This window comes from Triticum urartu, chromosome 7A (genome assembly GCF_056163025.1).
Source record: "Triticum urartu cultivar PI428250 chromosome 7A, HENAU_Tu73, whole genome shotgun sequence".
In the NCBI taxonomy this organism is placed as follows: Eukaryota; Viridiplantae; Streptophyta; class Magnoliopsida; order Poales; family Poaceae; genus Triticum; species Triticum urartu.
The window spans coordinates 513,034,595-513,178,773 of NC_141879.1; the positions used below are offsets into that span (position 1 = coordinate 513,034,595).

The 144,179-nt window shown below is 45.0% G+C and overlaps 1 protein-coding gene across 2 annotated transcripts; it reads right to left on the minus strand.

Moving 5' to 3' along the window:
- Positions 1-61,837: 61,837 nt before the first annotated feature.
- SWEETIE (HEAT repeat-containing protein) lies at positions 61,838-95,446 on the minus strand. Of its 2 annotated transcripts, none has more exons than XM_048690828.2 (48): positions 95,165-95,446; positions 94,438-94,645; positions 89,131-89,237; positions 88,510-88,746; positions 88,314-88,403; positions 88,161-88,248; positions 87,430-87,494; positions 86,461-86,565; positions 85,738-85,827; positions 85,561-85,641; positions 85,109-85,177; positions 84,128-84,253; positions 83,454-83,557; positions 82,385-82,517; positions 82,190-82,296; positions 81,474-81,590; positions 81,223-81,390; positions 80,375-80,461; positions 80,185-80,278; positions 79,445-79,513; positions 79,222-79,344; positions 79,065-79,136; positions 78,893-78,997; positions 78,591-78,679; positions 75,586-75,742; positions 74,369-74,518; positions 73,885-73,934; positions 73,626-73,725; positions 73,433-73,489; positions 72,584-72,651; positions 71,116-71,209; positions 70,307-70,527; positions 70,049-70,196; positions 69,875-69,943; positions 69,398-69,454; positions 69,119-69,205; positions 68,905-69,033; positions 68,601-68,801; positions 68,082-68,525; positions 67,415-67,468; positions 65,250-65,347; positions 65,044-65,134; positions 64,792-64,927; positions 64,162-64,472; positions 63,937-64,080; positions 63,687-63,851; positions 63,472-63,597; positions 61,838-63,206 (listed from the first exon to the last, which is right to left on the minus strand). In XM_048690828.2, the coding sequence occupies exons 1-48, from the start codon at positions 95,333-95,335 to the stop codon at positions 62,280-62,282; spliced, it is 6,789 nt and encodes a 2,262-aa protein (XP_048546785.2). In that variant the 5' UTR covers positions 95,336-95,446; the 3' UTR covers positions 61,838-62,279. The 2 variants fall into 2 exon arrangements, with proteins under 2 accessions (XP_048546785.2, XP_048546784.2); XM_048690827.2 differs by having other exon boundaries at positions 65,044-65,137.
- Between the last annotated feature and the right edge of the window lie 48,733 nt (positions 95,447-144,179).

A 144,179-nucleotide genomic window follows, 5' to 3' on the forward strand; every position in this document is an offset into this window, starting at 1 on the left:
GCAGCAGGTATGTTTTAAACTTGTTTCATTAACTGGTTTGCTATTGTAACTTGCTCTATATTGATTTCAGTTTCAATTGAATAAACAGTTATGTTCTCATGTCATGCACATTACAAGTGTCTCTATAGTTTCCCACACTTATATTCTGTATATTCTACTTTGACTTGAACAAATATTATTTGAACTGTGTCTCTATCTTGATTTGGCAACAAAAACTACAATGATATAGACCATAAAGTGACCATGGTACATAGATATATGTTTGTTTCATGCTGTTATCCTGTGCACTTTACTACTGAACTGATTTACCAAAATGAGTTTCATATACAACATGGTAAACCTATGGCGTGTCTGCTTGTTTCTCTTTTAGAATGCGGACAAAATATTGGAGAACAATACCCCGTTACGCAATGGTGAAGGAAGTAATGCAGATAAGGTTCAAGATAGTGAGACATCCCTGTTGGTCTCCAAGAAAGCTGATAAAAACTACCTTGACGACACTGACAGAACCCAGAAGTCCTGTCTTGATGTAGTGTTCGAGTTACTGGCCACTATTGCTGGCACAAGCTCTTCGAACTCGCTGCCTAAATCAATTCGTCTTCTTGAGTCTCAGCTTCAAGTTGAAAGACATCAATCAGATGTGTTGCGACAGGAAGCTGAAGGACCAAGGAAGTCCCTGCAGAATTCAGATGCATACTTTCTGGCGCAACAGCAAGCGCTGGAGGATTTAAGCGCCAAACAAGAAAAAGTTAATAAGCTTTCTAAGCATCTTGCCAGCATTATGGGTACCCAGGATATTGTTTCTTGAGATCTTCTGAAGTGGTTTCAGTTCTGGACTTGTTTTGCTGCGGCGTTTATTTGCACTGGTCGCCAACTTTGACAACTAGTGTATATGATATGCTGTTTTGTTCCCTATATTTGCACTGGTGGCGAACTTTGATGCCCGGTGGATGTAATATGTGTAATAGCCATGATAGCCTAACGTAAGTTGCTTGCTTATTTATTTCCTTGTTGTCCTGTTTATTTGTTTGCTTCTAGTCAGTGCTATTCTTTTTTCGCGGTTTGCTAGTGGCCGCAATAACCTATTTTTAAAAACTAGGCCACAATAACCATGGGCTACATATTTACAGTAGTGACACTGGGCCTTCTACGGGCCATAGAAACAATGGGCCTTCAACGGGGCGTAGAAACAATGGGCCTTCTACGGGTCGTATCATCAATGGGCCTTATACGGGCCGTATGATCGATTGCCCAAACATGGGCCAATAACATACCACTTTATGGCCATAAACGGGCTAGAGTTGGAATCGTCCGTTCATGGGCCGACCATAATGGGCCATCGTTAATCGGCCATATTTGATGATGCTATGAAAACGACCCAACGTATTAACGGGCCACAAACGGGCTGACTGTAAGCACGGGCTGAATTTGGCCCACAAGCAGAAAATGACAGTAATGGGCCATAAGTAACCGAATGCTGGAAATGAGCCCAAGAATAAATGGGCCCTGAGAAGGCCGAAAGATAACATGGGCTGGAAACAGCCCAACGGAATAATGGGATGTTAATGGGTATAAAGTGATACACTGTTCATTACGGGCCAGTTTTACCATGGGCCGTTAATGGGACGAGGGTTACTAAGGGCCTCATATGGGCCAAGAGACGTCTTGGGCCTTACATGGGTCAGAAGTTAAAACGGGCTGGAATTATATTGGACGGCCCAGATGACGCTACTGGGCCTAATTCGGATAGGCCGTAAACGGGCCCTAGGTTAGCGGGCTGTAAATGGGCTATATGTGAACAAGCCGTTAACAGGCTTGCCATGGGCCGGCCCGCCGCCTTTTGACCAAGTCAAACGGGTCGGGCTTTTCACAGGAATGGGCCTCTGTTGGGCCGTGTCACATGTCGAGGTATCATAGGCGCTTTGGGTCCAATGAGTGGATGACATCTGTCCCAACGGTTAGCCGACACGTGTTTCCTCCAGCCAATGATGATTTTACACGTGGAAAATCCCCATTGATCGGGGATGTTAATGGGTTATCGGATCCAAAACCGGACCCGATAGCTTAACGGCGTTCCATTACGGTGGATGCCACATGTCGGTCACCCTTGATGAAAGCACTTCTGTGACGCGCGATTTATCGTCATGGAAGTGGACACTTCCATAATGATAATTTTGGTAATGTCATGGAACACTTCTATGACAGCACAGGTATGACTATCTTGATTCTGTCATAAAATTGTCATGGATGTACATGCATGACAGAAAACGTGACCTACTGTGACAAACACGTATCATCACGGAAGTGTATTTTTTTTTGTAGTGCTAGCTAGGCGTAACGCATAGTTTCAAGTGTTGTCATTTTTAGTTTTCACATCTTTTGGTGTGTGTTCATTAGGAGGCTTTTCAAAAACAATATGGAACACATTGTCAACCAAAATCTTAGCATTATTAAGTTGGTTATCCTCAAATCCTTGTTGATTCCCTTAAGTGTATGAAAGCTCAATGGAGACTAAGTGGGTGTGCATCGAAGTTGCTTGCTCATGAAGACCTCAGGCATTTGAGGAAGCCCATCATAGGAATATACAAGCCAAGTTCTATAATGAAAAATTCCCACTAGTATATGAAAGTGACAACTCAGGAGACTCTCTACATGAAGAACATGGTGTTACTCTCAATCACAATGTGGTAAAGGATAGTACCATTGCCCCTTCTCTCTTTTTCTCTCATTTTTTTGTTGGCCTCTTTTTGGCCACTCTCTTATTATTATTATTATTATTATTATTATTATTATTATTATTATTATTATTATTCGTCCAGAGTCTCATCCCGGCTTGTGGGGGAATCATAGTCTCCATCATCCTTTTCTCACTGGGACAATGCTCAAACAATGATAATCATCAAAAGAGGATTTACTTACTACTCGATATTACAACTCGATAACTAGAACAATATGACTCTATATGAATGCCTCTTAGTGCACCAGGATGTGTAATGATTCTAGTGTAACATGTATAATAATGATGAATGGTGGCTGAGGCACAAATATCATGTCATCTATATGATCATGCAAAGCAATATGACAATGAACATGTATGTCATGAAAATGGAACAGTGGAAGTTCATGGCAGTATATCTAGGAATGACTATGGAAATGCCATAATAGGAAGGAATAGTGGCTGTTTTGAGAAAGATATAAGGAGACTTATGTGTAATAGAGCGTATCATATCACAGTATTTGGATGCACCGGCGAAGTTTGCACCAACTCTTGAGGTGAGAAAGGGCAATGCACGGTACCAAAGAGGCTAGAACATTGCGGAAAGGTAAGAGCGCGTATAGTCCATGAACTCACATTATTCATAAAGAACTCACATACTTATTGTGAAAACCTATTAGCCCTCGAAGCAAAGTACTACTCGCATGCCCCTAGGGAATTGGCTGGTAGGAGTTAACCATCACGCACATCTGATTATAACAGCGTTCAAGGATTTCAATCAGAAATACAAATGCTCAAACCTCCTCACCATGCCATTTCCAACACTTAGACGAGCAGTTAATAACAAGCTACTAACAAATGATCATGAACCAATATCCTTTCATATTATGATATCAGTATCATTAAACCATGCATTTCCTTTTTAGTGATCTACATGAAAGTTTTTATTACATCCCCCTTGAATACCTATTATTTTTCAACTAGTCTTATAACACATGCATATTGCTAACTACTATTTATGGACTCTCAAAAATATTTAAGTGAAGCATGAGAGAGAAACTTTTTCTACAAAATATAGCCACCATCGTGCTCCAAAAGATATAAGTGAAGCACTAGAGCAACTGCCTAGCTCAAAATATATAAGTGAAGCACATAGAGTATTCTAAAAAAATCACGAATAAATGTGTGACCCTCTCAAAAGGTGTGTCCAAAAAATGATGATTGTGGCAAACTAGAAGGCAAAAAAGCAAAGACTATAATACAAGATGCTCCAAGCAAAACTCATATCATGTGATGAATAAAAATGTAGCTCCAAGTAACATACTGATAGATTGTAGACGAAAGAGGGGATGCCATCCCGGGCATCCCCAAGCTTAATTATACGCTTGGGTCTTCCTTGAATATTACCTTGGGGTGACTTGGGCTTCCCCAAGCTTAGGGTCTTCCCGCTCCTTATTCCTTCATCCATCGTGATCTCACCCAAAACTTGAAAAGATCAGCACACAAAACTCATAAGAAACCTTGTGAGATCCGTTAGTATAATAGACAAATCATAAACTTTAGGTACTGTTATGAACCCATTCATATTTTTTATTGAGTAATACCTACTGTATTCTAACTTCTCCATGACTTATACCCCCAGATATAATCCATAGCATCATTAAAACAAGCAAACTATGCAATTGAAAACAGAATTTGTCTAAAACAGAATAGTCTGTAATTATCCGAACAAACACTATACTTCTTTAAATCCAAAAAATCTAATAAATTAGGAAAAGGCGGGCAATTTGTATATCAATAATTAGTAAAAAATTTAGGATTTTATCAGGTTCCAGTGAATTATAGTAATTCTAGCACTCGGCACAAAAGTTTCTATTTTTCACAGAATCAAGTCAACTATCAACCAAATCATGCCAAAGGCTTTACTTGGCACAAACACTAACTAAAACATAAAAACACAATAATAACAGTAGCAATAATCGTATCAACACTCCAAAACAGAAAGTAAAAGCAAAAAATTAAGATAAGTAATGGGTTTCCTCCGAACAAGCGTTATTGTTTTACGCCCCTAGCTAGTCATAAGGCATTGTTTCAAGTGTTGTCATCCTTCACATTAATTCCATAGGTGGCTCTCATAGTAGATTCATATGGTGATTTAGTTATCTTTCTAGGGAAGTGTTCCATCCCTTTCTTTAATGGAAATTGGAACCTTATATTTCCTTCTTTCATATCAATAATAGCACCTATGATTCGTAGGAAAGGCCTACCAAGTATTATAGGACAAGATGGATTGTCTTCTATATCAAGCACAATGAAATCCATGGGAACATAATTCCTATTATCAAGAATGAGCACATCATTTTCTACCCAATGGTTTCTTAATAATTGAATCCGCTAAGTGCAAATTGAGGGAACATTCATCCATATCGGTGAGACCTAGCACATCACATAAATATTTAAGTATAGTAGAGACGCTAGCACCTAGATCACACAAAGCATTACATTTGTAATCTCTAATCTTCACTTTAATAGTAGGTTCCCATATTCATCATGCAATTTACTAGGTATAGAAACCTCCAATTATAGCTTTTCTTCATGAGCTTTTATCATAGCTTCTACAATATGTTTAGTAAAAGCTTTATTTGGTTCGTAAGAATTTGGTGAATTTACCATGGATTCCAACACAAAAATACATTGAATTAAAGAACAACTATCATAATTAAAGTCCTTATAATCCAAAGAAGTGGGAAAATCACTATTTAAAGTCTTGACCTCTTCAAACCCACTTTTATCATTAAGATCATCACCCTCCGAACAATTGGGATGACTTATAGCTAAAGTTGACTCATGTCTAGTCCCTTTTTCATCAAGTTTTATATTACTAAACAAGGATTCAATAGGTGAGACACCAATGATTTTAGCATCCTCATCATGACTCATAAGAGGGTGTGACTCTGGTTTAGTGGCCATTTTATTTACTAGCATAGTTTTCTTATTGGAAATTTTTCTAACAAATTTTCAGTGCAAGCAAGCTGGGATTGAAGGCTGGAAACTTCTTGATTAACATCATCAAGTTGTTTACTAATAGCATCTAGCAAAGAAGAATGTTCTTTAAGTTCCTCACCAGAAAATGTATTGTGCTCATACCACGTAAACATGAAGTTCTTAGTAGTGTTCTCAATTTTAGCCAATCTTTTATGGTAAGAGCTATCAGAGAAATTTTCTTGAGACATAGTGAAAAGCAAGAAAAATAGCAAAAATAAAATATCTTTGTGTTTTTTATTTTTATGAGAAGTGGAGGGAGACGAAAAGAAGATGCAAATAAAAAGTAAAGCAAGTAGATGACAGTTTGTGTGTAGGAACCTGATAAGATTTTGATGATGTATCCCACGCGACGACGCCAGAAATTCTTCGTGCTACTTGTAAACTGTGTTGGGACTTTCCATGAAGAGGAGAGGAGATGTAGTACAGTAGAGATAAGTATTTCCCTTAGTGAGAACCAAGGTTATTAAACCAATAGGAGAACCAAACAAACTATCATTGTCAGCACCCGCACACACAAAAGCAAATACTTGCACCCAACGCGGACAAGAGGGTTGTCTCAATCCCTTTGAACTCATTACTTGCAAGGATCAAATCTTGTGTAGGTACATAGATAGATTGAAAAATAAAATAAAAGTAAATAAATTGCAACAATTTATTTTTAGTTTTTATAATATGGTAAAAGTAGACCCGGGGGCCATAGTTTTCACTAGAGGCTTCTCTCTCAAACAGATAGCATACAGTGGGTAAACAAATTACTGTTGGACAATTGATAGAAAAGCGCCTAGTTATGACACTATTCAGGGCAATGATCACACATATAGGCATCACGTCTATGACAAGTAGACCGACTCCTGCCTACATCTACTACTATTACTCGACCAATCAGCTGCTATCTAGCATGCATCTATGGTATTAAGTTCATGGCAAATAGAGTAATGCTTTAAGCAAGATGACATGATGCAGACAAAGTAAACCCAATCAATATGAATAAACCCCGTCATTTTATCCTTAGTAGCGACAATACAATACGTGCCTCGCTACCCCTTCTGTAACTAGGTGAGGACACCGCAAGATTGAACCCACTATAAAGCACCTCTCCCATTGAAGATAAATTAATCTAGTTGGCCAAACCAAACGAACCGATTGGAGAGAAATACAAAGCTATCATTATTATGCATAATAAATTTTAGAAAAGACTCAATTACTTTCAATGAATAATCTGATCATAAACCCACAATTCATCAGATCCCAACAAACACACCACAAAAGAGGATTACATCGGATAGAACTCCGAGAAGATCGAGGAGAACATTGTATTGAAGATAAAAGAGAGAGAATAAGTCATCTAGCTACTATCTATGGACTGGTAGGTATGTGGTAAACTACTCATGTATCATCAGAAAGCAGCAAGGATGATGTAGAAGCCCTCCGTGATCGATTCCCCCTCCGGCAGAGTACCGGAAAAGGCCTCCAGATGGGATCGCGGAAGAACAGAAGCTTACGGCAGCGAAAAAGTGTTTCACGTGGCTCTTTAGAGGTTTCGCAATATCTGAGAATTTATAGCAGTGGAATTAGATCAGACGGAGCCCCGTGGGGCCCACAAGGTAACAGTGCACGGCCCCCATTTGGCGCGCCATGTTGCCTTGTCGCCTCCTGTTTGTCTTCTTGTCTCATCCCGAAGCTTCTAGGGTCTTCTATGTCTAGAAAAATATCATCAAAAAGGTTCATAGCATTTGGATTATGTTTGGTACTGATTTTCTGGAAAACCAAAAACAAGGAGAAAACAACAACTAGCACTAGGCACTGGGCTAATAGGTTAGTTCCCAAAAATGATATAAAATAGCATTAAAATGCATATAAAGCATCCAAGATTGATAATATAATAGCATGAAACAATCAAAAATATATAGATATGTTGGAGAAATATCAGTCATCACTAATCGGTCTCACCGAAAAGCCTAATGTTCAAATCTTTTACACTGTTCGATCTCACCGAGAATTCTTTTTGGTGTCACCGAGTTGTGCATAAAGTTTGTAATGGTTGGACTTTTGGTGATGACTATATATACCCCTCCACCACCACTCATTCTCAGAGAGAGACACCAAAACGAAACAACACTTCCCATATCCATTTTCTGAGAGAGAACTACCTACACTTGTGTTGAGATCAAGGCATTCCAATCCAACCATTTGAACCTTGATTTCTAGCCTCTCCAAGTTGCTTTCCACTACAATCGTTCTCCCCCAAGCCAAATATGTGAGAGAGTGACTAAGTGTTGAGGAGAATATCTTCTGAAGCACAAGAGCAAGGAGTTCATCATCAACAACAACATACAATACCTTTTGGAGAGTGGTGTCTCCTAGATTGGTTAGGTGGTGTCCCCTTTTGGAGAGTTCATCATCAACAACAACAACAACAATATATTTTGAAGCACAAGATCATGTGGAGTTGAACCAAGGAGTTTTAAGGGCAAGGAGATCGCCTACTTCATGAAGATCTACCTCGAGTGAGGCTAGTCCTTCGTGGGCGTAAGCCATGGTGGAATAGACAAGGTTGCTTCTTTGTGGACCCTTCGTGGGCGGAGCCCTCCGTGGACTCGCGCCCAGCTGCTACCCTTTGTGGGTTGAAGTCTCCATCAATGTAGATGTACGATAGCACCACCTATCGGAACCACGCCAAAAACCATGGTGTCCTCATTGAGTTTGATCTTACTATCTCTAATTCCTTTCATTTCCTTTTCACTTGCATGTTGTACTATTTCCGCTGGCTTATCTCTAGATATGCATGTTTAGAAACTATTGGTTGCAACTTAACTAGTGGCAAAAACTGCCTAAGTATCAAGAAAACTAAATACTGCACCTTTGGCTTGTTAAGTGACTATTCACCCCCCCCCCCTCTAGACCTATCTCCTCGATCCTACGAGTTTCCAGAAGTTGGGATCATTTTTTTCATGGATGTCAGACAATAGGGAATGTTTAGCAGAGGGTATTCATGTAGGCCGAAAAGGTCCGTTTGAGAGCATGGTTGTTTATTCAACATCCTTCAAATGGCCCCAAAACATTTCTACGGCCTAGTATGACCAATTCAAGGCAATATGTCAGGTTGTTCTGGTATTCAACAAGTTCTGTATTTTTTGGAATTTTGTCGGTGAAAAAGGGTTGATAAATGGTCGGACGTGACGCAACATGCTCAACGGAGGGTGTTTGAGTAGACCGGAAGGGTCCGTTTAAGAGCATATTTTTTACATGCTTGAAATGGCCCCCAAAAAATTTACATGGCCTTGTATGACCAATTTAGGGCACCATGCCAAGTTTTCTGGGTTTTCGTCAAGTTTGGCATTTTCTGGAATTCTCTCGGTGAAAAATGACGATAAATAGCCCGACGTGCTGCAACTTGCATACGGCGTCAGAATTCGTACAAATCTCACATGGATGTCTACCATGGGAATGCCCACCTGCTGGCAAAAGTTCGGGTCATTTAAAGGATTTCCAAAAAAGACTATGTTCAACTCATGGTGTTCAGGAGGCCTGAAGGGTCTGTCTGAGAGCATGTTGTTTTTTGACATCCGTCAAATGGCCCCAATTTTTTTCCCATGGGCTTGCACCATTGATTCAAGGCATTATGCCAAGTTATTTTGGTTTTCAATAAGTTTTGCATTTTCTGGAGTTTTCTCGGTGAAAAAAGACCGATAAATGGCGGGAAGTGTCGCAACTTGCATACGATGTCAGAACTCATTCCAACCTAGCATGGAATGCCTAGCATGGGCATGCCCAACTGCTGTTAAAATTTGGGGTCATTTCAAGGATGTCCAAAAATAGAAGATGCTCAAATGAGGTTGTTTAGGTAGCATGATAGTTCTATTTTTATGAGAATGTCAATTTTTTATCTAAAGGATGTTATTTTGTTTTTAATGGCATGGTAAATTTATCATTTCAACCATGGTATTTTTTGAATTGTTGCTAAGAGTCATATGGCAAGTTTTAGAGAAATTTGCCATGCCACATATTTCTTTTTCCAAAATATGGCAATCTCTTTAGATTTAATGCAAACTTTTTGTTTCTCATGCATGGCAACTCGTGATTTGTCATTAGCGCATCATGGAAAGTAGTATATATACATCCTAGAAATTCGACATAAATGCATTTTTTGGATCATGGCAATTTTTAGTACACTTACCAGGGCAAAATATACTATGCTTACCATGACAGATATACTAAACTTGCAATTGAAAATTTAGTATACCTACTGAGGGAGTCCTAGATTAGGGGGTCTCCGGACAGCCGGACTATATCCTTTGGCCGGACTGTTGGACTATGAAGACACAAGATTGAAGACTTCGTCCCGTGTCCGGATGGGACTCTACTTGGCGTGGAAGGCAAGCTAGGCAATACGGATAAGTATATCTCCTCCTTTGTAACCGACCTTGTGTAACCCTAGCCCCCTCCGGTGTCTATATAAACCGGAGGGTTTTAGTCCGTAGGACAACATACAATCATACCATAGGCTAGCTTCTAGGGTTTAGCCTCTCCGATCTCGTGCTAGATCAACTCTTGTACCACTCATATTATAAAGAATAATCAAGCAGGACATAGGGTTTTACCTCCATCAAGAGGGCCTGAACCTGGGTAAAACATCGTGTCCCTGCCTCCTGTTACCACCCGCCTTAGACGCACAGTTCGGGACCCCCTACCCGAGATCCGCCGGTTTTGACACCGACATTGGTGCTTTCATTGAGAGTTCCACTGTGTCGTCGCCGTAAGGAAGGATGCCTCGTCTCGTTGTTAAAAACAACATTACCGTCGGGGGAGCCCTGACTGTCGGCCAAACTCTCTAGCTTGGCAGTTTCATCATGACCGCCCGTTCGGCCGCTACACCGATGATGACTTCTCGAGTCATCGAAAACAGGCTCCACGCCGGCTCGAAATTCACCAAGCAGATGGATCCAATGGAGCTCGCTTCCCTAAACAAGCTCTTGGATTGCATCGCCGCCTTGGGAGTCGCTACGTACTATGATCGGATTGGGCTTAAACCCGATCAAAGGGAGATTAACTCTCCACTGGTCACCCATCATATTGCAGTGGTGGAGGAACAATGCGGCGATTCTTCCTCTATCTTGAGGACTAACTATGTCCGGATTCCTGAGCTCTCCGAGCCGGATACCCGTTTACGGGAGGACATCACCCAAGCCCTGAACCTAGAGTCAGGCAGCGGGCCAGACTCATCGGGCAACATCCCGAAATCCAAACTTCCAAGATTGTAAACACCTCGGCCCCTGGGTCTTAGATCGGGTAAGGGTTTGGACTCAAATACACCCACCCACCTAGACATAAACGATCTTTCCCACATTAGGCAAGAGCCCCATGAAACAGTACATCATTATGGGGCCAGATTCCTCCTTATGATGAACAAGGTTAAGGACTGCCGCGAGGAAGATGCAGTGTCACTTTTCTGCAATAACTGCACAGACAAGGGAATCCTTAACGCCACAAGTCGCCGCGACATATCACGCTTCGCCAACTTGGCGTCCATAGTACGGAATTACTGTGCGATGGAAAGTGCCTGGAAAACCGAAACGAAATTTTGGGATAATCCGGCTCCGAATATACACCCAGTCCGAAGTAAAAGGGTGCACTATCATAAGACACCCGAGTTAATTACAAAGAAGCAAAAACCCTCTACAGGGCGTGGAACCGTATTGGAGGGATGGCTCAACGGACCCTGCAAAATTCATAGTACAGCGGATACCATACCAACACACAACCTTAGAGCATGTTGGATACTCCGGCAGGTGGCCAAAAGCGGCGAGGATCTTCTCATCCTAGATGCCACAGAGCACCATCCCAGGGATAACAATACGGTATTAATAGTCTTTGAGACCTTCGCATCAAATAATAGGCGCAAGAGAACATTCTGCAGCATTGCCGAAATCTGCCACGTGGCAGCAATAAATCCATGGAGTGACACGGCTATTACCTTCAATGCCAGTGACGAACCTAAATTCCGAATAGCCCGAGCACCGGCTGCACTGGTCCTCAGTCCAATTGTGGACGACTTTCGACTCACCAAAGTACTCATGGACGGCGGTAGTGGATTAAACCTCATCTATGAGGAAACTCTTCAAAAATGGAAATAGACTGGAACCGCATTGAGCAAAGCAGCACAACCTTCAGAGGAATCATCCCCAGTCGGGAAGCACGCTGTGCTGGGAAAATCACACTAGATGTGGCATTCGGCATGCCGGAAAACTATAGGTCCAAAGAAATTACATTCCAAGTGGCCCCGTTCAGTAGTGGATGCCACGCTCTTTTAGGACGGGAGGCGTTCACGATCTTCCAAGCCATACCCCATTATGGGTACATGAAGCTCAAAATGCCCGGGCCCAACGGAATCATCACTCTCGCTAGTGATCCGGACACAACACTCCGCGCCGAAAACAAAACAACCGCATTGGCCCTCGAGGCATTATCCGAAGCCCTTTCGGCCGAGGAATTAACTGCGCTACGCTCCACAGTGGACAGGGACGACGTGATACTTGACAAGAGATCCAAGTCCACCTCTTTTAAACCAGCGGATGAAATAGTCAAATTCCAAGTCCACCCAACGGACCCTACAAAAACTGCATCCATCGGGGCACAGTTAAACCCCGATGTGGACGCCGCACTACGAGAGTTCCTGCGCGAGAATTGGGACATATTCGCCTGGCACCCCTCAAACATGCCAGGAATCCCACGTAGGCTGGCCGAGCACAGCCTCAACATCCTAAAGGGATTCAAGCCGATCAAGCAGGCTCTTCGGCATTTCTCCGAACCTAAGAGACAAGCTATGGGAGAGGAACTAGCCAAGCTATTGGAGGCCGGATTCATTAGAGAAATAAAATACCCGGACTGGCTAGCAAACCTGGTGATGGTACCAAAGAAGGATAAATCCTGGCGCCTATCTGTCGACTTCAAGGATCTCAACAAGGCTTGCCCAAAGGATCCCTTCCCCCTCCCCCCGCATTGATCAAATTATCGATGCTACCGCAGGACACGAGTCATTGTGTTTCCTCGACGCATACTCCGGCTAACACCAAATCAAGATGACGGAGTCCGACCAAGCCGCAACGGCATTTATCACACCATACGGCCCCTTCTGTTTCAACAAAATGCCTTTTGGGCTCAAAAATGCCGGCGCAACATATCAAGCGCATGATTCGGACATGTTTGGAGAAACAGATCGGCAAAACAGTAGAGGCATACGTAGATGATGTGGTCGCTAAAACCAAACACATCGACTCTCTAATAGATGACTTGAGGCTCACATTCAACAACCTCCGAACATACGACATCAAGCTCAATCCGGAAAAATGCGTTTTTGGCGTACCAGCCGGAAAGCTCCAGGGCTTCATTGTCTCCAGTAGAGGAATTGAAGCTAATCTGGCCAAAATCCGAGCTCTGTCACAGTTGGCTATCCCAACGGACCTCAGACAAATCCAGAAATTAACTGGATGTGTGGCGGCTCTAAGCCGCTTTATCTCCCGCTTAGGAGAAAAGGCATTACCCCTTTATCGCCTCCTTCGGCGCACCGAACACTTCGAGTGGACGGACGCTGCCACAGCCAAATTGGAAGAAATAAAAGTCATACTGGCAACCAACCCAATCCTGGCTGCGCCAAACATCGGCGAACCAATGTTTTTGTACATTGCGGCAACTCATCAGGTCGTAAGCGCAGTGCTCGTCGTCAAACGAGAAGCGGACGGACATAAATTCCCTCTTCAAAAGACGGTATATTATGTATCCGCTGTCCTCACTCCATGCAAATCATGGTACCCACATTATCAAAAGATAGCTTATGCGGTATTCATGGCATCCCGGAAGCTGCGACACTACTTTCAAGAGTGTTCGATTACAGTAGCCTCGGAAGTGCCACTTAATGATATTATAAACAACCGCGACGCTACGGGCCGGATTGCCAAATGGGCCATTGTAACACCCTCGATGCGACTATAGCTCCCACGTGTCGAGGCGCGACTTAGAGACATAACCGCATTGAAGGCATATGTCGCAAGTGAGGTAATCTTCACACAACCCATGTAATACATAAGGGAAAGAGGTACATAGTTGGCTTACAATCGCCACTTCACACAATTACATGAATAAACATTACATCAATCAAATACACTCATGGTCCGACTACGGAACCAAAATAAAAGAAGAACCCCAAATGCGACAAAGGTCCCCGATCGACCCCAACTGGGCTCCACTACTGATCAACTAGAACGAAACAACACAAAGGACAAGATCTTCATCGAGCTCCTCCTGAGCTTGGTTGCGTCATCTGCACGGTCTCATCGGCACCTGCAAGCTGGTTTTGGAAGTATCTGTGAGCCACAGGGACTCAGCAATCTCGCACCCTCGCGATCAAGACTATTTAAGCTTATGGGTAAGGTAAAGGTATGGGGTGGAGCTGCAGCAAGCGACTAGCATATATGGTGGCTAACATACGCAAATGAGAGCGAGAAGAGAAGGCAAAGCACGGTCGATAAAAGTATGATCAAGAAGTGATCCTAGACTACCTACGTCAAGCATAACTCCAACAACCGTGTTCACTTCCCGGACTCCGCCGGAAAGAGACCATCACGGTTACACACGCTGTTGATTCATTTTAATTAAGGTCACGTTTAGGTTTTCTACAACCGGACATTAACAAATTCCCATCTGCCCATAACCGCGGGCACGGCTTTCAAAAGTTCAAATCCCTGCAGGGGTGTCCCAACTTAGCCCATCACAAGCTCTCACGGTCAACGAAGGAATAGACCTCCACCCGAGACGTTCCGATCAGACTCGGTATCCCGGTACAACAAGACATTTCGGCAGGGTAAAACTAAACCAGCAACACCGCCCGATGTGCCGACATCCTGATAGGAGCTGCACATATCTCGTTCTCAGGGCAACACCGGATGAGCGCTCCGTACAACTAAAACCAGCCCTCAAGTTTCCCCGAGGTGGCGCTGCAAAGGACTCTAGTTCGGACCAACACTTAGACAAGCACTGGCCCGGGGGGTTAAAATAAGGTGACCCTCGGGATGCGCGACTCCCAAGGGGAAAAAAGGCTAGGTGGCAAATGGTAAAACCAATGTTGGGCATTGCTGGTAAAGCTTTACTTAAGGTGAACTGTCAAGGGGTTCCCATTATAGCCCAACCGCGTGAGGAACGCAAAATCCGGGAACATAACACCGATATGACGGAAACTAGGGCGGCAAGAGTGGAACAAAACACCAGGCATAAGGCCGAGCCTTCCACCCTTTACCAATTATATAGATGCATTAATTAAATAAGATATATTGTGATATCCCAACAAGTAAACATGTTCCAACAAGGAACGGCCTCCAATCTTCACCTGCAACTAGCAACGCTATAAGAGGGGCTGAGCAAAGCGGTAACATAGCCAATCAACAGTTTGCTAGGACATGGTGGGTTAGAGGTTCAACATGGCAATTGGGAGGCTGGCAAGCAAAAGGTAGGCATCGCAGCGTTGGCATAGCAAAAGAGCGAGCAAACTAGCATAGCAAAGATAGTAGTGATTTCGAGGGTATGATCATCTTGCCTGAAATCCCGCAAGGAAGAAGAACGAGTCCTTGAAGAAGACAAATGGACGTAGACGAACGGGTCCTCACAAACACGACGTTGTCGGAAACAACCCGAAGAAGCAATCACCGGAAAAGAAGCACACAACATAGTAAACAACCACCACAACAACATGGCACGATGCACAATCGAGTATGATGCATGTCCGGTTTAATGAAACATGGCATGGCAAAGTGCAACAAACAACACTACAAATTAAGTGGAGCTCAATATGCAACGAGTTGCATATTGACGAAACACCATGACACGTTATTTAGTTTGGTCTCGTTTATGTACCCAACAATATTAAATGTTTATTAACATGGCAAGGGGTGAAGCGGATGAAAACTACCTATCTAGGCAAATTTAAATGAGGCCGGAACAACGAACAACAATTCCGGTAAATCCCCATAGCATATTTTAGATTTGGTACTGTTCTGCCCTAAACAATATTTTAGAGTTGTTAAACATGCAAGATGAGGCCACCATGTTAAACTAGACATAATTCTACCCCATTTACATATAAAGTTTATTAAAATCGGAGTTACGGTTATTTAGTTATGAATTAAATCATTTTAGCATGGCATAGGAGCAAAATAATGCAAACAACATTTTAAGCATTTCAAACATAGATGAAAGTTTGATATTATTAATCTACACAAAATTCTGAGCAAGTTTCATCTATAAAACATTTTAATCTGATGCACGGTTCATGAGTTATTAAATGCATGAACATGAGGGTCTAACTGCAAAACTGCAATCTCCGGAAAAAATAGCTAAATTCGTACAGCTGGGAAAAACATGGCACGGGCCGCATCTGGGGCAAGCCCAACAGCAGAAGGAAAAAAATGAGAGGAGGGGCGCTGCGGGTGTGGCTCACTCAGTGGGCCTCGGCCCGGTCGGAGGAAGAGGCAGGCCGAGGTGGCCGGCTGGGCCTGATGCGGAGTTGTGCTGGGCCGGGAAGCTGACAGGGCCCACGAGGCGCTGGGCGTTCTCCTCCTCGATCCCACCTGGATCGAGGGAGGCAGGGGGGCGGCGGTGGTGGCTCGATCCGGTGACGGGGATGGCCGGAGCCGCGGCGGGCGGCGCCGGATCTAAAAACAGGCGGCGATGGCGGTCCTCCTCGAGCTCGGATCGAGGCCGGAGGAGTCCGAGACGGCGGCGGGGATACGAAGACGGTTGCTACGGCGTGGCGGCATGAGTGCTCGACGGCGGCCGGCGATGGCGGTGGCGGTGCCGGTCAGTGGCAGAGCGGGGCGGCGGGCGCCGGTGGACAGGAGGACGAAGGCGGCGCCTCCCGGGCGGCGGCGCGAGGAGATGGGCCCGCGCGGGCCAGATCTGGGCCCCGCGGGCCGGCGGCGAAGTGGGGCGGCGCGCAGGCTGAGGTGGCGGCATCTGATTGGAGGGGGAGCGGCGGCGGAGTGACGTGGCGGCCTGCTATTGGCCGGAGCGACGTGGTTGGAGGCGGTGAACGCGTCCGGCGGCGGAGTGGACATGTCTGGCGACGCTGAGGGAGGAGTTTTAGGGTTTCGGGGAAAAGATCCGAGAACGAAAATGAAGGGAACTATTTATAGAGGTAGAGGGAGCTAGGAAGCTCCAAATGAGGTGCGGTTTTCGGCCACGCAATCGTGATCGAACGACCGAGATGATGGAGAGGGTTTAGGTGGGTTTTGGACCAAATTGGAAAGGTGTTTGGCTGCAACACACACGAGGCCTTCTCGGTCCCTCGATTAACCGTTGGAGTATCAAACGGAGTCCAAATGGTACGAAACTTGACAGGCGGTCTACCGGTGGTAAACCAAGGCCGCTTGGCAAGTCTCGGTCCAATCCGGAAATGTTTAATCCCCACACACAAAAGAAAGGTAGAAATGACCACCGGAGGAGAACGAAGCGCCGGATTGCAAAACGGACAACGGGGAAAATGCTCGAACGCATGAGACGAACACGTATGCAAATGAAATGCACATGATGACATGATATGCAATGCATTACATGCAAGCAATGACAAGGCAACACCAGCGAATAACTGAACGACAGCTGGCACATCGGTCTCGGGGCGTTACAGCCATTGAGCTCCTCCCGTTTGACATAACATACAAACCTCGGCGAGCCATTAAATCGCGAGTATTGGCCGACTTTGTCGCCGAATGGACGGAAGCCGAACTCCCTAAAGAGTACAACGCATACTCCAATTGGATCATGCACTTCGACGGCTCCAAAATGTTGGCTGGTCTGGGGGCTGGCGTCGTCCTGACGTCCCCAACCGGAGATACAGTGCAATACATACTGCAGATACTGTATACAGACTCCAACAACGTAGCCGAATACGAAGCCATGTTACATGGTCTTCGGATGGCAGTTTCCATGCGCATTCAATTCCTGGAGGTGCGTGGGGATTCGAACCTCGCAATATCCCAAATAAATGGAGACTTCGATGCCAATGATCCGAAGATGGCGGCCTATCGAAACACCGTCCTAAAGATGTCAGCTCGGTTCGAGGGGCTCGAATTTCACCATGTGGCTCGGGAAAACAATCAGGCGGCAGATATCCTCGCCCGCATCGGCGCAAAACACGATGCGGTCCTCCCCAACATATTTTTGGAGAGGTTGTTTAAGCCATTCGTGGTATGGGAAGGGGACACCGGTAACAATAGTCCGGACCCGGCCAAAATGCCCGATACCGAACACTCTGACATAATCGGCGGCTCTGCCACCGAAATAACACCTTCAGCCCACGTCATAATGGCCATCATTGCCCCATGGACAGAACCATTCTTGGCCTACCTAACTAGGCAGGAACTTCCCAAGGACCAAAATGAGGTACGCTGCATAGTGCGGTGATCTAAAGCCTACAGGGTCCATGAGGGAGAGCTGTATAAAAAAAGCACTACCGGAGTCCTTCAAAGGTGCATCTCCGAAGAGGAAGGGCGGAAGCTTTTGGTAGAAATTCACGCCGGACTCGGCGGCCACCACGCCGCTGCCCGGGCCCTTGTAAGCAAGGCCTTCCGTATAGGGTTTTATCGATCGACGGCCCGGGCAGACGCACAGGACTTGGTCCAACACTGCGTCGGTTGCCAGCTTTTTGCAAACCAAAGCCACATGCCACCCACCGCCCTCCAAACAATCCCCATTACCTGGCCCTTTGCGGTCTGGGGGCTTGACATGGTTGGACCCCTTAAAGGGGGAACCCATAAGAAAAAATACTTACTGGTCATGGTGGATAAATTCACCAAATGGATAGAAGCCAAACCTGTTAAAACAGCCGAATCCGGACCGGTGATAGACTTCATATCCGGGGTTGTACACCGTTTTGGCGTCCCCCATAGCATCATCACTGACAACGGCACGAACTTCATGGCCGATGAGGTAAAACTCTGGTGCAGCAACATGGGCATCAAGCTCGATTATGCTTCCGTCTATCACCCACAAACCAACGGCCAAGTTGAGCAAGCAAATGGTCTTATCATGAGCGGCACTAAACCCAGATTAGTGCGGTCCTTAAAGGAGTCTAACACGCACTAGGTAGAGGAGCTCGACTCCGTACTCTGGGGGCTGCGGACCATGCCAAATCGTACTACCTGATATACACCCTTCTTTATGGTGTACGGCGCAGAGGCAGTTCTGCCCTGCGACATAATTCATGACTCACCTCGAGTGCGCATGTACGAAGAAAGAGAAGCTGAGCTCGATCGGCAGGACAGTCTGGACACCCTGGAGGAGGAGCGCAACATGGAAAAAGCCTGTTCCGCATTCTATCAGCAACAGGCTCAAAGATACCAAAGCAGAGAAGTACGGGCCAAAACTTATAATGTTGACGAGTTAGTTCTACGCCTGCTGGAGAAGAAAAAGACCAAGCTCGAGCCCAAATGGGAAGGTCCCTTCATTATTGACCAAGTTCTGACCGGTGGAGCGTACCGTCTGCGGGATGCATCGAATAATCGACTTGAGCCAAACCCATGGAACGCAGCCAGGCTCCGAAGATTCTACGCCTAGCGCCGGACTCTATGTCCGTCTCCTTCCTCTGTCCATTTTTTGCATATACACTATATGTCTTTTTTCTCTTTCTTTCTTTTATTATTTCTCAAGGCCTTCAAGGGCCAACTTGTGCCTCGCTTGCACACTATAGACGCGCTAACCATGCTCATTATACCTGGGGGCTTCTTACATAGAAGCGTAATTATCTATCTGGGCTTCATGCCCCACACATGTGTTATTCTTCCGCATGTACCTTTTCTTCGTCGATATGACTTAAGTTTTGGCCAAGCTGGGTTGCCTGGCTCTTGTATTTATGCCCTACGTTCTCGTTAATTCGGCTAGGGCATAAGGGGAGCACCTCTGCGATTGTTACTGCCGGGTCAACCGGATGTGTACCTCAGACTGGGTGAAGCCGAAAGCTAGCGTTCTTAAGGGAATATTCGGTCGGCGAACAAAAGATGATTTTTATTTATTTTCCATATATGCCCCCAGATGTTTTTGCCTGCGTCTTCGCTCGCAGTCTGGACATGCACTTTAGGGCATGCGTACCCAGGGAAAGGAACCCCTAACGGAACTATTCTCCCTGGAAGATGTTTCTTACTACCCATGTAATATAACATAACTAGTTGGGTACTTGTCTGTTCAAGCACTAATGACCCCTAATCCTGGTTTCCACGCATACTCCGGTTCTTATATAACTGAGCGGGTATTCGGACACACTCCGGACTATCGGGTCCCGAGGTTGAAGAGAAAAGGTCCGCCATGACAAATGATTTACAATCCAGCTAGAAGGCATTATACATGTCACTTTAATTACATAGTCATGTAGACTGACTAAATTCCTCTTCTATACCATCCAACAGGCGGTCTAGCCTACAATCCTGTTGGGAATACTTTGCGGCAAATTCTACTTGCCCATAGACTATGCTAACGGGGATCTCTTTCCCATCGGGCCCCACAGGTCTGACCTCGGCCATGTGGTTTGGGTCAGCGTTGGTATACCGCGTCTTCACCATGGCCCAGGCTTCCCTGGCACCTTGATGGCAGGCTAATATCTTCCATAATCAGAAGCGCCGCCGTGCTCCCTTGAGCTTCTCCGTAAGCTCTCCAATGCCTTCTGGCAGGGAGACTGATGGCCACAAGGCCTGGGCAATACCTTGCATCACCTGCCGAACTTGTTCATGCAGTTGTGAGAGCTCGGATAGAAGATCACCCGTAGACCCGGGCATCTCCTCCGCGGGACGACCCGTCAGCATACCTGCAGACATAACCCTATTAGCCGGCTTCTCCGTCGTCCCCTTTTTAAGGGTTCATTCAAGCACTTACTGAAAATGCCGCGTTGAAGCCGCTTATTCTCCTTCTCGGAGTCCGCAAGCTAGGCTCGAACATCTTTCAGTTCCACGCTCAGCTTGGTATTGGCGTCTTGGAGATTGTTTTTCTCCTGCCCGACCTCAGTCAGCACGTGTTCGCCAGCCTTTAGCTGTCGTACGGCATGCTGGTCCTCCGGATTCTCTCTGGATTCATCTGCAATATCTATTGTTAGATCTACAGCCACGCCGCACGCTATATGGTACCCATCATTATTTGAAACAAATGTTACCAACTGGGGACTTTTTAGGTTCCTTCAATGCGGCAACGGCGGCCTGAAGTTGGGTCTTGCATTCCTCTAGCTCCTGTGACAGTCGAGTATTCTTCTCTGTAAGAACCTGCACAATAGATGATCCTTAAATCAGTTCTGCTAACTGTTTCAAGTCTCAGGGGTTACTGATACATATAATCGTCAGACTTGCTTACCCGTACATCCCTTACATACTGGTCCGTGGCTCTGGCTAAACCATTTTGAGCAGCACGGAGGTACGCGTCTCCAGAATTGAAGGCATCAAATGCCTCTGGTGAGAAGTAAGCGTCACGGAGTACGGCCCGACGACGCCTATGATTCATGGAGCTCTCCACTTCTGAATTTGTAGCGGATAGTATATCTGCATCCTCTGTAGGGGGAGTATCCGGCGTCCGCCCCATGTTGGCTTCCGCCTCTATGTCCGGTCCTGGAGCCCGACTGGTGGAAGCATGATCGGCAGCCTCACCGGACATATTCCGGCGAGCGTTTTTTCTGCTAAAGAAACATGGACATCATTACATTTTGAGAAAGACGACAACCACGGAGCAGGGTTTTTGTCATACCTCTGCACCGGCGTCTCCGTCCTGACCGCCTTCCTTTTCGGCCTGCCCGGCCTCGGTGCCTCTTGGTGGTGAGTTGCTGCGGGTTCGGCACGGCGTCCCGAATGCCTTCCCTGTAAAACACCATATGTATATGGTAGGTGAAGTGTCTAAAAGGGGATCCTAGTTTTTGGAGTTGGGATTTTTGTTTTTCCTTACGTGCGACGCAGGAAGCAGTCCGGGATAGTCAGCCGTAATGGCCACCATGGCGTCATCATAGCTTAATTGATAGAACTGCCGGTCTATCAGCTCCACGAATATGTCCGGATCTTCTTCAAGTCCGAGATCGAGGGCCCAGTCAGGGTCCTCTGGTTGCGGAGATGGGCTGTTGACCTCCCTTATGGCTTTTCGCAGTTCCTGCCGCAAAAATGGCAAGGTGAGTACCTACGACAAAGAATGCGGGAAGAATGGGAGTAAGGAGATATAACTCACCCATCTTAGAGGGTTGTACATGGAGAGTCCATTCCGTGGCTTGATGCGGATGAACTCCTCTTCCTCTCCCTTGAACAACTAGGACGGAATTTTTGCTAAAGCAGCAGCGTTGTCCGGACCCTTCCGCCCGCAACGGGTGGCATCATCTTCCTCGTTAAAACACCACATGGGATGCCCTCGATATTGAAGTGGCTGCACTCCCTGCATTATGCAAATTGACATAACCTCGATTACTGTCAATCCTGATTGAGCCAGTGCTTTAATCCGGTTCATCAGGTAAAGGACTTCTCCGTTGTCTTCCTCCTGGGGGCTCCGTGGGCGGCAACTTTGGCGTTTCTTCAGAGGAGCATTGTTGAACTCAGGAAGACCCTGCCGAACAGGGTCCAGAAGGGGACGTCCTCCATATAAAACCATTCCGAAGGCCAGTATTCGGACGTCTTCTTCGGAGTACCGGACAGGTATCCGGTTTCGTCGATGCGCCATATTTCGGCTCCGCCCACTTGATAAAGTGACCCCTTCTGTGTGCAGGGGACGAGGCAAAATAACCTTTTCCACAGCTCGAAATGAGCCTCGCAGCCCAGGAATAACTCGCAGAGGGCAACATAGCCGGCGATGTGTAAAATGGAAGCAGGGGTGAAATTATGCAGTTGGAGGCCGTAAAACTCCAGGAGCCTGCGGAGGAACGGATGAATTGGAAATCTGAGTCCCCTTAATAAGTAAGGAATAAGGCATACCCGCTCCCCCGTAGAGGGGCTGGGGAAGCTCTCCGCTTGCTCCCCGCCATTGTAGGTGGCAAGCCCGGCTCGGACGGGAACCATATACGCTAGAAGGGGAAATCCCTTGGTCTGCAGTTCGACTAATCGACTGTGTGGGACAGAACACCTCTCCCAATCACTGGGCTTAGGGCTATGAGGGCGGGAGGAGGAGCTGCGGAGGTCGGCCATGCTGGAGTGGATCTTTCCGAAGCGCGCTCCGATGGATTCTCGCTGGGGGAGGGTGGTGTGGATTGGATCTAAGAATCCCCATCCCTTTAATAGACAATTTAATTATCTGGCTAGGGGCGAATGTAAAAATGCCCTGGCTCCTCGTATTCATTCGACGCGTGGAAGATAGCCCTTATTAGGCGTGGAAGCCAAGAAGACCAACATTTATGGTGCCGGACACTACTTGACAAACGTTCGAAATTTGGAGAAGAACCCGCCTTGCAATGCCGAAGACAATACTGCGTGTCGGACTTGACATCATTGAAGCCTGGTTCGGGGGCTGCTGAGGGAGTGCTGGATTAGGGGGTCTCCGGACAGCCGGACTATATCCTTTGGCCGGACTGTTGGACTATGAAGACACAAGATTGAAGACTTCGTCCCGTGTCCGGATGGGACTCTACTTGGCGTGGAAGGCAAGCTAGGCAATACGGATATGTATATCTCCTCCTTTGTAACCAACCTTGTGTAACCCTAGCCCCCTCCAGTGTCTATATAAACCGGAGGGTTTTAGTCCGTAGGACAACATACAATCATACCATAGGCTAGCTTCTAGGGTTTAGCCTCTCCGATCTCGTGGTAGATCAACTCTTGTACCACTCATATTATCAAGAATAATTAAGCAGGATGTAGGGTTTTACCTCCATCAAGAGGGCCAGAACCTGGGTAAAACATCGTGCCCCCTGCCTCCTGTTACCATCCGCCTTAGACGCACAGTTTGGGACCCCCTACCCGAGATCCGCCGGTTTTGACACCGACACCTACCATGGAAAATATACTAGATTTACCCGGGCAATTTTAGTAGACTTAGCATGGCAAATATATTGTAGGGTAGCATGGCAATTCACTATTTAGACCATAGCAGCACATGGTAGCTTTAGTAGTATGAGTGTATGACGATTTTATTTTTACACACCATGGCAATTTTGCTTCCTACATGGAAAATGTACATATTTTTAGTTTATCTTTCACATGGCAGTATTATAATTTTTTGTGTCCTAACTCATGGCATTTTTAGAAGAAATATTTATGCTCACATGGCAAATTCATTTTTTTGACCTCGCAAAGTGGTGTCAATTATTTTATAATTTTTCAATGTCATGGAACATTTATGAATTTTTGGTTTTTCTAATTCATGGAAAACTTTTTTGTGTGGAATATGTAATGCTAACATGGCAAAAAAAATTGTGTATCATTGGCATTTTATACCGGTCCATGGAAATTTTTGCGCAATGTCATGGCATAAACCATTTTTTTGTCTTTAAGTAAAAACCAGCACAATTTGGCCCAGTTTTTCTGGACTTAACTATTTCAGTTTTGTTTTTTTTTGCGCCAAAGTTAGGCCTTGTTTTTCTGCCATGTGCTACGTGGTTCGCTTTGGGGATGATACGTCTCCAACGTGTCTATAATTTTTTATTGTTCCATGTTGTTATATTATCATTCTTGGATGTTTTACAATCATTTTATAGATACTTTATATCATTTTTGGGACTAACCTATTGACATAGTGCCCGGTGCGAGTTGTTATTTTTTGCTTATTTTTCACTTTGCAAAATATCCCTATCAAACGGAGTCCAAACGCATCGAAACTTTTCAGAGATTTTTTTGGGACCAGAAGACAACTTGAGGGTCAAGAAAGGACCAAAGGGGAGGCCTGTGGGGACCACAAGACACCAGGGCGCGCCCAGGAGCCCATGCACGCCCTGGTGGGTTGTGGGGCCCATGGGGGTCTCTTGCATCGCCTCTTCGCCCTATAAATTCCCAAATATTCCAGAAACCCTAGGGGAGTAGATGAAACATAATTACAGACGCCCAAGTTTCAGAACCACGAGATCCAATCTAACACCATCGCGGAGGGGTTCATCATCCTCATTGGTGCCACTCCGATGATGCATGTGTTGGGGAACGCAGTATTTCAAAAAAATTCCTACGATCACGCAAGATCTATCTAGGAGATGCATAGCAACGAGAGGGGAGAGTGTGTCCACATACCATCGTAGACCGAAAGCGGAAGCGTTTAGTAACGTGATTGATGTAGTCAAACGTCTTCACGATCCAAGTACCAAACGTACGGCACCTCCGTGTTCTGCACACGTTCAGCACGATGACGTCCCTCAAGCTCTTGATCCAGTTAAGGACAAGGGAGAGTTTTGTCAGCACGACGGCGTGGCGACGGTGATGATGAAGTTACCGGCGTAGGGCTTCGCCTAAGCACTACGACGATATGACCGAGGTGGTAAACTATGGAAGGGGCACCGCACACGGCTAAGAGATGTCTGTTGTGCCTTTGGGGTGCCCTCCCCCCCCCCCCCGCCTCTGTATATAAAGGGGGGAGGAGGAGGTGGTCATCCTAAGGGGGCGCACCATAAGGGCGAGTCCTCCTTGGACTCCTAGTCCAATTAGGATTCACCCCTGCCCCCTCCTTCCTTCCACCAGAGAGGGAAAATGGGAAGGGAGAGAGAGGGAGAAGGAAAGAGGGGGCCCGGCCCCCTCCCCTAGTCCAATTCGGTTTGGGCAAGGGGGGCACCCCTCTCATGTGGCCTTTCTCCTCTCCTCCAATAAGGCCCAATAGGCCCAATACTTCTCCCGGCGGGTTCCGGTAACCTCCCAGTACTTTGGAAAAATGCCCGAACCACTCGGAACCATTCCGATGTCCAAATGCAACCTTACAATATATGAATATTTACCTCTCAACCATTTCAAGACTCCTAGTCATGTCTGTGATCTCATCCGGGACTCTGAACAAACTTCGGTCATCAAATCACATAACTCATAATACAAATCGTCACCAAACGTTAAGCGTGCGGACCCTACGGGTTCGAGAACTATGTAGACATGACCGAGACACCTCTCCGGTCAATAACCAATAGCGGAACCTGGATGCTCATATTGCTTCCTACATATCCTACGAGTCAAACCGCATAACAACATACGCCATTCCCTTTGTCATCGGTATGTTACTTGCCCGAGATTCGATCATAGGTATCATCATACCTAGTTCAATCTCGTTACCGACAAGTCTCTTTACTCATTCCGTAATGCATCATCCCACAACTAACTCAGTAGTCACATTGCTTGCAAGGCTTATAGTGATGTGCATTACTGAGAGGGCCCAGAGATACCTCTCCGATACACGGAGTGACAAATCCTAATCTTGATCTATGCCAACTCAACAAACACCATCGGAGACACCTATAGAGCATCTTTATAATCACCCAGCTACATTGTGACGTTTGATAGCACACAAGGTGTTCCTCCGGTATTCGGGAGTTGCATAATATCATAGTCAGAGGAATGTGTATAAGTCATGAAGAAAGCAATAGTAATAAAAGTTAATGATCATTATGCTTAGCTAACGGATGGGTCTTGTCCATCACATCATTGTCCTAATGATGTGATCCCGTTCATCAAATGACAACACATGTCTATGCTCAGGAAACTTAACCATCTTTGATTAACGAGCTAGTCAAGTAGAGGCATACTAGGAACACTTTGTTTTGTCTATGTATCCACACATGTATCAAGTTTTCGGTTAATACAATTCTAGCATGAATAATAAACATTTATCATGATATAAGGAAATATAAATAACAAGTTTATTATTGCCTCTAGGGCATATTTCCTTCAGTCTCCCACTTGCACTAGAGTCAATAATCTAGTTCACATCGCCATGTGATTCAAACCCCAATAGTTCACATTGTCGTGGTTCTAAGTCTGACAGTAGAATGGTGGTAGGTATGAGGAGGCAAGATCCTAGCTATGTTGAAGTTGTGCACGCAAGATTTACAAGTTCAGGCCCTTCTCAGAGGAAGTAACAGCCCTACGTCTCGGTGCCCGGAGGCTTGGTCGATTGGATTATGCATGAAGTTATAGGGGGTGCGAACCCTTGTCCCAAAGGAGGGGTGGCTTATATAGAGTGCGCCAGGACCCCAGCCCTCCCCCGTTACACAGGGTTCAATGTACATAAAGAGGGGACGCTACTGGTAACGCCAGCATTAAAGTGATATAAATGACCCTTAAGTCTACGAAGTGAATGCCCGACCGTTGCCATCCTGAGTGACCTTAGATCTTCTGTACTCCGAGTGGTTTATGATGTGGTCGAATGATTATATCCTAGTCGAACAAAATTGGGTTATCCGAGTGGAACTCATGGTCGAGTGTGTTGCATCTTGAGGTGATTCCAGTTGGTAGAATTTGTTGTCCTTTGAATGTCTTCGACTCTAGGGCAGTGTCCTTGGGAAGGGTGTTTAGATCAGGTGCATTGCCCTACCCTAGGTACATGTCATCGTCATTAGCCCCCGAATGGTTCTGGGTCCGAGTGGAGATGGAGTTGAAGGTGCTTCTGACTCAATGTTCATGCTTCGAAAGCTTTTTCACTTGAATTGGTGAACCATGCAAAAATTCTGACTTCATTTCCAGTCGCCTTGAGCCATTCAAAGGTCGTCGAGTGAACTTTAATTGATAAGCTTCGAATGCTGATGTGGCATGAAATCTTCGTCGTGATCGACTGCGCAGCCATTCCCGGATCTCGCGGGATTCAAAATTTGGGGAAGCGCGTAGGACAGAGAGAGGTGAAATAAGCGGGGCGGATTAGGCAGGGGCACCTCGATCCCCGCGCCACCTTTTTCGCCACGTACCAAGTGCACGACTGTTATGGGATTTGACGGGATTGCCTAGGTCCACAAATCAGTCACTCGGGGAATGGGCCATATAAGGCGTCCAGGCTGGGGTCTATGCACCGCGCGCCCCATTTCCCCCCTTCTCCCTCTGCTTCTCCACCGCATCTGCCTCTGCCCTCAGTGCCGCTGTAGGATCGAAAGTATGTCTAGAGGGGGGTGATTAGACTACTTGACCAAATAAAAACGTAACCTTTTCCCAATTTTAGTTCTTGGCAGATTTTAGCTATTGTAGGACAAGTCAAGCAATCATCACACAATTCAAGCAAGCATGCAAAGAGTATATTGGCAGCAGAAAGTAAAGCATGCAACTTGCAAGAATGTAAAGGGAAGGGTTTGGAGAATTCAAACGCAATTGGAGACATGGATGTTTTTCCCGTGGTTCGGATAGGTGGTGCTATCCTACATCCACGTTGATGGAGACTTCAACCCACGAAGGGTAACGGTTGCGCGAGTCCACGGAGGGCTCCACCCACGAAGGGTAATAGTTGCGCGAGTCCACGGAGGGCTCCACCCACGAAGGGTCCACGAAGAAGCAACCACCCACGAAGGGTCCACGAAGAAGCAACCTTGTCTATCCCACCATGGCCATCGCCCACGAAGGACTTGCCTCACTAGCGGTAGATCTTCACGAAGTAGGCGATCTCCTTGCCCTCACAAACTCCTTGGTTCAACTCCACAATCTTGTCGGAGGCTCCCAAGTGACACCTAGCCAATCTAGGAGACACCACTCTCCAAGAAGTAACAAATGGTGTGTAGGTAATGAACTCCTTGCTCTTGTGCTTCAAATGATAGTCTCCCCAACACTCAACTCTCTCTCATAGGATTTGGATCTGGTAGAAAGAAGATTTGAGTGGAAAGCAACTTGGGGAAGGCTAGAGATCAAGATTCATATGGTAGGAATGGAATATCTTGATCTCAACACATGAGTAGGTGGTTCTCTCTCAGAACATATGAGTTGGAATTGTGTATGTGTTCTGATGGCTCTCTCCACGAATGAAGAGGAGGTGGAGGGGTATATATAGCCTCCACACAAAATCCAACCGTTACACACAGTTTTCCAATCTCGGTGGGACCGAATCAACAAACTCGGTCGGACTGAAAAGGTAAACCTAGTGACCGTTAGAGATTTTCGGTGGGACTGACATGCAACTCGGTAGGACCGATATGGTTAGGGTTTGGGCATAACGTAATCTCGGTGAGACCGATTACACAAACTCGGTGAGACCGATTTTGGTAATTAGCTAACCAGAGAGTTGGTCAGGCAAACTCAGTGGGACCGATTTGCTCTTTCGGTGAGACCGAAAAGTTACAAAAAGGAAACACTGAATTTACGTTGCAATCTCGATGGGACCGATTCGCTCTTTCGGTGAGACCGAAAAGTTACGAAAGGGAAACAGAGAGTTTGCAATCCCATCTCGGTGAGACCGAGATCCCTATCGGTAGAACCGAATTGCTAGGGTTTGGCAGTGGCTTATGACAAGTGAAACTCGGTGGCGTCGGATAGAAAGAATCGGTAGGACCGAGTTTAGCTTAGGGTTTAGGTCATATGTGGATATGGGAAAGTAGTTGAGGGTTTTGGAGCATATCACTAAGCACATGAAGCAAGAGGCTCATTAAGCAACACCTCATCCCTCCTTGATAGTATTGGCTTTTCCTAAAGACTCAATGTGATCTTGGATCACTAAAATATAAAATGAAGAGTCTTGAGCTTTTGAGCTTGAGCCAATCCTTTGTCCTTAGCATTTTGAGGGTTCCACTTTCACATCCATGCCATGCCAATCATTGAGCTTTCCCGAAATAGTCATCTTGGAATAGCATTAGCTCAATGAGCTATATGTTGTTATGAATTACCAAAACCACCTAGGGATAGTTGCACTTTCAATCTCCCCCTTTTTGGTAATTGATGACAACATATAGATCAAAGCTTCGACAAATGATAATAAGCATGAAATATATCGTCGCTTTGAGAGGTATGTGACAAGTAAGAGCTCCCCCTAAATTTGTGCATATTTAAAATTTGCTTTGGACTGCAAATGCACAAAGAGTTAGAGTCATGGGTTACTCTTCCATGTCACATACATCTTGGTGGAGCGCTTAAAATGATAAGAATGAAATACATGCACTCATCACCAAGAATAGTGAATGATCACATAAGATAGATAAGATATATCAAGCATGCATAAGTGTAGGATCAAACACATGATCATCAATGTCTCACGAGCAATGACATAGTATCTCACACAAAAGCAAACAAAGTTCAAAAACCACCAAATAAAACAAGAGAGAATAAAAGCAACACTCTCTCTCGAAGCCTATGATCTATACATTTTCTCCCCCTTTGGCAACAAGTTACCAAAAAGTTCCTAGAAAATGCATAGTGCTAAGTCGACACTCAGGCTTGATCTTCAGGTGGTGGTGGAGTCCGGAGCACTCCAAGGACGAAGCCTTCTGTAGACGTGGTCGGAGTCGAGGCTGAAGTAGATGCTGGAGCTGGTGGAACTGAAGTTGTAGCTGGTGCAGAAGTGGTGGCTCTGGTGTCAGCAACTGGCACTGCATGTGATCTCTGAGCTCTTGGCACTCTGGCAAATGCATCAGTTGTAGTCTTGCCTCTCCTCTCCTGCATGTCATCCTGGAGCTGCTCCACTGCAGTCTGAATTTCTGTCACTTTGACATCCAAGTCATAGAACTTTTGTTCCATGATCCTCTCTAAGCTTGCCTGGTTCTGAGTTAGGGTGGCTAGTCCTTGCTCAATCCGCAGGGTGGATGCAATCAAGTAACCAAGCTGCTCTTGTTTGGTTTTCAGGAAATATTCAGATGCCTCCTCTTGAGTAGGCATCTTGGCAGCTTTCTCCTTCCTCGCCTTCTCCTTCTTGGCTTGTGCTTGGGCAGATGGTGGTTCATTCTCAGTCATGACCACTTGATTATCTTCAAAATCTGGACGGATGGGCAGGTGTTCCTTGTCCAATGAGTATATGCCTGTGCCCATCTTTGAGTTGATGAGCTCCTGAATCTGTGGGGCATATCCACAGCTCCTCTTCTGATCTGATGCAGTCCTCTTGATGGTCTCTACCATGAGGCTCATCACCTTGAACTTCCGAGGCACATCAAATATATGTAGCAAGTTAATGGCGTGACCTCTGATCATTCTGTGATCTCCAGACTTGGGCAAGAGGGTGTGCCTAAGGATCCAGTTGATCGTAGGCAGTCCTGACAACAAGTGTTTTACGGACCCAAGCTGGTGAGTGTCAAGATCATCTACTGGAATCTCCTTGTACATATTTGCCATTGAGTTATGATCCATCTTTTTCTTGGCATAGACATCCAAGTCATCTTCATTTTCCTCTGCGGCATTGATCAACTTTGCCCATTCCTCAACAGTTGATTGGTACCTTGTACCTTCAGACATCCATGTTATCCTTCCATCTGGGTAGAAGTGTGTTGTGGAGTAGAATTGCATAATGAGCTCCTCGTTCCACTTTGTGAGCTTCTGCCCAACAAAGTCTGCAACTCCACAAGCACTAAAGCTGTCAATCACACCAGGATAGTGTTCCTCATTTTCCTTCATGTAGGTCCAGTCGACCCATCTCATGTCACAAACAATTGGCTTCTTGTCCAGCAAAACTGTCTCATAGAAGTCCTGTTGTTCCTTAGTGTGGAACCTGTAGTCAACAGCAGTCCTTCTCCTTGAAGCATACGGATCTGCTTCTCTCCACTTCCTGAGCCCTGAGTCTCTCCTGAGCTTCATGTCCTCAGCCACAGGATGAGCATCATTGTGGTCTGGGATCTTGGGCTTGAGCTTTCTCAGAACATGCTCTTCATCATCTTCTTCAGCAGCTTCAGGCACTGGGGCCTTGTTCTTTTCAGTTGAAGGTATGCTCCTCGTATTTCTCTTTGGAGCTGTCTTGACCTTTGATGCAGCCTTGGGTGCTTCCTTGGGCTTAGATGTGGCAGTCCCTAATCTTATAGCATCACCCATAAGCTTAGGTGCCTTAGGTGCTGGTGCAGCAACCTCTTCTTCTTCCTCTTCTTCCATGATGGAAGCCTTTCCAAGCACTCTGGCTACGGTCTTCTTGACTCTTTCCTTCCTTTTCTTTCCTTCAGCAGCAACTGGCTCTATGGTTGCAGGCTTTTCAGGAATCTGAGTTGAGGCTCTGGCCTTTGGCATAGGCTGTCTGCCTGCTGGCCTTTTGATCTTTAACCCTGGCTTTGTGCCCTGTGCTGGCTCAACTCTCTTGGAAGTTGCTTCCTCTTCTGCCACATAGTCCTCATCCTCTGATTCTGAGGTTCTCTTCTTTCTCTGTCTGGTGGCAGCTTTAGGCAGATTGCTAGGAGTACTTCTACTGCCATCATCTGAAGAACTTGAGGGACTAGTGCCCTCACTCATCTGCACTTGCTGTTCTGACATGTTCTGGCTATCACTTTGGTCTGACATGATGCAAACTCTGACTGCTGACCCTGTGAATAGGTTATAGATGAGATAGAGTGGATAAGCATCACAAAATGCAGAGAATTTTGCAAAAGAATAATTCAAAAACTTAGTTTTAGTTTCCCACTGAAATCATCTCGGATCTACCGATTTTTAAACTCGGTGATACCGAAGTAGTTTTGGAACCTAAACTAGTGAACTCGGTCAGACCGAGTCACAGTTTGGTGGCACCGAGACTGCTAGGGTTTCACAAAGTTCCAAAATCAATCACACCGATAAGTAATTCTCGGTCAGACCGAGTCTCACTTGTGCAATGGCATGAGCCAAATCGGTGGGACCGAGTTTTTCAACTCGGTGGGTCCGAGATGGTTTCGGCGGAAACCTACCCCTAAAATTTTCGAATCAAAACTAATCTACGAACGCATTGACTGGATAGGAGTGTTTCAATCGTGGCAAGAATCATTAAGAACACAATGTGCTAGGAATCGGACGGGGAATAGCACTGTGATCGAGTCCATACCCTAGTTCGGCGGAGACTCGCTACGGCGGCAACGGCAGGGTTGAATTCCATTGACGGCGATGGAGACCAGCGACTGGAGGCGGCTGGCGGCAAGGAGACGATCCGGAGACCAAGTTGGCAGAGCAGGCTATCGCGCGGGCGAAGGGGTTCGGAGAAATTTCCATATTTTTGCCCGTGACTATATATAGCCCGACCCTGTCGGTGTGACCGAGTGGAACAACTCGGTGGCACCGAGATGCAAAACTGTATACAGTTGTTGCAACTCGGTGTGACCGAAGGGTTCAAATCGGTTGCACCGAGATCGAAAACTTAGATCAACTTAATGATCTCGGTAGGACCAAAAGTAGGGTATCGGTCAGACCGAGAATCATAAAGAGGTTTTGGAAGTTTAAGTCTATGACGAATCGGGGACTCCGAGCGCTCCTCACACAGAGTGGTTCGAATCTGACTTGATCAAATTTTGTGATGTAGCATGAATAGAGTTTGAGACGAGAAAAGCATAGACAGCTAGAGGAGGTTCTTAGGCATTCTTGTCCATCCACTTGGCAAAAGGAAATAAAACCAAACAATCAAAACAACAAGTGGATGTCCTCGAATGAGTAAAATATGCAACCAGCATGCTCACACAATAAGATGGCAAATGAAATATGTGACAAGGCATGCACAACCAATTCTAGCATCTATCAAGCAATTTGCGATGACAAGGTCATCTATATATGAGTATATTGACTTAGGAGTCAAGTGAGAACACTTGATCATAGGTCATACTCATCGTTTAAGCTCAAGTGGGGTTACCACTTTTACATAAAGCATTGTTGTGTTCACATCTTTAGAGTTGCTTTAGCTCAAGTCTTAGAGTAAAGCTCCCCCTATATGTGATATCCCCCCTTAGAGGGATGAACTAACCTCGGGTTTTGTTGATGATGACTTCATGTAGATGTTGAAGATGTGGATGCTCAATGTTGATGTAGATCACTTGGAGCTATCCATTTGAGTGAATTGCACTTTCAATACCTACATGGGTTGGTCCCACAAGGAACAAACAAGGATATCCATAGACATAGAGTGATGCACACACAAGATGATGTCCATGAAAACTTTTAGGTTACCTTGTCCCTTGTCTTACCAACAAGAGGGTTTGTGACTCCTTGAACTTGTGCAAGATGTGGAAGTTGATTGCACTTGTTCTTGCCAAAATGATAAGAGTGAAGTATGTTGGCGGAGTCACCCTCAAGAACTCTCTAGTTCTTCTTCTTTTGGATCCACACCATCTTGATGGGAATCCTTGGAGTTGTAGTCGTACTTGATGAAGTGGAACTTGAAGTAGTCTTGGGAATCCACTTGACTAAGGTCTTAGGAGCTTCTTCAAATGCATCAATTTCCTCTTGAAGCTTGTCCTTGCCTTTTTGCTTGTAGTCTTGTGGTGGAAGATCATCTTGAGCTTGTGTCCCCTTGAAAGAAGTATCATACTTCTCTTGTTGAGGAACAAACTTTGTCTTGGGGTATTGATCTTCTTCCCACTCAACTCCATTGGCATTGAACTTTCGTTCAAAACCAACACCTTGATTCTTCCGGTGCATTCCTTGCTTACGCACAATTTCCTCGAATTGCTTACTCCCGGCAAGGCTTTTGTACACTCCTTTCTCTATAATTCCCTTCAATAAGCTATTTTCTTGCTCAAGTGTAACTTGGCTAAGAGAATCATTAGTGGAATCAAGAGAACTACTAGAAGCAACAATATTGGATTTAGCATGATCATTGTTACTGCTAGAGGAAGAATCTTTCTTGTTCTTGTTACTAGACTTGACTTGAGGCATGTAAGTGGATAAGAGTAAACGCTTGGCAATGTAAGAAGAACTTTTCTTGCGGAGATCATCATTGATTGCTTTTAAGAACTCATGCTCTTGCTCAAGATTGAGCTTTTCAAAGCGTAATTTCTCATGAGCTCTTAAAAGTTCTCGATGATCTTCAAAGATAGTTTCATGAGCTAACTTAAGAGTGTTTAGTTCTTTAGTTAGAGCCTCAATCTTCTCCTTATCATTGTCATTCGTTTTATCTTGATTAGCATGATTAATTGACGTTTCATCATAGTATTCATCACTAGAGTTGTCAACAAGCAAATCATCACCTAACAAGTCATCTTCATCACTATTGAAATCAACATACTCGGGGTGTGTTACCTTAGGACCTTTGGCCATGTAGCATCTTCCAATTCCTTCATTTGGTGAGTCAAATATGTCGTAGGAGTTGGTTGACACAAGTTCTAGACCGGCAACACCTTCATCTTGAGTATCTTCGGAGTCGGAGTGATCACTTCTCTCGGAGTGGCTGTCGGAGTCGGAGCCGGATACCCATTTACCAACATGAGCTTGATGTCTTCGTTTTGTGTAGCTCCTTGATGATTTTTCCTTCCTTTCCGAATCCTTGCATCTCCGTGAGTATCTTCGTTCATAACGATCATCTCTACTCCTTCTCTCTCTTGGTGGTGATTCTTTGCTTCTTCTTTTTGGAGAATCTTCTCTTCTCTTGTAGGGAGCCGTACACTCATTGGAATAGTGTCCGGGTCTTCCACAACTGTAGCAGTTTCGCTCTCGACTAGAAGATCTTTTGTCATTGTAGGACCTTGACTTGAAGCTTCTATCTTTGCTTCTACTCTTGTAGAACTTGTTGAAGTTCTTCACCATTAAGCTCAATTCTTCATTGAAGTTTTGTTTCTCACTTGATGATGTAGGGGCTTCACATGAGGCTTTGTAGGCACCACTTGATTTGTTGTGAAGTTCCTCTTTATCCTTAAGTGACATCTCATGAGCAACAATTCTTCCAATCACCTCTGTTGGCTTGAGATCTTTGTAATTGGGCATCATTTGGATCAATGTGCACACGGTATCATATTTTCCATCCAAGGCTCTTAGAATCTTCTTGATGATGAATCTATCGGTCATCTCTTCACTTCCTAAGCCGGCAATCTCATTTGTGATGAGAGCAAGCCTAGAGTACATTTCAGCGACACCTTCACCATCCTTCATTTTGAACTTGTCAAGTTGACTTTGAAGCACATCCAACTTGGATTCCTTGACGGAGTCGGTACCTTCGTGCATATCAATCAAAGTGTCCCAAATTTCCTTTGCATTCTCAAGACAGCTGATTTTGTTGAATTCTTCGGGGCACAATCCGTTGAAGAGAATATCACAAGCTTGAGCATTGTATTGCAACATCTTCAACTCATCCGCGGTAGCTTCACGGTTTGGTTCTTTCCCATCAAAGAAGTCACCTTGCAAACCAACACACACAATAGCCCAAACGGCAGGGTTATGTCCAAGAATATGCATTTTCATTTTATGCTTCCAACTAGCAAAATTAGTACCATCAAAGTAAGGACCTCTACGGTGATAATTTCCCTCGCTAGATGCCATACTCTCCTAGGTTGTGAAACCAAGGCTATGACCACCAAAAGCTATGGAGATCAAAGCAAATGGAGACCAAAGCTCTGATACCACTTGTAGGATCGAAAGTATGTCTAGAGGGGGGTGATTAGACTACTTGACCAAATAAAAACTTAACCTTTTCCCAATTTTAGTTCTTGGCAGATTTTAGCTATTGTAGGACAAGTCAAGAAATCATCACACAATTCAAGCAAGCATGCAAAGAGTATATTGGCAGCGGAAAGTAAAGCATGCAACTTGCAAGAATGTAAAGGGAAGGGTTTGGAGAATTCAAACGCAATTGGAGACACGGATGTTTTTCCCGTGGTTCGGATAGGTGGTGCTATCCTACATCCACGTTGATGGAGACATCAACCCACGAAGGGTAACGGTTGCGTGAGTCCACGGAGGGCTCCACCCACGAAGGGTAATAGTTGTGCGAGTCCACGAAGGGCTCCACCCACGAAGGGTCCACAAAGAAGCAACCACCCACGAAGGGTCCACGAAGAAGCAACCTTGTCTATCCCACCATGGCCATCGCCCACGAAGGACTTGCCTCACTAGCGGTAGATCTTCACGAAGTAGGCGATCTCCTTGCCCTTACAAACTCCTTGGTTCAACTCCACAATCTTGTCGGGGGCTCCCAAGTGACACCTAGCCAATCTAGGAGACACCACTCTCCAAGAAGTAACAAATGGTGTGTAGGTAATGAACTCCTTGCTCTTGTGCTTCAAATGATAGTCTCCCCAACACTCAACTCTCTCTCATAGGATTTGGATCTGGTAGAAAGAATATTTGAGTGGAAAGCAACTTGGGGAAGGCTAGAGATCAAGATTCATATGGTAGGAATGGAATATCTTGATCTCAACACATGAGTAGGTGGTTCTCTCTTAGAACATATGAGTTGGAATTGTGTATGTGTTCTGATGGCTCTCTCCACGAATGAAGAGGAGGTGGAGGGGTATATATAGCCTCCACACAAAATCCATCCGTTACACACAGTTTTCCAATCTCGGTGGGACCGAATCAACAAACTCGGTTGGACCGAAAAGGTAAACCTAGTGACCGTTAGAGATTTTCGGTGGGACTGACATGCAACTCGGTAGGACCGATATGGTTAGGGTTTGGGCATAACGTAATCTCGGTGAGACCGATTACACAAACTCGGTGAGACCGATTTTGGTAATTAGCTAACCAGAGAGTTGGTCAGGCAAACTCAGTGGGACCGATTTGCTCTTTCGGTGAGACCGAAAAGTTACAAAAAGGAAACACTGAATTTACATTGCAATCTCGGTGGGACCGATTCGCTCTTTCGGTGAGACCGAAAAGTTACGAAAGGGAAACAGAGAGTTTGCAATCCCATCTCGGTGAGACCGAGATCCCTATCGGTAGAACCGAATTGCTAGGGTTTGGCAGTGGCTTATGACAAGTGAAACTCGGTGGCGCCGGATAGAAAGAATCGGTAGGACCGAGTTTGGCTTAGGGTTTAGGTCATATGTGGATATGGGAAAGTAGTTGAGGGTTTTGGAGCATACCACTAAGCACATGAAGCAAGAGGCTCATTAAGCAACACCTCATCCCTCCTTGATAGTATTGGCTTTTCCTAAAGACTCAATGTGATCTTGGATCACTAAAATATAAAATGAAGAGTATTGAGCTTTTGAGCTTGAGCCAATCCTTTGTCCTTAGCATTTTGAGGGTTCCACTTTCACATCCATGCCATGCCAATCATTGAGCTTTCCTGAAATAGTCATCTTGGAATAGCATTAGCTCAATGAGCTATATGTTGTTATGAATTACCAAAACCACCTAGGGATAGTTGCACTTTCAGCCGCCACTCAGTCCGAGCTCAATCCTCCGTAATGGGGAAGGATAAGACGGCGGCTCTGGAGTGCGCAAAGAAGGCGACAGCGAAAGCGAAGGGGAAGAAGACGAGTCGGGCGGGGTCATCGTCGAGGACTGGCCTACCGCCTGGCTGGATCCAGGGCGACTGGATCCGGTTGACAATCCAGAGAGAAGACATGGAGGATTTGGTGGACGGGGGCTTGATTCCCCACAAATCTTGGCGGCTTCCGGAGGACGAGACCGAGCCGCGACCGCAAGAGGGTGAGTGTGTCCTTCTTGCGACCCATGTTGACCGCGGTTTATCTTTGCCTCCCCATCCTTTCTTCTGGGGTTTCCTGAACTTTTTTGGAGCCCAACTTCATCACTTTTCTCCCAACACCATAACATATCTTGTCGCATACATGTCCATGTGTGAAAACTTTCTGGGCTGTCGACCGCAGTGGGGCCTCTTCAAACACATTTTCACCTGTCATTACGAGTCGGCAAAAAGGCCAATTCAAGTGATGAGAGGACGCACGTGATCCAGATGTGTGGAGGTCTAGGGATCCAAATGAGAAACAAAATCACTTTCCCTGCCATGATTTTTCTCGAGTCAGTCAGAGGGTGGCAGTCGACCTGGTTCTACTGTAAGGACCAACCGACCCCGGGTCAGTTGACTGGCCTTCCCCCGTTTTCCATAGGACGATTCGAGAAGCCTTCTCCCTTGAGAGTGACTCCAGCTGAGAAAGCGGAGATGAATATGTTGGTTGAGCGAGTAGTTCAACTTGTCCATGATGGTGTTACTAGCATGGACTTGTTAGAAGTATTCCTCAGTCGACGCATCCATCCACTCCAAGCCCGTGATCATCCAATGTGGATGTACTCGGGTGCTAAAGACAGCACCCGGATCCACCCAAAGGAAGTCGATGAGGGAACGGTGGCGCAGTGGCTGCAAGGTATTACCGGCAACAAAGACAACCCTAGGGGGTCTAGGAGGGTTCCTCCACTCAACAACACCACTGAACCTGACAAGGTCTGATTCTTTCCTTCCGAGTGTTTTTTGCTCTGATGTGTTTTTGTTCTTGAAAATGATTGATATCCACTCGACCCCGTGTCTTGCAGATCTATTGTGAGATATATTCGATGCCCAATGGAGAGTAGGAGGAGGAGGGAGAGGAGAGTGGAGGCGACGGTGGCGACTAGCATTCTGACGGAACGGGTGACGAGGAGAGCGAGGACTTGAGCAGTTGTGAGGAGGTCGACTCCCCTCCTCACACGGAAAGACGCTCCAAGCAGAGGCAGGACCCGGCCAGTGTCCGTGGCAAAGCGACTTCGCCGACTGAATGGACCTCCAAGCACACAAGGACATCTTCTCCTGTGCCGACTGAAAAAGCTCCGAAGCAACTCAAAGTCGTGCCGCCAAAACCCCGGAAGGCCTTGCCCAAGATCAAAGTGTATGTCCCTATTGCTTCTGGGTAATCACTGAACTCGACCTCTTTTCGTATATATTTTTAGAGAAAATGAGGTAGGCTCTGGCACAGAAGGATCTTGATCTTGCCACGGCGCAGAAGGAGGCTCAGGAGAAGGCAACGCTCGCCGATAAGACGCTAGCTTCAGTCGGGGCACTGGAGGAAGACAATGCCAAGCTGAAGACATCTTTTGCTGAGCCCAATCGAGAAGTGACCCGTCTGAAGAAGGACAAGGTAGCTTTGAACGACAAGATAGAAGACATTTCTCGTAAGAGAAATGACTTGGAGGCTTATCTGGGAGCACTCGCCAAGAAGTTATTCCTTATGCTTGAAGGTATCTTTCCTTGTTCGACTATTTTGCTATCATCGAGTCACTATAAATCCATCGACTCATTACTTCTTTGTGGTTGTAGAATTCTGTCAAAACTTTGAGGAAGAAACTGGGCGAATCGAGACGAGCTTGGATCCCATCAACTCCCCTGTCAAGGATGAAGCTGCCATGAACGTGCTCCGGCTAAAATCCCATCTTACCAGTGTTACAGACTATCTCGCTCGCCTGAAGATTGCGGTGTCGTGGATTGACACGGTGCTTTGGCCAAAGAGGACGCTCCAAAATGACCTCAAGTCCCTGATGACTCGACTCAATGAGATCCCTGGTCGAGTGCAGGAATGGAAGAAGTCGTCTGCTCGATGCGGTGTTGATGTAGCTCTGTCTCTTGCTCGAGTCCATTGTAAGGAGGCCAAGGAAGAAAAACTAGCAGCGATCAAGGTTGCCAACACCAAGAGACTCAACTTCCAGTCTTTTATGGAGACCTTCATTACTGCTGCTACTCGAATTGCAGATGGAATCGACCTAGATGAGTTCGTCGAGCCTGTCAGTCCTCCTCCTGCGGAGTGAACAAACTTTTGTGATCCAATTAAATTTGCCTCGGTATGCCGAGTGGTTTTGTAACCGTTAGAAACTCCTTCGGGTCTGATGCCCGAGTACTTTAATCTGCTATCTGGACTTTGTTGTTTTTGAATCTCTTGACTCTGAGCGGAACTTGATTCTTCAATCTGAATTGTTACTGACTCTATGATGCAGCTCAGTCGAGTGGACCATGAACAAGGGCACTTGGTGCCATCCATGACCTGCACCTCGGATGGAGCGGACATTGTATTTGTGCCGCAGCTTTGAGAATTAGGTCGCAGTCGACCTGCACCTCATCGTCCTTGCGGACCAAGATGGAGTGGACATTGTATTTGTGTCGCAGCTCTAAGGATAATGTCATAGTCGACCCGCACCTCGTCGTCCTTGCGGATCAGGATGGAGCGGACATTGTATTTGTGCCACAGCTCTGGGCGTGTTTTAAACTTAGGCGAGTACGGGACTGCAGCTAAGCCTCCGAGTGGGAGGTTTGCTCTCCACTTGGTAGGATTTCTTAAACTTAGGCGAGTGCGGGACTGCGGCTAAGCCCCCGAGTGGGAGGTTTGCTCTCTACTCGGTAGGATTTTTTTAAACTTAGGCGAGTATGAGACTACAGCTAAGCCCCCGAGTGGGAGGATTGCTCTCCATTCGGTAGGATTTTTCAAACTTAGGCGAGTGCGGGACTGCAGCTAAGCCCCCGAGTGGGAGGATTGCTCTCCACTCGGTAGGATTTTTCAAACTTAGGCGAGTACGAGACTGCAGCTAAGCCCCGAGTGGGAGGATTGCTCTCCACTCGGTAGGATTTTTCAAACTTAGGCGAGTACGGGACTGCAGCTAAGCCCTCAAGTGGGAGGATTGCTCTCCACTCGGTAGGATTTTTCAAACTTAGGCGAGTACGAAACTGCAGCTAAGCCCCCGAGTGGGAGGATTGCTCTCCACTCGGTAGGATTTTTCAAACTTAGGCGAGTGCGGGACTGCAGCTAAGCCCCCGAGTGGGAGGATTGCTCTTTACTCGGTAGGATTTTTCAAACTTAGGCGAGTACGAGACTGCAGCTAAGCCCCCAAGTGGGAGGATTGTTCTCCACTTGGCAGGATCTTTCAAACTTAGGCGAATCAGATTCGCAGCTAAGCCCCCGAGTGAGAGGCTTGCTCTCCACCCGGTAGGATTTTTCAAACTTAGGCGAGTACGGGACTGCAGCTAAGCCCCCGAGTGGGAGGATTGCTCTCCACTCAGTAGGATTTTTCAAACTTAGGCGAGTACGAGACTGCAGCTAAGCCCCCAAGTGGGAGGATTGTTCTCCACTTGGCAGGATCTTTCAAACTTAGGCGAATCGGATTCGTAGCTAAGCCCCGGAGTGAGAGGCTTGCTCTCCACTCGGTAGGATTTTGTTTTTGAAACTTAGGCGAATCGGATTCGCGGCTAAGTCGCCCATTGGGGGATTTCGGACACATGTAAAAGTAATAACAATCATTTAGGAGATTGTAAAACCATGTCTTTGATAAACAAACTAAAAGGTACTTCTTATTAAATCTCGACAGTCTGACTGCTTAAGTATTAAAATGGCGGAGAAGCTCTGCATTCTAAGCGTGCGGCTCGTCTTTCTTGTGTTCCACATCGTACAGGTGATATGCTCCATTGTGGAGCACTTTGGTGATGATGAAGGGGCCTTCCCAGGCAGGAGCAAGCTTGTATGGACGTTGCTGATCCACTCGGAGAACCAGGCCCCCCTCCTGAAATGCTCGACCTCTTACGTTCCTAGCATGGAATCGATGAAGGTCTTGCTGATAGATGGTCGACCTGATCAGGGACATCTCTCTCTCTCTTCTTCTAAAAGATCAACAGCATCTTGACGAGCTTGTTCTGCTTCTGCCTCTGAGAAGAGCTCCACTCGCGGGGCATTATGGAGTAAATCAGTCGGCAGCATAGCCTCGGCTCCATAAACCAGGAAGAGGGGAGTCTGGCCAGTCGGCCGATTTGGCGTTGTTCTCAGACCCCACAATACTGATGGTAACTCATCTACCTAGGCACCAGCCGCATGCTTGAGGTCTCGCATCAATCTGGGCTTCAACCCCTGTAAGATCAAACATTTGCTCTTTCTACTTGTCCGTTCAACTGAGGGTGAGCGACTAAAGCGTAGTCGACCCGGGTGTCCTGGGAAGCGCAGAAAGCTCTAAACTCATCTGAATCAAAGTCTGAACCATTATCTGTGATGATGCTATGCGGGACTCCATATCTGAATGTTAATTCTCTGATGAAGCTGATGGCGGTTCTTGAATCGAGGTTCTTAATGGGTTTGGCTTCAATCCATTTAGTGAACTTGTCGACTGCAACAAGCAGGTGGGTGAAACCACTTCTGTCGTTCCTCAAGGGTCCAACCATATCCAACCCCCAAACAGCAAATGGTCGGACGAGTGGAATGGTCTTCAAAGCTGAAGCGGGCTTGTGAGACATGTTGGAGTACAACTGGCAGCCCTCACACTTGTCGACTATTTCCTTTGCCATTTCATTCACCTGCGGCCAGTAAAAACCTGCTCGGTATGCTTTGGCCACGATTGTCCGAGAGGACGCATGGCGACCACAGGTCCCCGAGTGGATATCATTGAGGATCATTCGACCTTCCTCTGGGGTAATGCATCGCTGGGCAACTCCAGTCACACTCTCCCTGTACAGTCGACCACTTATCATAGTGAAGGCTTTGGATCAACGGACAATCTGTCATGCTTCATCTGCGTCTTCTGGAAGCTCTTTCCTGAGAATATATGCGATATACGGCATTGTCCAGTTAGGAATGACAATCAAGACTTCCATGATTAAGTCGACCACAGCTAGGATTTCAACTTCAGTCGGATTAGTAGAACTCTTAGGTTGCGGGGGCTCTTCTGTGAAGGGATCCTCTTGAACTGATGGTGTGCGAATATGCTCCAAGAACACATTGCTGGGAATGGGCTCTCGCTTGGAACCTTCTTTGCCAGGTCATCCGCTGCCTGATTCTTCAGTCGGGGAATGTGGTGGAGCTCTAGCCCTTCAAACTTCTTTTCTAATTTTCTCACTGCATTGCAATAACCAGTCATAGCTGGGCTTCTGACGCCCCACTCCTTCATCACTTGATTGACCACTAAATCTGAATCGCCGTAGACCATTAGGCGGCGGACGCCGAGTGAAATGGCCATCCGCAACCCATACAGAAGTGCTTCGTATTCAGCTTCATTGTTGGAGGAATCAAAGTAAATCTGAAGTACATAACTGAGTTTGCCACCTCGCAGGGATACCAGAACTACTCCAGCGCCAAAACCATTCAACATCTTGGAACCATCAAAGAACATAGTCCAATGTTCCGAGTGGACTTGAGTTGGTTGCTGTTGTTCAATCCACTTGACGAGGAAATATGCTATTGCTTGGGACTTGATTGCTTTCTTTGCCTCAAACTTGATATCCAACAGAAGGAGTTCAATCGCCCACTTTGCCACTCGACCAGTTGCGTCTCTGTTGTTCAGAATTTCTGACAATGGAGCATCGCTGACGACTGTGATAGAGTGATCTGAGAAATAATGTGCAACCTTCTTCGTGGTCAAGTAAATTCCATAGACAAGCTTCTGATAATGCAGATATCTCTGCTTGGACGGAGTTAAGACTTCAGAGATGTAGTACACAAGGCGTTGGACCTTATAGGCTTTACCTTATTCTTCCCGCTCGACCATGAGTACTATACTGACAACATGTCCAATGGGTGCAATATAAAGCAGTAAAGGCTCTTTGTTGATTGGATCAGCGAGCACCGGCTGGGTGGAAAGCAGGGTTTTGAGCTCTGCAAACGCTGCGTCAGCTTCAGGAGTCCACTCGAACTTATCAGATTTCTTCATCAATCGGTAAAGAGGCAATGGCTTTTCACCGAGACGAGAGATGAATCGACTCAAGGAGGCCAAACAACCAGTAAGCTTATGAACGTTGTGTATGCGCACAGGGCTTTTCATTCAGAGTATTGCGCCAACTTTCTCTGGGTTTGCATCAATCCCACGTTCGGAAACAAGGAAACCAAGTAACTTTCCACCTGGAACTCCGAATGTACACTTCGATGGGTTAAGCTTGATATCATATCTTCTCAGGTTGGCAAAGGTTTCAGCGAGGTCAGTCAGCAGGTCGGAACCTTTACGCGACTTAAGCACGATGTCATCCATGTATGCTTCCACCTTCCGACTGATTTGAGTGAGCAGGCACTTCTGTATCATGCGCATGAATGTGGCACCAACATTCTTGAGACCAAAGGGCATGGTAACATAGCAAAAGCACCCGAATGGGGTGATAAAAGTTGTTTTTATTTCGTCGGGTCCGTACAGTCGGATCTGATGGTACCCAGAGTATGTGTCCAGAAAGGGCAATCGCTCACATCCCGCGGTTGAGTTGACTATTTGATCGATGCGGGGGAGAGGGAAGTGATCTTTCGGGCAGTCCCGATTGATATGCTTGAAGTCAATACACATACGGAGTGAATCGTCCTTATTGGGGACCATGACGATGTTGGCGAGCCACTCGGAGTGGTAAATCTCTCGGATGAACTCAGCTGCCAGAAGCCGAGCCACTTCCTCGCCAATCGCCTTTATTTTCTCCATAGCGGACCGTCGGAGATGCTCTTTGACAGGTTTTGCTTTTGGGTCGACTCGCAAACGGTGCTCAGCCAGTTCTCTGGGTACACCTGGCATGTCAGAAGGTTTCCATGCGAAGATGTCCCAGTTCTCACGAGGAACTGGATGAGCGCTTCTTCCTATTTGTTGTCGAGTGTTGTTGAGATATGAGTCGGAGCAGCATTGGGATCAGTCGGGTGGATGTGAACTGACTTTGTTTCACCAGACGACTTAATGCAGATTCTGAAGCAGGCTTCCTAGCTCTCAACAAATCACTCGGATTTGCCATCTTCTTGTATTCTTCCATTTCTATCGCTGCCATCTGTTCATCGGCAATCTTCGAGCCCTTTTGGAAGCACTCCTCTGCTCGCTGCCGAATGCCAGTGACTGTAATCACGCCCCTAGGGCCAGGCATCTTAAGTTTGAGGTATACGTAACACGGTCGAGCCATGAAACGAGCATACATAGTTCTGCCCAGGATAGCATGATAGGCACTGTGAAAATCACAACTTCAAATGTCAACTTTTCCTTACGGTAATTATTTGAATCACCAAAAACCACGTCAAGAGTGATCTCTCTGAGTGAGTCGGCTTTCTTTCCAAGTATAACTCCGTGGAACCACATGTTTCTCTCGCTGAGCTTGGACATCGGAATGCCCATCCCTCGGAGGGTCTCAACGTACAAAATGTTCAAACCACTGCCGCCATCCATCAAGACTTTGGTAAATTGGGTGCCCCCAACGACTGGGTCGACCACCAACATTGTGCATCCCGGGGGTGGCTACGTGCGGCGGGTGGTCATACTGGTCGAATGTGATGGGAGATTTGACCATTTCAGATACGTCGGTGCTGCCGGAGCAACCATGTTTACTTCCCTGTTGATGACTTTCAGTCGACTTTTACTTTCAATGTCAGCAAAAATCACCAAAGTGGAATTGACATTGGGAAATCCTTCATCATCCTCTTCCTTGTCCTCATCCTTATTAGATTTCTTCTCTTTCTCACTGGGTTGTTTTTCTTGGAACTACTGAATAAGGACTCGACACTGTCGAGTGGTATGTTTGGGATAAATCAGATTACCCTCTTCATCTTTCTTGATGTGAATGTGACATGGCAGATCCAACATGTCGTTCCCTGGTGAATCCTTCACCTTCTTGGGGGTCCAGGGCCCTTTAGGCTTTCCTTTAGATTTTCCTTGGGTTGCGACTGCAACTTCTCCAGGACCCGCATGCTCTGCTTTGCGCTTTTGCTTCCGATTGGAATTACCTCCTCCAGTGTCATGGCCGACTGGTTTGCCCTTGCCACTGCGGAGTCGGTCTTCTTCTTCGCCATTTGCGTACCGAGTGGCTATCTCCATCATTCGGGTCAGGGTCATGTCTCCTGTCCGACCGAACTTCAGGTTGAGCTCCAGATACCGAACGCCCTCCTTGAAGGCGCAAACTGCTTGATGCTAAGACACATTCTCCACAGTGTGATGCAAAGTGGTCCACCTTTGGATGTAATCCCTCAAGGTTTCATTTGGTTTTTGCACGCAATGTTGCAATTCTGTCAATTCTGTCAATTCTGCTGGTCATTTGCACGTGCCCTCAAACGTTCTGACAAACACTCGGGCCAACTCTTCCCAGCTGAATATACTACCTGGAGCCAACTGATTCAACCAAGCTCTAGCTGACCCTTCAAGCATCAGGGGAAGGTGATTCATGGCCACCTCATCGTTTCCTCCACCGATCTGCATGGCCACTCGGTAGTCCTCAAGCCAGGTGTCGGGCTTCGATTCACCAGTGAAATTACTGACCCCAGTCGCCAACCTGAAGTTGGGAGGGATATCTGCAGCCCTGATGGCTCTGCTAAAACACTCGGGACCAGAAACATGCACTCTGCTTCCAGTCGGGTGATCTCTGTCTTGCCCTTCTCTGTGTGCTCATTTCCTGTCGACCAAATCTTGCACCAGAATTGACCTTGCATTAAACCCTGGTTCTCTTGGGTTGACTGGCCTCCTTCGCTCTTTGTTGTACGGGCGCCTATCATCGTAATGCTGGGGCACATATGATTCGCCCCTTGGAGGGGGCGTAGGCACTCGACGGAGGTCATCATGGTCGAGCCGATGATCGTGCTGCTCGTGATTCCGACCCAAGTATTGCCCTTGGCGATGCCCTCATCCCTCATGCCACGGAGGCGATCTTGGGCTATGATCTGATTGAACTATGTCAGCCACCACAGATCTGCTATGAATTCTGTTACGCGACTGAGACACTACAATGTTCTGTTCTCCTGCTGCGCGGAGCAGCGCTCTGATCTGCATCAAACCTCTACTAGCTTCCGACTGGGACGGCTGAATAGATTCTGCTATGCGGGCTGCGGCTGTAAGGTTTTGAATCGGAGTGCGGTATACATGAGCGGGAATAGTTGTCGCTGCCATCCACTGGATTCAGGGATCTGCCGCCGAGCGCGCTCGTCGAGTGCGCGCTGAAGGTTCTCCAGTCGAGTGCGCTTAGCCAAAGTAGCCAAGCGCACTGCCTCCAAGGCCCGAGCCTCAGAGGTCTCTCCGACAACGGGCGTGTGGAGCGCCTCCATATTGCGGCGGTGAAGTTCCTCCCTCTGTTGAGAAGAGAGGGTTTCGGGGTGGTACTCCTCGTGAACGCGCGACGGATCGCCGCCGCCGTCGCCGCCGCCGTTGCGACGCATGCCAGGTGAGCTACGTGGCGTGTCGACCATCAGGACCTCCGCCGCAGGATCGCTGTTGCCGCACTCTGATAGGGTCTCGACGGAGCCAGTCGACAGATCAAACAGGCCATAGAGAGATTCGTCGGGCTCGATTGCCGCGACTTGAGGGGTGGCCGACTGTCGTGCCACCGCATGCTTCACCCACCGCTGAAGCCGTGACCGACCGAACCGCTTGTGATGGCGAACAGCGGGGGGCAAAGACGCTGCGGGAGCCGACCGATACTGGGTCGATGGCTGCCGCAGAAGGACGCCGCGAACGCACGCGTGAAAGTGCGTCGCCCCACGGACGGGGAGTGCCTCGACATCGAGGGGGCTTCCTGAAGCCAAGAGGAGTCGTCGGCGATGAAAACAAGCGCGCCAAGACGGATCTCGCGGCCCTCAGCCAAACCTCCACCGGAAACCATGATGAAAGGACTCGGAGAAATCACAACCTCACCAGAAAGTCGCTAAGACACCTGCCCCACGGTGGGCGCCAACTGTCGTGGTTCTAAGTCTGATAGTAGAATGGGGGGTAGGTATGAGGAGGCAAGATCCTAGCTACGGTGAAGTTGTGCACGCAAGATTTATGAGTTCAAGCCCTTCTTAGAGGAAGTAACAGCCCAACGTCTCGGTGCCCGGAGGCTTGGTCGATTGGATTATGCGTGAAGTTACAGGGGGTGCGAGCCCTTGTCCCAGAGGAGGGGTGGCTTATATAGAGTGCGTCAGGATCCCAGCCTCCCCTGTTACACAGGGTTCAATGTACATAAAGAGGGGACGCTACTGGTAACGCCAGCATTAAAGTGATATATGTGACCCTTAAGTCTATGGAGTGAATGCCTGACCGTTGCCATCCTGAGTGACCTTAGATCTTCTGTACTCCGAGTGGTTTCTGATGTGGTGGAATGATTATATCCTGGTCGAATAGAATTGGGTTATCCGAGTGGAACTCATGGTCGAGTGTGTTGCATCTTGAGGTGATTCCAGTTGGTAGAATTTGTTGTCCTTTGAATGTCTTCGACTATAGGGCAGCATCCTTGGGAAGGGTTCTTAGATCATCTCCATTGCCCTACCATAGGTACATGTCATCGTCACACATCACCATGTGATTAACACCCATAGTTCACATCGCCATGTTACCAACACCCAAAGGGTTTACTAGAGTTAATAATCTAATTCACATCGCCATGTGATTAACACCCAAAGAGTACTAAGGTGTGATCATGTTTTGCTTGTGAGAGTAGTTTAGTCAGCGTGTCTGCCACATTCAGATCCGTATGTATTTTGCAAATTTCTATGTCTGCAATGCTCTGCATGGAGCTACTCTAGCTAATTGCTCACACTTTCAATATGTATCCAGATTGAGACTCAGAGTCATCCAGATCATTGTTAAAGCTTGCATCAACGTAACTCTTTACGATGAACTCTTTAACATCTCCATAACCGAGAAATATTTCCTTAGGCCTCTAAGGATAATTTTGACCTCTGTCCAGTGATCCACTCCTGGATCAATATCGTACCCCCTTGTCAAACTCATGGCAAGGTACACAAGAGGTTTGGTACACAGCATAGCATACTTTATAGAACCTATGGTTGAGGCATAGGGAATGGCATTCATTCTCTTTCTATTCTCTGTCATGGTCGTGTTTTGAGTCTTACTCAAATTATACCTTGCAATACAGGCAAGAACTCCTTCTTTGACTGTTCCATTTTGAACTACTTCAAAATCTTGTCAAGGTATGTACTCATTGAAAAATCTTATCAAGCGTCTTGATCTATCTCTATAGATCTTGATGCCCAATATGTAAGCAGCTCCACCAAGGTATTTCTTTGAAAAACTCCTTTCAAACACTCTTTTATGCTTTCCAGAAAATTCTACATCATTTTCGATCAACAATATGTCATTCACATATACTTATCAGAAAGGCTGTAGTGCTCCCACTCACTTTCCTGTAAATACAGGCTTCTCCACAAGTCTGTATAAAACTATATGCTTTGATCAACTCATCAAAGCATATATTCCAACTCCGATATGCTTGCACCAGTCCATAGATGGATCGCTGGAGCTTGCACATTTTGTTAGCACCTTTAGGATTGATAAAACCTTCTGGTTGTATCATATACAACTCTTCTTTAATAAATCCATTAAGGAATGCAGTTTTGACATCCATATGTCAGATTTCATATAATGTGGCAATTGCTAACATGATTTGGACAGACTTTAAGCATCGACATGAGTGAGAAAATCTCATCTTAGTCAACACCTTGAACTTGTCAAAAACCCTTTTCGACAAGTCGAGCTTTGCACATAGTAACACTACTATCAGCGTCCGTCTTCCTCTTGAAGATCCATTTATTCTCAATGGCTTGCCGATCATCGGGCAAGTCCACCAAAGTCCACACTTTGTTCTCATACATGGATTCTATCTAAGATTTCGTGGCCTCAAGCCATCTGTTGGAATCTGGGCTCATCATCGCTTCCTCATAGTTCGTAGGTCATCATGTTCTAGTAACATGACTTCCAGAACAGGATTACCATACCACTCTGGTGCGGATCGTACTTTGGTTGACCTACGAGGTTCGGTAGTAACTTGATCTGAAGTTTCATGATCATCATCATTAACTTCCTCACTAATTGGTGTAGGCATCACTGGAACTGATTACTATGATGAACCATTTTCTAATTCAAGAGAAGGTACAACTACCTCATCAAGTTCTACTTTACTCCCACTCACTTCTTTCGAGAGAAACTCCTTCTCTAGAAAGGATCCATTCTTAGCAACGAATATCTTGCCTTCGGATCTGTGATAGAAGGTGTACCCAACAGTCTCCTTTGGGTATCCTATGAAGACACATTTCTCCGATTTGGGTTTGAGCTTATCAGGTTGAAGCTTTTTCACATAAGCATCATAGCCCCAAACTTTAAGAAATGACAGCTTAGGTTTCTTGCCAAACCACAGTTCATATGGTGTCGTCTCGACGGATTTAGATGGTGCCTATTTAACGTGAATGCAGTTGTCTCTAATGCATAACCCCAAAACGATAGTGGTAAATCAGTAAGAGACATCATAGGTCGCACCATATCCAATATAGTACGGTTACAATGTTCGGACACACCATTACGCGGTGGTGTTCCAGGTGGCGTGAGTTGTGAAACTATTCCACATTGTTTTAAATGAAGGCCAAAACTCGTAACTCAAATATTCGCCTCTGTGATCAGATCGCAAAAACTTTATTTTCTTGTTACGATGATTCTCCACTTCACTCTGAAATTCTTTGAACTTTTCAGAATGATTCTGACTTGTGTTTCATTAAGTAGATATACCTATATTTACTCAAATCAACTATGAAGGTTAGAAAATAACGATACCCACCACGAGCCTCAACACTCATCAGACCGCATACATCGGTATGTATTATTTCCAATAAGTCAGTGGCTCGCTCCATTGTTCCGGAGAACGGAGTTTTAGTCATCTTGCCCATGAGGCATGGTTGGCAAGCATCAAGTGATTCCAAAATCCCATCAGCATGGAGTTTCTTCATGCGCTTTACACCAATATGACCTAAACGGCAGTGCCACAAATATGGTGTACTATCATTATCAATTTTGCATCTTTTGGCATTAATATTATGAATATGTGTATCACTACGATCGAGATTCAATAAACCATTTACATTGGGTGTATGACCATAGACGGTTTTATTCATGTAAACAAAACAACAATTATTCTCTGACTTAAATGAATAACTGTATCGCAATAAACATGATCCAAACATATTCATGCTCAACGCAAACACCAAATAACATTTATTTAGGTCCAACACTACTCTCGAAGATAGAGGGAGTGTGCGATGGTGATCTTATCAACCTTGGAATCACTTCCAACACACATCGTCACCTCGCCCTTAACTAGTCTCTATTCATTTTGCAACTCCTATTTCGAGTTACTAATCTTAGCAACTAAACCGATATCAAATACCTTGGGGTTACTATGAACACTAGTAAAGTACACATCAAATATACCTTTCACTTTGCCATCCTTCTTATCCGCCAAGTATTCGGGGGTAGTTCCGCTTCCAGTGACCATTCCCTTTGGAGTAGAAGCACTCAGTTTCAGGCTTAGGTCTAGCTTTGGGTTTCTTCACGGGAGTGGCAACTAGCTTGCCATTCTTTCTTGAAGTTCCCTTTCTTTTCATTTGCCCCTTTTCTTGAAACTAGTGGTCTTGTTAACCATCAACACTTGATGCTCTTTCTTGATTTCTACCTTCGCCGACTTTAGCTTCGCGAAGAGCTCGGGAATCGTTTTCGGCATCCCTTGCATATTATAGTTCATCACGAAGTTCTAGTAACTTGGTGATAGTGACTAGAGAACTCTATCAATCACTATCTTATCTGGAAGATTAACTCCCACTTGATTCAAGCGATTGTAGTACTCAGACATTCTGAGCACATGCTCACTGGTTGAGCTATTCTCCTCCATCTTGTAGGCAAAGTACTTGTTAGAGGTCTCCTACCTCTTGACTCGGGCATGAGTCTGAAATACCAATTTCAGCTCTTGGAACATCTTATATGCTTTGTGGCATTCAAAACGTTTTTGAAGTCCCAGTTCTAAGCCGTAAAGCATGGCGCACTAAACTATCAAGTAGTCATCATACCGAGCTTGCCAAATGTTCATAACGTCTGCATCTGCTCGTGCAATAGGTCCGTCACCTAGCGGTGCATCAAGAGCATAATTCTTCTGTGCAGCAATGAGAGGATAATCCTCACATTATGGATCCATTCCGCATCATTGCTACTATCATCTTTCAACTTATTTTTCTCTAGGAACATATCAAAAAATAAACGGGGAGCTATAACGTGAGCTATTGATCTACAACATAATTTGCAAATACTATCAGGACTAAGTTCATGATAAATTAAAGTTCAATTAATCAGATTACTTAAGAACTCCCACTTAGATAGACATCCCTTTAGTCATCTAAATGATCATGCGATCCATATCAACTAAACCATGTCCGATCATCACATGAGATGGAGTAGTTTTCAATGGTGAGCATCTCTATGTTGATCATATATACTATATGATTCACATTCGACCTTACGGTCTCAGTGTTCCGAGGCCATATCTGCATATGCTAGGCTCGTCAAGTTTAACCCGAGTGTTTCATGTGTGCAAAACTGGCTTACACCCGTTGTATGTGAACGTAGAGCTTATCACACCCGATCATCACGTGGTGTCTCGGCATGACGAACTGTAGCAACGGTGCATACTCGGGGAGAACACTTATACCTTGAAATTTAGTGAGGGGTCATCTTATAATGCTACCGCCGTACTAAGCAAAATAAGATGCATAAAGGATAAACATCACATGCAATCAAAATATGTGACATGATATGGCCTTCATCATCTTGTGCCTTTGATCTCCATCTCGAAAGCACTGTCATGATCTTCATCGTCACTGGCATGACACCATGATCTCCATAATCTTGATCTCTATCAACATGTCGTCACATGGTCGCTTCGTCAACTATTGCTTTTGCAACTATTGCTATCGCATAGCGATAAAGTAAAGCAATTATATGGCGCTTGCATCTTATGCAATAAAGAGATAACCATAAGGCTCCTGCCAGTTGCCGATAACTTTTACAAAACATGATCATCTCATACAACAATTTATATCTCATCACGTCTTAACCATATCAAATCACAACATGCCTTGCAAAAACAAGTTAAATGTCCTCTACTTTGTTGTTGCAAGTTTTACATGGCTGCTACGGGCTCCTAGCAAGAACCGTTCTTACCTACGCATCAAAACCACAACGATTTTTTGTCAAGTGTGCTGTTTTAACCTTCAACAAGGACCAGTCGTAGTCAAACTCGATTCAACTAAAGTTAGAGAAACAAACACCCGCCAGCCACATGTGTGCGAAGCACGTCGGTAGAACCAGTCTCATGAACGCGGTCATGTAATGTCGGTCTGGGCCGCTTCACCCAACAATACCGCCGAGTCAAACTAAGCGTTGGTGGTAAGCAGTATGACTATTATCGCCCACAACTCTTTGTGTTCTACTCGTGCATATATCATCTACGCATAGACCTGGCTCTGATGCCACTATTGGGGAACGCAGTATTTCAAAAAAAATCCTACAATCATGCAAGATCTATCTAGGAGATGCATAGAAACGAGAGGGGAGAGTGTGTCCACATACCCTCGTAGACCAAAAGAGGAAGCATTTAGTAACGCGATTGATGTAGTCGAACGTCTTCACGATCCAACCGATCCAAGTACCGAACGTACGGCACCTCCGTGTTTTGCACACATTCAGCACGATGACGTCCCTCGAGCTCTTGATCTAGTTGAGGATGAGGGAGAGTTCCGTCAGCACGACGGCGTGGCGACGGTGATGATGAAGTTACCGGCGCAGGGCTTCGCCTAAGCACTACGACGATATGACCGAGGTGGTAAACTATGGAGGGGGGCACCGCACACGGCTAAGAGATGTCTGTTGTGCCTTTGCGGTGCCCCCCCACCTCCGTATATAAAGGGGGTGGAGGAGGCGGTCGGCCTAAGGGGGTGCGCCATAAGGGGGGAGTCCTACCTGGACTCCTAGTCCAAGTAGGATTCGGCCCCCCTCCTTCCTTCCATCGGAGAGGGAAAAGGGGAAGGGAGAGAGATGGAGAAGGAAAGAGGGGGGTCGGGCTCCTCCCGTAGTCCAATTCGGTTTGGGTAAGGGGGCGCCCCTCTCACGTGGCCTTTCTCCTCTCCTCCAATAAGGCCCAATAGGCCCAATACTTCTCCCGGGGGGTTCCGGTAACCTCCCGGTACTCTAGAAAAATGGTTGAACCACTTAGAACCATTCCAATGTCCAAATGCAACCTTCCAATATATGAATCTTTACCTCTCGACCATTTCGAGACTCCTCGTCATGTCCGTGATCTCATCCGGGACTCCGAACAAACTTCGGTCATCAAATCACATAACTCATAATACAAATCGTCATCGAACGTTAAGCATGCGGACCCTACGGGTTCGAGAACTATGTAGACATGACCGAACACCTCTCCGGTCAATAACCAATAGCGGAACCTGGATGGTCATATTGGTTCCTACATATTCTACAAAGATCTTTATCGGTAAAACCGCATAACAACATACGTCATTCCCTTTGTCATCGGTATGTTACTTGCCCGAGATTCGATCGTCGGTATCATCATACCTAGTTCAATCTCGTTACCGGCAAGTCTCTTTACTCGTTCCGTAATGCATTATCCATCAACTAACTCATTAGTCACATTGCTTGCAAGGCTTACAGTGATGTGCATTACTGAGAGGGCCCAGAGATACCTCTCCGATATACGGAGTGACAAATCCTAATCTTGATCTATGCCAACTCAACAAACACCATCAGAGACACCTGTAGAGCATCTTTATAATCATCCAATTACGTTGTGACGTTTGATAGCACACAAGGTGTTCCTCCGGTATTCGGGAGTTGCATAATCTCATAGTCATAGGAATATGTATAAGTCATGAAGAAAGCAATAGCAATAAAAGCTAACAATCATTATACTAAGCTAACGGATGAGTCTTGTCCATCACATCATTCTCCTAATGATGTGATCCCGTTCATCAAATGACAACACATATCTATGGTCAGGAAACTTAACCATCTTTGATTAACGAACTAGTCAAGTAGAGGCATACTAGGGACACTTTGTTTTGTCTATGTATCCACACATGTATCAAGTTTCCGGTTAATACAATTCTAGCATGAATAATAAACATTTATCATGATATAAGGAAATATAAATAACAACTTTATTATTGCGTCTAGAGCATATTTCCTTCAGCATGAGTAGTCCATCATAGACCTATGGGTCCGCAGGCAGTAGCTAGATGGCTTCTTCTCTCTTTATGATTCTCAATACACTAATAAAAATGTTTGCTCAGTTCCTGCTCTTGGGGGAACAATTTGTTCGCCAGGGTCCCCTCCCCCAGGGAACGTTCCCTAGTTAAGTACACTATTCCATCAGTATCTTTAGAAGAATGAAATGAACAATGTAGGATGCATCTTCATACGAATTTTTTTTTTGGTCGAAGAATCGACTTTTTTCCATTTGGTTGTAGAAATTTCATAAAGAAAGAACCGCAATATCTGACGATCATTCGTTGGGTAGGGTTGGCATTTGCGGACATTTTAGATGGCAAGTGTAATTATATAGGGTAGGCAATTTCTTCATACACACATCAATTTCTAGAAAGAAGAGAAATTTTGCAGCAAAAAGGCAGAATTTGCTATCTCCTACCAGATCAAGTCGCCACAAGAAAACTTTTCCTTGCCACCCCCCCCCCCCCTCCCCCCACCCAGCTGTCGTTCGCTGATTATCATTTTCTTTTATCATAAATAAAAATTTAGTATCAAATGGTTAGCTTGGTAAGCTATCAATAAAAATTTAAAATAAATAATAGTTGGTGCCTTTGGGCCGGGGGTACATCGAAGAATCGTTTTGACTAGCGTAATATTGTGTCTTATATGAGCTAAACCAGTCAATATTGGTTGCATGCACTAACATTGAGGTCAAAATCACATGTGTGTCGCAGATGGAAAATTAGTGCCCGATCGAAGTCGACGATCGTTTGTACGGAAGGGCACGCCATATGAAGCTTACGTTCATATATATCTGTGTGTCAGTGTGTCCAAGAGCAATTAGTTAAGAAGAGGATATACATGAGTAGTGTGTTGGAGAGCGAATACATATGCCATCGCCAACAAGGTACGTAGCTAGAAGAGCTGCCGTACATATAGACGTACGTACCTGGCCCAAATGCGTCAGCGTCACCAATTTGAGTGCTTGCTTGAAATGTCTTTGGTACGGACAATGAGACCCGTGTTTGGAGGCAACGAACTCGCAAGTCGCATAGGAGAAAAGAAAAACAAGCGCTGGCATAGAATTTTCTTCGCGGACATGCATAGTGTGTTCTCTTCTCCAAGTAACTCTTAGCTTTTCTTCATGATTCTTGTAAAAGTCATGCGTTTTCTCAATCAAATTGAGATGGGGCGTTCATGAAGACAATCAATCAACCAGATGCCAAACTAGAACACAAGCTTAGGGTTTCATGCATGGATGCCAAGTAGCTTTAATTAAGTGCGCAAGTTGTGATATAGTTTCATTTCGTTGTTGGGATCTATGGTGGATCACATGGTTTCTATGTTTGATCACGCTGTGTTAGCGTTGAAATGCATAGATACCACGAATATTCGTGTGAAACGTTCGTTAGACTTGTAGGCCTGGTGCGCACATAACTTCCTAAGAGCGTTTCTAATCAATCTCTTATAACCGGTTAGAAAGGTAAATTTTTGATTTTACTCCTCTAACCGGCATCTAGCCGATCTTCAATCCGTTGTAAGGAAGTAAATTTTTACTCCGACCCTAAACTTCTCCCTAAATATACTCCACCGCAATGGGCTGAAGTATAAATTTCAGCTCTCTTCTTGCCTTCCCCTGTTGCTCCTGCGCGACGCCGCCGCTGCTTCTGTGCATGCCGCCACCCCGTGCACATATTGGTGCCTCAGCTGCCATGGACGAGCTTCGGATTAAGAGCCGGGCGGGCTCGTCGTCAGACCCGTCCGCCACAGCCGCCAACTGAGACTCATCATTGATACAGTTTTGCTAAAGTACAAATAGACAATTTATAGACAGATCATGATTGCACTTGCCCGAAAACAATCTAAGGAGATGGTAATCACCACTGACCGGTAAACGCATGCAGAACCAAATCTTGCACAGCAACTATACCTTAAAACATACAAAGATGAATACGGCTGGTGGCTTGTAGCTAATATTAATAACTGAACCCCTAATAGTACATGACACCACAAGCAAAACAAAAACTAAAATTTCATGCAAAATCTACCAGAAAGGTTTTTTTTTTCTAAAAGCAGACATGACGACGAATGATCAGCAAAGGGGCGACAAACGAAATTGGACTTGGTCTCGCTCTCACGGAGCACTGTGCGGCGTAGCATAAAGATCAAGATCTGCTTGAGATTCCGTACAGAGGGTTGACATTGGGGACAAAACGGTGATGGCGATAGCTTATCATCAAACCGCCTCCTCCGTACGGGGTACGATGCACCGATAAGCATGGACGTGCCTGTCTGCCTATTATATTAGGAAACCGTACGTATAAACCTGAGTAAACGGGACAGCTACGCGCTGGATCCTAATCGGGTGGTGGTACACGCGTGATCCACGGCGCTTCACATGCTGAGCTCTCTTCCCATGTTGTCTCTTTGATTGATTGATTTACACTATGTTGATCACGTCGGCCGAGGCAGTGTTGGTTTAAATATGCAGGCAGTGCTACTACTACTAGTTTTACTACTAGTTGTTGGCCAGCTGCCCAAGTCTAATATAGTTCGAGCATCAGGGGTAAGTGAACTTGAGAGGCGGGAACAGTTTACAAAGTCTATAAACTTGCAAAATGCAACCAACCAGTCCAAGAACATGGTATACGGGTACATAATGGTCCAAACCACTACGACACATTTCTAGTCACACTTTTTCTGAAAGCACCCCTTAGATATTTTAGCTCAAATGCTCTAAATCCGCAAAAAAATACTCTAAATTTGTACGTTTGCCCCCCACCCACCCCCCCCCCCCCCCCCCCACCCCCCTCAACATTTCAATTCTTCCATTGGCCCACCTTGTATAAGATTCGTGGCACGTCCCTAATCCTCGGTCAGGCCGCAAAAAATTATTTTTCACATGTGCCACTGAGTAGCCCACTTGTCAGAGCCTTCTTCCTCAGTGAGTTGTGTGGCGCATGCATGATCACCCGATGCCATCTCTTGTTGCCCATGCTTGACCGTTTCGACACCATCTCGCACTGGTGTGCTCGCCAAGCCTCCTTCGAACCCATCTCGGCCATCAATTGTGTCGGCAAATTCTACCGACCAGGTTCACCCCCGTCTCTTCCTCTCTATTGTGTTAGGACCACCCCGGCATGCCTTCATTCGCCCCTCAGTCCCATATCCTCTTTCTCACCGTGTGGTAAGAATGTCGTGTGCGTCAGCTGCTTCACGCCATTTCCGGTGTCGCTTCCCGTTCCCGGTACCAACGTCCCCTCCTTCCGCGCCAACCATGTCCGGTAGCTCCGCCTCGCCATTCTACCCCTCCCCGGAGGAGGAATCGACGCGGGAAGCTTCCAATCGTTCACGCAAACACACATGCGTAGCCAAGTCGGCCCCCGCGTCGCCTAGAGTAGGCGACTCGGGCGGCAGCCCCCAACCACGCCGCCACCGGGCCCCCCTTCTCCAGCTAATCCCCTCGCCGCCGCCGGAGGCCACAACCGGGTGAAGCCCGCGTCGTGGCGGCGGCTGGGTCTTCCCCCCGTGGCGCGGCTCTCCTCTCCCGCGGGGCCCCGCGGCTGGCGGCCCGCCTGCGGCTCGGATCCATGGCGGCGGCCATGGCTGGTGGCACGCGGCACTGCTTGGCAGCGGGCGGCGCCGGCGTGGTCAGGTGGGCCACTTTCCTGGCTATGTGGATGGCGGGGAGGTGGTGGGTTTCGGCTGCGGCGGCGGTTCCTCGCTGGATGTTGGTGGCCAGGGTGATGTTCGTCCTCGACCCCGATCTACTCCGATCTGCAGCGGATCCGGCCCTTGGTGGCTTCGGTCACCGTTCTTGGGTGCTGGCCTTGCAAATCCGGTGGCTGGAAGGGTTCCGAGGGAATCTCTTGGCCGGCGTGGCGGCCACTCCGATGGCAGTGCCCTTGGGTGTTGCTTCCCTTGTTGGAGGCTTCGGAGAGGATCTCCTTCCTTCCACCCCTCCCAGGAGCTCAGGTGAAAACCTCAGACCCCCCTATTCCAAGCGACGACGACACCACGGTGGCGTGCTCCTTCCTGAAGGTGTTGCTCGGGGGCTGCTCAAGCGGCGGTGGAAGTGGCGGTGGTTCGGTGTCGACACATGCATTCTGGTCAGCTTCATCTTGGAGGCTGCGGTGACGTAGGCGACACTCGTCTGGTGGAGCTACTGCCGATGGTCGAGGCATCGTTGGCAGTCTGCGCCATCAGGTTCGGGGTGCTCAGGGGAAAACCCCAGATCTGGGTCTTCCGGATCGGATGATGATGGCGTTCTATCGCTTTTCCTTCTGGGGGCATCGTCTTGGAGCAAGTGCTGGCTGGAGGGATGGTGGAGCGGTGTTTCATCCCAAACTTTGATGGCGGCGGAGATCGATGGCATGACGTTGTGGAGACTCGGCGTCCGACGTGCGGAGATGGGCTCGCGCAGGAGGAGGTTGCTGTCTGGCGTCATGGTGACGTCGATGGCAGAATGGCCAGACCAGGTAGAAGCCTTAATATGATCTGAAGACATGTGGAAGATGGCGGCGACGACACACGAGTGCGTCTCACCGGATTGTGCCCCAGACCCGGTATGTGGCTCAGCTAGGGCTTCCGAATGAGTTTCGGCTTCCGGCTTTTGATGTTAGGCTTAGGTGAGTGGTTTGGGTAGTGGCCTAGCTAGCACCCCTTCGTCATTTTGAATAGGAGTAGCGGCATATGTTGCCAAGATGATGGATTCAAACACATTGTTGTAATACTTTGTAAGAACCTCGAGAATAATCAATAAAGTGGCCATATGCATCTCCCAGATGCAGAGGACGGAGTCATCCTCCTTTTTTTTTAAAAAAACATGCGGCCCCACGAAAGCTCCCAAGGGATCTCTCTGCCCCTACACGCACAAGGTCATCGTGTTTATCCCGAAATGGGCCTAGGCTCCCTTTCCCAAAGGTGGCACAAGCGTCCCTGTCGATCCCAACTATGCAAAACAGTTCCATCCCAAACCGATGGACAGAAGAAGACCAGCTATATATAAACCGCGTGCACTTTGATACTCCTCCACTCCAGGTGTGATCCACAATGCCCCACTCCCACCTGGTACGTACAGTGCAAAGATCGCCCTTTCCATTCTGGCTTCTTCTAACGGAAAGGGCGGAGAACAAAAAAAGGTTTGATGAGATCCAAATCCGCCAGTAACAGCACGGAGCCCCAGTGCAGGTGCGATCCACTAACCTAACATGGATCATGTGTCTCGCAACAGATCATACGGTACATCATTGCGAGGGAGGAATACAAGGCTGGGCATGTCATCTTTTTTCCAAGAGATTATATCATTGCTCAGGCAGAAAAGAAGTAGTAAGAACGGGTGGCTAGACGAATCATCTTGTGTGGAGAGCTCTTTTCAGCGGCGAGCGTACGTGCTGCTGGCATATTCCTGAGGTCATGTCACAGATCAGCACCCGAATGATCAATATGCTGCTACTCACTCGATCGGCTTTCAGAAACACAAGCCGTGCGATCTACGTCTTGCTGTTTGCTGAAGAGGACGTGCCCGTCGGCGCATGTGCGGCTGCGGGTTCGTCCCTGCTGGCCGTGCTACAAGGTCACAAAGGAGGTGCGTTTCATGATGCATCTGCGCGTTAGAATGGTGCTGCGTTCAGGCGCCCTTGGCGAGGAACGTTTTGTGACGTCTTCATATGGCGTGAGCGTGACTATGCGCTTCGGATTGGGCTCACGGCCTCTTTTGGCTCTGTGAAAATAGTGGAGAAGCACGGTGGACACGCGTCTCACGTTTGGCTCGGTTTCAGCGGTAAGTTCAGCTATTGACAGAGCTCAAGTTCCATGTCGATTCTCGTTGACATACAAGGGGCAGAAACCCCCGAGCGCCCGAGCGTGAAGTTCAGATATACCAGTATTCATTATGTTTATTACTCCCTCCGTTCATTTTTATAAGTCATTTCAGACAACTTAAAATGGGATGTTTTGTACATTGTCTGAAATGTTTTAAGGTCTTATAAAAATGAACAGAGGGAGTATATGATCTCAAGCTTGGCCGAGGCATATCTTCCTCGGCTCGTTGCGGCAGTGCACCGGCTGAAGTTCCACCCTTATCGCCGGCCGAACTTCTCAAATACGTATGTGCACGCTCAGTCGTTGTACTCAGGCGTTCAGGAACCATTAATATGCTAAGGGTCAAACTTAACGTAATAAGGGTTAAACAGGCCAAGGATCGACCTTTAGGCATTTTTATCAGGTTCTGCAGATACACCTTTATCTTAACTTTAAGCATAGCATGGTAACATCGCAAAAACACATCAGTAAATGCAAGCCGCACAGACACTCGACTTCGTATAAACGTGATGAATATCCACGACATCCACGAAATGTCATGACGTAGATCAGGTTCCCGTGCAAACATGGTATCAGCTGGCCTCCTATTCCCAGCACAAAGATGAGGTCACCAATTGCATACCGCGCAACATTAAACAGTAGATACATGTGTACAACCCTCGCATCTGATGTCTGAACTCTCAAGTATAAAAAAATTGGTATACAAACTCTACAGCATGCAACCAAAACCTACTGCAAACATGTGAGAACAAGCAGTATGGTACAAGCATACAATACAATCCACGTCACAGCTAAGCAACTCCAGGCTACCCGTAACTATGAACAAATCTTCTATCGTGGGGCGATGCTTCTGATCTCACCACACCTCGGCGCAGACAGCTCTTTTAGACTGTAGGCTTGAGCACCCGGATTGTATCATCAAGATCAGGCAATGAGGATTCAAAGTGCTTGCAACTAGGCCAACCTTGCTGTTTTTCATTTCCTATGTTCTGATCAGCATATTCGATTCTCCCCAGTGATGTATGTGGTCTACAACAAGTTCCTCTCAGTTACGATTCTGAGCTTTCACCTACAGATGATTCTGGTTTGGCGTCGGCATTGCTCATACTGACATCATTCCCAGATAAGCTAGCATTCATCGTACCAAGAACATGAGAGGAAGGTGCTAACTCTTCCCCAGACTCCTTAATATCAACAGTTGATGGCATGTCGCTGCCCTCATTAACCACAACATCTGAAAGCTTGTTCAAACTGTTAGTGGAATCGTCTCTGCAAGCAATATTTTCATCTAGGGCATCTCCCTCGGAGCTTCGAGTTCCTCCAAGAGCATCCTTCTTGTTATCTTCGATAGCTGAATCAGTGCCCTCATCTTCCAGGTCACCATTGTTTCTTTCGTTACAACCAAACTGGTTGTCATGATCCTGCGGCAATTCACTCAGTGTCTTATCATTCATCAGAACATCCGCCGGTTGCTCCACGCAATCAACTCTTGGATATCTTGGAACTTTCTCATCATCTTCGTACGACGACTCTAGGGATTCTCTATTGACCTGTGGCTTAGGGCTAGAGCATTGTGAAGCAGAGGCTTCCCCAAATACTCTCTCAGCAGATTTTCTGCCTTCTAATGTGCCCACTGCTACATCCAAATCACCAATATCATGATTAGTATTTCCCTGATGGATCTGTTCCTGAGAACTTACAACGGAGCCCTGTTCAGGAATTGGTGAAACAACTACAGCAGAATCTGCATCATCCTTGGCAGTAGTTGCGGGAAGAGATTGGAAAGTGTCCCAATCATCATCCCAGTCATCATCGCTAACTTCATTTCCATCCTTCTCTTCGACTGCATCAGCACCAGACGCTATGGCTACAGAACCAGGTTTTTTACTGCTATCCTGAACATTCTGCTGTGATTGTGCACTCGTATTCAATGGCACCATGATCTGACCATGGCTGACTGAAGCTCGGATCATGTCCTACAACAAAAGGCAAGATCACAGAGTGCTTTAAGATGCAAAGAATGCAGATATTTACTACATCAAAAGATGCCCCAAACCCACATCCCATCAAAAGAAAGCTGCATCCAGCTGGATATTTAGCATGAAGGTAATCTCAAATTGCAAGAGAATGGATCGCAATGTGACAAAAAAAATAGAAGCCATCATGAAAATCAGGATCTAAAAGATGTACAAAGAAAAACATTCACACGATGAATGACAAGCATATACTAATGCACAATACCTGAAGCTGCTGTCTTTTTGTAGGTGGTGCTGACAGCATTACATCTTTGATCTGTATGGCGGCTGATGGGATCTGAATAAAATGAGAGAACAACTTCTTGGAGATGGTATTTACTTCAGTAAGTTCCTGAAAGGGGTCCGCTTAGACAGACATTAACACCAAACACGATAGTATACACATGATATGAAATTGGGAAAAAGATATCGATTTGCTACCTGTGAAGCATTATCATCGGACAAATAGAAAACCATCAGTAAGGCATCCAACAGAAGTACTGTAGCCTCTTGCTGGTATTTCTGTGATTGTGCTAGTGTGTGGAAGAGGAACAGCAATTTTAGACAATCATCAATCACGTTGACAGATTCCTGGCTTGAACAATTCTGGAGAAGAGAAGTTGTCAAAGCATGCCATCTGATTTCGTAGAAATGTCAATAATATCAAAATTAATACAGATACAAACAGTACCTTCAATGCAGTTTGCATCAAATCAAATACATCTCCTAGTAATTCCCCAAGTAATATCATAAAAGAATGAGTCTCTGTTTGCGAAACTTCAGTTAGCTCTCTCTGCGCACAAGTTTTCAGCACATGTATCCCCAGCATTTGAACCTGATTGGTCAAACCACCTTCTTAGCTACTAACACAATCTGAAATGTTAGGTGCACATAGTAGGCAAAGCCAGTTAGGTACCTGCATGTTGGTGCTACAAAGTGATCCCTGAATAACGTGTATGCAATGCCTAAAGCTGCCACACATATATACATCATTCTTACTACCATTTTCATTAAGAAACTCAATCTCGTGAACAAGTTTTGCAAGAGCAATGACTTCTCCGGAACAAAAAAATAGTATCTTCGCCAACAGCCTGTAGGAATCAGAAATCTTGTTTTCCAGCATCGTAATCCTATTATCACATTCTGTACAGAAGTATGCCAACAGGCTAATCAAAGCTCCTAATGCAACTTGCGGATTGGTGTGCACATCACCTGGTTCAACTCTTTCTGCAAAACAGACAACATTAATATATAGTCCTTTTCAATCGGCACTTTCGGGCAGAAAAGTTTAAAGCTACCTACGATTTTCCTTTTGGCAAAATTCTGTTTTTGGTACATATGGCAAACATAGATACTCGTATTTTCCAGACTGGTTTGACCAGTCTCCAGTAGTTTACTGAAACTCGAGATGCGTACAGACAGGACTAAGGGCAGTTTAGATACTTATTATGTTTTCAGGGAAATTCTGAAATATGCTGATACTGTACGGACACAAGCAAAAAGTTCTCTTAAAGGAAGTAGGTCAAGAACAACAGGAAGATGCTACCTCTAAAGCACATCTTCATGAAAGGCAAGATATTATGCAGAAAGGAGATGATATTTGACAAGCACTGATCAGTCGAGACGAGTTGAAACGATTGATGCGATGTGGATAGCAGTACCATCATTAGCTTCCACAAATGCTGCCACATGAATTAAGCTATTAGTTTTCATAAATCACAAAAGCCCTTCAAAAGGCAATAAGGAATTTTTACACGCACAGTCAGAGATATTAGCTCGGGTTGCCTCGTATCACTACCTTATTTTCCATCCGGCAACCCATAGTCTCACTTGCAGAAGATAGTTCAGGAAGTAACGTGTTACTTGACGATACCTGAGAATTTCCATCCCTGCTGCAATGTGAGAGAAAAAGGAACCAATTGCCAATATTATGTTGAGGAAAGACGAAATAATCACAAGCTCATAAAATGGGATTTGGAGTTAAGTACATTATGGTAGAAATACCTTTGAAGTACCATGGCAAGACAATGAGAGTATAACTCTAATGCAACAAAGACAAAGTCTTCCGCCTCAAAAAACTTGTCAGGGCAGAGTCTTATAATCTTCAAGAGGAAAATTTTGTTAGTGAAGTAGCGATGAAAGCATGTTGAAATAGAACAAATCAACAGATGCCCCAAATTCCAAACCAGCAGCAATACTTTTATGGCACAAAGGTGCAATGCTCCTATAAGCTTTTAGCACACATGAATAAATGATGATCTTATATTCAAAAAAGAAACAATAGTAGCAGGTCCATTTTCCTGAGATAACACAAAAGTCATGGGTCTTGATGCATTGATAGATAGAACTAAATAAGTTGTCACAGGCTAGGCGTGGATGGCAATGTGATCTGTAACCCTTCATGCCAACCGCCACTCAAGAGTCATGCCTCTGCTTGGATGGCAGAAATCAGCTCAGCGATGTCGATCATTGAAGAGGGCAGCATTTCGGCACTTAAATCTACTATGCGTAGAGCATGGAAAGGAAGGCTAAACCCCTCCGTTGCACCACGGGCATGCTGTGCATCGTGAAGATCTACAACTCTACAAAGTCATCTCCAGGCCCAGGTGGCTGTCCAGTGGACTGAATCCATGACAGAATCTCGCGCCAAAGCTGCCGCGATCAAGAGATGTTGCATCGTTTCTGGTGCTTGGTCCAACAGCAAACAAGGATTAGCAGGTGGTAGCTTAGTGCCTGGGCAGATACTCCGCTGTCCAACACCAATCCTGGCAAGCTAGCCGTCTGAATAGCCGCCTTAACACAGCTGGGAACAAGATTGTAAACCTCTGGGCAAACTCTAAAGTTGTCATGCAGTGCCGTAGACCCGCGGGGGGTTGGGGGGGGGGGGGGGGGGGGGGGGGTGTTAGGATTTTACTGCTAATTAGCTACGAACAGCGACATAATCAGTATTTTCTTTTGCTGCTGAAAATCTATTTTTCAATAGTTTGGCCCTCCCTAACTTGTTTTCGTAGCACTTGGCCCCCCCTGATACATATTTTCTGGTTCCGACACTGTTGTCATGGATTATGAGTTCTACAGATGAATGTGCATTAGTTTGTACGCACAATTGCTGGAAGCTTAGGAGAGGCACGATACTAGCATCTAGGCAAAGAGCTTAGCCAATACATAGCAGGCTAATTCGCCTGATCTCGCATAGGATGGAGCCATCCTGTTTCTCCCAGATCAGCATAATCAATGCTTAATCTATACCAATATAAAAAGACCCAAAGAGGCAGATCCAAACCATCTCAACCGTCAAATCATGTAATCTAGCGGTTCAAATCGCTCCAATGTTTCTATACCAATATAAAAAGACCCAAAGAGGCAGATCCAAACCATCTCAACCGTCAAATCATGTAATCTAGCGGTTCAAATCGCTCCAATGTTGAGCACCAAACATATTTAACGCTCTAATTACCCACCACTGCCATTGGTTATAAACATGTTTAGACTCAACGCTATCCCATGAAATCTGCCATGTAATTAATATCTTACCATTCCCACGAAGAAAGCAATTAATATCTTACCAAATATCAATGTGCCACAAATATACCTTACCTAATATAACGTGCCACTAATATCCTACCTAATACATGCATTGCATGTACATAATTACTAGTTCAGGTAAATTTGTCAGACGCAGCAGTTTTCACTGTGTCTCGATGCTTTGACAACTTTGGAAGTGAAATCATTTTGTCCCAGGGCCTTGCTCCTGGGGAGTCGTTTGAGAACACCCTAAAATACAAACCCCAACTCCAGCAGGTTTGTCAGAAGTGGACCCCTTGTGGGAGGGTTTTGACTAATTGTGCATCACATATACAAATTAAGGTGCCAGATTGACGTTCACGAATTGTCGGACCAAGATGATCCCATGCTGCAAGGCAGTGCAATTTACCAATTCATATCATAGTTTTGCTGCCCAGGCATCCATTCTGAATTTACATTATAATAAGCAGGTGTGGGTTTCTGGTGGTTTTCTTATGAACTTGTTTTCAACTTTCATCTTCTTTCTTTGCATTTTCACATGTACTAATAACCATATATCCTCAAACATAATATACAATGAGGATAATGTTCACATTCAGGGGTGCTCATGATGAAAGCACGATGAATTATGATTGGTACATTACCTTTGAGAACAGAGATACAACAGGAGCACCAGAGCAATCAGCATACATTAGAGCCTGCATTGATGCAAATTGCTAACGTAAGAATGGCCTTGAGAAGGATACGACACAATTAATAAAGTCAAACTCACAACTAAATAGAAGTATAAACAGTAACACATCTAAGCAAGCAGCTTCATATCTTTTTTGATAACCTCAGACCTGCATACCAATTTGCAACTATGCGATCACTCAAAGATGTCCATGAAGTTAAAGAACACTGATGGCGTATCAGAATTGCATCTAAGGCATCTTATCATTTGGAAACATGCGTAGAGTTTAGTTGGGTATGCCGACGCAAGTTCCCTCAGAAACAGAAATAACTACTCCCTCCGTTCCTAAATGTAAGATGTAAGACTCTTGTCATATTAAAAGCTAAATACTTGAGCTTATTAGCCAATGGTAGAGACTGCCATGGCCAAAGTTGTTCCCTTGCATTGAAATTTGCATGGCTATAGTAGGCTCAGGCGCTCTACTAACTCAAGGTTGACAGAAATATACTCAAAACTAAACTAGAGAACCATTGCACCGATCAAAAGTGTATATGCACCTAGTAATGCATACATTAGCACTATACTTAGATTCCCATCATAATCGAGAATACACGTAAATATCGAGAATGTGCACTGACCTGAAGGAGTTCCTGGCAAATATCGACTGAAAGGAAATCCTTGCTGAAAAAGGCTTCAGTTGTGAGGGACAATAACACAGGTAAGACTTGATCACATGATCTTGGATTATCTAGTCCATAGAAAACAATGTTCGAAAAAAAATTCTCTTTGCTACAGTCAAGCTTCATCTTGACAGAACCATTCACCGTTGATTGGTGTGAATGAAATAGCACAAGGACAGATAGTCCCCAGAGAAACTGGAAATCACTTTGCTCCAATTTGACCATACTACGTCCAGAGATAAACATGTGTTCATGAACATCTTCAGAATCATCCGCGCCGAACTCCGCAGGAGCTGCATCAAGAGCTGTTGCCTGGAGAATTAGTGCCCAAACTTCATCAAGATACTTCTGTACCTTCGACGAGACCAATAATGACTGAATTCCATCAAGGAATGGCTTGTGCTGTTTAAAGAAAACAATATAGGTCATTTCCTAATCTTAGGTATGCAGTGATTGGAGTTTGACGGATGGTCTTACATTAATTCTTGAATGCAAGCCAAAGATTATAGAAAAGTAATCCTTGAGGGCTCCAACCCAATATTTCCCCAATAGCATTGAGCTATTTGCTAGTAAAGGTGCCAGCTGCTGGTGTTCATCAGGAACATTTTCCTTTGCCCTCAAGAATTGATAGGTGTAACATTTTACTGCAGCATGCGCTGTAAGAAGGCGCACTTTGATCTGTATGATTGCACAGCAAAGATCAGAAACAACGATAGTACCAGATACTGAAAACAAAAACAGAAGAGATGTATCACTACAGAAGAAAATCTAGGAGAAATACCTTACACACAACCCAGTCAGCAAAAGATGGGTAAAAAAGGTCCTCTATATCACTTAGTGGACGGGATATTAGCAAAAAGAGACGATTAAGAGCTACTTTGTCCCCACCAATGACGCTGCTCGTCATAACCTGGTGTTAATGAGCATAGTTGTTTATAAGTGGAGATCAATATCAAAGGGAAAGAACAGGATTTATTTAGGGATAGAGATCTCACCTTTGTAGCAAGTTCAAGGCCAGCCTCCAATAGAAGTGGACCAGAAGTAGTACTTATTGCCGTTTTAACAGCTGAAACAAGCTGAGCCTGCATTTTGAAGTACACAACAGTGCATCAAATAATTGGTCAATCACTTGGTTAATTTATATCAGCATAGATGATTTGTCGGCATACATCTGCCGCATGCATGTATTGGATTACACAGTAAGAACACAGGCCATCAAGAATTTCTTTTTTGCTCAAAACTACCGTTAGAAAGTGATGAGATCAGAGAATCACCTGAAATTGTTCCAACAAGATATGTCCAGGAAATTCAGGATCCACTGCCATGCCAAACTATAAACAAAAAGGCCCAGGTTGAGTTTAACAGAGTAAATAATTTAAAATAGATAATTAGAGGACTAATACAATCACAGGAAAGGATTCGTACAAAAAGATAGATAATTTAAAAATCTCTATTCGGTACTCAATTCCCTGGTGAAACAATTATAAGGACTACCACATGATTTGTGCAAGCAAATAACAGGACTTTCAGGACACATGTACAACATTATACTTTGCAAAAAAATGTACTATAGTTTCGCAGTATTTTAAAGGCAACACAATATGCATGGTCAACAAGCCTTGACCAGTTCTTCCATATTATAATTCAAGTCACAGATGTTTGCCTTAGAATTGCTATATAGTGAATGGTTGATATCATGAATAAATTATGTATTTATGTCAAGGCCTATATCTTTGGAAGAGCTCAGGCACCTTGTCCATAATCAAACATAAAAGCTGCACGCCTATCGGTTGCATACCCTCAAACTGTCCAGTACTTATCTGCCATGCAAATGTAGTTGTTAGCTTTAAACGGGCAAATTTGACTTAAGAACTTCTTTCAGATAGTTCTATGGTCTGTATGTAAGATCTGTTTTATGTTTGGACCTGATACGAAAGCGAGACCAACTCCTGTAGCTTAAGCACAAGCCAATCATTTGATAAATAAGTCCCCTTAGCTATTGCACTCCTTGCCAACAAGAGATCAAAATGAGCTGATTCTGTTCCAACTGCAACCGGTACATGGCTAACACATCTGTTTTATCAAAAATAGGAAATACAAATGATGAGTGAAACAAAAATATTACGTAGTATCTTCAGAAAAGTTTGGGATTGATAGAAGCAAAAGTCATATACACAACATACTCTGCTGCAAATACCCTAGTGCGGTATCTGAGGTGTTTATTTCTTCGAGAAAACTGACTCGATATAGGAGCAGACCAGTTTACTTGCTCCTGCTTTGGACCGGAAATCATACTGTCGTCATCTTCTCCATACACATCATTCTCATGCGTACTGTCAATGGAATCATGTCCAGAACTGGTCAGACCTTCACTCGTATTTCTTGTAACTGATGTAGCAAGAACCTGAATGGTATAACAGAATCAACATAAGCCATACCAACTCCAAAGCATGAATTCTCCTCCTGAAGAATTATGTACCAACACTTGAAGGAGCTAATATGCATGTTTATCATCACGTATACTAGACCCATGGTGAATGTACCACAGAGTCAGCAATCTATGATTCACTTACTGACAATCAGGATGAGAATCAACAAATTCAGAGGCAAGAAAATGTTTGAGCATATAGTACCAAAAGCCTTCTGTCAGTGTGCATGCAAATAGGGAGACAGGTATTGAGATAAGAAATGCTATCACGCTACAATTAAATTGCATAGAACATGCTAGTTGCAAGAATCTATAGCATTTTGCATGATTCTCTTTTTGAGAAAAAGAACAGTATGCTAGTAGAGATATGATATCTACCCTTGGCGCAGAATGAATAATCAGAACATTAACAGGATATATGCCATTGCAGATAATTATTGAATGGATGTCTCTTTTTATGGTGGGGACAAACTAACTCGGACAATTACAAGATACATATATTCAGAAGGTCTTAGGAACTAAACACAACATATTGAAGCTCAATGCAAAGCCTATTAAACATACCATATTCCGCAGAACGGCTAACCATCGAGATGGACGCAGTGGACATGATGTATACAATAAGCGAATAATAGTTGCCCGAACCAATGTTGCTATTCTGCACATTTGAAAGCTGAAAATTAATTTCCATCTCACAACTGACAAGAACCTTTTATAATAGTAATAAATTTTCCACCTTCCAAACAATGGTTTTATAGAAATATTAATCCAAAATGAGTGTCAGCAATACACACATGTACAAGCATTGAATGAAAGGTGATACAATATGTATGTCCTCTGTTTGCACAATGCACATAGATGACATTTTGGGCATACAATATTTTCAGTATGTTTGTCAAACAATACCAACGCGTTTACACCCTGAAAGAGAATGTTCCGCATTTACTACGAGACCCTTGCCCTTCTTAAGTGTTCAGTAGAAAATGCTGTCAAACATTTTCTTTGAAACTGTAAACGCCATGTATTTCACAGTTTCCCAATCCAAAATGAATATCCTTCTGTTTGTTAAGCTTCATGCACTAGCCAAAGCAACCAAAAGTCCAAACTGATGAAAAGGGCCAGGCAATCCACATATACACTTCAACACTCCCTCTCACATGTGACGCGGGAAGTCAACACGTGGATAGACTCAGAGGTATGGCTCAAGAGGCCTATACATGGACACAAAGGGGGGGACAACAATTTTTGAATAAATTGCGAAAGCCAGGACTTGAACTCAAGACCTTAGGCCCTGATACCATGTTAAGCTTCATGCACTAGTCAACGCAACCAAAAGTCCGAACTGATGGAAAGGGCTAGGCAATCCACATATACACTTCAACAGTGTTACCATATATAAATTCCCTAAGCAGCGGTAGCCCTATATTGGCTGCATTTGATGTGCATACACAAGCATCTAATATGGCAGCCACAGATTGGATTTAACATGGCTCATTCAAAGGAGTAATTAAGTGGGATAGAATGCCATGCAAAGCTCAATGTGATGATGTCAAGAAGCCTAGAACGTCATGTAAAGATAACAGATGGGAGTTTTATGATGACGGTAAGAAACTATACATGGGTGCCTAAATATGACATACTGGCACCTAACAGCGGCAGTGCGGCACTCCATCCCTTCAGTTGTACGCTTGCACTTGTCCACCTTTACTTTGGTAAATGTATAATATAGTCGTGGTAAGAAGCTACAGATAGGTGCAAAAATATACCATGTTGCCACCTTATGATGGCACACTGCCAAATATGACAATGCCAGTCTTGGCATCTTTGTATTATGCAGCAAAAGGACAGCATCATCACAGCACGATGATGCACCCGAAGACAGGAAGATATATTTCAACCAATATGGAAGTTCAAAACCTAATAACTAGCTTACTTGGACATGAAAAGATTATAACTACTAGGTGCGAAGAATACAGGATATACCACAGATGCAACACACACACACACACACACACCAATGGTAGTAACATACTCAGAGTCGGTTTCCCCATCAAGCATACTGAACAGATTCTCTTCGATGTTCTCATTGATCATTGCAGCCTGACAGAGAAGATTCAGTGGCAAATAAGACGAGCGGAAGTAATTGCATAGGATTCTCCCACAACAGGAAATTCTGGATAAAATAAATGTGTTCTTACCATAAAGATGCCAAAAGATGTTATAGCATAAAAGAGGTCATTCAATTTTGTTCAAGCGAAAGAGCTAAAATTTAATTGATTAATGAACTAGATGTCCAACAAACTTATATTAAAATGTTATCATTGACAAATCAAACATCAATTTGGAAAATATGACAAAACAATATAACGACATCAGATCTTCCTGCATACAAAGTTAATGGCATCCAAAATGGCAGAGTTGGCAGTAATTAGTGAATGCTTATTGCTAACCCACTTGCTGCTACTGGATTTACTTTACGTAGTAAAGATATGCATATTTTCCAGAAATAGTAATAAGTTTAGATAGTTACCCTTGTAAGAAAATTTGCATGCACGGGTAGCTTTTACATTAAAATAAGACAAATTAGTATGAGAATTTATGCCAAATAATATACAGTGACAAGCAATCAAAAATAAATCCTCATTTCCATGCTATGTACTCCTCCGTACGGGTTTTTTGGGCCCGTGGACCAAAACTCGGAGACCAAGGCAACCTCGAATGCAGAGATATTGCTTTGAGTAGAACCAGCAGTTAAGCACATATTTATTGCTGATAAACCAAAAGTGGAAAATTATAACTTTTTGTATGCAAATGATACTAGAGACTGTCAGGTATTTGGATTGAAGCACTAAAATAAAGGGTTTCAGCTTGCATGCCTTACCGGGTCTCTTTCGATTAGATGACGCAATGTCGACACTGCTAAATACCTATGGCTTGGCTGTTACAAAAGTAGGCCACAGTAAGGGAAGGGAATGCTAATATCAAAGTAAATAAATACGCACTACGGCATAACCTACCTGTCTATAGAAAGGAAATGTTAGTATGAAAGTAAACAACTACACAAGACCACCTACCTGTCTTGAGAAAAGCGTTGGGACAAGACTTCGAACATGGGAATGCACAGGAACAGCTTGAGGAGCAAAAAGAACAAGCTGCTGAGCAAACCTAACTGATCTGCAACATACAACGGAAAATACTTTGAGCACTACATCCAAATCTGACCTCTCCTAATCACCTACTCCCTCTGTCCCATAATATAAGAGCGTTTTAACACTAGTGGACGGAGGGAGTACTTGTTAAAGAAAATAGATATTATTTATAATCATTACGTACTCTAGAAGTGTAGCCGTTTCATTTGAGGAGCTTATCTCTGCAATGACAGACTGAACTTAACAATATGAGTCATGTGAACAACTTTCGCTAGAAACGAAAAAGGAGAAAAATAGATGCAAGTTCATGTCTCTTAAAGACAGTAAATGGTCCCTCCATTACTAGATACATGTCATTCTAGCAACATGCATGAGAACTCAAGCATAAGGGAGACTTAACAAGGTAAACTTTACATTGTTCATTAGTTCAATACCCTCTGTATTATACTTTACATAGCCACAGCCAGTAGTTCTCGTTATGGAAGATATGTGACATGTGCATCCCAAAGCAGTAGAATGACATGTGAACCTTGAAGTGGTAAAATGACATGTATGTAATAACAAAACTGAAAGGGTAGACTGACATGTATATTTATTAATAAGACATTAATTATTAGCAAGATCCAATGAAAAATAGGCAGAAAATTATACAGAAAAAATTGCCCAACCTTGCAGCGTGAAAAGAATATGCTACCCGGAGCAAGTTCAGGACCGAGAACTGCCACTATTGCATTGATAAGATGGCCTATTTCCTGTCTAAAATCCACGTAACCATTTTCTTCCAACAGAAGAATTTCCATAGCAAGGAAAAGTGTCCCCTGTGTAACAACATATCAAAGCACCCATTACAAATTTACAATCAGCAGACAAGAAAACGATTATTATGCAACTAGTGGGCGAAATAAAGGCACAAAAGGTGATATTAAGAGGTAGGCCTGCTTGGTTGGTGCCTAGCATGCCACACTTCGCCACACTACATGTTAGGCAAGTTTGGCTGAGTTAGTCACCCTGTTTGGTTAGAAGCGGCACTTGTAGCAACATACATTTCCTACAGCATGGGCCCGACCACTGACTCAGAAAGGTGTGACAAGATTTTCTTTGGTTTGGCAACATGGCTTTCACTTTGATTGCATGGTAAAAAGCCAAAAAAGTGTTTTTGCCACACTAATGCGGCAAGCCACACTATACCTAAGCTTAGGTATGGCAAGGTTAGCTTTGAACCAAGCATGCCCCTAGTATACCAACCAAAGATACCCTAATTCCACAAAACTGAGATGTTTAATCTGTGTGAAGGCCGGGAGTTCATAGAATGCATTTATGCCTCTGTTGAATTCCATGGAAGGATCCCTCTTGATTAAGTATCCATGGATGTTTGGCAGTAAAGGGAAATTGCTTTACCAAGGTGACACAGTTATGATGCTAAACATGTAGATCCACATGTTACTCTCAAATAGGATAATATTCCACAAAATCAAGGACCAAACCAGTGCGACAAGGCACAATAAATAGGAACTAGGAAGTGTCACCGTAGGGTTTCCCTTGAGATAGAAAATGGTGAGGACTACAATCCCTGCGTCTCATACCCCTACTTAAGAGAGATGTTAAACGAAAATGTACTTAATACCGGTGTGTTCTGGTGTGTCGTATAAATCCTCACACTATCAACACAAAAGCGTAGATAGTTTACGAAAACTGCATGGCATGTATGAAAGATGACATAAACCAAAAGGAAACTAATAATACTATTGAAAACTATGATGGTGTAAGAACAGTCACTGAAAACCCTTGCACACCCAGTGTATAACTCACTAGGTCAAATTCATGCACAATTCATTGCTCTAAAAGAGTGTTACAACTTATGAAATAAGACTGCGACGACCAATACCTGAACCTGGGAGACGTAAGACAAGCCAGCAGCTTCTATGGTCAAAAGAAGAGCATGGAGTGACCACAACTGCAGGTTAGAATTAGAACTCTTACTCAAATGAGAGAGTGAGTTCACAGTTGGAGTGACCAGAGTAGATAATGCCATTCCCCCTGCACTGCACCAACAAAAAGAGCATTACTGCAGTGAACTCCACGTGTCAAACATACCCACACAAATTAACTCCACATAGGTAACAACTTACCCTGTAGAACACCACTACAGGGCTGTTTGGATTGTGACTATGTTTGCCATATATTGCCACATTATTTTTGCCACACTTGCCTAACTTGAGTTGCTCAAATTGTTAGCCACACTTTGGCTTGCATAAGGGAATCTTGCCACACTTTTTGTGTCTATGACATGTGGGGTTCACTTCTCATTAAAAAAATCTTGCCTTAGGTGTGGCTAGAACCAAACACCCACCTAACTTGGTCAAACTTGCCTAAGGTGAGGTGTGGCAAAGTGTGGCAAGGTGTGGCTAGAAACCAAACAGCCATGGTCCATGCCACAGAAAAAAAAACAAGGTGACACATGCTTCTAACGAGCAATTTCACATACATAAGACAGTTAAATACTAGAAGAAATAACATATATGTACGACTAGTCCAATGCATTTGCTACACATGAGACAGAAAATAATATTACAAGCTGTAACGATGGACTAAATTTTTAATTGCAGCTCTCATACTTCTTCAAATTACATATTAGCCCAATCTTTCCTTTTTGAACCCTAGACACATATTTGTAATTAAAGGTTCTGCTGCAATTCCCAGCCATGGTCCATGCCAACATAGCCCATTTTTTTTTCCTTTTTGAACCCTAGACACAATTTTTAACTAAAGGCTCTGCTGCAATTCCCAGCCATGGTCCATGCCAACATAGCCCAATTTTTTCCTTTTTGAACCCTAGATACATTTTTTTAATTAAAGGCTCTGCTGCAATTCCCAGCCATGGTCCATGCCAACATGCACCGCACCGCCACCATTGTACTTGGCCCATGCCATCCCCTCGAGTTCGCCGCCGTCAACCTTATGCCACATCATACCCCTAACTTCATGGCCGTTGACCTTTTGTTGGATTGCATAAATGGTAAAATCAGACAAAACCACCAGTTGTTGCTGCAGTTTGCTTATCTAAAATGGATGCATGCACATGCTACAGAGTTTTTGTAACCAGCAAGGAAAACATGGCCTACACACCACCAATATTAAGCAATTTCATTGATTAGTGTTATTATTAAGGATAGTTCAGGAGTTGAGACACAAAATTGCTCTACTAAGAGCATCTCCAACAGCCGCGCCAAAAGACACGCGCGCGGTAAACTGGCATTTTAGCGCGCGTGGGACGTTTTACCGCGCTCCAGCGGAGGCGGGAAACTAGCGCGCGTGGGAAACGATTGCGAGCGCGTGGGAAAAAGCCTATAAAATTGCAGCGCCCTCTGCCGCTCTCTCGTCGCTCTCTCTACCGCTTTCTCTCCTCGCTGCCGACACGCCACCATGCCGCCGCGCCGCCGGGGAGCTTCGGGCTACCGCGGCGTCCGCGTGCGTCCGCCCGGCACCTACTCCGCCAAGATTCGGTCGGGCGACGTGCGCCTCGGCCTCGGAACCTTCGAAACCGCCCAGGAGGGTGCCTGCGCGTACGACGCTGCGGTGTGGCGCCTCCGGCGGTCCCGTTGGGACATGAACTTCCCGGACGTGGCGACGCGGGAGCGGGCACAGGAGTTGGCGCCTCCTTCCCAGCTTATCACCGACGAGGATCGTCGCGAGAACCGGAGGCGGGAGCGCCGTCTCAGCCTGGCCGAGATGGACGAGGAAGCCATGGCGTTGTGGCGCCAACGCTTCCTACAAGACATCATCAACGAGCAACAGTTCTTCGCCGGGAGGAGGGCGAGAGGGAGGAGAGGAGGGAGGAGCGAGCCGCCTATCGCGAGGACAAGCGAACGCGGAAGGCGGTCGCTAAATTCAACATCGTGCTAGGAGATGCGTCGTCCTGGGACTCCAACGACGAGCGGTTCCTTGACGCCTACGCTCGGTCGGAGAATGACGAGTAGTAGTAGTTTTTCGTTTTATCTATCTATGGTAGGAGAAGACTATGAACTATCTATGCACTATTTTTTATCGTAGAAGCAGGCTATGTGACGAACTATCTCACATTTGTACTATCAGAACCAAATGTGTATCGAATCGTAGTTCACATAGTAGGCGTCAAGGAAAAAAAAGATGAAATATAGCGCGCCTGCTGGAGCAGCTCAGGCGCGCTTTATTTTGCGGCGGCCACTGGAGCCAGCGCACCGCCGCGCGCAAAAGCTGGCTCACCCGCCGTTGTATTCTGATTTTTAGCGCCGCGCGTTGGGCGGCTGTTGGAGATGCTCTAAATTGCTTAATTTCCGTATTTTCCCTCTTATTTTTCATCCAAGCCCCAGGACTTAAGGGGAGCATTCTCCAGTCTACTCGGTGAGGTCATGCACCATGGTGTACTGGTGTGATTTTTTGTACACACGTCACAGGGTGGCTATTTAGGATTTAGTTATGAGGATTCCTTTTTTGTGGGATAGCTAGGATTTGTTCTTGCTAGCTTTTTCTCTGGCTTTATTTTAGTTGTTTTTTACAACTGGGAGTTGGGGAGACAAAGAGAGAAGGTGTCATCACCATTCACCAGTCTCTATACTAGTACAGAAACTGATAGAAATACAAATTACAAAAGTGAAATGATTTAAACTTTGCGGGTACAAGCCTGCGCAATGCAAGCTAGCTAACCAAGCTTGATGGAGGGTTTGGGTCCTCCATACTTTTGCAACACAAATGAAAAAGTATTTGTGTTAACACAGTACTGAACATATCTCGAAGTAAGGTGAGCAATATCACGGGTGACCAAAAAAAGGGGAAAGGAAAGGAAAGGATAAAGCCTGAACTGTCTTTTATAGGGAAAGGAAAGGAAGAATAAATACAACAAGCAGAACTTACGTTCGATGAATGCATCCCAATGAAAGTGCAACCGATGCTGCATAGCTCAGATCCACTGGTGTTACTAGCTCTCCAAGAAGGGAACGAGCCTAGTAAATTCAAAAACCACTTCCATTACTAGAGTCTAGAAAATGAAAATGTATCTGGGGAGAAATGAAATGCATAACCATCTACCTGAAGAGTACGAAGTATAAAGTGCATAACTGATAAAAAATTGTAATTTTATACAAAAATTCGAAGTTGACAAAGCAGGCAAATATTAATATTAAGAGCAAAAGTATGATCACAATCAAGAGACAAACCATTCTTGCGGTGAATATATCATTCCCAGTGCGTGCCAGTAAACCAAGACCCTCACATGCTGCCCGCCGTTGTGCTGTAGAAATTTCACTCTCCCCTAGGATGCCCTGATGACAGTAATCATGTTAAATTGGGGACATAATTTCGCAAATTTGGTCTGTACGCATACTTCACCTTGAATATAGATTGGATCATACTAAATATATCAGTTGGCAATGATTGAGCGCCACGTAAAGTCAGTAACTCCTGAACAGAGAGCACGATGGTATTAAAATTAAGAAAACAAATCTGACTGTTAGCGCTCTCAGCTTATAACAAATATTAGAAGTACCTTTAGCCCTGCCAATAGAGCAACACAGGCATTTGAAACAAGAAACATATACCAAGAGTACTTCTTCCCAGCCTTGAGGCACTGGTCAATATTGTTCAGGAGTCTTATCTTGGCAGTATTGTCCTGTCAATAGGCATATGAACAAACAAAAATAGAAAATCATTAATCAACAGAAGCAGAATTCCCAAGTTAAAAATGAATGAATCACTGAAGTTAAGTGCACCTGACATGCAAAGATAGAACCATAGCACAGAAGCATCTGATTAACCAGCATTTTGCTTACTGGTTCTGGCTTCAATAAGAAAAACAAACATATATTAGCCATTCAGAGTGTGCACCTGACTGTAGAAAGTCGATGGCATCCACATGTATCAACAGTAATAAGCTTAGTTGAAGTTTAGACTAATATATAAGTTACTAATGAGTAAGTGAACAACCGATCAAAAACACTGCAAACATTATCCCAGTTCAAACATAACTTCAGTGTGTGACTGATAAGTGATCATAACCTCATAGGACACACTCGCTATCCTCTCCCCTTACTCAGTCCTCACACTGGATGCTATTTTCCTATTTATACTTCTTCGCACAATTTTGTTCAAATAAAAGAAGTGAGGTTAAACGAAGAAACAGTATCGATTTTCAGAATGGTAGTATACCCTCAATACATGCATCAAAAGAGTTTACCAGGCACAGGCAGCTTTGTTAATTACCAATTGCTTCTCTTGTAAAAGGGAACATTTTAAAAAATCCTTATGTACATAGTGCTTTCTAGGTATAAGTTTAATGTGGGATTCTTATTGACTAATACTAAATTGGTTCCTTCCTGAACCAGTTATTGTATTTTAGAACTGGCCTAGAGTGTTGTTTCCATGTCTGGATGCATGTGAAACAAATCAATAGTATCAGGTTTTAAGCAAACATAAGCATAAAGACAGCTGGGCCAAGGTATTGAAAAGATACCTGAGGAAAGTTGCTGATTTCATCATCCCACACACATGGTAGAAATCCATCAACACCACCATCAAAAGCTCGTAGTTCATCCTCAAATGAATCCCTGATAAGTAATAACCAATAAACCATCATAAATATTTCAAAAAGAAGACAGCGGAGTTGGCCATAGTTCAGTACAAACTCATACTTGGCACGCTACCTTCCAGGTATCCACGGGCCCAAAGAAGCATCTCTCTTATCTAACAGAAACTTCAAGCATGAGCTTTCTTCCCATCCGGAAGGGTCACTAGTTTCATCACCCGGAACGTTAATACATAGAACAAAAGGCAAGTGATACAGTATTACAGGAATGCAGAATGCAGAATGAGAAAAAAGAAGGGAATATTGGCTGTCAAATGCTGAAGATGAATTGCATGCTTTAAGTCTCTATTTTTTATAACACACCAAGGACCTATAACGTAATTACAAAAGTTCGATCATATTGGTTGTTCGTGTAGCCAGGCAGCTTGATGAAGCATATGTGAAAATAGCGATCAAAAGAATAAATTGAAAAGACAGGATTGCCTTTTAAGACCATGATAATGCCATATTGTGGAATCATTCAGAGTTTTAGAAAGCAATTCATATACAGCACAATAATGTCCCAATGTTGGCAGCACTAAGGACAAAACAGTTATGCAAATTGTACTGTGGCACTGAGTCCCAGAAACGTTTTCTTGGAGCGTTTATTGCAGTTCAAGTATGCTTGGCAGACCCATTTGAAATCTCTCTTGTGCAGATATAAATCCTAGTTAAACAATTCTTAGTAGTCAAATACAGTTGCACAATTCTATGTAGTCGATTACATTAAATTGAGTAGATGGACTGGAATAAACAAACCAATTTAGGGTAATTGAGCACACAAAATTAGGTTGTGGGGCGTGCAGTGTAACGCTCCAAATAATCAGAAGGGGGTTGGAATGTATGGTCACAGAGGTTGGGAGTACATTTTAATGCATAATCACATGCCAAGCATATAATAAAACCATGCTATTCAAAATACACCACCTGAATGGGCTTGAACACAGCTGAAGCATTTGCTCATGCTCCGATTGATAAACCATTGGATTGGAAAGGGACTGATACGCCATCAGTGTTCTAGTTGTGAAGAGATTCAGTGCAGACTTGAGATTTGGCAGTTGCTTAGTGCTCAACGAAGATAGAAGGGATAAAGCTCTGCATTGTACAGCTTGAAACTTAGCCTTCACGGAATACACACTAAAGACTAAAATAGGAATTCAGCAGTGAATTTTACGCACCCACCAAGGTAGGCCAGGACAGGGTTAAGTAAGATTCCACCATTAGCAGTTGCGATGATGGGAGAAACGAAGCTTCTTATGAAAGCAGTAAGAGCCTCGATTGCAACGGACAAAACGCTGCAGCAAAAAGCTAAACAAATCAGCTAATTAACTGGAAAAAATAGAACTTTAGCAATGACAGATTTGCAGAAGTTGTCAAGTGTAATTTTTTCTTTATCTCTACTTTCTTGTTTTATCTGCTTGTATCTGGTAGGAACCGATGTGAACCTTTCATGACATTGTTGTCTATCTTAGTTGAGGTGGCTAGGGACTTCTATTCCTATAGAAGGGCAGGCAGATCATTGAGATCCGTAAGCAATAAATAACCAGAAGTTCTAGTTTCCCCCTCCTTCTCCAAGGCTGCAAAGACCTAATAACTATCTACCAACTCAGGGAAGAGCGCTGTCGACGGCTAGATGAGGGTGATCCCCTACAATCGATTGCTCTACTTTCAGTCTTCAGACCCATGCCCAATCATGCATGTCACAATTCACAACTTGGTATCAAACAAAGAATCATGTGAGAAATAGAAGTATCAAGGTTGCAAAGCTTGGAGGTATGGAAGATATAGACATCCAGGACGACAATGAACGGTATCACAAAAATGTTTTTGAAGCTATTATGAAACTATCTATGAACTAGAAACATGCAATACATGTGTAGTTGCTGAAACGAACCGCAGTTCTGATGCCCAGTCCTGTATATGACTAAGGTACGACTCAGGATTTCCAGTAAAAGGACTAGCCCATAGCAAAAGAACATCAAACACTTGATCTTCCAGCTCCTGCATACATACCACAGAAAAGAGCCATCGATATGTAAGCTTTATAGCAATATATATACATGAGACACATAGACAGTATCTGCAATACCTCTTTTGGCATGGATGCTAAAAGAGAAGCTAATAACAACCAGCCAGCTTCACGCTCTGCTATAGCAGCCACTGGGTTTCGGCTGAAGCCATTCAGCATCTTTTTTGACAACTCAAGTACGGAATTGGGCAGCCTGCACGTTTATTGAATAGGAAAAGTAAGATAAATTTATAACATATGAAGGTCAAAACATTGAAAAAAACAAAGAGCGCTTATTCCTTGGGCATAATTTCCACTAACAGAAATAATAAATGAGAGTTATCCATTCTAACATTGTGATTTTAATACATGTTGGCACTGTTAAGAATGCTTATCAAAGTTATGAACCTGCGGCAATACATCCAAAACAAAGTTGGCACAACCTAGTATCATACCCTTTTCACGCCAAATATATGGTTCAGATTTCAGAATATTAGAGCATTTATAGCCTTTTCATGCCAAATATATGGTTCAGATTCCAGAATGTTAAAGCATTTCTTTATCCATTGCTTCTGCTTTGTTCACATGAATAACAAGGTAGGTTCTGTATCAACTACAGAAACGTAATGCTAGGTGCTAGTTCATTCATGAAATTATTTGTGTTATTATGCCGGAAGGGACTTTGATAGTCAACAGGTGAACGAACTGACAACAACAATGACGTACACTTTAAGGGGGTGCTAATGGTACTCAGAGATATATGAGACCACGCAACACACTATAAAAAATATTGGTTCAACCCAATATTGAACGTAGCCCCACCAGATCACACTGCCAAAGATCCAATCTAAAACTTGGCCCATGGCTACATCATTACCAACCAAACCTACGAATGCAGCAGCAAACTGATGCAACAAACCTTAGGCAAATTTCTAAAGCTAAAAAATACTATGAAGATGTAGTATTGAAACAATGCAAGCACCCCCACAAACTACTGCCATATGAAAACTTACGAATGCATTTGCCATTGACAAGTGGTGGGGGGAGAATACACAGACTTCAGATATATTTGACCAAAATGTATATCTTCATTCATTTACAATCAGAGGCTAAAACCAAGAAAAATATCGCGAAGTATAATGAAATGAACCTTGCAGGGTAACCAAGAAGTAACTTTGGCGAGATCGCAACGAGAGTAGCTAATACAGTAGCCTGTCCATGTAGCGAATCAAGCTCATGGTTCAGATTTTTACCCTGCTTCAAGTAAATTTATCAAGAGGGTAAATGTTAAGGCAGTAAAACTGTATCATGCACATATGATGACAAATACAGTATAAAGTAGCAATAACTAATGAAAAAAGATAAACCAATAGTCACTGATGAACATATTAAACTCATCCTATAGGAAAGTCCGGACTAGATCAGCAAACCTCTGTACTGATTAATGAGTGAGGTGAGTAAAAACAAGTGTACAAAGACTCTCTCTGTCAGTGCTGCAAGTACTATGCTCTAGCCTTACATGTATTTATCATGCTGTAGCTGTATGCATGATGCATATTTTTTAACCACTGTTTCCTCTTTGTGAGACAGCAGAAAGTAATTATGAAGCTGCAACACAGATCAATTCTCAAGATTGTAACATGAGAGGTTCAATTACAATTAGAAACAGCGACATCGGTTGACTCTGCGCTTTAAAGAGTGACTATTTAAGTACGTACTAAATATTAAAGTAGCATGGCTAGCTATGCATGTGAACATCCGGAACAACCGCTTATCCCTAGGTATAATAAGTTTATGAAATGCAACAGACAAGCTTCACTATACCTTATCAAATGATAAAGTCTCCCTGAGAGCATGTAATGTTGTAATACCATATGAGACTAAACCGCCAACACATGTCGGATCAACTTCTGCTAAAGCACGCAATGTTAAAGCTGCCTCCACACGAACCTATACAATGTCAACAAAGATATTAGGGTTGATCAACCACTTAAGACAACATTCAAAGGAACATCAGTAGCATAGATTGATGGTAACAGAAATTTAAGCATGGCTTGTGTTTCATTTTTAGAAGAAACAACTGTACAAGGTGCAGCAACAGCAGGACATACCAAAATGACTGCCACTATATTCAGCTTTCAATTTACTCATATTAAAGGGAACCTTGTAAAATATAATGGAAGATCACAGTAATATGCAGTTTTCCTCGGTAGTCAGTAATTCAGTAGGCAGCAAGATCAACCAAATGATACACTGAATGTGAAGTTCAGACACTGCATGCAAATTTTGTATCGACAAGCAGGCAAGTGTGTGATAACCTATGTTGGTCATTTGCAGGAAACAGATTGATGAAATATGATATGCAATCAGAAAAAATGAATATTGGCACCAGAAAAGTAAGTATATGTGTAGTTTACTCAACATCAATGGTTTACTATTTCATTGATGTCACTGATGTTGAGAAAAAACAAGCAGTTGAACAATGAAGAAAATGTTCTCAAGACGGGGTAACATGACATGTAATATAGCAATGGCACAAACAAGTGGATCTGTCACTACATGGTTATCTAGTCATCTAGTAATATATATCTCTGAAAGCTGAAATAGAACAATGAAGAAAATAGAATAATTTTGTAGCATACATCCATCATACATGAGGTTTTTCAGTAAGCTACGTGTGTTTAATCATAGAATTGCATAGCAGATATGTTACAGCGGAGATGATGTGAAAAACAAAATGTTCGTGTACTTGTGAATTTAAGAGTACACAAAATGAAAATTCAGGAAACCTATTTTGCAACATACATTTGCTGAAGAATGAGATAATGCTGCAACGACTGTGTTATCAAGAATATCCTTGAATTCAGATGGAACCTGTGTGATGGAGCATGGGATGTTACTCATGTACGCATAGCATTGATCCAAAAACAGAAAATTAGCTGAGTACTATGGCAAAGAGGTATAAAGTGGAAACATCATTGCTTGTGGGAATGATATATGAGGCTCAGAGCCACATGTGAGTAACACATTGGAAAGTACTTTTCCAACTTCATGATCTCTGTGATGGTACTGAGCAATTGCCCATAAGCAGATAGCCAAATAAGAATAACACTTTCGCCAAAGAGAATATAAAATCATACACATAAGTAGCTGGAAATGCATAAAGTATGCCACTTGGTTGGGTAATAACAATTGAGGCTGCAAATTAAACAGGGAAAAAACATTGATAATACATCATCCCTTCCGAGTGCAAATACCTCGCCCAAGCTTCTCAAGAGGTAAGATAGAATGCGTAATGTTGCCACTCTCGTCGGACCAGAATAATTTGAAGACTCCAACTGCACTCAACAATACATACAGAAATTCAAAGGATGTAAGGAAATTAACTCAGGCTTTTTATACTGTTTTTTAGAACCAGATTGAAGCTACCGAACCTTTTTTCCCAGAAATACCAAAAATTCACCCTGCGTTGGCTCGGTCATCTGGTCAGCAAAACCAACTCGGAGGACATATAGCACACATGCCTGGGCATTTAGATATAAAAGCAATAAGAACCTTTAAACTAAAGCAATTGAAGTGGAATAAGAAGGGGAGCCTTGGAGCAGCGGTAAAGCTGTTGCCTTGTGACCATGAGATCACGGGTTCGAGTCCTGGAAACAGCCTCTTGCAGAAATGTAGGGAAAGGCTGCGTACTAGACCCAAAGTGGTCGGGCCCTGCGCAAGCGGGAGCTACGTGGACCGGGCTGCCCTTTTTTTAATTGAAGTGGAATAACATTTTCTTGCCAGTATTTGATATCCTGTTTTCTTAACAAACAAAATTACAAATTCACACTAGTTAAGACTAATTGGAAACAAGCATCAAACTGCTGGGCTCTTACAAAGCTCATGTTCCACTTCTTGTGTCACATTTCTGTCATCTATAGGTGAACTCATTCCATCTGGACATGTCATATTTCTAGGTAACTCATGTAGCTGCATCAATACGTCCTCAAAATAAATTCTAATAAAATGATAAACCACTTGTGGAAAAAGCAGTCTCTCTTGTGAAGGAAATATTTGCTGACAGTACAGCCCTTTAAAACATAATAATAAATGGTTGAAAAATAATATGGATATACAAGTTCAAACTTCAAACCAAAATTGACAAAAGGAACTACCAATGCGTGTGGATCAGGAGAACCATTCCCTTGAAGAATTTCCATCACTTGTACAGCATAGTTTTGAAGTTCACTGTCCAGGGTACCGTACTTCATATGGATCATCTGCACCAGACAGCTTTTGTTAAAAAAATGAAATATCAATGTGCTACAAAATGCAATCAGGCTACTTGTGAATTAAGGTAAATTTAGTAGAATTGAGGCGTAGAATCTTTCTAGTTCAAACAGGAAAAAGACAACTTTTGTGAGGGAGCCAAGTGACAATAACTAGTAGGATGTAGGTATGTTCTTTTTTTTTGGCTAGCTAGAAGAAAAAGCGCCGATGTTCAAGTTAAAGAGGACTTAAATCCCATTAATGGGGTTGTACATCCGCTCACCCACCCACTGAGCTAAGCCGGTTGCTAATTCAATACAGCGACAAGCTAACAATTGAAAGATAAATATAATGAAGTTGAGATGGCTAATGATGCATCCCTTAGGATGGAAGTGAACGGCAACAACCCTTTGAAAGGGTATTTACTAACATTTTTAGGTGTTCATGATAATCAGTTTGGTACATTGTATACATAGATAATTCAAGCCATTGTTCTTTTTCTTTATTTTTTTGAGCGAAAACAGTAGGGAAGGCCCCTGCTGCATCATTTTATAAATTTTTAAAAGATGGGATATGTACAATGGGTGAGAGGATGGGGCATAGTCAGATTACAAAATATCTGAGCCCACCTCAGCATTAAATTTCTCTTATCTTTGTGCATATTTGACCTCTGCGCCCTGTGGCACTCTAACTAGGATGTTTTCTAGTGCTTTTACTTACTTTATGGTCAGTTACGCTTACTAGCTCATCCTTGTAGTCTCCTTGCATAAATTTAGTCACCTTAGTATTGCACTATTCTAATTCCGTGATTTTTCTTTCACGTCTTTGCGTTTACTTCCTACAAAACCTTTATTCCTTTTTGAACAAAATTTTACCTGCAAAAAGAACACCCACGATAGAGACAAACCAACTCGGAGTTTCTTTGCATTGGCTCCATTTGCTACACAATAGGAAAACAGGGAACATTTCAGTGAATGCACATAATGCACATAAGCATGGATTGTCGACTAAGTCACACATGACAGCTATCTGTGCCATATGCAGAAGCAGCACCGTGCTTACATTGGCGATATAATTCATAAAAAGAGCACCATAGCATAAATTTAAATAATTACAGAAAATAAGAAAAAGAAAGCATTGCACAGATTGCAATATCATATATCAATATAAAAAGAGGACCAAGAGGGAAGGAACTCCGATGATACATTCCTAGGAGGAAGACACTTGGATACACGTCCCACCATTGAGCTACCTAGGGATTCCCCATGTGCCCTATCCAAATATTGAGAATGCTAATTCTAGAGAGCCTTGAGCGTGCTACTAGCAATAAGCACATACTAGGATCAATGCCCATTTTTGGTATAGTGTGAGTTCGGCAACAAGTTTAACAATTGTGGTTCACACTAAATTCATACTGGTAAAGCATTGTTTCACTTTCACATGCCTCTCTTTCATAATGCTTTCATATTAGTTCCTTTTTAAATAAAGACAGCAAATATGCAAGACTTGAATGAAAAAACAGTATTCAGAACAGTGTTACAACTACATACACACTCATGTCTTTAAATAGCTTTCATCACACTTAGAAAAGGACACCATTATTTACCTTTAACAAATGGCAAAATTAAATGCTTCTGTGTACCATCATCAAACTTCTTTGCAGAAACATTTTGTTTCTTTCCTCCTTTAGTTACCTGTCAACTAAAGTCATATACAGAAACTGACAGGAAAAAAGTTAAGAACATGTGAAGCTATATACCTGTGCATCTGGGTTCATTGCAAGAGCAAGTATGGCACCAAGTGCTTCTGCAAATGAATCTCTAACTGCTGACACATTATCTTCCAAGCCCTATAAAATGCCATCAAGCAAAGAATAAATTCAGCTAAAATAACTTCAATTACTGGTTTTTAACCTGCAGTAAACATGAGGAATAAATAAAATGAGTAAACGATACCTTAACGCAACAAAACATTGAAGTATCAAGTTCAGCCATCCCCAACCCAGGCCCACCTATATTAGCAAAGGCCTTCAAGCATCGCGCTGCTGCTACTCTAACAATATATGATTTATCACTTATGCCTCCTCGCATGATTATGCGGAAAGCCTCCAAGTAAGCTGCACCACTACCACCACCACCAGAGCCTTCCAATGCATTCTCAAGCAAGAGGAGTGCGTCTTGCCTTACAAAGTCCTAGAGATTCAAGTAAGAAAAAAATGCTTTTACTGGTACAAACTAGAAAATGAACCAGGAGCAAAAAAAAAACACCAGAAACAGGGCTGGAGATCTGCATCAACACTAGTAAGAAAATTATGGGTCCTTGGAAACAAGAAAAAATAAGGAACAAAAAGTCCCACAGGTGAACATATTCAGATTTACGGTAAGTCCCTGATCTTGTAGGAATTATTGTTTCTAGACAAACAAAAGCAAGTACTCCACATATTTTAACATAGATGTTGTATTGCAAGAGAAATAAAAAGATGATATGAATACCAAATAACAGTCAGATAATATTCTGTAGAAGGCACTGGAATGAACAGAAAGAATAATAAGGAAACTGAAGGGAGAAGCACAGACCTCATGATACTTCATTAGTTTTGCTACGATGTTTGATGTCTCAATCAATCCTGCGGTAATCTTGCGCCCGAATAAGTGGTAAATTTCTCCTAGGCATTGCGCTGCACCTGTTAGGAAATTATTATTTGGTTTTACATCATTAGAAACACAATCACAATCCATAAGCAGACCACATCGTTATAGCGTGACTTCTAAGAAATAACGGGGGGCATCTGGTCCAGATCATTGCACAATGCACACCAGAGAAATGCATTACTACATCATACTATTACTTTCTGCAGGCACATAATCATAACCAAATAATCTAAGCCACTCTTAATAATAATCATAAACTCCGCTTACGTTGTCTCAACATAGCCAGTCACAAGCCCGGGTAAAGGAGGAGGGTTGTGATAGGCTTGGCGAGCCAACGGCAAAACCCAGCCACTCTTATGGAGATGAAACCCAGAAGAACATCGTTGGGGCGTAACCCTCTTAGCGATGCACCATATGGGAACCCAGGTGTGGTGTCAAATGGGCAAGGGCCGGGCCATCACCCCCTTGGTGGCGCGCCGTATCTTGATCTGGATACGGTGACAAGTGAGCAAGGATCAGGTCGTCACATCCTTAGTGGCGTGCTACATCGATGCCCGAGTGTAGTGAAAAATAAGCGAGGGTCTTCGCATTTTTCTCGAGAAAACGCAAAAGAATTTGTGTTTCATTTCATTGAACAGGAAGACATCGGGGGTACAACCTCCAGAAAGGAGGGACACACACACACACGACCGTCCTCACCAAGTGACTACAACTAGGTAAGGAGGTGCCCTCAACTACAGACACGCAACGACATCAGGCCTTGCCCAGCCTTGCCTCCAGCCACAAAGTATGGAGTGGTAGACGTCAAGAGGCGAGGGGACCGGATTATCCGGGTCAAAACTGTTAGTTTGGGGACTTGGTTCTCAATGTTATCAGCGTGTATGCACCGCTAGTAGGCCATAATGAGAACACCAAGAGGGAATTCTGAGAAGGCCTAGAGGACATGGTTAGGATAGGACTGTACCTATTGGTGAGAAGCTCTTCATAGGAGACCTCAATGGCCACACGGGTACATCCAACACAGATTTTGAAGGGGTGCATGGGGGCTTTGGCTATGCATCGGAAATCAAGGAGAAGATGTCTTAAGCTTCGCTCTAGCCTACGACATGATCGTAGCTAACACCCTCTTTAAAAAGAGAGAACCGCACTAGTGACTTCTAGTAGTGGTCAACACTCTAGCCAGATTGATTCCGTCCTCTCAAGAAGAGAAGATCAGCGTGCTTGCCTAGATTGCAAGGTGATACCTAGAGATAGTATTGTCCCTCAACATAAGCTAATGGTGGTTGACTTCCGCTTTCGGATTTGTGTCAAGCGGGATAAGCGCGCCAAAGTCGCTAGAACAATGGTGGGAAGCTCAAGGGGGAGGAGCTCAGGCTTTCAAGGAGGTCATTAAGGAAACCCTTGGGAAGAAGGAGGTGACGCAGACAATCTGAAGATGAAGATGGCGACTTGCATTCGTAAGGTGGCTTTGGAGTAGTTTTGAGTGACCAGGGGAAGTAAAAGCGAAGCTAAAGATACTTGGTGGTGGAGCGGTAGCAAAGAAGGCCGCAAAACGAGCTGTGAGTGAAGCAAGAGGTCGGGCGTGTGAGGACCTCTATCGGCGCTTAGACACAAAGGAAGGCGAAAGGGGCATAAGATGGCCAAGATCCAAGAGAGAAGGATGAGGGATGTCAACCAAGTCAAATGCATCAAGGACGGAGCAGATCAGCTCCTGGTGAAGGACGAGGAGATTAAGTGTTAGATGGTGAGAGTACTTCGAGAAACTGGTCAGTAGAGAGAATGAGAGCTCTACCATTGAACTAGACGACTCCTTTGATGATACCAACAAGCGTTCTGTGCGGCAAATATAAAGTCTGAGGTCAGGGAGGCTTTAAAAGGGATGAAAGGAGGCAAGGCGATGGGCCCTGATTGTATCCTCGTTGAGGTGTGGAGAGGCCTCGGAGACAACGATAATATGGCTAACTAAGCTTTTCAACCTCATTTTTTGGGCAAACAAGATGCCAGAAGAATGGAGGCGGAGTATATTAGTACAGATCTTCAAGAACAAGGGGGTGTTCAAAGTTGTACTAATTACCATGGAATCAAGCTAATGAGCCGTACAATGAAGCTACGACAGAGAGTCATTGAGCACCGCTTAAGAAGAATGACAAGCGTGACAAAAAATCAGTTTGGTTTCATGCTTGGGAGGTCGACCATGGAAGCCACTTCCTTACGACAACTTATGAAGAGATATAGGGAGCAAAAGAAGGGCCTGCATATGGTGTTCATTGACTTGGAGAAGGCCTACCGATAAGATACCGCGGAATGTCATGTGGTGGGCCTTCAAGAAACACAAAGCACGATAATGTTGTGACAAGTGTTCGAACAAGTGATGGACACTGATGACTTCCCAATTAAAATAGGACTGCACCAAGGGTCAGCTTTCAGCCCTTATCTTTTTGTTTTGGTGATGGATGAGGTCCCATGGTGTATGCTCTTTGCGGATGATGTGGTGCTAGTAGATGATAGTCGGACGGGGGTTATTAGAAAGTTAGAGCTACGGAGACAAACCTTGGAATCGAAAAGTTTTAGGCTTAGTAGAACTATAAAACTGAGTACATGAGGTGTGGTTTTAGTACTACTAGACACAAGGAGGTTAGCCTTGATGGGCAGGTGGTACCTCATAAGGACACCTTTCGATATTTGGGGTCAATGTTGCAAAAGGATGGTGATATCGATGAAGATGTGCCCCATCGAATCAAAGCCGGATGGATGAAGCGGTGCCAAGCTTCTGGCGTTCTCTGTGCTAAGAGAATGCCACAAAAGCTAAAAGGCAGGTTCTATAGAACGGCGATTCAACCTGCAATATTGTATGGCATTGATTGTTGGCCAACTAAAAGGTGACGTGCTCAACACAAGAAAGGATCGGGTCCGAAATGATGATATACGTAATAGAGTTGGGGTAGCACCGATTGAAGAGAAGCTTGTCCAACATCGCCTGAGATGGTTTGGGTATATTCAGCACGGGCCTATAGAAGCTCTAGTGCATAGCGAACGGCTAAAGCGTGTTGATAATGTCAAAAGATGTCGGGGTATACCAAACTTGACATGGAAGGAGTCCGTAAAGAGAGATCTGGAGGACTGGAATATCACTAAGGCCTCCTTTGGTTCATAGGATAGGAATATTGTAGGAATAGGAACTTTATAGGAAGTGAGATGACATGCATCTCAATTCCTATAAAGAAAGAGATGTCATTTGATGCATAGGATAGGAATTTTTCCATTGAGTCTAGGCTAATGTTTTTTTTTCCTTTGAAATGTGAAGGATTGAACCCTATCCTACATAGGAATAGGAATCCATTCCTACCAAAGGGCTCCATAGGAATTTTTCCTTTGAAAATCCTATCCTATGAAATTCCTACAAGATTCCTACAAACCAAAGGAGGCCTAAAGAACTAGCCGATGCTAATAGAGCTGAACAATGATTATTGTAATCCTCCTGTGATTTGAGTAACACAAGTGTTTTACCCGCAAAAAAAAAAGAACTAGCCATGGACAGGGGTGCATGTTAGTCAGCTATCCACATGCCAGAACAATGCGTTGGTTTCGAGATCTTATGGGTTTGAGCTCTAGCCTACCCAACTTGTTTGGGACTAAATTTGTTGTTGTTGTTGTACATCATACTATTATTTTTTGCATGCACATAATCATAGCCAAATAATCTAAGCACATCTTTGTATCTGAAAAAGGTACCTGAAGCTAGGGTCTATCTGCACACTCTTAGAGGTAACAACATTAGATTAAGATCTTCCATGAAGAAATGATGGTGTTTATAGCAATAGGCTTGCCACTATGCTGCGCCACAAATTTTGATTTTTCAAAAAAAAGGGTAGTTCTCTTCGGAAAAGAACTATTTCTTCCGATGTCGGACCAAGCGGTCGGTTGGGTAAATAAACCCGACCTCCCTTCATTCACTGATTGTGTGGTTGGTAACTCCACTTATAACATGTTGGAAAAGTAATACTTGTTTGAGGAATTGCACTAATTTGAATGTCGTTGTGTTTCTCTTATTTCTTTCTTTTTGTTATTCGAGGCACGTGTAGGTAATATTTCAATGCAACTTGCCAACTGGGCTTAGCTCAGATGGCTCGATTCCTTGTGGTGGAACTTGCCCACCCGGGTCAAGTATTAGACTTGGCACGGATGGCCGCATTTTCCTGGATTTATTCCAGGCTTTCCGGCGCTACTCTTTCAACTGTATGGTGTGCCCATCAACTACGAGCCGGTGACGCTTATAGGGTAGGGTGTGTGTATGTGCGTTTATAGGGGTGAGTGTGTGTGCGTGTATGTGAGCATCTGCGTCTGTACTATGTTTCTCAAAAAAAAACAGTGTGGTTTGGCTTGGCACACATTAAGATCCCTCAAGAAATTAGTATTTGGGGGATTATCAATAGGGGGGCTCAAAAATCTAGTTTTCGCAGAGAAGCCAAAAGGTTTTGGGGGAGAGAAAATAGGGTTATGCTTATCCACAATAAATACCTAAATATTCTTCTTAGCATTGAAATATTGTGTTGTCTCCCTATTTCTAATTAGAGGAGCAAGACGGAATCACAAGAACGCCAGTGCTACTAGGCAAATGGTAGCGATGGCTTCACCTTCGATGGCAAAGGTGGTGCAAACTTCAAGAGCGAGAGAATGACTTTGATGGGACAATCAAGCTAATGTGGCAATGGTGGCGAATTTAACGGGTCAATTAAACAAAGAGTGTGCTGGATTTGAGTGATAAGTGTCTCATCACCTATGAATGTATTGGCCCAGACTCAAATAGAGCGGCAACAATAACTAAGAGTGAACTACTGGTAGTTCAGCAATCACAAATAGATGCATTGTGAGAGTAAAATATAAAAGCTCAATTTTTCAAGATGGTGAACTCATCCAACACAATCTCGCGTACTCAAAATTTGAACATTCAAAATTGCATGACTAGGTGATGTTTACAAGATGTATCTGTTACACAGCTATACAACAACACTACTATTGGGTCTCGACAAGTAAACAGCGTAGATCCTTCTTTTCATCATTCAGCTAATGAGAGTATTTCCATGATTTCTCTTTTTTTGATGATTGTGGGCATTTATGTTCACCCACTGGCTATATGTCTAAGTAAATGGATTTTTCAATAGATAAATTACAACTGCCAACACATTCGAAATAAGTTAAGAAATCTATACAGCATGAATTATGATTCCTAACCTGCACATGCCATGGGATCCGCTCTTTTCACATCTACCAACCACCCCTGCAAGGTGCTCGCCCTTGAGTATACTGATATTGCATCACCTTTCTGAATTATCCGCCCCATTGCTGATGACGCCAACCGTCGAACAGGGCGGCAAGCACCAAAGACAAGCAAGGACTGGAGAGCATCCTCGCATTTCCTTTGCCAAAGTTGTATGGTGTCCTGAATAGCAACATCAAACACACAATTAAAAATCAGAGGTACCAAGAAAATCCTCCATTCATCACCTGAAGGTGCATATTACACTTTGTGGGTTAACATAATAAAAGAGCGAACTTCCTCATGGTGGCTCATAGTACATCGCAAGTTTGACACATGCAAACAGGAAGGGATGCAAAATTGTGAGCAATTTTCAGTTCAAATGCGTGTCAATCATGAAGCATTTATTTACTTCTTCTGCCCCCTCAGCCGCAGCTAAAAGCAACCATATGAACCGATACTAGGATCCTCCGACCCAGCAACTAGAACAGACTAGAGCTTTGCAAGGAGCCAAGGACACTGAACTCTAGCAGTGAACTACCGAAATTACTCCCCAAAGCGAGCCAATTCAAGCAGATCACGGCACAGCAACACCGATCCAGGGAGCTCGTGCGGCAGTAGCATACGCGTAGGCATTGCTATAGCAGCAGGGATCTGGAAGGTGAGATCTAGGGCAATGGGAGAGGAGGGTTGGGGCGCGACCTTGGGGGCCTCGTCGAGGGCGGAGGAGAGCTCGGAGAGGAGGTCGAAGCAGAGGAGCGCGTCGGGGGGCTTCTGCCTGGCCGACGCCACCACGGACTCCAGCTGCGCCACCAGAGCGCCGAACCGCGACAGCGGAATTGGCTCGCCGCCGGCGACGCCGCGCTGCGCCATGCGAAAGGTGGGGGAGGAGGGAGCGGGAGGGCGTGCGGGTGTTTGGGCCGATGGCCTTTTTCCGGTACCAGTGGGATGGAGATCTAGAGTAGACGTGCCGCGCGGTGGGGTGCTTGGTTGGTAGTCAAAAAAATTGGCTAGCCAACATTTGGAACTCCAAAGCTTACAGCATCCACAGCCAGGCGCTCTAGACCGGCCTCAAAAGCCGGCGAGGCGGTCCGGTCACGAAAATCTAACTCAGACGGGCGCTTCAAACAAAACTCAAACACCCGGACTGACCAGCATCCCTAAAATCCAGCCAAAATATGGAACGAATATAAGGTGTCCGGGCGCGCCCGCCACGTCGGACTGACGACGGGGTCCCATGCGGAAACGCCCAAAAACCTGGCGGTCCAAACCTCGTCTCTTCCTTGGACCGATGTCGCCACGTGGCGCCGCTCCAGCGGGCCGTGTAGTGCCTAGCCCGGCTATTTAAGTCGACGCCAGCACCGAAACCCTACCATCCACATTTTTCTCCGTCTGTCCGCCGCCACCGCCACTTTCCACTCCCTGCCCGCCTAGTAGCCATGCCCCCACGCCGTCGGGTGAGGAGCCACCTATTTCTACCGCCGGAGCGCCGGCTCGAGGTCCTTGAGCTGATCCGGGCAAGACGCGAAGCCCGGATCGCCGCGGGGCTACCTCCGGATGCAGTGGATCCGAAGAAGGAGGATATGGGGACCCAGGTGACGCAGATCTATAGGCGAAGCAGCAAGCCATCCTCGATTCCCTCCGCTCGGAGTCGGCTGTGGAGGCCAAACATCGTCGTCGGCAAGAGGTGGAGGCCGTGGAGGAGGCGGAGATGCTAGGAGGATGAGTCGGGGCCCTCCTACGCGCCCATCCAGCAGGCGCCCGACACCGACGTCATGGACATCTCTGACGATGAAGATTAGCTAGGGTAGCACGCAGGGTTTCTTTTGCATGCTTTGTATGGATTTATGGGTTAAACTATGAAAGACTCAGATGCAGAATGACTAATTTCAGGCATGACCGGTCACTGTCCACGGACGCGTCCGGTCGCGTCTGCAGGCGTTTGAGGGGTCAGATTTACAAAGTCCGGCTGTAAATACTCTTACGTATTAATAAATTGAAGCCCGGACTCAAGAGCTAGACAGAAAGATATCAAGTTTTAATAGAGAATTTGCTAGACCAGGAGGAGATCCCCTGGATACAAAGGGGTCGAGCAAACTAGCTTTTACAGATCATAACACATCACATTTTCATAATGCAGCGACGGCAAGGAAGAAACGGAATTACATTAAAAAACTTCTCAATATTGATGGGGTCGTGCTTGAAGGTACAGGTAAACTAAAAGGCCATATGTTGATTATTTCTCTAATCCACTTTCCTCAGAAGTTCCACGTTCAGATCTTGTTGTGCTATCACGAATGAGGCGGTGTGTGACACAGAACATGAACGATGCTTTATTGTCTCCTTTCACCCCAAAAGATGTTAAGAAGGCATTATTTGACATTGGAGATCTCAAAGCTCCTGGCCCTGATGGATTACACACCGTATTTTATAAAAGGTTTTGGCCAATGCTAGGGGATGATCAGATTGATGAAGTCTTACATGTGGTGAATACACGCAAGATTCCGGTTGGTTGGAATAACACTGTCATTGTTATGATTTCAAAGGTAAATTCTTCAGAGAAAGTTACTCAATTTAGGTCGATTAGCTTATGCAATGTGGTATATAAGTTAATCTGCAAAATGCTAGCAACTCGTTTGAAAGTTTTTCTTCCTGAAACTGTTAGTCCCACACAAATTGCATTTGTCCCTGGACGCCCTATCACAGATAATGTGTTGGTTGCTTATGAGAGTTTACACATAATTAAAAATAGAAGGGACGGGACGGTGGTTTGTGTGCGGTGAAACTGGAGATGCATAAGGCTTATGACCGTGTTGAATGGGTTTTGCTGAAAGAGATCATATTGAAGTTGGGTTTTCATGAGAATTGGGTCAACCTGGTGATGCAATGTGAGACTACGGTCGAGTATTCTGTTCGTTTTAACTCTGTTGAAACTGATACTTTCATGCCCACTAGAGGTTTACGTTAAGGAGATCCTCTACTATCATATTTGTTCCTATTATGTACAAAGGGTTTAACTGTATTACTTGCACATGAAGAGGAGACTGACTGGGAATCTACAAGGTGTAAAGGTGTGCAAAGAGGCCCCATAAATCTCTAACCTCCTATCTGGAGATGACTCACTAATCCCTATGAAAGCACATATGGACAATGCCCAAACTATAAAGAGAATCCTGGACTTATATTATGCTGCATCGGGACAATTGGTGAGTTTGGATAGATCTAGTATTTTCTATAGTCCCAATACTGATGTTAATATGAAGGCCCAATTTTGTGCTTTACTGGATATCATGACAGAAGAAGCAATCAATGATAAGTATCTGGGATTGCCGTCTAAAGTGGGGATGGATAACACAAATTGTTTTCAATAATTGATTTGTCATGTCATGCAGATGGTGAATGGTTGGAAAGAGAGGCAACTATCATTGGGTGGTAAAGAAATCCTTCTCAAGTTAGTTGTGCATGCTATACCCATCATATGCAATGTCATTCTTTAAAATTCCTAAACAAGTTTGTAAAGGAATATCTGACTCGATGATGCACTATTGGTGGGGGGCAGAGACAAACAAAAGATAATACATTGGATGGCATGGTGGAAATTGTGTGTGCTGAATTGCAAAGGAGGTATGGGGTTTAGAGACATCCACTATTTTAATTTGGCTCTTCTAGCAAAACAAGCATGGACGTTAGTGGATAATCCAAATTCTCTGTGTGGTGCTGTTCTAAAGGCAAAGTATCTTCCTGATAGAGATTTGCTCAATGCTAAATTAAAAAGGGAGCTTCCTTCACTTGGTAAAGTATTATGTCACGGGTGAACACTCTGAAACATGGGTGCATCTGGAGAGTGGGTGATGGACAGAAAATCAATATATGGGATGACCCATGGATTCCTGGTTCATGCAACAGAAAAGTTGTTACTGTATGTGGCAACCATATCATATCAAATGTAAAGGACTTGATTGCTACTAATACTAACCAGTGGGATGAGGAACGGGTGAGGCAAACCATCTAGCGGGTCGATGTTCACCGAATCTTAGCAATTCCGCTTCCCAATTATGATATGGAGGACTTTATTGCATGGGGTATGTGATACCTCCCAAACGTATCTACTTTTTCCAACACTTTTGCTCTTATTTTGGACTCTAATTTGCATGATTTGAATGGAACTAACCCAGGTTGACGCTGTTTTCAGCAGAATTGCCATGGTGTTATTTTTGTGCAGAAATAAAAGTTCTCGGATTGATCTGCAAAATTTACGAAGAATTATTTCAGAATATATAAAAAATACTGGCGAAGAAAATACCAGTGGGGCCACCAGGGCGCCACAAGCCCAGGGGTATATCTAGCCATATCTCGGGCCAGGTCGGGCCTCAGGCCAGGCCAACAAAAACCCGATGTCTACGGGACAGGCCCGAGGCCCGCCCGACAAATTCCTATGTTTTCTAGGCCCAGGCCCGGCCAGAGGCAAAGCCCAAAGCCCGGCCCGACATAAGGAAAAAAAGTAGGAACATCTGTCCAGCAAAAAATAGTAGGAAAACAACAGCATTACAACACAAGTTATGATAGTAAACAACAGTACTAAATTACAACAGAACATCAGAAAAACAACAAAAAACATAACTAGTTTTGACAGCAAAACAGTAGAAAAAAAATCACTAGTTTTGACAGCAAAAATCACTAGTTTTGACAGCAAAACAACATTAGTTTTGATAGCAAAACAACATTAGTTTTGATAGTAGAACATCATAGCTTTATAGCAAAACAATAGCAGTCTAAACATCCCAGTTTCAACAACAGCATCTAAGCATTTCAGTTTTGACAATCAACATGTAAACATTCAAGTTTCGACAATAGCATCTGAAGCTCTAAATGTTCCAGATTCTACAAACACAAGTGCATGAATATCATTACATTCCAGAACAAAAATAAAGACTAGTAGATGGCTAGCATGCCTTCTCCGAATCTTCTCTTCTCATTGCTCTAGGAGTGTAGCAACAACTCTACAAGATGGAATGAACAGAAAGTTAGCGGTAGTATAAAGTACAACTTGACAATTGACATGAACAAAGAATAGAGATGTTACATTCTTCATCCGAAGATGAATCTTCATCATTATCTAGCACAATCACTTCTTCTGCCTTTCTCTTATTATCTACAACAATAGATTGGGTTAATTATCATTTGGAAGTAAACACATACAAATAAGAATGTGAAATAAACTAGATTACAACAGATACCTTCTTTTTTGTAGTTTGCAACGATACCAATCTTGCAAACACATTAAGGCCTCAATCGTCTTTGGTTTAAGTGAGCTTCGGTTCGGAGTTACAACCTTCTTACTCAAGCTGAAAGCGGATTCTGAAGCAACACTTGACACAGGAACTGCAAGGATATCATGTGCCATTCTTGCTAGTTGCGGATACCTAGTTGCAGACTTACTCCAAAATCCAAGATATTGGCATTTTCATTCAACCTATTCGCGGGTTCAGCCAAATACAATTCCAATTGAGATCTCTCTTCATGTGAGCTCATGCTTTCCACATACTGATCATAGTCAGAAAAGGCACCAAGTCCACACCTGCTTGGTGATGCACTTGTTGCTAAGTTTTCGTTGACATGTACGCCACTACCATACTCATTAAATAAAGAAGTTATTGTACTTTTAATAAGATCAATGCGCTGAAGGGCATCATCACCATCATATATCTTGGAGTAGGCATATCCTAAAAACTTGAACTTAATGCGGGGATCAAGAACAACAACACAAGACAGAAATATGCTATAGTCCGACCAATATTTCATGAATTTCTCCCTCATAACTGCCAACATTGGAGCCATGTAACTATTTATTCCAACACTAGCCTCTATAATAGCAAAATGAACAAGATAGACATTCATGAAGTACAAGTTGGCTATTGGATACTTTATTCCTGAGAAAGTTGTAGTTACCTTGAAGAAAACCTCGAAGAACTTATACATATGAGATACCTTGGCCCATTCTTCTTCGGATAGCCAAAAGTTCACCTTGAATATGTTGTCCCTCTCATAATACCAATGTAGCATGTCTCTATAGTACAAACAACAGCCAAGCATAGTGTAGGTTGAATTCCAACAGATGGGCATATTAGGTTTCAACCTTTTTGATTCTTCTAGGTTGAAAATAGTTGTAGCAGTACTATAAAACTTATGCAACCTATTGCTTGAAGCCTTTAGGTACATTACACCATCTCTAAGTTTGCCAACACACTCGTCAGTCAATGTCAAACCGGCTTGAACTACCAAGTTCAGTATGTGTGCACAACAATGAATTTGGAAGAATTTACCGGACAAAGGTAAAGCACCTTTTGACAAGTGGGTACGCAAGCAAGCTATCATCCTATCATTATAGGCTACATTATCCAGAGTGATGCACATCACTTTCTTATCAATCCTCCATTCACGGAAAGCCAGGTGGACCTCATCGATAATAGATGCTCCATCATATGGTAGATCAATTTTTTGAACCATACAATCATTTTGTTTAGTTTCCAATCAGCATCTATGTAGTGGCAAGTAATGCCAATATAGATATGCTTGGTGACTTCAAATTTCCAATTGTCGGATGTGAAACTAACTCTACCAGGGGCAGCAAGAATAATTTCCATCAATTCCTTTTTCCGGCGAAGAAACATTGCCATTATCTCTCTTTTTATTGTGTGCCGACCAATAGGCTTGAATTGTGGACAACAAGCAGACATCATTGTTCTAAATCCATCTTCTTCAACCGTTGTAAATGGACGAGCACCGGATACAAGATAAATAGAGATCAAATTTCTAGCAACTTGAGCATCAAATCTACCATTTTTAATGTAGTTGTTCCATCATCATTTGTTTCATATTTCAGGAAAAAATTATTCATTGTCGCTTATTTAACCTTATGCTTCTTTTCAGTGTGTCTAAGGAGATGAGATGTACCATTTGACGATTTAGCCGATAGTTCTTTCTCGCAATCGTCAAATGGAGGGCGGCTGCACAAGGCGGATGCGGAAGCTCTCGGACGACGCAGCTGCGGTCGAGGATGGAGCGTGGCGGCCGCTGTTGTGGATGTACGGCGACTGCACAAGTCGGATGCGGAGGCACTAGGGTTCTACGTCGGCGCCGCCATGTTGCGCATGAGGAGAGGATGGGGACGGGGCGTGAGAGTGGGAAAGTTAGGGCAAGCGAGGAGTGGCGGGCGAGATGCAGATCAGCGCAGGGGCCTAGCCGCCTGGGGCGCTGGGCCGCTCTTGGGATCTTCTACGGCCACAAGAGCTGGGAGTTGGGGCGAGATGCAGATCACAGCTGGGAGCTGCTCGGGCCGACCAAGCCTAATTTCGGGCTAATATTGAAGCCAGGGCTTGGCCCGACTTGCTGTTCAGGATGCATATTGACGCCCAGGCCCGACCCAAGGTACAAGCCCGGCCCAAGAATTTCGGGTCAGGTCGGACCGGGCCATTCGGGCCAGGTTTCCAATGGCCAGGTATACCAGGGGACGCCCCCAGGGTGTGCATGGCAGGCATGTGGGCCCCTGGTAGCTCCCGCAACCCTCACTCGAACTCCATAAGTACCTATTCATCTAGAAAAAAGGGAGATAAGGAATCATCACGTTTTACGATATGGAGTCGCCACCACCTCCTGTTTTTCATCAATAGGGTTGATCTGGAGTCCATTTTGGGCTCCGGAGAGGGTGATTTGACATCGTCGTCATCATCAACCTTCCTCCATCACCAATTTCATGACGCTCATTGCTGGGAGTGAGTAATTCCTTCGTAGGCTTGCTAAACAGTGATGGGTTGAATGAGATTTACGATGTAACACTACTAGGGAAAAGCCTAGCAGTAACGCGGGTCTTAGGGCTATCAGTAGCGCAGGGACCCGTGCTACTAATATAGTGCTATAGCTAACACTTATCAATAGCGCATTCCTACCAGCGCTACTGTTATAGCTACTTAGCAGTAGCGCCGTCCATACAGGCGCTATTGCTAATCTAACTAGTAGTAGCGTTTTCTGCTGACCCGCGCTACCACTATTTTGTTTTTTAATTTATTTATTTATTTTTAGTGTACATGATGTCCATGATGAATTAATATATCATTGTGAGGAAGAAACATGGATTAGATTTATTTGGATGAATCAAAAGTTGAATTAGGACGACGATCCTACTAATTCAACTTTTGGTCACTTTTGATCCATCCACATGAAGCTAATCCGCATTCCTTCCACATATGATATAATAACTAATCATGATCATAATAACAAATCATCATGATAATCATGATCAACATCATCATCATATTAATATAAAAACTCTTGCATCATATCATCACCAACAACACTAGCTAATAATCATCATAGTCATTACCACCAACACTATTTAATCATTATTGTCATAGTGTAGCTATCTAATCACCACCAACACTAGCTAATAATAATCATCATAGTCATTACCACTAACACTAGCTATTTAATCATCATGGTCATAGTGTACCACATCATCATCTTCAAACTCATTCTAGCTAGCTAATCACTCGTGCCGCTCTCTCTCAGGTAAAATAGCATAGAACATGTGTAGCACTCCTGCCTCATCATATTGGAGCATGCAGATGAACCTGTCTCCTAATTATGGATTGCGCTTCTGATTGCTTCCCCCTAGTACTTCTCTACGATCTTTTACAATTTTGCTTTAGTCTTTGACTATTAAGACTTGCTCGCTTTTAGAAATCCTGAATGCACTAAAGTGCAATGTAGGATGTCTTGGCCATAAGCTAACCATGGACATGCAACCTTTAGTCTCGATCCAATGAGGCACAACTATCATCGGGAGTCCCTGTTGAAGAACATCGTAGTAACATACTTAGCAATGAAGTTTAGCTTAAAAATAATGTATGCAAAAGATGCACTGAGGACAAATAGTAAAAATCTTACCATCTTTCCTAAATAGATGTGACCGTAGTTCAATACAAACACTATTGGTCGCACATTTTGAGTACTAAGATTTTCAAGTCCAAGAAAATAATTTGTCTTGACAGTATCGAGATCCTCAATCCTTGAAACATAATGACTTATCTCCTCGCAGTTTAGTTCAGCCCCGTGACGGTAGTAGGTCATGTCTACTGATACGTCCATTTTGCATCATGCTTTTATATCGATATTTATTGCATTATGGGCTGTTATTACACATCATGTCACAATACTTATGCCTATTCTCTCTTATTTTACAAGGTTTCCATAAAGAGGGAGAATGCCGGCAGCTGGGATTCTGGGCTGGAAAAGGAGCAAATATTAGAGACCTATTCTGCACAACTCCAAAAGTCCTGAAACTTCACGGAAGACGTTTTCAGAATATATAAAAAATACTCAGCGAAAGAGATTCACCAGGGGGCACATCACTACAAAAAATACACTTCCGTGATGATACGTGTTTGTCACAGTAGGTCGCGTTTTTTGTCATGCATGTACATCCATGACGATTTTATGACAGAATCAAGATAGTCATACCTGTGTTGTCGTAGAAGTGTTCCATGACATTACCAAAATTATCATCACAGAAGTGTCCACTTCCATGACGATAAATCGCGCGTCACAGAAGTGCTTTCGTCAAGGGTGACTGACACGTGGCATCCACCGTAATGGAATGCCGTTAAGCTATCGGGTCGGGTTTTGGATCCGATAACCCGTTAACAGCTCCGACCAATGGGGATTTTCCACGTGTAAAATCATCATTGGCTGGAGGAAACACGTGTCGGCTCATCGTTGGGACAGATGTCATCCACTCATTGGACAGAAGGCGCCTATGATACGTCGACACGTGGCATGGCCCAACAGAGGCCCATTCCTGTGAAAAGGTCGGCCCATTTGACTTGGTCAAAAGGTGGCGGGCCGGCCCATGGAAAGCCTGTTAACAGCCTGTTCGCATATAGCCCATTTACAGCCTGCTAACCCAAGGCCCGTTACGCCCTATCCGAATTAGGCCCGGTAGCGTCATCTGGGCCATCCAATATGATTCTAGCCCGTTTTCACTTCTGGTGCATGTATGGCCCATGACGTCTTTCGGCCCATATGAGGACCTATGTAACTCTTGGCCTATTAACGGCCCGTGGTGAAACTGGCCCATAATGAACAGTGTATCATTTTACACCCATTAACGGCCCGTGGTGAAACTGTCCCGTAATGAACAGTGTATCACTTTATACCCATTAATGGCCCGTTATTCCGTTGGGCCGTTTCCAGCCCATGTTATCTTTCGGCCTTCTCAGAGCTCATTTATTCTTGGGCTCATTTCCAGCATTCGTTTACTTATGGCCCGTTACTATCATTTTCTGCTTGTGGGCCAAATTCCGCCTGTGGTTACAGTCGGCCCGTTTGTGGTCTGTTAATACGTTGGGCCGTTTTCATAGCGTCATCAAATACGACCTATTAACGATGGCCCGTTATGGTCGGCCATGAACGGACAATTCCAACTCTAGCCCGTTTACACCATAATGCGGTCTGTTTGGCCCATGTTTGGCCAATCGATCATATGGCCCGTATAAGGCCCATTGATGATACAGCCCGCAGAAGGCCCATTGTTTCTACGGCCCGTAGAAGGCCCATTGTTTCTATGGCCCGTAGAAGGCCCACTGTTTTTACGGCCAGTAGGAGGCCCGGTGTCACTACAGTAAATATTAGCCCATGGTTATTGTGGCCTAGTTTTAAAAAACAGGTTATTGCAGCCACTAGCTAACCGCGGAAAAAGAACTACAATGACTACAAGCAAACAAATAAACAAGACAACAAGGAAATGAATAAGCAAGCAACTAACGCTAGGCTATCATGGCTATTACACATATCACATCCACCGGGCATCAAAGTTCGCCACCAGTGCAAATATAGGGAACAAAGTAGCATATCATATACACTGGTTGTCAAAGTTGGCGACCAGCGCAAATAAACGCCGCAGCAAAACAAATCCAGAACTGAAACCACTTCAGAAGATCTCAAGAAACAATATCCTGGGTACCCATAATGCTGGCAAGATGCTTAGCAAGCTTATTAACTTTTTCTTGTTTGGCGCTTAAATCCTCCAGCGCTTGCTGTTGCACCAGAAAATATGCATCTGGATTCTGCAGGGACTTCCCCAGTCCTTCAACTTCCTGTCGCAGCACATCTGATTGATGTCTTTCAACTTGAAGTTGAGACTCAAGGAGACTAACTGATTCAGGTAGCGAGTTCGAAGAGCTTGTGCCAGCAGTAGTGGCCAGTAACTCGAACACTACATCAAGACATGACTTTTGGGTTCCCTCACTGTCGTTAAGATAGTTTTTATCAGCTTTCTTGGAGACCAACAGAGATGTCTCACTATCTTGAACCTTATCTGCATTACTTCCTTTACCATTGGATAACGCGGTACTGTTCTCCAATATTTTGTCCGCATTCTAAAAGAGAAACAAGCAGACACATCACATGTTTACCATGTAGTATATGAAACTCATTTTGGTAAATGAGTTCGGTAGTAAAGTGGACAGGATAACAGCATGAAACAAACATATATCTATGTACCATGGTCACTTTATGGTCTATATCATTCTAGTTTTTGTTGCCAAATCAAGATAGAGACACAGTTCAAATAATATTTGTTCAAGACAAAGCAGAATAGACAGAATATAAGTGTGGGTAACTATAGAGCAATAACAACACTTGTAATGTGCATGACATGAGAACATAACTGTTTATTCAATTGAAACTGAAATCAACATAGAGCAGGTTACAACAGCAAACCAGTTAAAGAAACAGGTTTAAAACATACCTGTTGCGCCATTGGAGTTTCAATTCCATCCTTCAAATTTGAAAATAGTTGGTATGAGTAAATACAGTAATGCAAGAGCAAAGGAGTATGAACCATAGCTACAGAACCTGACCTGAGAACAAATCTTCTTCTCCTTTAAGCGTTGAGTTGGGATTCGGAGTGGTGGTCCTCGTGCTTTGGGCACTGCAGTTCCCTTACTAACTGCTCGTGTTTGGGTGCTCTGTGGTGGAGACGGTGTTGTGTCAACTGGAACTGGGTTACTATCTACCGGGGTTGGGGTTAGAAGGGGTGTAGCTGGTTCTCTGTCCAACCGGGTAGGGGTACAATCTGCGAGAGTCTGGGTTATGTGTGGTGGATCTGGTCCTTGGGCAAGTACCACTACAAAAAAATACACTTCCGTGATGATACGTGTTTGTCACAGTAGGTCGCTTTTTTTGTCATGCATGTACATCCATGACAAATTTATGACAGAATCAAGATAGTCATACCTGTGTTGTGTTCCATGACATTACCAAAATTATCATCACGGAAGTGTCCACTTCCATGACGATAAATCGCGCGTCACAGAAGTGCTTTCGTCAAGGGTGACCGACACGTGGCATCCACCGTAACGGAACGCCGTTAAGCTATCGGGTCGGGTTTTGGATTCGATAACCCGTTAACAGCCCCGGCCAATGTGGATTTTCCACGTGTAAAATCATCATTGGCTAGAGGAAACACGTGTCAGCTCATCGTCAGGACAGATGTCATCCACTCACTGGACAGAAGGCGCCTATGATACATCGACATGTGGCACGGCCCAACAAGTTTAAATGGGCCGGCCCAACTAAAGGCCCACAAGATTTTGCGGACCATAATGGGTCGGCCCAGCTAAAGGCCCACGAGATTTTGCGGACCATAATGGGCTGGCCCAGCTAAAGGCCCACAAGATTTCGCGGGCCATAATGGGCCGGCCCAGGTAAAGGCCCACAAGATTTTCGTGTGCCATAATAGGCCGGCCCAGGTAAAAGCCCACGGTGACTCTAGCCCATAATGAACAGTAATTTTCTTTATACCCATTAATGACCCGTGATTTACATGGGCCGTTTCCAGCCCGTGTTAGCTTTTGGCCTATTGACGGCCCATACGTTCTTGGGCTCCTTTTCAGCCCTCGATTACTTCTGGCCCGTTACTGGCCTGTTCCCCTAATGGGCCAAATTCGGCCCATGGCAAGAGTCGGCCCGTTACTGGCCTGTTCCATTAATGGGCCAAATTCGGCCCATGGCAAGAGTCGGCCCGTTACTGGCCTGTTACCCTAATGGGCCAAATTCGGCCCATGGCAAGAATCGGCTCGTTTCTGGCCTGTTAACCCGTTGCGCCGTTTCCAGCCCGTCCTATATTCTAGCCCATTAACGACCCGTTATGCCTGTGACAGAATTAAGCCTTTGCTGTCCTACGGCCTGTTAACGGCCTGTTACCGTGCTAGGCCGATACCAATTACGCCCGATTATGGCCCATGTAGACCCATTTATCCGACGGCCCGAGGCCCACCGATTACAGGCCCATTTATCGACGGCCCGTAGGAGACCAATGGATCCTACGACCCGTATATGGCCCATGGTAGTTGCGACCACTAGCAAACCAGGGAAAAAGAAGACTAGGAAATAAATAAGGCCGAAACTAACACTAGGCTATTAAGGCGATTGCACAGATTACATCCACTCGGCATCAAAGATCGCCACCAGTGCAAATATAGGGAACACCCTACACTATACAAAAATGGCTTGCTGTTTTCTTCAGGCGGTGGCTGCACATTAAGAATAAATTTTGTATCGCACCAAAACAAATTACAACTATATAACAAAGGGAAGGTTGGCATAAAACTTAATAGTCTAGCAGATAAATGCACCACCAGAAGTTCAGAAGCTCAGTTCATTTGACCTGACTGTTACGTTTTCATGTTGTATTATCCGATGGAGCACCATAACCCTCGCCTTCATTTCCCCTAGGATCCTGAACAACATAGCAAATGTCTGATAGTCTGGTTTCAAAACCATGCATATCTTGACGACATTGAGCATTGTTTCTCCTTGTTTCACAAAGGGTCTCTGTTAGGGAATGGACTTGTGTCTGGAGCGCAGATACAACATTGCTTTGAGCTTGCATATCTTGATCATGAGGCAGTTTGGACGATATTGCCTTAACAACCAACCCAGTATTATGCAGGAACGTGCTTTTGGCACTGTTAGTGGACAGGTACTGACCCACTGCAGCAAGAGCTGACATTGCGGTTATAGTTGCCTCGCCACCTTCAGAAGGTGGTGGTTCTACCATTTTTTCCATAGCTCGCTGAAAAGTTGAGGTTTTACATTAGTAGTACCAGAACAGAAGATATTAAGGAGGCAGCAAAACCAAACAAAATAGCTTTGGTCTATATACAGAACTTATTCTAGTGAACCCATGTAAAATATTAGTTGTATTTTATTGCAAAGTACATAATAAAACCAGGTTCCAAACATATGACCATGTACCATCGCTAATGTATTGTCTATTTCTTCACATTTTATTGAGGGCTAAGGATAAAGAGACGAAGTTTATAATACGGTAAGCATAGTATGACGTCATTCATATCACAAAACAACTGAGAACAGACAAACAGGCAATTATAACATTGTGTGGGAAAGTCCAGCACGGAACTAGATTACGGGTCAAGATCAAAGGAACATCACTCCTCTCTTTAAACCTTGTAAGGTGCAATGATACGCTAAGACAATTTGTATAAAATTGAAAAGAGTAATAGACATTGGCTGCAAACCATGCAGTTCAAGGCACAAGTCAGAGTAAGTAGTAGTTAAAAGGCATGAGGATTAAGGACTTACAACAACGGCTTTGACTGGTGTAGTCATGCCCTTCTTCTTGCTGGTGTGACAGTCCTTGAAGATTTCCACAACATTTGGTTCAGGTACTTTTTGGTCCTTGCGGGCTTTCCTCTGCATTTGGAACAAGTCAATATAGATATGATAATATGGTACAGCGAAAAGAGTGAAACAACAGCTAATTACAAGAGCCTCGCAGTGTGCAATATAGCTACAAGATCCTGTCGTCTGTTGGAATTTCACTTTCGTACGGTTGGCCTTGTTCTTTGAACAGTTCACCTACAAGAAGATAGATTTGTGTGGAACATGCGTAAATAGGACTTCAACATGTGATCTGATGACATATATATAATGTACCTGATACTTCGGATCGGACCAGTGTTTAACGAGGCCTCTCCAGTCTTCATCAGATATATTTTCCACTGGAGATGTTTGGGCAAGTTCACTGTTAGCCTTGCCTTCAAAGTGAGTTTTCCTCAAGTTATACTGATACTGTCGCAGAGCAGACTTGAAAACATGGGTGCAAGCTTGTCTGGTTGCATCATCTTGGCTATCCAACTTGAACCTCATATGTTGAAAATGATGGGAGTCTCATTATCAGCAACCTAGAAAGTATTGGACAGAGCAAGACGATATTACTAGTTTCCATACATAACCATACTTACAAATAAATGGTCGAGCAAGATGTTGAACTGGATTTTGTCTTTGTCATTCCTGTACTGAATCCATGTTGGGAGGATACGTACATGACACCTAACAGCAACCGCTGCCTCTGATACTAACTTGGCTGACTCTGTAGCATCACGTGGCCTTTTTAAACCTGCCTCAAAACAGATCTCCATTCTTCCTCCTCTAGATTTAGTTAACCTATCAAGCATTATCCCTGATGTTTGTTTCCTCTTGCGCCTAGGTGCTAGTCCAACAACAAACATAGGAAGTGTTAGTGTACATCAAACTGTGAGACTACATATAAAGAAGCATGCAACTGTAACTTGACTCCAGCAACTACCTTTTTGCTGTTGAAGCTCACAAGGTTCATCTGATATTGCCAACTCGTCTTATGTCAAGAGTGCTTGGGAAGTAGTGTCAAGTGGAAAGGGAGCTTGGGAACATGCTGCTAGCTCAGTTGACGCACGAGTACGTCATGCAGCTGGTAGTACTGTGGTAGGTGTTGCAAGAACTAGGGCTGTCTCTGCTTGTTTGGTGGCAGCTATTTGTTTCTGTTTGTCTTTTTTTGCAACTCGTGTAGCATGGGATGCCATGTTTGTAGAATTTTCTGCTGGACTTTGACCTTCTATTGCACCATCAGTACCAGCAGAATCTACAGGATTCATCCGCTTCTCATTCCCTGCCATTCTGTGTTTCTTACTCTTTCTCGGTGCCATGTTAAGTCAAGTCGACAAGAAAAACGAATAACAATTTAGTTCTTCAGAACAAATTGATGCGTGATGCAGACGAATTGAACTTTGATGTTAGACAACCACATGATAGGAGGATGTAATATGTATGAAAAACAGGACGGAAGAGATAACCAGAACTATGATGTGTAAACTAAGAAGAAGACATTTCACCAAATTAGAAGCAATGCAATGGAAGGTAGACACCATATGAAAGATGCTACAAATATCGCTCTGCCAAGTTAACAGTGTCTCATCATAAATGGTGTTTAAACAAATGTGAAGCAGTACAAGAAATAAATCATATGCAAGATCCAAACAACATCACACTACCATGTTAGAGGTCTCTCGTCATTAGTGCCATTGCATATTCACAACATTGCATATTCACAGCTTATGATGTGTAAACTAAGGAGAAGGCATTTCAACAAATTAGAAGCAATGAAAGCTAGACACCATATGAAAGATGCAACGAATATCACTCTACCAAGTTAAAACTGTCTCGTGATAAGTGCCATTTCAACAAATTAGTAATACAAGCTAGAAAAGAATGTGAGATGTAACCTATATCACACCCCGAAGTCAAACGTGTCTTATGATAAGTGATTGTTGCAGGTTACACAACAGTAGTAATTTGATGTAAGAACATGGTGTGATAGACAGATATTGTATGTTCTAGAAACATGAACACGTGTCTTATTCAAGTATAATGTGTAAAGTAAGCAGATGGAATTCAACAAAATTAGAAGCAATACAAGCTAGACATCATACATAACATGCAACCACATATAACAGTGCCAAGTTAGAGGGAACACCGGTGATGCTGCACTAGGGGAGACGTGCTCATCATAAACACAACTTTGTTGAGTGTCTATGCATGTGTTGTATTGGAAATCATCTTCGAGGTGTGGTGGAGTAGAAACTGTAGAGGCCCTCCGTTCGGAAGGAGCACCTTTATCCGCTGCCTTGCTAACTTCCTTCCGCTTTATTGATTTTGAATTGTCAAGTAAAACCGACAAGAAAAAGCAATAAAATTCTCTCTTCAGAACTCATTCATGCATGATACTGACAATCACTACTTTGATGTAAGGCAAACACATGATACCAGGATGGAATATGTACGAAAAACAGGATGACATGGCATGTTCACAACTGTTTGTGTAAACTAAGCAGAAACCATTCCAGCAAATAAGAAGCAATGCAAGCTAGACACCACATGAAAGATGCAATCAATATGACTCTGCCAAGTTAAAAGCGTCCCATCATAAATGGAATTTCAACAAATTAGAAGTAGCGCATGCTATAAATCATATGAAAGATGCAACTAATATCACACTGCATATACTAAAGGTGTCTCGTCATGTTGATTGATGCGGGATACAAAAAAACAATAGTTTTATGTAAGGACATGCTTAATAGACAGATGTACTATGTACTAAATACAGGAAGGCATGTCACATTAAACAGGTATAATGTATAAGCTAAGCAGACTAGCACATGCAGTTTAACCAGATTGGAAGAATTACAATCTAGACACCATATGCAACATGCAACCACATATCACGCTGCCAAGTTAGAGAAAGCACATGCGATGCTAGTGTAGGGGAAATGTTGTAATCAACTACAAAGCTATGTTCACTATCTTCATCTAGCATTTCTATTTCTTGAGAATCATGTCGGGAGGCTGACGTTGCATTCTTTAAATGAGGAGTAGTCCCCTTGCCTGCCTGCCTCGTCATAAGTGATTGATGAGGGATACACAAGAACATTAGTTTGATGTAAGAACATGGTTAATATACAGATGTACTAGTATGTACCAAAAACAGAAAGGCATGTCATATTCAAAGGTATAATGTGTAAGCTAAGCAGATGCAATTTAACCAAATTGGAAGCAATACAAGCTAGACATCCGGCTGGAGTGGTGAGCATGATCATCTAGGACCTGAGAGCCTCGTGGGAGGCGGGCTGCTCCGTCACCATCGCAGCTTTTTAGTTGGCTTCCAGGTGATGCCTATCTTTGCTGGGCTTGTCACTGGCTCGGCCAGTGCCCTGACTAGCTATTTGTCTTCTGGTGCTCACGGGATGGTGGTTCATGTAAAAAAAATCTTTCCTTATCTTACCGACTTTGGCCTTTCGAATACAAGCTAGACACCATATGGAACATGCAACCACATATGACACCGCGAAGTTAAAGCAAGCACCTAGGATGGTGGTTCATTGCGAGCGAGGTCATCAACTCCAGAGCTACGTTTACTGTCTCCATCTGCTGACACTGCACCCATTATAGTGCTGAAACATGTCTTGCCTACCGGCACACCAAACTGGAGAGACTTCTCTCTTTTCTTTTTGGCTTCTCTCATGGCAGCAGAGTCTGAAATACCCTTGCATAAAAACACAACAGTGAGAGTAAGGGTGAAGTGTGTGCAGAACTAGTGCATTGTAAAAGTAGCAGATAGCAGGTGGCTGAAAAATAAATGACAGCAGACATATGATAGCTCTACAACATTGCATGGCAAACAAAATTAGATTCTACTCTGTATGATTTTGTAATATATGAGCACAGGAAATGCAGGTACTCCTCCAGCACACCACCACATGTGGTCATATCTAAGATAACAGTTGACTGAAAATAAATAGGTCAGTCGATTTTTTTAATGAACCGTCCGATCTATAAGGAACGGGCAGATGGCCTTCGTCTACCTCCCGCCAGTCACTGTTGACGATCTTTCTCGAACCGCCAGCGACCACCGGCCCAGACCCTTGCCTCCGCCGCCCCGCCCTCCCATCGACGTCACACCACCGCCGTGCTTGGCAGCGCCCTCAGGCCATCCCTTTAATCCCAGCCGACCTCCAGATCGGGCGCCAGTAGCTCTAGGCCGCACATGCCCCTAAGATAAACACCAAGGCGCTGCTTCCCCGGCGTAATAGGCGTACTAGCGCCTGTTACGCCGGGGAAAGCTTCCGTTAATTGGGAATCAAGTGGCTAGAAATTGAAATTCAGGGGGGCGACGGACCTCTAGCTAAGGTGAAATAGTATATGAGGAGAAACCTTGTGCATCGCAAGTTACTAGGAACATCTAGTATCAAGAAGAAGCGGTCAACTAGTGTCTTCTGTGGGATGAATACCGTGCAAGCAGAGACGTAAGATTTGCACGAATAAGGGAAGAGGAGTACCTTTTTCGGTTGCCGGTGTGGTCACCTCCACAAGTCGCGCTGATTTTCTTCTTTTTACCGGGGAAACCGATGTTCTGGAGGGTGCAGGCTTGGACGAACCCATGGCCAAATTGTTGGCTGTGTTGCCGTGGCCGTATGTCGGCGGAGGGGAAGCAGATCCGAGGCGGCGAAGGACGGCGTAGCAGGAACAACTTCGGTGCGGTGGAGGGTGGCGAAGTTGGAGCGGCAGCGGTGAGGCGCAGGACGACGTGGTTGAACTGGCTCGGGTACGGACAGCTCGGCCTCGACTTCAACTACTAGCCGTGGAGGGCGTTGCGGTTGAGGTTGCGGTGGACGACGACGTCGGGGTATCGGCTCCGGCGTGATGGAGGAGGGCGGCGGTTGATGGGTGGGATGGGGTGGCGGACGGAGGACGCCGGGGTTTCGCGACTGGTGGAGAGGTAGTTTTGGCGCCCACGTAGTACGAATGGGGAATCGGACGGGTGGGGGAACCATGTTTCGGTCTGGGACACGCTTGTTTTTGGCTTTTTTGAACAGAAATGGGACGCGCTTGTTTGAAATTTTGGGAAAGTACAAACTTTGCCCCCTCTTAAATTTCAGACCTACTGCGGGTCAGGGGTAGGATGGTAATCCTAGGTGTCCCAAATAGTGGGCGGGAGCGATTTCGGCCGCGCGCATGTGTGCTTAGGCGGCCATTATGTATGAATGTTTTTCGGATGCGGTTGTGTGGCGTCTAGATGAAGCTACAAACCTACCCCGGTTTAGACCTTTGGACGTCGGGCCGGTAGGTTTCACGGGTCGGAGTTATTAGAAAAGTAATTTCCTTGTACTACCAAACATTGGTCTCACGCGGTTTCGGGCGAGTAGAGGCTCTTTCGGCGCTTCGTTCGAAATTTTGAAACACAAGCATTCACGTTTAGAGTACTCTTGAACTATGAGGATTGACCTAAATATACAACGTTATATTTGACCTTGTATGTTTGAAAACCTCATTAAATTATCTGCTTCTTTTTGAAATTTTGACACTTGAAAATCCTATAACTATGATTATTTTGGAATGGAGGAGCTAAATTTGAATCTATTTTGTACACGACTACATATGCTATTATGTACAAAATCAGAGCAAAGATTGGTGCCCCCATAATTTAGGTATGGTTTACAAATGCCATGATATCAAATTCAAATAATTGAATGGACTTCATGTTGAATTCGATTTTTTTAAACCACCTTAAGTTTAATTCAAATGTATTCTAGTTCATAGGTAGTAGCTATTTATAATGTCCATTGTGTAACTTTCATATGTATAATGTGCTTTACACACACAACATGAACTATACTCACGTTTATATTCGATTGCTAAAGTGATGCATTGTCTGGAGTTCAAAATACTAACTATGTGGATCAATTGTGTCGAATAATAACATAGACATGCTGAAATTCGATAGAATCTAGATGTCTGATGGATCAATGACCGCTCCTTACGTGAATTGCAAATATCATGATCCCATCCTAATATTTGGATACAATTTATATCTTTAATCAATGTGTAGAGCAGTCTTTTACGCGTAGTTTCACTCTCCATCGGTGGTCTCTCACACATGCTCACACACTCTCTCCCGAGGTGTCTTTCTTGCACACATGCTCTAGATATAACCCTCCCTCCCTCTCATAACCATTTACAACTGTTTTCACTAACCTTTATCACAAGCACTCTTCCTCTCGCAAACATACACACGCACAATCCTCATCGACCCTTTCTATATACATGGACCTGCCTACGTGTCTCATGTACGCACATTATCTTTACGCCTATCTCTCACGCATTGTCTCACACCTCTCTTCCTAATCGACGAGTATGATTCTAGCAGAGCATTCTGTAGGATGCCCCTTAAAGTTAGGTTGGATGAATAGTAATATCAGAGATAAAGGGGTTACCTTAGTCCGAGAACCTAGGGTTACAAATCCTAGCCGGCTTTGACAGTGGACACAGAGTCCTTCACAATTCTGCTATCTTTGTCTTGTACGACTAGTCATCCATGGGTCTTCCTAAATGCATCACGGGCCGACCAATGTGGCGCAGGACGGAACATAACGAAGGGTCTCACCTCGACCCACCGGACCTCACGCGGTGACACACCCTCTGCCCCCCACGTCTCATTATCTTCTCACACCCACACATACCAACACAAACACCACACACACAGAAAATTTCTCCTAGTGCCTCTATTCCCTCCCCCCTTGCATATACACACTCAAGGGAATGGAATCTCTTGTCATGACGTCATATTCGTCTCTCTCTCTAGACCACTCTCATTTCTCGTGCTATCTCTCCCACGCCCCCCGTCGGCCCCTCTATCCATGCCTCTCTCGAATACGTAATACACACACATACCTCTCTAGGCCCCGCCAAATGCATCAACTACACATTCACACATGTTACATCACGTACCCCATTGATCTAAAAAGCCATCTCTTCACGTTTATTTCGCATACAACATTCCTTTTGAATAAAGTGTGGCCAAAAAATTATTTTAGAGTTTCTACATATATACAACATTACAAAGTTATATGGAGGAGTACGGACGCTAATTTTCATTGCATGGTGCCCACAATGATATTTATTCCACACTGTGAATTTGCATATTTTTATACTATATACAAAGTTAGTCATAATAAAGAGAAACAAAGAGCATCTCTCTCTCCATCGCATACCCCCCTGTACGCCCCTTTCACGTATGCACACAAAACTATCTCCAGGTCCTCTAAAAGTAAGCCCCCAGAAAATTCACGCATGTTTCATCTTTCTCTCGCGATATATGCAATGACGATCATTGTATTTGAAGCGAAAGCACGATACGTACATTGGACTTCAGAATCCACTCATTACGGTTACCATTTACGTTTAGTGGTTATTATGCAGTCACGGGCTCACCGTACAACTCTGTATTTGCTCATGACATGAGTAGTTGACCAGTTAAACACTCCACGTGGCACCTCTAGTGTTGCATCACATTATCTCACTACCATCGTGCCCACCTGTCGACTTGTATCTACTCTACATCTACACTCTTATAAAATACATAAAATACACTCTTATAAAAAACAGAGTTGGTGATGATGGTGTGCCTGCCATCCTGCAATATAGGCCGTCTGATTTATATCTAACGGATAGGAAAGAAACTATGGCAATTTTGCAAAAAGGTACCCACACACCTCTCCACATTTGCAAATAAGGACTTCCCTCGTTCATCCTTTTCTCTCACAAGATAAACAAGTCATACAAATGCATCTTGATGTTACATGCAACGCACGGGCATCTTGTTAGTAAGAATGAAAACAAACGACAAAAAAATATTTGGACGGTGGTTCGAAGTCATGACCGCGGGCATAGCGGACAAGGTGGCCTTGTATTGGTATGCTGAGCCGTCTGTTTTAACACACATGAGCTGGTGTGGTGATTATACACACACGCACGCATGCACACGAAATGCATCCACACAACACTCACACAAACACATGCACCCATGCATGCACGCAACACTCACACGTACACACGCAGCCACGCACGCACACACGCACGCAACACTCACACGCACACACACGCACGCATGCATGCACACAACAGTACACCACACGACCAACACACACTCTCACGCTCTCAAGTGCTCAACCTACACGTGCATGCGCACACATCAGGCCCTGACAGACACATACACAACCAGGTGATTCCCGCGCACGGGTTGGAGCCTTGTCGCGCCTGCGTAAATTTGTGTTTATCTGACCTTTTGCCTGTACGAACTGACAGGTGGGACCCACAACGAACATGGTCAATTTAACTAGTCAACATGGCGCCACGCAGACTATTTGGCCGGTCAACAGAGTGTAATCCGATGCTGAGCTGTGAGCAAGTGACCGTATAATCACCGCAAAACGTATATCGTGACCATAATCAGCTTATTCTGAAGTTCGGTGACCGTATTACGCTTTTCTCTCTGTAGGCCCTCCAAAACTACATCTCTAGACGTTCTCGCATGTTACATCTAACAACTATGCAATACACCACTACTACTACACTCTAACACAATAAATCTTATGTGTTTTAGTTTTACTAGATATCATATTGTTACTTATAATTATTCAGTTTGCATACATTAAAATTGCCTTTGAAATGTATGGCCAGTATCATCTACCGCGCGGGAAAAATCCCGCCCTTTCCTGTTTAATCAGGTTTGTATCGATGGATCATGCGAAACAGCAAAACTATAGTACTATACAGTACAAGTGACAGTTCACTGGGCCGTCATGTCGTCTACTCCTCCGTCGTAAGAGTGGAGCGCTCGCTTTCATAAATCTTCTAGTCCCTTTTGCCGACATGTGGGACATCAAGCTACCGGGTCCACGTGCCATACCGGAATACAGTGCAGAGCAGCCAGGGTGAAGCACCCCAGTCATGGCGCCGGCGTAGTAATGAGCAATGAGGCGTCAAATCACAAAGCTGCACCTTTCCCACAGTTAAGTTGGAGGGACAAAGCAACCATCATTTCACTCGTTGCTGAATCCGCTTCTCCCTCATCTTCTTCAACTTAACCACGTGTTGCTTTTGCCGTTGTTCTAACTCATGTGGGACGCGGATCGGCTTGGTAAAGCACTGACACGTGGGACCGCATGTTAGCGAACCGCCAGGATAACGTCCTCCGAAAATAAGAAACCTCCCCCGCCATCCGCGCGGCAAAATCACCTCCTTTTTACTAATCTCGATTCTATAATTTTTTAGATCAATATAATTGAGATTTGTATAGATAGCACACATGAGCAAAACCAAGTGGTACGGTTAAGGGCATCCACAATGTGTAGCCAAATGTGAAAATAGCTTTTGGCATTGTGGGAACCATTGTGGACGGTGTTGCCAAAGCCAAAAAGATGGAACCGAAGCTCCATGATTGATGGATTGAAGGAATAGAAAAATGCAACGTCTCTCCTCTTTCTCCCATGCTTGGATGCATGTAGTACAGTATAGAGCACAGAGTCTCACAAAGCAGTGAGGCGTCAAATCACAAAAGCACGGATGAAGCAACCATCATTTCACTCTTCGCTAACTTCCTGGATGCAAATAAGGCGGTTGTCTCGGCTTGTAGGCGGCACTTGCGAACGACTTACTGTGGTCTCCCTCAATGGTGTTCTCCGTCGAACGCACTTCGCCAAACCACCAAAAAAAATCGTCGACATCATCGCAATGGGGAAGGAAGTCAAATATAGTTACTACCTCCATTTTTTTGTACACAAGGCCAGTATATCAAAATTACAATTTGCAAAGGGCCACTAACACTAATCGAAGCAAAATTGATGGGGTTAGCAACCAAGGACATTAATATCCCCTGCATGCATGCGGAAGTGAGAAGGTTGGTTTGCATGGCGCTGCATTAATCAAGCGATGAGGAGTGAGATGGTCAGCTCTTTGGTCTTTGGAGAAAAAATACACATTAATTGACACGTGAAACGAGGATTTGTATCGATTAAATCCCGCAAAGGAAAACCCAGCCTTTCTTTTTTAACACTAGTACTCCTAGTATGTATGTACTTATCCTGTTTGGGTCTAGGCCTTGCATTGCCAAACTTCGCCACACATTTTTTCCAAGCTTGCCTAAAGTTTTCAAAATGAGAAGGAGGTACACTTGCGCACGGCTATCGCGGTCGCACCGCACCCTCACACGGTCGCTCCTGCACGCCGCGGTCGCACCGCACCCTCACACGGTCGCTCCTACACGCCGCAAACCCAACTAAGGGAACGCACCCTCACTGACATGTGCTGTCGCATGGGAACACACCAAACTCAGCCATCCTATCGCTGACACATAATTTTCGTTCATAGAGTATGTTTATGCAACTGCATGTTGGGGAGTATCCGTACGGCCCGTGCGGTGGTCTATTGGGGAAGAAGAAGAGGTGAGGAAGAAGGAAAGAAGGGTTAGGAGACGTAGGATATTCATCCAACCACCTGAAATGGTAGACTGACCCAAGTCAGGTGACTTGCATAACAAATATATGTTTTTACACAACAAAAGATCCATAAAAACAACAACATAAAGAAAAACTATCACTGCTCGCGGAAAGAGACGACCTCGTCGTCTTTGGCTGCCAGCGCGAACCAGCCGTCGCTGCCGACGTGTGTCTCCGCACCGTGGTTGTCCTCGACCTCCAGCTACTCGTTCAAGCAGAGCGTGCGGGCGCTCTGCACGGATGAGAGCACAGCCCGGTTCAAGTCGAGGACATCCGGTTCCGCCTGTAGGAGGGCCTCGATGGCAGCAGCATCCGCGCGCTCCGTGTCGAGTCGAACCTTTGCCGCCCGGTTCAAGTCTAGGACGTCCGGTTCCGCCTGCAGGAGGGCGTCGATGAGAGCGGCATCCACGCGCTCTGCGTCGAGTCGAGCCTCTGCCGCCTGGTTCAAGATCAAGACATCCGGTTCCGCCTGCAGGAGGGCCTCGATGGCAGCGGCATCCGCGCGCTCCGCCTCAAGTTGAGCCTCCGCCGCCCGGTTCACATCCACGACATCCGGTTCCGCCTGCAGGAGAGCCTCGATGGCAGCGGCATGCGCGCGCTCTGCGTCGAGTTGAGCCTCTGCCTCCCGGTCCTCCTTTAGTATCGCCATGTTGAACCGCTGGTCCGCCTGCACCATGGGGGACTCGGACGCCGGCACGAAGTCGACGTCCATCGTCTCATACCCATCGGGGGCCTTCTGCGCCGCGACCTCCGCCATGAACATTGGATCGCCTTCCTCCTCCTCGTAGCTTGGCTCCAGAGAACTCGGGGATTGGCCCGCCGCAAAGTGAGCTTGGGAACGGAGGTCTATGGCGCCGACCGCTGCCGCGATTTCTACGCGGCGCTCCGGCGTCAGCATCTTGTAGTAAGTGATCTTGCGGCGCACCATGGCTTTCCGGCGAACTAGGGGACGCTTGATGCGGGCTAGGGGATCGAAAGGTGGGGGAATGGGCTGGAGATTTTGTGTGGTTTTAGGGCAGTGGCTGGCGTAGGCCGAGCAGCGAAGGTTCTGGTGTGAATAGTGGTTCCGGTGACGATCGGTCAATCGGTTTTGACTGTACATCGCTCTTGTCGCATTCGTGTTGCAGCCCGGCATGCTGGACCCTCCACGTCGCTCACCGAATGGAACGCGCTTCGTCTTGCGTTTTCGCTCGCTTGTGGGACCGCAGTTGAGAGCAAACCGACGTCCCTCCCCCTCCCCCGCCCGCGTCATTTATTATACCACCACTCCCTCCGTTTTATGCGGAGTAAATAAAAAACAGAGGGAGTATACTACGGATGAGGATCCCCTGACGTGGCCGAACCCATTGAGTAACTGACATGCGGGGCCTAGCAAGCATGGGGTCCACCGGTAAGTGACCGAAAGGGAGGGTAAGGCAGGGATACCTACGTCAGAGGATCCACTTCCACTATACTACTTTGACCAAATGTTAGAGTAATAATATATGACATGCAACTTACACAAATTTTAGAGTAATAATATATGACATGCAACTTACACAAAGCATACAGGGTCTAATGCGTTTTTCGAGGCTAACTTTGACCAAATGTTAGAGTAATAATATATGACATGCAACTTACACAAAGCATACAGTCAAATTCGTATGTGAAAGGAGTTTCCAATGATATAATTTTCACATTATACATCTCATGTACTATTAATCTTGTCAATAGTCAAATTGGAAACCATCTCGAGTACAAATCTAGGAGTACGTATGAATCTAACAATATTGATTGGCGTTGTTGAATGTTGATACCTTTTTGATCAAAGTAGATATACTTTGACTACACATAAAACTTATATGTAAACTAGAAAGGATAGGAGGGAGTATATTGTACGTTCAAAAACGAAACGAACATTGAATACCCTTTATATATGATTTGCGGATGCTATGATCACCGGTTCAAAATTTTGAATCCGCCTTAGGTATCACGTGCCCCCACTCGTTCCCTCTCGATTTCATCTCGGGGTCCGGAGATCTATTGAAAGAGGACTAGGGTGGGTACATGCGAATGATACTCGGCGGAATGTTCAAATGAGGCATGCGGGAGGATGGACTCGACTGGAGGGCGACATGATCGATGGAGAAGAGGGTTGGAGAGGAATGAGAAATAAGCAAATGCCACATGATTATACTTGAACGGCTCAAATAAATAATAAGTTGTCTCACTTGGCCTACATAGTGAAAGGCCTAATGCGCAACGCGGAGCACTGATGCTCGAATATGGCCGGGAAAATAGGGAAACAGACATGTGGGGCACACCCGTCGGGATGACGTAGCGCAGACTAGTCCAATGGAGGAGCTGGCCCACGACCTCCTCGCCACCGACAACCGTTCATGTGGGTCGTTGGGGCCAACAACGGCGCGCAGCTCCAGCATCGCCTCTGGACACGGTGACCGCGGTGAGCGACACGCTCATATCGTCGCTAGACACGATCGGTTTCAGTTTGCCGAGGGTGGCGTTAGTGCTGTGGCACGACCAACGGTATGTTTGGTTTGTGCCCAAGGTTGCCCCATCAAAGCATTGGGTAGCCAAAATTTTGCTTGAGGTATTGGTTGCCCATGATTTGGCCGACATTGGCAAGAAAAATGAACTTGAGTTGGCTAGAGTTCATTGGCATGCCAAAGAAATGGCAACCGTCCAAACAAAGACCAATCTTTGGGTCATGACCAAAATTTTGGTTGAGGTATTGGTTGCCCATGATTTGGCCGACATTGGCAAGAAAAATGAACTAGAGTTGGCTAGAGTTCATTGGCATGCCAAAAAAATGGCAACCATCCAAACAAAGACCAATCTTTTGGTCATGACCAAAATTTTGGCAAGGTGCACTTTGGCCACAATCCAAACACACCCCAACACCCGGCTCATCGAGGATGCACGGGGCGCCGCGACGCGTCCGCGGAGTGGTGTAGCGCGGCCAACTGCATCCTCTGGACCTGAGACCATGTCGGGTCGTCTTGCTTTTCCAATGACATGCGGGGATCGCATGTGAGCAAAGGGCATCTCCAACATTGCCACGACCGCAGCTGACTACCCTCGCACACCAAAACCCTCGCCCCTCGCGCCGTCGCGTGGTGCGTTCCCAGCCAGCACCAGCTGCCCGCATTCATGCCGTCCGTTCATATGTCGTCATTAAGAGGCTCGGTGCCCGCGGAACCAACTCCAGCGACTTAATGACGCACCCGGACGCTTAGCCTCATCGGAATGCGCTACTTAAAGTGGCAACGCCCAGCTAACCTCCACACCATAGCGCATTGTCCTCCTACCTGGAACCACATCTGCCATGACCGCAAGCGCGAACGCTTTGCGGGAGAGCTTGTCTTCGGGGATGGAGCTCGAGGTCGCCACCCTCGCTCAAGTCATCGCAAGCGGTGGCCACGCTGGCGGCCGACGACGGGAGCACCGAAAGCCACGCGTCCTACTTGCCGCCGTCCAACGTCCGGCACCGCCGAGGTCGGGGACTCCTCCGAGGATGAGTAGGGCATGGGAGGCGGCAGGGCATGGTGTGCCAACTGGCTGGTCCGTCTCCCGTGTTCTACTTTTCCTCGCTGGAGACCACACCTTCACTTCACGGGTCTTGAACCCTGCCCCCGTACATGGAGATCACAGATGGAGGACATCGGTCGCCGCCATAGAATAGGTTTAGGGTCGGGTTTATTTTATTTTTTTGTCCTATAGAAGTTTGAAATGTAATGAAAATCTGTCGTGTTTGCATTAATCTCGGCCGGTGTATATGAACTTTCACAATAATATACATATTGTAGGAGTACTAGCAACATGCCCGTGCGTTGCACGGAAGATCAAGATCTTGTGGGAGAAAAGGATGAACGAGGGAAAGCCTTATCTACAAATGTGGAGAGGAGTGCGGGTAAATTGTCATAGTTTCCTTCCTATCCGTTAGATATAGATCGGACGGCCTATATTGCAGGATCGGACACATCTTTCTACATCTACGGGAACCTACGAAAGGGTTAACGTAAATTGCCTCTCTCTCTCCTCCCCTGATTTTCATGGTGGTGGGCCCCTCCCTTCCCCCAATCTACAATCAACAGCTCACACGTTTCACATTGCGTTAATTACTGAACTGGGATTACGTAGGTGTAGCATTACTCGTCCTAAAAAACCCAACTAAGCCAACCTCCCAGCATATCGCGCGGGAAAAGACCCGGCCGCGCCGTTTTAGTCGGGATTATCGGATTACTAGTAGTAGTATCGATGGATCGCGCGAAGCAACAGATTTTTTTGAGTGGCGAAGCACCTAGTTTAAAAGGAAAAAATGTGGTACACTCACAACACTCCTGTCGCAGTCGCATTGCACCCCACACACGTTCGGTCCTGCACACGGCTCACGCAAACGGAACGCGCTTTGGCTTGCCTCTTCACTGACACGTGGGACTGCACTTGGAGAAACCGACCATGTGCCAAACTCCCCCCGCCCACCGCGTGAAAATCCTCCCCCCCATACCCAAAAATTCCCCCCAAATCCGATTCAACCGCCCTTCAGCCAACTAGCCAATAATATTCCCCAAACACCCCTCCCCCTATCCCCCTCCACTCTATTCACTCCGCCAAAGACGCCCTCCCTGCCGCGCCGATACGTCGGCGCCGCGGTTCGGCAATCCTCTCGCTCCCGCAGTACACTCTCGTAGACTGTCGTCCTCTAGCCGCACCGCCACCTCTGGCTACGTTCTTGTGGAGGCGCACGACGGTCAGCGCCGCCATCGCTGGCGACGTTCGTGTGGAGACGCACGGTGGCCAGCTTCTCCCACGGTACGCGCATTCTAGAGTGAGGCCCCGTTCATGTCGGTGTAGCGCTGAATGTTAGCTGATAGACGCTGTTAATCTCACTGTTTGCCGAAGTAGTTTACTGTCAATATGCTCTGCTTAAGAAGCTTCCTTGCCCTGTTCTGCACTCAATCTGCTTAGCTGAGATGGCATGCCAAGGCTGATTAGTTGCTAAAATATCCTGCCATATATTTATTGTGACGTAGATTGCCATGGTCTAGTAGCCAATCTGTTAGCTGAAATAGCTCTACACCGTTTTATACTCGATCTTTGTTGCTGCGATGGCCTTCGATAGTTCGATGGCTGTGTGCTCAGCCTCATTGACTGCTGAAACAGCCTGCCATAATTTGGCACTCAAATCTGTTTGTTGAATTAGCTTTACATATATTTTGTTACTTAGATCTGCTCGTCCAAATATCTTGCCATAGCTTTAGACATCGACCTAGGTATTTTTTTTCTGGACTTCATAAAAAAGCATATATGTTTTTCCTGTAATATCTAGTAGAAGAACTAATTTGTATGTCTAACAGATGGACAGGACTTGGATAACTTCTGCTCGAAGATTCTCCGCTGCATATGTCGAGGGGGTTGAAAACTTCATGAACTTTATCAGAGCTGAGTACGGTGGTCCGAAATCAGATGTGCTCTGTCCGTGTAGCAGTTGTATGAATTCAGTTACAAGACCCCAGTCAACTGTGCAAAAATCATCTACACTTGTATGGGATGTCGGTCACATATACTAGGTGGGTTCATCATGGTGAAGCTGCGAACGTCAATGTTATTGACTACGTGGAAGCAGCAGATCACCATCTTGATCTGCCTGATGCTCAGGTGGAAGAGGAGGAGGAGGTGGTGGTGGCGGAGATAGTGAGTTTGACCAACATTGAAACAATGCTATGAAATGTTCATGCATTCCGTGAACTTTCACCTGCAGAAGAAAAATGGTGGCCCCGCATGTTGGAACAATGCAACGTTGCTGTCACCCCAGGAAATAAGCTGTCAGTATTCTTAGCTATGGTCACCTTTCTTCAGGTGAAGACATCTGAGCGGATGACCAACAAATCATTCGATGCGATGTTGGCTCCTTTTCGCGAATCTTTCCCAGATGCGTCTGAGCTGCCACACACCTATAGTAAAATGAAGAATTTCCTTCGTGCAGTTGGAATTGGATATGATATGATCCATGTTTGTAAAAATAATTGTGTTCTGTTCTGGAAGGATTATGCCAACTTAAGTGAATGCCCGAAATGCAAATCATCAAGATGGAAAGATGGCGATGCTGTGAAGAGGATTCCTCATAATGTTCTGAGACATTTTCCAATTACACCAAGATTGCAGAGGTTGTTTCATGATGCTGAAACAAGAGAGGATGCACTGTGGCATTCTAGGAACCAGGAGTACAGAGATCAGAATGTAATGAGCCATCCATCTCATGGTAGTGAGTGGAAAAGCTTCAATGATAAACACAAAGAGTTTGCTGCTGACCCGAGAAACATTAGACTTGGCTTAGTTCAGATGGATTTAACCCAATTTGGCCACCAGAGCGCCACATATAGCATGTGGCCAGTGCTTGTTATCCCTTACAACATGCCTCCAAATGTCTGCACCGAAGAATCAAACTACATGATGGCCTTGCTCATCCCAGGTCCAAAAAGTCCTAGAAAGGATTTTGATTTGTTCATGGAGCCTCTTGTGGAGGAACTTCAACAGCTATGGAAGGGTGTTCTCACTCGAGACCTATATAGCAGCCCACCAGCTGATTTCTTTCTGCATGCTGTTATAATTTGGTGCATCCATGATTATCCGGCTTTGGGCACTATGTCAGGGCGAACGACACATGGTTACAATGCATGTGTTCGCTGTGACAGGAATCCGCTGTCATACGCAATACTTAGCAAGATCTGTTACATTGGACACCGCCGTTTCCTTGCCAAGGACAAGCCGCATCCTAGAAAATACCGAAGACATGTGTTCAATGCAACGCATGAAAACCGTGATGCGCCAAAGAGGCTCAACGCCGATGGGTTGCAAGTGGAATTAGAGAAGGTCAGGCATATTACACCAGGAAACCATCCTGGTAATGGTAGCGGGAAAAGGAAGCGTCGCAGGGTAGAAGAGAGATTATTGTTTACCCGCAGGTCCACTTTGTGGGACTTGGAGTATTGGAAAGATTTGGATCTAAGGCATAATCTTGATGTGATGCACATCGAGAAAAATATATGTGACAGCATTATCGGCACACTTCTTAATATTGAAGGCAAGCCGAAAGATACCTTAAAATCTAGGATTGATTTGACACACCTGGGTATCAAAAAGGATTTGCAGGTGCAAGATGAAGGTAAACCACGGGATATGGCACCAGCTGTGTACGTCTTGGACAAGGTAAAAAGAAAAGAATTCTGCGAGGTCCTGTCACGTGTGAGATTCCCACATGGATTTGCTTCCAACCCTGAAAGGAGAGTCAGTGCAGATGGAAACAAAGTACAAGGGTTGAAAACTCATGACTGCCACGTCCTACTTCAAAGGGGTTTACCTGTTATCCTTAGAGGATTGGGCCGCCCTGACTTATACAAAGCAGTTGCAGAGTTGGGACAATTCTTCAGGGAACTCTGCAGTAGGAATATCAGGATAGATGCTTTGGAGCGTCTTAGAGACAAGATACCAACTATCCTATGCGACCTTGAGAAGATATATCCTCCAGCCTTCTTTGATGTGATGGTGCATTTGGCTGTTCATCTACCTGATGAGCACTACTTAGAGGTCCAGTACAGTATGGCTGGATGTACCCTATTGAAAGGCGGCTAGGCACTTTCAAGGGCTATGTTAGGAATAGAGCTAGACCCAAGGGTTCCATTGCAGAGGCCTACATTGCTACAGAAGCGTTGACATTCTACTCAAAATACATTGAAATAGCTGATCAGCTTAGCAAAGAGGTGGGTGAAGACAATCCCGGGCTCAATGTTTTCGATTATTCTGTTCGAGTTATAGGGAAGAGTCGACAAGAGGACAAACCTAAAGATTTGGACAAAATGGTTTGGTATGTGTTGAATAACTGTCCTGAGATACTACCTTATATCAAGTAAGTGCAGTACTGCAGCTTATACATCGTAATCTACTAAACTTGCAGCACATTCTTATATATTTAGATGTTTGACGTGATCACTATGTTGTGCAGCATCTACAAAGAGGAGTTACTGCCGCAAAATCCAAGAAACATTGACAAACTGGTTATGGCAGGATTTGCGAAATGGTTCAAGAACCATGTAAGCTTTTGAAGTGCACTGTCAGTTTTTTAATATATTGAGTACATAAGATGATCAGCTTGTCTATTTTCTAACCATAGGTTAAGAAGATGTGGGAGGATGGGCGGGCAGTTGATGATGCCCTTTACTCACTATCAATGGGTCCCGATACTCGGGTAAGACATTATGAATCTTGCGTTATTGGAGATGTGCGCTACAACACCCTTGCACGAAACGAAGGCAGGAAGACACAAAACAGTGCCATCATGAGCACGGATACGTATGACAAAGAGATAACTGAAATGTATGCTAACATAACAGACATTATTCAGTTGCAGTATATCTCCAGTTTCGAGGATCATTGGTGTGTGGTTCTGTTGTGCTGTCGTTGGTATAACCTGTTTTCCAGGATCGCAAAACCCAGAGCTGATGATTATTTCAAATCCATCAATGCCAAGGCGGTGTACCAGACCAACGAGCCTTTTATTTTGGCAAATCAAGCAACACAGATATTTTTCTTGGAAGACACATTTGCATGTAGCGATGACTGGAGAGTATTGCAAAGGTTTGAGCAGAGGAATTCGTTTAATGAAGTTGCACAACAAGATGATGCTTACACTGCTCCTGATGTACAAGATAATACAGATGTTCCTAATATCTTTGAGAACCATCACGTCAATGACGCCGGCGAAAAGATTGCCTGTCGTGCTGTGGACATACAAGAGTTGATCAAGAAGAAGCCAGCGTTCGAGGACGTTGAGGACGACGAAGAAGATGACACCATGGGGAATTACGATTCAGACTGATACACATGGCGAAGATGTTGACGCTGCTGCTGCGGATGATGATTACACTGCTTTTGTCGTATTTTCCTGTCAGAAGACGTTTTTTATCTACTATGTGAAATTGTGTTTGCTATGACAACTGAAACATGATGAACATGTTGTTTAGTATTTTGCTGTGAGAACATCACTTGTTATGTATGCTGATTTGTGTTTGGTGATTGTATGACAACTAAAACATGATGACATTGTTGTTTAGTTGTACTCATATTTGGCTGTGAAACTTGAATTTGATGACATAGTTTACTGTTGGACTGCAATTTGCTCGACGTCTTCGAATGAGAACAAAGTTGACCCGACAGGGCCTCTGCTATTTATTTATTTATTTATTTATTTATATGAGCAAAAGGGGATACCCCCTTATTTCTGTTAATAGAAATCATTAGATGTTCACAACACTACGCCCAGCCTGCTACACAGGTTTCATTCATTACTAGTTTCAGCAAAGTGCTCATGTCGTAGCCACTGAATACATCACGAGTGCTACATACACTGCAAATAAAGAGACAATCATCCTACAGAGCACATCGATTTTGCCCATTATCTTCACAAGCTCTTTCATCTCCTCATTGCTATCAAGGCCGTTCAACAGCTGTTGCTTGGCCATGATCAGAGGAACTGCATCTTTAAGCTTCTGCTCGGCATCTTCCTCTTCTGCCGTTCCTTCAGTTACTTGTCCAACACCCCAACCTGCTGGTATTGGGATCCCTCGGCTAACTAAATAATTAGCGTAGTTGCATTCCCCCACATCAGCAACTTCCTAGAAATACAAATCACACGAATCTTCCCTTTTCTGCACGAATCAAATTGGTAGATCATCAACCAAACTATTAAAAAAATCAGCAACTGAAAGCAGCAGAACAACACTTAAACATATTATTACCCCATGATTCGGGCATTTGTAGAAGACTCGGCCAAGGTTGCGGATTGTAGTTGAGACGCAACGGATGACTCTGCGTGATTTGGAGCAGTGGCACCACACCAACGGCAGCGGGTTGCGATGAGCAATCGGCTGCGGTGCGCGTGCCGGCGAGGGTGTGATGAGACCCACAGGCGATGGTACGGGTTGCGACTTGGCGCATATCTGTTTGTTGCCTGCTGAAGAGCAGGTGGACGAGCAGCCAGCGGACATGGTTGCTGCGGCCAGAGCTTCTGATGCTAGGCAGAGTAAGTAGAGAAGAGGAGAAGCGAACGTTGGATATGTCAGTTTCATTACTTGCAGAGTAGCATAGCACCATATATAGTCATAGTCTAGGTTTGGATTTGAACCAGCTACAGGAGCACGTCTTTATTTTTTCTAAAACTCGACAACGTCTCATTACTGGTACACTAGCTTGTTCTGTACGCCTTCCCAAGTCTTTGATTTTCTTTCCCTCTTTTTGCGAGGAAGGAAGGAGGACAAAATTGAGAGTTCCTGGGACTCGAACCCAAGACCTCTTGGTTGAAAACCAAGGGTGCTAGTCACTTATGTGGCGAACGTTCCCTGTGAGGAGGACGGCAGATGGACACATTTTCCTCGCAGTTTTCTTCCTATATATAAAAAAGTATGCTACTTGGTGTCCGCTTAGTCAACAAAACAATTGTGCCAACCTTGACCGTTGGATTGACATTCAACGTCTGTTGCGTTTCTTCAGTATCTTCTTCCTCGAGCTGCCAAAGCCAAACCAGCGTCGGCGGGACCGCCTGCTCCCGCCTCCCACGGCTGGCTGTGATCTGCCCCGGCTCCTGTTCGTTCCCGTCCGAGGCCTCACCATCGTCCTCCGCCTTGGTTCGCTCGCCACGGCGCCGCCCTCCGGTGTTGCCAACATGGTCAACAACCGAGAGGAATAAGGAGATGACTGTACATGGTGAGGATGACAGTAGGGACCCAGCAGTGCGCGCAGTAATTTTGTTTTTTCGGGATGGAGAAGGGTATCAACTGGGTTGTGCGGGACCCGTGGCCCGTCTAGCCCAAGCTTTTATTTCATATGTTTAGCACATGGCCAACCCAGTTTGTTTTTTTTCTTTCTGAAAATTGCTAGCCAGCTATTTTGTTTTTTGAAGAATAACCAATGTAGGCCTACTTGCTTTTCTACGCCCTGCTGGGCTGGAAATCTTTCAAGACGAGGAGGGATGCATTTTGCCCAGAAAATGGGCTATAAGTAATAAGAAATGGGCTATAAGTAATAATAAATGGGCTGTAAAATAAAAAAATACAGCAAACAGACAATTAGTTCCAAAATACTGTTTTCTTTCGGATTTTGATATTTTAAATTTCATTGTTTTTGTGCGGGTAAAATTCCATTGAATTTAAATTAAGGTATATTTAGATTTAAAATTAATTTGAATCTGGCTAGAAATTTCGGGCCGTATGCTATTTGGGACAGATTTGGAGGCTGACTTGTGGGTCTACTAGGTTGACGTGTACTTTGGCTTTGTCAACTTAGTCCACAAACGATTCTAGCAGCAGTGACCGTTGGATGTTAATCCAACGGCCGTGCTGTTTCTTCAATATCTGATCTTCTTGCTCCAGCCGCCCAAACTAGCTCCGGTGGGACTGCTTGCTCCCGCCTCCCGTGGCCGGCTGTGCTGCCGCACAGGCCGCACCGCCCCACCCTACTTCATTGCTGGCCAGGCCATTCCTCTACTCACCCACACCTCCTATTATTTTTCGGCGATGGCATCCGGACCAGTAAACCCTCGTACTCCCCACCGCGTGAGCAACCATTGCCGAGTCTTCCCCGGCTCCGTGTCGTTCCCTTCCTAGGCCTCGCCGTCGTCCACCGCCATGGTGCTCTCGACGCGGCCTGGTCAACTTGGTCAACGAACGACATCCATCGGCCGTGGACTGTACGCACAAAATAATGATTCCTCCACCTGACAGCTGGGACCCACTGGAAGGGCCTTTGTATTTCGCGAAAAAACGTTCCCCCCACTGACATGTCGGACCCACCAGCTATATCTTCGCACGCAAGGAAGTGCCTCCTTATTACGCACAAAAAATGAATACCCCCTGCTAGCTGGGACCCACCATAGTGGGAGGATGACTTGTGGGCCAACAAAGTTGACGGGGACGGAGGGCTTTGTCAACTTAGTCAATATGAACGATTCTAGCTCCAATGACCGTACGATGTCCATCCAACGGCTGTAGTGCTTCTTCAACCTCCGGTCTTCTTGCTTCAGCCGCCCAAAGCAGCGCCGGTCGTGCCGCATGCTCCTGCGTCCCGTGGCCGACTGTGCTGCCGTGGAGGCCTCACCGCCCCTACTATTCCCACCGCTGGCCAGGCCTTGCGGCAACGGTAGCCTCACACCGTAACCGAACCAGTGAACCCTCGTACTCCTCTCCGCGCGGGCTTCCACTGCCGCGTCTTCCCCGGCTCCGCGTCGTCCCCTTCCTAGGCCTCGCCATCGTCCACCGCCGTGGTGCTCTCCGTGCAGCGTGGTCAATGTGGTCAAGGAACGACTTCCATCGGAAGAGTACTGTACGTGGAGAGGCTGGCAGCTGGGTCCACGGCCACAACCCAGTTTTTTTGTGATTTGCCAAGTAAGTCGCTTTGTCAGGCCTGTTGGGCTGCAAATCTTTCAAGACGAGGAGAGCTTTCATTCGGCTGGCCGAGAAAATGGCCCATCAGTAATGAGAAATGGGATGTACATTTTTAAAACACATCAAACTGGCAATTAGTTTCAAATATCTTTTTTTTTCATTTCAAGATTTTAAATTACATTAATTTTTATGCGCGGAGAATTTGTTGGATTTTATATTGATATACATTTATTTTTAAAATCAGTTTGAATGTGAGTCGAAATTTCGGGATTAAAAACAGTTCAGACCGCACCGAAATATGCAAAATTTCGTATAATTTTTTAACCATGGCCACAATTTGGGCTGTAATGCTAACAAAAAGAATATGGGCTCCAAAAAAACCTTAAGAATTAGCAAATGGGCTGAAAATTATTAGAAATAATGGCAGATGGGCTGTATGTTGTTTTCCACAGATTTGAGGCTTTCCTAAAAAAAGGTTGACGCAGAATCAGTGACTGTTGGATGTCCATCCAACGGCCGTCATGCTTCTTCAATCTCTACTCTTCCTGCTCCAGCCGCTCAAACAAGCGCCGGCGGGACTACCTGCTCCCTCCTCCCCACGGCCATCTGTGCTGCCGCGCAGGCCTCACCGCCCCACCGTACTCCCATCGCTGGCCTAGCCATCCCTCTACTCACCCACACCTGCTGTTATTTTTCGGCAATGGCAGTCGAACCAGTAAACCCTCGTATAGTCGTACTCCCCTCCGCGTGGGAAACAACTGTCGAGTCTTCCCTGCCTCGTGTCGTTCCCTTCCCAGGCCTCGCCGTTGTCCACTGCCCTAGTGCTCTCGGCGCGGCCTGGTCAACGTGGTCAACGACCGACATGCATCTGAAGTGGACTGTATGTGGAGAGGCCGACAGCTGGGTCCACGGACGCACGCAAGGAAATGCCTCCTTATTACGTGCAAAATAATGATTCCTCGACCTGACATCAGGGACCCACCGAAAGGGCCTCTATATTTCGCAAAAAAAACATTACCGCCGCTGACAGCTCGGACCCACCAGCTATATCTTCGCACGCAAGGAAGTGCCTCCTTATTACGCACAAAAAAATGAATACTCCCCCTGTTAGCCGGGACCCAGTATAGTGGCAGGCTGACTTGTGGGCCTACTAAGTTGACGGGGACGGAGGGCTTTGTCAACTTAGTCAATATGCACGATTCTAGCTCCAGTGACCGTACGATGTCCATCCAACGGCCGTAGTGCTTCTTCAACCTCTGGTCTTCTTGCTCCAGCCGCCCAAACCAGCGCCGGTCGTGCCTCGTGCTCCTGCCTCCCGTGGCCGGCTGCGATGCGGCGGAGGCCTCACCGCACCCTACTACTCCCGCCGCTGGCCAGGCCATCCCTCTACTCACCCACACCCATGTTACTCTGCGGCGACGGCAGCCTCACACCGCAGCGAACTAGTGCCCTCGTACTCCTCTACGCGTGGGCATCCACTGCCGCGTCTTCCCTGACTCCGCGTCGTCCCCTTCCTAGGCCTCGCCATCGTCCACCGCCTTGGTGCTCTCGGTGCGGCGTGGTCAACGTGGTCAAGGAACGACTTCCATCGGACGTGGACTGTACATGGAGAGGCTGACAGCTGGGTCCACGGCCGCAGCAAGGAAGTGCCTCCTTATTACGTGCAAAATAATTATTCCTCCACCTGACAGCGGGGACCCACTGGACGGGCCACCGTATTTCGCCCCCTGACTGCTAGGACCCACCAGCTACATCTTCGCAAGCAAGGAAGTGCCTGACAGTCGGGACCCACCTGGTCGAAGCGTACGTAGCGTTGTCATTCTGGTCGCGAACGTGTACGTACATACTGGTCGATGTAGAGGCGCGCACGTGTCGTAGTAGAGGCGCGCACGTAGCATGTACACGTATGTACATCGGCTAGGGTGCAAGAAAGATAATACGGCCACGTATGTGTACATACGGGCGGGGTCTCGAATGCCTACTCGCGCATATGTACGGCCAGGGCTTGTGTACATTGCTGGGTCGGAACGGAGAAACAGCGTTGTCGTCATGTTCATGGGGAGGCAACGGAATGCGTTGTGTTCATGGGGAGGCAACGGAATGCGTCGTGTTCATCGGGAGGGCTTGGACGGAACATGCGATGGAAACGAGGCCTGGCGTACCGTAGAACGGAGGAAACGACCTTGTGTTCGACCGGCCACGTTCGAAACGGGATCCTGTTGATCGGGAGGGGTCTGGCGTACCGCAAAACGGAGGAAACGGACCTCCTACGCTCGAAACGGGGGTCCTGTTGATCGGGAGGGGTGTGGCGTACCGCAAAACGGACGAAACAGACTTGTGTTGGAGCGCTATGGTCGAAACGGGGGTCCTGTTCATTGGGAGGGGTGTGCCGTACCGCAAAACGGGACTCCACGGGATACTGTTCATCTCCACCGTCGACCCCCTCCAGCCTCCACGAGATACTGTTCATCCACCGTCGACCTCCTCCAGCCTCCACCTGCGACTGTTCATCCACGGGCTCCTGTTCATCCAGCCTCCACCGCGCGCTACTCCACCGCCTACTGTTCAACCAGCCCTCTCCACGGGCTCCTGTTCAACCACCCCTCCACGGGCTACTGTTCATCCTGCCCTCCACCGTCTACTGTTCATCCTGCCCTCCACGGGGTGGTCCTGTTCATCCAGCCCCAACCGGCTCGATCGATCGGGGTCCTGTTCATCCAGAGGCAACACCACGGGGTCCTGTTCATCCACCCTCACCGGGAACTATTCATACAAACCCCCCCACAACGCTCACTGTTCATCCAGGGGCAGCACCGATCGGCTTCAGTTAGCAGCAGTAGCGAAGGAATCGCTCGATCAGGTTCAGTTAACAGCCATCGATCGATCGCTCGGGTTCAGTAACACGTAGCCTGCAGTGCAATCGCTCGGGTTCAGTTAGAGCCAACGCCTCGCACACACGCTCGTACGTGTACGAGAGAAGCGCGCATCGCTCGGCCCCCGACCTCCCACCGTAACCGGGAACTCCCCGAAATTTTCCTCCCCCTCGCTTCTACCATGGTTTTTTCCGTCATGGACGGCCCAAAGAATGTCATGCAGCTGTGTCTCCGGCCCGCCCAGGACGAAAAGCCCATTTTCTGTCATGATTTTTTGTCATAGAAGTAGGAGACCACCACATCTATGATGATACCGGGTTTTGTCACAATTATCGTCATAGAAGTGTCATATGTATGACAATTTTTTTTTCGTTTGGCCCAAAATGTCACGGATGTGTCTTTTTTTGTAGTGTACAACCATGGTTCTATCTGCATCAACCGGTAGCACTATCTTTTCTGAAGACCGTGTTGTTACTCCCTTAGATACTACCATCACGCTCTCCAATTCAAATGGCTGATAAACAAGAAAAGTAATTGAAAGTATAGACATTGTATGATAGACAGGTGCAATGGATAGTGGGGAATAAAAGAGGGCATGAAATAATTCATATTTATGTTGTCTAACCAAACAGGATAGCATGACACAATTTCACATTATGATGGCTAACTAAAAAATATGGAAAGACATAGTTCAAAATATGAGACTATGTAAACAGGATGACATGACATAACTATATAATGTGTTTATTAAATAGGTTGGCATGCCATAATTCACATACATTCACGGATAGAATGCCATAATTCAAAATATGATGACTGTAAACACTAAACAGTATGAGATGATATAACTATATGATGTCTTTATTAAATGGGTTGCCATGCCATAATTCAGATAGATGATGTGTATGTACTATCTGATGGCATGATATAATTCAAATATATGATTTATATAGTAAGCAAGTAAGCAGATGGCAATCCATATATAATGTAAAAACTAAGCAATGCAAGACAACATGCATGACATGGGTAATATAACCCTGCCAAGTTTGAGCATAGACCTTAGGGGGGAAATAGGACTGGTCATCAGTCTCTGAATCCTCCTCTGAGGAGCTCTTTGTAACCAGCAAGATGTCTGCTTCAGCAGGTAGCATTGTCTGCTTTGAATACCTTGTTTTCACTCCAGATACTTCCATCACCGCTTCAAATGGCTGATGCACAGGAAGAGTAGTTGAATATACAAACGTTGTCGACAAATGGAACATGTAATACAAAAAAATGATAGCATGATATAATTCACATACATGATGATTGGCTAAACAGCATGGCATTGCATAATTCACATATATAATGCCTTTGCAACAAGATAGCATTGTATAATTCACATATATAATGTCTTGCAACAAGATGACAATGCATAATTCACATATATGGTAATTAGACACTGAACAGGTGGCATTCACACAAAGCATGTCTAAACTAATCAAATGACATAGCAATGCGAGACACCATACGCACGATATGAGCAACATAACCCTGCCAAGTTAGAGCATACACCTCGGGGGGGGGGGGGATAGGACTGGTCATCTGTCTCTGAATCCTCCTCCGAGGAGTTATCCGTAACCAGCGAGATATGCACTTCGTCAGATAGCATAGTCTGCTCTGAAGACCTTGTTTTCACTCCAGAATTTGCCATCACCGTGTCGAATGGCTGATGCACACGAAGAGTAGTTGAATGTACTAACATTGTTGACAAATGTAATATGTAACGAAAAAAAGGATGGCCTGATATAATTTACATATAAGATGACTGGCTAAGCAGGATGGCATTGCAAAATTCACATATATGATGCCTGGCTAAATAAGATGGCGTTGCATAATTCACATAAACGATGAATAAACTAAACAGATGGCATTCGCACAAAGGATGTCTAAACTAAGCAGATGACATATTTAATGTATAAAGTAAGCAATGCAAGACACCATATGCATGATATAACCAACATCAGCATGCCAAGTTAGAGCGAAGACCTCAGGGGGTAAATAGGAGTTGTCTTCTCCTTCTGAATCCCCCTCAGAACAGATATCTTCCTCTCGATTACAATCCGAAATGCATGGAGGGGGGGCTGCCTTTGCGCCTACCATGGAGCGACGTCTGCATGAAATTTTATTGCCACGCAAGGCTCGTCTCTTTTGCTCTACACATCCAGTTCCATTGTTTACAATAACTGTCATGCATATGAATAAAACATAGTGAGATTATGTAAGGAGTGCATGCAGAAATCCAGAGTGATGGTAGCAACATGTGGATAGACCCAAAACCAATAATAGCAGGCAGATAATGGCTTCAGTTAAAAAATACAGATAATGGTTTCTTTACTGTTTGTTTCCCACCCAACATGAAACTCATAGTAGACACCGGAGATTAACCAGATAGTAGATAGATACTATTGATAGCGGCCCCGATATGTACCCCACAACCATTTAAAAACTCAAGTTTGACCATTAGTTTGGAGCTGACTCGGAGTCTAATTGGTGAACAGGACGATAAAGTAGCATGTAATATTAAGCGATGCATAACGTAAGCAGACACGAAAGAGTGTGTCCTCTCTTGTGGACCCGTGTAGTCCTCGAGGTCATCTGCTCGGTTGATGATGGTAATGCAGTTTTCATGGCTGCCAGTGGCAGGGAAGAAGATCCGAGGCGACGAAAGACAGTCTGGAGGCCGGATCCCTGCTGTGCTGGACCCTTCTGTCGTTGGAGCAGCTGAGCTAGGGTGGACGACGACGCAGTAGGAGCGGGACAAACCACACAAGGTTTTCTTTGACAACTATCCATAAGAGAAGTAATTCTGTAAGGGCTCGTTTGAATTGGAGGATTCCAACAATGCAGGGATAGGAAATAGACAGGAATAGGATAGGAATGCACGTGCAAAATAGAGAATTTAAAAACACAGGATTTCTGCCAATCTGGGTGTTTGATTCACAACAATTGGAAGATCACATGATGCAAAGAAGCATGGTGAGATTAAGTCAAACCACAAGAAAATGTACGGTTATAATGCTACTATCTCTTAGTCTTGTGCTTCATGAATAGGAATTTGAAAAGGAGGACAAGTGAAAATTAAAATTCCTACGTTTTTTCTTTCAAGAAGACACTAAAGGAACAAATCTGTGTGCTCAGTGGACAATATATATATAACATGTAGAGTAAAAAAGAGATGCAACAAGTGTACAACCTCTTTGGCGAAGCCATGTCGATCTCAGCGTGATTGGGTTGGCTGGTGAGGATGCTCCGACTGACTTTGCTATCGGAGGAGGGGAAGAAGATCTTAGGCGTCTGGAGATGGAGCCCGAGGTACTGCTCCGCTGTGATGGAGGGTTTCGTCGTTGGAGCAGCTCCGGTGAGTTGTATGACGCTGAGGCTGAAGCAGGACAAGAGAGACAACGAACAATGTTAACCTGAGTGGAATTCTAATAGCATCTCCAATACATGACGTAAAATACATAACCACAAAGTGCTAGATGTAAAATACATCAGCCGCTCATCTCTAAACTTAACTGTCGAAACTGAACTTAACTGTTGAAACTGAATTTTGCTGTCGAAACTGAATTTTGCTGTCGAAACTGAACGCACTAGCAAGGTGAGGCTACACGTCGGTCGACTGACTTTTTCATCTCTGGTCAGTCGATTTTGCAACCGTTGGATACGAAATCAAGGGCCTGCGGTTCATCTTCAACCTCCACCCCCCTGAGCCGCCAGCCACCACCGGCCAAACAGCAGCCCCCCGCCGCCCGCGGCCGGCGGTGCGCCGCCACTCCCGTCCTGAAAACACTCCCCACCGCCGGTCCGCCGCCGCCCCGGCCATCCCTCTAGGCCCCCCGTGCCGAGCTTTTTCTCTGGCGATCCCCATGCCACGGCCCCGCCAACACCCCGCCACCGCCGGTGACCACCGCCCCATCCTGAACCCTAAGATAGATAGTGGGGTACCTCTCCGGCGAGCCCCCCTCCCCGTTGCGGCTGGTTCTTCCTTCATCCCGGTGAGCCCCCCCCTGAAAATTGACTGACCCAAAAGTCAATTCAGTCGACTGAAGCGTAGCTAAATCGGAGCAGCATCGCAAGCAAGAGCAAGAGCGAGAGCAACAACGCGAGCAAGAGCAATAGCAAGAGCAGACCAGGCAGGGGACCGAGAGCAAGAGCAGAGCAGTAGCAGCTCCTACTGATGTGGACGTCGCTGTCGAGGGAGCGACGCCATGGAGGAAGTGGCCGGTGACGCCGCCGTGGATGGAGCCGCGCTGTGTCGGCTTGGGACCGAGCGCCGGCAGCACCGTGAGATCGAATCAAGAAGAAAATGCGGCGATTAGTGTACAACCTCTTTGGTGGCACCGATTAGGCCGCAGCTTCATCCGAGGAAACGGTGGTGATGATGCTCTTCCGGTGGTGCGGGTGAAGACGTCGGTGTGGGAATGGAGGTGGCACGAAAGACGAGGGGAATGTCGGGGCAACTCCTTAGAGGTGGAGGATGGGGTGGCTGAACCGGAGGGACGATGATCGACGACGGATCCTCATCAGGTACGGTGGATGAGGGACGTCGAGGTGTTGCTGTGGACGACGTCGTCGGGGAAGAGGCTCCGGCTCGGTGGCGGACGGGGCAGGGTGTGGGGTTTCATCGCGGGTTTTCGCAGCCTCGATGTACGAATGGGTGGGCGGATGGGATGGCAGTGGGGAACCATGGCTTAGAGACGCGCTTGTCCGAAATGTGGGGTGAGTTACGAAAGTACCCCCACCGATTTGAGGCGGTTCTTTCGGTTCAGGGGTACCACAGGCATTTCGCGTGTTGGGATTTCACAGGAGGTGGGAGTTTTCGCGCGCGTTGTAATTTCGGAATAGCAAGGCGTGGGTTGAGATGGAGGGAGTTGTTGGAGCACAACAAGACAAAGATATATCTTAAATATTTCGGGCTAACAAGGCGCGAGTTGAAATTTCCGGACAAGCCTAACGTGTACTGTACCAAATCAATGCGCACTACAAATGTCATTCAAAACTTTGCATTCATGTTATGTTCAATTAAAATATTTCGCTACGTGTATAATGCATGCAACCTACTACTCAAATGAACGTTTTAGTGCATTCCAAACGTATATACTACCGCTTCAATATGAACTAAATTTGAATTCATTTATCTATTTGAATAATATCTACAGTAATGATTGTTGTGAAGTCAAAGCATTTGAATTCGTTTCTCTGTTTTAATAAGATCTACAATCATCATTATTGTCAAGTTAAACCATCATTTGTGTATTATCTTCACAACACACCACATGATTAGTCTCGAGTTACATATGAACTATGTGTACTATATGAACTCGAACTAGATTTTTTGAATCCACTTTATTTTGATTTCAAATCACATTACATTTCTAGCTCTAGCTAGATCTTCATAATCTAAACCATGTCTCATATGTATAATGTGTTTATCACATTATGTATGGTGCCCCACCCCCTACGCCTACAAGTATTTAGATGTGAGTTGCAAACACCACACATTACCACAAATTCAAATAAAATGTGAGAATGTTCGATATATAGTATTGTTTAGATTGTTCGATATTTAGTTGTAAGCTACAAACGCCACACATTATCACAAATTCAAATAAAATGTGAGATTGTTTGATGTATAGTATGGTTTAGATTGTTCGGCATTTAGCTGTGAGTTGCAAACGCCATGCATTATCACATTATGGTATAACATGTGCACAACACTTGTATCACCGCTATATTCATGCATGCAATGTTTAAAACACTATGATCTCCTATTCAAATATATGAATCCGCTTTCATATCAAATTATGATCTTTGTTAGTCTCTTACACCCACACAATCCTCTAACCTTTGTAGCTACCACTAACTTTCTCTCGTGCATGCACACACCCTCCTCGCCCTCCCCCTCCCTCGGCATTCTATCCACCGGGCACATTCATTTTTTTTCTTTAGGTCGTTCTCCCAGAGTCTCCAAAACTCCTTTCCGACACACACCGATCGATAAACCTCTCCAGTGATGCCTGCCTACAACATACACACACACCTTCAATCTCCTCCTTTATGTGTCCTTGCCTCGTGTCTCTCATACGGTCAGACACACGTGTAAACTCTCAGCCCTCTTTTCATCGATCTCACAACCGCACACTCTGTTGGGTTTCGTAGTAATTTCAAAAAATTTCCTACGCACACGCAAGATCATGTGATGCATAGCAACGAGGGGGGGAAGTGTGATCTACATACCTAGTAGATCGACAACGGAAGCGTTTGGTTGATGTAGTCGTACGTCTTCATGATCCGACCGATCAAGCACCGAAACTACGGCACCTCCGAGTTCTAGCACACGTTCAGCTTGATGATGATCCCCGGACTCCGATCCAGCAAAGTGTCGGGGAAGAGTTCCGTCAGCACGACGGCGTGGTGACGATCTTGATGCACTACAGCAGCAGGGCTTCACCTAAACTCCGCTACAGTATTATCGAGGACTATGGTGGCTGGGGGCGCCGCACACGACTAAGGAATAGATCACGTGGATCAACTTGTGTGTTCTAGGGTGCCTCTGCCTCAGTATATAAAGGACCATAGGGGGGAGGCTAGCCAGCCACATAGGGCGCGCCAGGAGAGTCCTACTCCCTCTGGGAGTAGGACCCCCCCCCCCAATCCTAGTTGGAATAGGACTTGTGGAGGGGGGAAAAGAGAGAGAGGGGCCGGCCCCCTCTCCTTGTCCAATTCGGACCAAGGGAGGGGAGGGGCGCGCGGCCCATGAAGGGCTGCCTCTTCTCTTTTCCACTAAGGCCCATCATGGCCCATTTAGCTCCCGGGGGGTTCCGGTAACCTCCCGGTACTCCGGTAAAATCCTGATTTCACCCGGAACACTTCCGATATCCAAACATAGGCTTCCAATATATAAATCTTTATGTCTCGACCATTTCGAGACTCCTCGTCATGTCCGTGATCACATCTGGGACTCCGAACAACCTTCGGTACATCAAAATGCATAAACTCATAATATAACTGTCATCGTAACCTTAAGCGTGCGGACCCTACGGGTTCGAGAACAATGTAGACATGACCGAGACATGTCTCCAGTCAATAACCAATAGTGGGACCTGGATGCCCATATTGGCTCCTACATATTCTACGAAGATCTTTATCGGTCAGACCGCATAACAACATACGTCGTTCCCTTTGTCATCGGTATGTTACTTGCCCGAGATTCGATCGTTGGTATTCCAATACCTAGTTCAATCTCGTTGCCGGCAAGTCTCTTTACTCGTTCTGTAATACATCATTCCGCAACTAACTCATTTAGTTGCAATGCTTGCAAGGCTTAAGTGATGTGCATTACCGAGAGGGCCCAGAGATACCTCTCCGACAATCGGAGTGACAAAACCTAATCTCGAAATACGCCAACCCAACATGTACCTTTGGAGACACTTGTAGTACTCCTTTATAATCACCCAGTTACGTTGTGACGTTTGGTAGTACCCAAAGTGTTCCTCCGGTAAACGGGAGTTGCATAATCTCATAGTTATAGGAACATGTATAAGTCATGAAGAAAGCAATAGCAACATACTAAACGATCGGGTGCTAAGCTAATGGAATGGGTCATGTCAATCAGATCATTCTCTTAATGATGTGATCCTATTAATCAAATAACAACTCATTGTTCATGGTTAGGAAACATAACCATCTTTGATTAACGAGCTAGTCAAGTAGAGGCATACTAGTGACACTTTGTTTGTCTATGTATTCACACATGTATTATGTTTCTGGTTAATACAATTCTAGCATGAATAATAAACATTTATCATGATTATAAGGAAATAAATAATAACTTTATTATTGCCTCTAGGGCATATTTCCTTCAGTCTCCCACTTGCACTAGAGTCAATAATCTAGATTACACAGTAATGATTCTAACACCCATGGAGCCTTGGTGCTGATCATGTTTTGCTCGTGGAAGAGGCTTAGTCAATGGGTCTGCAATATTCATATCCGTATGTATCTTGCAAATCTCTATGTCTCCCACCTGGACTAGATCCCGGATGGAATTGAAGCGTCTCTTGCTGTGCTTGGTTCTCTTGTGAAATCTGGATTCCTTTGCCAAGGCAATTGCACCAGTATTGTCACAAAAGATTTTCATTGGACCTGATGCACTAGGTATGACACCTAGATCGGATATGAACTCCTTCATCCAGACTCCTTCATTTGCTGCTTCCGAAGCAGCTATGTACTCCGCTTCACATGTAGATCCCGCTACAACACTTTGTTTAGAACTGCACCAACTTACAGCCCCACCATTTAATGTAAACACGTATCCGGTTTGCGATTTAGAATCGTCCGGATCAATGTCAAAGCTTGCATCAACGTAACCTTTTACGATGAGCTCTTTGTCACCTCCATATACGAGAAGCATATCCTTAGTCCTTTTCAGGTATTTCAGGATGTTCTTGACCGCTGTCCAGTGATCCACTCCTGGATTACTTTGGTACCTCCCTGCTAGACTTATAGCAAGGCACACATCAGGTCTGGTACACAGCATTGCATACATGATAGATTCTATGGCTGATGCATAGGGAACATCTTTCATATTCTCTCTATCTTCTGCAGTGGTCGGGCATTGAGTCTTACTCAACTTCACACCTTGTAACACAGGCAAGAACCCTTTCTTTGCTTGATCCATTTTGAACTTCTTCAAAATTTTGTCAAGGTATGTGGTCTGTGAAAGTCCAATTAAGCGTCTTGATCTATCTCTATATATCTTAATGCCTAATATGTAAGCAGCTTCACCGAGGTCTTTCATAGAAAAACTTTTATTCAAGTATACCTTTATGCTATCCAGAAATTCTACATCATTTCCAATTAGTAATATGTCATCCACATATAATATCAGAAATGCTACAGAGCTCCCATTCACTTTCTTGTAAATACAGGCTTCTCCAAAAGTCTGTATAAAACCAAATGCTTTGATCACACTATCAAAACGTTTATTCCAACTCTGAGAGGCTTGCACCAGTCCATAAATGGATCGCTGGAGCTTGCACACTTTGTTAGCTCCCTTTGGATCGACAAAACCTTCTGGTTGCATCATATACAACTCTTCTTCCAGAAATCCATTCAGGAATGCAGTTTTGACATCCATCTG

Bases quoted from the DNA above. Each gene is read 5' to 3' on its own strand.
- SWEETIE (XM_048690827.2), bottom strand. From the start codon at position 95,335: ATGGCGCAGCGCGGCGTCGCCGGCGGCGAGCCAATTCCGCTGTCGCGG. The intron at 80,462-81,222 runs GTGGTGTATTTT...TGATGAAACTAG, and splicing joins CTGTGTTCAAGCCCATTCAG to TGACCCTTCCGGATGGGAAG. The intron at 69,034-69,118 runs GTGAGATCTCTA...CATTAACACCAG, and splicing joins GCCTTGAACTTGCTACAAAG to GTTATGACGAGCAGCGTCAT.